The 121,520-nt window shown below is 31.7% G+C and overlaps 2 protein-coding genes and 1 long non-coding RNA gene across 4 annotated transcripts; 2 read left to right on the top strand and 1 right to left on the bottom strand.

The window, feature by feature from the left end:
- The first annotated feature begins 2,701 nt into the window (after positions 1 to 2,701).
- Positions 2,702 to 9,182, top strand: LOC127705042 (uncharacterized). The gene is made up of 3 exons (XR_007983616.1): positions 2,702 to 3,370; positions 5,800 to 5,884; positions 7,032 to 9,182. It is a non-coding gene; the product is annotated as an uncharacterized LOC127705042 (long non-coding RNA).
- A 10,767-nt stretch (positions 9,183 to 19,949) lies between these two features.
- LOC127706753 (aryl hydrocarbon receptor nuclear translocator-like protein 1) lies at positions 19,950 to 100,763 on the bottom strand. Of its 2 annotated transcripts, XM_052211414.1 has the most exons (18): positions 100,685 to 100,763; positions 84,945 to 85,018; positions 52,007 to 52,121; positions 51,156 to 51,221; positions 44,664 to 44,821; positions 37,753 to 37,832; positions 33,310 to 33,402; positions 31,262 to 31,379; positions 30,354 to 30,521; positions 29,414 to 29,666; positions 28,551 to 28,657; positions 27,001 to 27,151; positions 25,986 to 26,074; positions 24,320 to 24,437; positions 23,649 to 23,712; positions 23,321 to 23,351; positions 22,738 to 22,797; positions 19,950 to 21,767 (listed from the first exon to the last, which is right to left on the bottom strand). In XM_052211414.1, exons 3-18 carry the CDS (start codon positions 52,051 to 52,053, stop codon positions 21,565 to 21,567), a joined length of 1,806 nt encoding a protein of 601 aa, XP_052067374.1. In that variant the 5' UTR covers positions 52,054 to 52,121; positions 84,945 to 85,018; positions 100,685 to 100,763; the 3' UTR covers positions 19,950 to 21,564. The 2 variants fall into 2 exon arrangements, with proteins under 2 accessions (XP_052067374.1, XP_052067373.1); XM_052211413.1 differs by lacking the exons at positions 84,945 to 85,018; positions 100,685 to 100,763 and adding an exon at positions 75,673 to 75,684.
- Positions 100,764 to 114,264: 13,501 nt separating this feature from the next.
- Positions 114,265 to 115,113, top strand: LOC127706707 (uncharacterized). Its single transcript, XM_052211364.1, has one exon. The coding sequence runs from the start codon at positions 114,265 to 114,267 to the stop codon at positions 115,111 to 115,113; it is 849 nt and encodes a 282-aa protein (XP_052067324.1).
- Positions 115,114 to 121,520: the final 6,407 nt, after the last annotated feature.

The following is a 121,520-nucleotide window of genomic DNA, read 5'->3' as shown; positions in this document are numbered from 1 at the left end:
TTGTTTATTTGTTCATTCTGTTGTTCAATTCCTAGTAGTAACAGAAAACATAAATTTTTATATTTGGTTTAAAAATATTTAATTGAAAAGTATGTCTCCATGCAAAATTATCCATCCCTCTACAGGTTGTATCTTAATATAAAAAACATCTTATTCTTAAAGTATCAACACTAACCATTACTAACAATTGGTACTTAATTAAATAGGTTGGAAGGATGGAAGACAAGAGAGGGAGAGAAATGAGAGGGGAGAGGGGAGGGGATAGGGGAGAGAGAATAAAGACTGATGGAGTGAGTTTTCAGATAAGGGTTTAAGGTACTAGTCTTGTAGAGGGATAGGTTTTTAATATCTTCTTTTAGAAAGAGAACTTCTTGTTAACAATATGAATATGAGTAGGAATACAAATCCAGTCTGAAAGTCTTTGTTTTAAAATAATGGGTCTATTACATTTCAAAATTATTTCCAAGTCTGTAAAATTTTTGTGGCCGATCCAGGGGTTGGGGTTGGAACCCCCCCCCCCCCCCCCCCCCCCTTTTAATGATAATACATTTGAATGGGGACATATATTTAAAACCCGCACTTTCTCCTGGGTTGGATCCCCCTTTTTTTAAAGATTGCTGGTTCCGCCCCTGAACCCTTTCTCCCTTCCTATTTGGTAAAGACATATAAGAATGTGTCCATAGTACACGGATGCCCCATCCGCACTATCATTTTCTATGTTCAGTGGACTTTGAAATTGGAGGAAAAAATCTAATTTGGCATTAAAATTAGAAAGATGATATCATAGGGAACGTGTACAAAGTTTCAAGTTGATTGGACTTCATCAAAAACTACCTCATCCAAAAAATTTTACCTGAAGCAGGACGAACGAACGGAGGCACAGACCAGAAATCATAACGCCCATAAATGAGGCATAATAAATGTTTGCATTTGAAAACTCCCTTAATAATTTGTATAACAACAGCCAGTCTCGCCTGTCATAATTCAGTAACTACAAGCTATTTATCTATTCTGGAAAGATATGACTGTTTCAACGCCACTTGTAGTACTCCTGGCTATTACAAGGCTGCCAGTTTTTATTGGAGGAAGCCATATAAATGGCACCTGAAAAAACACCGACCTTCAGTGTCTTTTAATGTTGTCCAAAGTTTCTGTTGAAATGTTTGTACTGGTTTGAGGTATTGCTGATTAAAAGTGTAGATGTCTGAATAAACAAAAAACATCCTTTATCATGTTTTAGATTAAAAAGTAATTATATCCAAATTTCCAATTTAGTTTTGGCACAAACGTTAAAGATAATTGTTGCAGAAGCCCTTTTTATTTAAAGGAAACAATATAAGATTTTAAATTTTGAATCTTCCAAAATAAATCTTTTCAGTTTTGTAAAGTGGTACATTGTGAAATTTATAATTAAAAAAACAAATCTTTTCTAATAATAAGGGACATAACTCTCCAATGGTAAAAAAATACTAAACCCATCAAAATAATGTAAATGCTTAAAGCAGCTTTCAGATTTGTTAGTTTGTAAATACAAAATTAGCCTCCTCCTGGCCAAATGAAACTTAATTAACTTTGTAATAGAATTTTCCATGCCAAAAACACTTTTATTGGATAAAAAATATGAAGTAAACACAGTGACCTTTATAAAGCTTTTTTAGTACGAGAAAAAAAATTATCAAAGATACTTATTATTTGGCCACAACATTTAATAATTTTTTAGACACCTATTATCACAGAATATAATTTTTGCCATCTTAATTATATTGTTAAGTGTGTTGTTGGCATGCTGTCTCATTGAAATATACCTCAGATCCTCTTTTATCTTATTCAAGATTTTCAGAAAAGCAATTTAAAAATCTGTTAAAAGTTTATTCTCTAAATAAATAGAATAATTGGTCCAGTGATCAATGAAGAATGTAAATGAGATGTGGTAAAAATGCCAATGAGATGTGCTTAGAATGCCAATGAGATGTGTTAATACAACTAATGAGATGCGCTAAGAATGCAAATGAAATGTGGTAAAAATGCCAATGAGATGTGGTTATAAAGCTTAAGATATGTTGTAATAATGCTAATGAGATGTGGTAATAAAGCTAATGAGATGTGGTAATAAAGCCGATGAGATGCGCTAAGAATGCAAATGAGATGTGGCTATAAAGCTGATGAGATGTGCTAAGAATGCAAATGAGATGTGGTAATAGAGCTAATGAGATGTGCTTAGAATGCAAATGAGATGTGGTAATAGAGCTAATGATATGTGCTAAGAAAGCTAATGAGATGTGGTAGTAAAACTAATGAGATGTGGTAATAATGCTAATGAGATGTGGTTATAAAGCTAAAGATATGTTGTAATAATGCTAATGAGATGTGGTAATAAAGCTAATGAGATGTGGTTATAAAGCTGATGAGATGCGCTAAGAATGCAAATGAGATGTGGTTATAAAGCTGATGAGATTTAGTAAGAATGCAAATGAGATGTGGTAATGGAGCTAATGAGATGCTCTAAGAATGCAAATTAGATGTGGTAATAGAGCTAATGATATGTGCTAAGAAAGCTAATGAGATGTGGTAATAAAGCTAATGAGATGTAGTAATAATGCTAATGAGATGCGCTAAGAATACTAATGAGATGTGGTAATAATGCCAATGAGATGTGTTTAGAATTCCAATGAGATGTGGTTAGAATGCCAATGATATTTAGTAAGAATGCCAATGAGAACTATCCACCAGAGATTGAGCCACAAGGCTGCAAGAACTATCTTTCTTTCATGTGAATTTTGTGTATACTTTGTATACTTTGTAAGCTCCCCTACAGCTGATAGTTAACATTTTCATCAAATTATGATTTAAATTATCCTTTCTTTAAATAAAATTATTTGGTAATTAAACTTTTTTAAATAAACATTGAAAAAGCTTCTAAATTTTCTGAAAAAATTACATTTAATAGGCACTTTTGAATTTTTTGCCTATTTAAAAAAAAATATACCAGTAATGGCACAAGGATAGAAGATTTGTGGAATCAAATAGGTAACAACTATAGTGATAATGAAATATTCTAATAATAACCAGTTTTTTAATGTCTTGACTTAATGGACTTATTGTATGATGATATATGTGACCAGTTAGAAAAGTGGACAATGAAATATTCAAACATGGAACTTACTGAAGTTAATAAGACTTAAAATTCAAAATTGAAACCAGCAAGTGAATTATTTACAACGGCCTTGGAACCAGCAAGTGAATTATTGACATTTATTTTGATGTGACCAGTATTCATGTGGATGGACAGTACTAGTGGACTACAAACTGATAAATCTCACAGAAAGGCACATCACAACTGAGTCTGAAGCTGTTACATACAAAAGACAAGGTAATTATACTAAAAAAAAAACATGGCAACATTACTCTGTTTACATGTTGCAATTAACCTTATAGCTCTTATTTTATTTTTGGTGTGTTAATTCACTGTGTTTTCAGAAAAGCTATCAAGATAAATGCATAAAGCCAAAGGTCTTCATTAATATATTCTGATAAAGTGTACAACCAAATTTTTTTGCACCGGTAGTTTTTGCATTGGAGCAATAAAAAAAAATTCATCCAGAAAATAGATTTAGTAATACAAACCCCACCACAATGAAGGATATATACACTTACTTGCTCTGAATAGAAAATAAAGGATAAGCAGCTTTGACTCCACTGGTAGCGACTGTTGTGAAAAACTAACATTAAAATCATGCATAACCTTAAAAGAAATAAAAATCTGAAACAGTACTTTAAGTTTGCACAGCCCAGTAAAGTACTTAGTGGAAAATTGTCCTACTTTGACTTGTAATTAAAATTCCATATAAGCATTTTTAATATGACTGTACATGATTTATAGAATAACTAATCGAAGAATTCAAATAGAGAAAAATATTCAACGAGTGACCGAACAACTCATTAATTCACGAATGCGCATAGCGCATGAGTTAATTATCAGTGTTGTTCGGTCACGAGTTGAATATTTTTATATATTTGAATTCTTTGATTAGTTATTCTTTTTATTACATTGGCAAATGGTCTTTTTTTCTGAAATAAACAAGAATATGCAAGGAACTATATATTTTTCTAAGCATTCACAATTTGTTTTGATCCGACGTCATGACAACGCCTATTGTTGTATGACGTCAGAGGAGTGAAATAACCACGTTTATTTCACATGTGAAATTATCGGTTTTTTGTCGAGCCTGCGACTTTTGTCGCAGAAAGCTCGACATAGGGATAGTGATCCGGCGGCGGCGGCAGCGTTAGCTAACTTCTTAAAAGCTTTATATTTTAGAAGGTGGAAGGTCTGGATGCTTCATACTTTGTATATGGATGCCTCATGTTACGAAGTTTCTGTCAGTCACATGTCCAATGTCCTTGACCTCATTTTCATGGTTCAGTGACTACTTGAAAAAAAAGTTCAGATTTTTTGTAATGTTAGATTCTCTCTTATTATAAGTAATAGGATAACTCTATTTGGTATGTGCGTACCTTGCAAGGTCCTCATGCCCGTCAGACAGTTTTCACTTGACCTCGACCTCATTTCATGGATCAGTGAACAAGGTTAAGTTTTGGTGGTCAAGTCCATATCTCAGATACTATAAGCAATAGGTCTAGTATATTCGGTGTATGGAAGGACTGTAAGGTGTACATGTCCAACTGGCAGGTGTCATCTGACCTTGACCTCATTTTCATGGTTCAGTGGTTATAGTTAAGTTTTTGTGTTTTGGTCTGTTTTTCCTATACTGTATGCCATAGGTCTACTATATTTGGTGTATGGAATGATTGTAAGGTGTACATGTCTAGCGGGCAGGTGTCATCTAACCTTGACCTCATTTTCATGGTTCAGTGGTCAAAGTTAAGTTTTTGAGTTTTGGTCTTTTTTTCTAATACTATATGCAATAGTTCAACTATATTTGGTATGTGCGTACCTTGCAAGGTCCTCATGCCCGTCAGACAGTTTTCACTTGACCTCGACCTCATTTCATGGATCAGTGAACAAGGTTAAGTTTTGGTGGTCAAGTCCATATCTCAGATACTATAAGCAATAGGTCTAGTATATTCGGTGTATGGAAGGACTGTAAGGTGTACATGTCCAACTGGCAGGTGTCATCTGACCTTGACCTCATTTTCATGGTTCAGTGGTTATAGTTAAGTTTTTGTGTTTTGGTCTGTTTTTCTTATACTGTATGCAATAGGCCTACTATAGTTGGTGTATGGAATGATTGTAAGGTGTACATGTCTAGCGGGCAGGTGTCATCTGACCTTGACCTCATTTTCATGGTTCAGTGGTCAAAGTTAATTTTTTGAGTTTTGGTCTTTTTTTCTAATACTATATGCAATAGTTCAACTATATTTGGTGTATGGAAATATTTTATGATCTATTTGTCAGTCACACAGTTTTTTTTTTACCTTGACCTCATTTTCAAGGTTCATTGCTCAGTGTTAAGTTTTTGTGTTTTGGTCTGTTTTTCTTAAACTAAAAGCAATAGGTCAACTATATTTGTTGTATGGAAGAATTGTTAGCTGTACATGCCTGCCTAGCATGGTTCATCTGACCTTGACCTCATTTTCATGGTTCATTGGTCAATGTTTAGTTAACTTGGTTAATAATAAGTTTATGTGACAGTTGTAATAAAGCTTTATATTTAGGACTATCAACATAATATCAATGATAAGTAAAGAAGGCGAGACATTTCAGTGTGTGCACTCTTGTATTTCACTGGGAAATCAATGTAATTCATTGCAACCAATGTAATAATTTTTCTTCTTCAGATATCCAGGAAATAAGAATTGTATGTGATCTATTTAAAGATCTTAGGACAGTAGGACCTGGAAGTACTATATTACCAACTTCAAGGTAAGTTTACAGTAAAAACAAAATGAAATATTGCTCCTGCAATTATACAATGGAAACTTGATTATCATCATACCTTTTTTATCCATAATACTTTTAATATAAAAAAAGAGAGAAGATGTGGTATGATTGCCAATGAGACAACTCTCCACAAGAGACCAAAATGACACAGAAATTAACAACTATAGGTCACCGTACAGCCTTCAATAATGAGAAAGCCCTGAGCCACACAGTCTTGACCAAAATATTTTGAAAGTTTGAAATTTTGATAAGAAACATTGATACTAGCAAGTTTAAATACTCTCGTTTCTCAGTTATATGTTATGTTTAATGCTTATAAATGTGATGCAAACATTATAATGGCATGGTAACTTTCCTTTAAGGTGGTATGGGAGAGTCTAAATTAAAAATGATAGAATTTGTTCATACTTTGCCAAAGCGTAGTAAATATCAAAATATGTTCAAAAATATTATAAAAACGTATGGTCACAGCACATTTGTTCAAGCTACAGGTTGTTACAAAATGACATATTGTGTATGGATTATACAGGAAAAAACATCATTATGTGATTAGAATCTAAACTGAATGATAGAATTGTAAAATAGAATACGAAAAGTTAGCTTTTAGAAAATGCTTTGAGAATATCAAAAGAAAAGATAGGGTCACAGTGCGTTTTATCTGGCTAAAATTCAAAATAGCAAAATTCCAAGTAGATTCCTTTAGAAAATGCACTATTTCAGAGTTACTTCACTTAAAATGCCAATTTGAAATTATTAAAATTCAAGCAGAAATAATCTTGTAAAAATATTAATATTTATGAGTTATAATCTTATAAATTTGTTCTTTGAAATGCAAATTCACATAAGTTATCTACATTTCTGCATCTAATTTTGCTAACTTGATTGAAAATCTGGACCTTAGATTCTCTGTTTTTTACAATCCAAGATGGCGAAAGACAACCATACCACCTTAAGCATGTTCAAAATATGCATGATATATTGATCACTGGACATTAAGCATGCAACAATCAATCAATCAATCCTATATGTATATATGGTATGAATCACTTCTGACATATCAAGAATTAAAAATGTTATTTTATCAATTTAATTGCCATGTTTTAATTGACATTTTGTTGTTTCTTTGTAGATTAACTGAGCTTGAGAAATTACAAATCAACTGATACATAAGAAGAGACTTTGCCATGTGGATGAACTTGGAAACAATTATTGACAAACAATATAGTGTATTAGTATTCTTGTAAAAATCAATAGAGAGAGAGAGAGAGGAAGGATAGGAGAGAGTCAGTTGTAAAGATTTATCTCTTTTTAACCAGACATGTCGATTACATTAGAATTTCAGAGGCCTACAGTTCTCCCTTAAATGGTCATAGTTAATACATGAAGTAGTTAAAGTAGAGGACTTTAGTGTGACCAGTGAAAACAATCAGGCAGCTGCCATTGGTTTAAATCTCTTTTTTCGAAGATGTTTTGGTTACATTAGAATAAATCTGTGAGGAATGACAAAAAAAATGTAAAAAAAAATAATTTGTGGTTTTTTGTACAGTTTCATTATGCAATCTTGAATACATTTATGATTACTATTTATAAAGAAGTATTATCATTAGAATGAGGATGGAAAATGTTTAAACATTTATTTGAGACAGAGTTTTGCATTATTTCATTAAAATTATTAAATTCTTTTTGTGTGAATGAAGGACAAACAGGGAAAACAGAAGCTATTCTATGAATTTCAAATTGTATTTATTTACATTTGATTGATTAGTTGAAGATTAACTACAAGTATTCAGCATAGTATAAAATTAAGGATGCACTGCAAGTGTATATTATCTTTATAGTTATCATCACACTATGTCCAATCTAGATGTACAACACTCTTTTTTTATAGTGTTCAGTAAATTATCAGGAACACCAGTTGTGATGAATGGGAAGACTGGCAGGCTGAGAAATGGGTATAAGGGGAGGGAATACCCCTGCTTATCTTTTCATACTGGTTAGTTCCTTTGGTAAAGGTTTTGTACAAATGTTGTTCATATCAGATGTATACGATTTGAAGAGAGTTGTTATTTGGAGCTCTGTAAAAAAAAAAAAAAAAAGAATTGTATAATCAGAGTTCTAGATAATAACTGGGTGGTATGAAATGTGGGTTAAATATTTTCGGTATATTTACAATGATTTTTTTTTTTTTATGCATCTGATATTTTTTGTGTATAAAATGTTTTGTTATTTTTTACAGAATTGCTTTAGTTGCCTTCCTGACTAACATTTATTGGTGAATGGAGAGACTAGCAGGCTGAGATTGAGGCGTAAGGGGAGGGATTACCCCTGCTTTTCTCTTCATACTTGTAAATTCTGTCACTGCACGGAAGGTCAACAATTAAGAATATATAAGTTATCTTTTTTTATGTATCAATGTAAGTTAGAGAAGTTATATCAGATGTATATAAAGTAAGATGAAAGTATTCTTTAGAGCTCTGTAAAAAAAAAAAGCTTGTAAACAGAGGTCTAGATAATGCATTAAGGGGTTTGGTTTGGCATGGGAATTTCAAATTTTATTTACAAGTCATCATCTACAAAAATGCATCTGATATTATTTGCCCAAGCCCAATTTCGTGTCCCAAATATAATGACTACAGAATAATGGTGACAGCTTGGTCAACACCCTTATTTTAAGTTTGATTCACCCCTCCTTTCGTCGCCCACCCCACCCCACCCCAACCCCACCCTTTTAATAAGTAGTTATAGGTTAAGGTTTCTTATTGGGATTAATGATTGATTGATTGATTTTAATTAAGTGTCACAGAATTATTAAGATACTAATTTCTGTGTAACAAGATTAATCTCCAATATTTGAAGGTGTTTTTGATCAAGTTTTATTAAACTCAAAATGTTTAGTATTTCATCAGCTCTGTCGAATACAAAATAGAAATTTACCTCTATAGATATATCTGCATTTTATATGCTACGAAATTTTGCCTGTTTTACAAAGATTTATCTAACAAAATGAAAAACCCTGTCCATGAAATTGATTTAATTGAACTTTCACACTGTTGATAATAACCCTGTTTGTTCATGACAATTTTACATGTGGTAGTCTCGATGTAATATATAGTTCTTCCACTAACAACCCTGTTTGTTCATGACAATTGTACTCTTGAAATATCTGTTACAATTACACACCCATGCTTTTTCCCTATAGGGTTTTTTAATGCAGGGTGCATGTTTTTCTATGTTACCATATGTTTGTCTCTCTTTTTAATAAAGAACAATTACATAGAAATGTTTCTGTTTGTTGAAAAATTGAAAGGTCCTTATTTAGTTCCTCTTCAAAGGTATGAGTTTGTTACAAATATCTTGACCCTAGCATAATTCATCAATTTTGATGACCGACTATGTCCTTGAGGCTAGGTCAGACATCAAAACTGGTATTTGCAGCTTCAATGCCAAGGACACAATCCATTTAGAAGAAGTACTTGTCTGTCATATTTGTTTTTCATATTTTTTACTTGGTTATAAATTAGTCTGTTAATTCTTGTTTGAATCATCTCCCCTTGTTTTGTCCTAGGGATTATATAGAAAACTTCCTGGTATACAGTATTGATTTTGCTCATTGCTGAAGGCTGTACAGCAACATTTAGCTGCTTATAATTAACCTCATTTGAACTTTGGAGCACCTATAGACTAGTTGTCTCATCAGCAATCATACCGCATCTTATTTTATAGACTGGTTGGCTGGAGTCTGAATATTAATTAAGGGTATGTTGATCTAGTTTGAGGTTAAAATGTCGAAAGCCACAGATCAAAAATGGAAGTGAAAGGTTTTTTGGGGAACTTCAAGGAATTATGCTGCAATTTAATCTGTATTTGGATTCATTGGCTAGTGGTAGTAAGTTAGAGAACCACAACCTTCGACAGGAAAACTGACAATTATAGTCCATTAAGATGAGTCAAGTGCACTTGCCACATGCAGGGTTCGAACTTACAACCTCTGCGTTGAAAGGCTAGTGATACAGTAGTTTTAACTACTCCGACAACAACGCCACCAAGGCCTCACCTAAATTTGGATATATGTTATTTAATGAGAAAGATCAAGGTCACATATACGAAAACAAACTAAAAGCAGTGCAGAAGCAGTGTTTTCGCACATAGTCTCGTCATAAGACACAGCTTCTGTATTTCAAGATGACCATATTTCATCTTACATTGACCGATCTAATTTCGACATGAAAACCAATAAACTTTGAACGCCATATCTAGATCACATTTTGTTTTATTTTAGATGTCTTTTCATGATATGGGATTTGTTCTTTAGCTTCGATGTTTAAAACTATGCTATGTATGATACATTCTCCTTCTTCGTGCGTTAAGCAAATGTTCAGTGTCTCATCCCGGGACATCAGATTTATTGCCGCTTTGTGCTTCATTCAGACCTATAAATACCTAGCGATATTCGATGGAGATAAAAAATAGAACCTTCAAGAAACACTCCAAATCAATAGGTGGTGCATGATGCAACAGTACAGGCCTGACAGTATTAGTAACCTACTAGGTATTCACAATTAATATCAGAGGTGGATGTGTGCAGCACATGAGTGGACACAATTTGTTCGCGGTTATTTGAGGATCATTGATATGTTAAACGGATAGAATACGCGAAGGTCACCTTCACAATTTGCGTTCATTAAAAATATGACAAGGTAAGGAAAGTGAAGTTAATGTCACAGACACTAAAGAGCTGCTACTGAGCATGATTTTCTTTAAGCAGAGGAAAAGAGGAAATATACAAAGGCTACGTTCATCAAATACCGTCTAGAGACAAACGCTATTTTTTTCGAACTTACTCGTTGTCGAATTGGAAGACATTTTTTACCAAGCCAACAAAACAAAGGTCAAATCTTTGACGATTAAATTGTGAAAAAGAGACAGCAAAACAATATTGTTATAAGATGTGAAGATACGATCTATTGACAAGATTTCGTTACAGCGTTGCAACTGTAAACGGGTTCATTAGCAACCAGTTTAGGAACTTCTAAGCAAGAAAGAAAAGAAGTTAGCAGTACCCTTTTACTTTACTTTCTGCTATATAGATGTTGTTCTCTTACTAAATCATTCAAAATTTGGTGACTATGTTGAACTCATCTATCCCTACGAACTTGAGACAAGGATACAACAAATACAGTTAAATCGGTATCATATCTTGACTTACATTTAGAAATTGACAATGAGGATCGGTTTAAAACAAAACTTTACGACAAAAGAGATGATTTCAGCTCCATAATTGTGAACTTTCCATTTCTATGTAGCAACATTCCAACAGCGCCTGCAATTGGAGTATATATCTTCCAGTTGATACGATATTTCGGGGCTTGTATTTCCTATCACAATTTCCTTTATGCAGTATTGCTGCCCACAAGGAAGCTATCAAACCAAGAGCTCCAAGTGGTGAAGTTAAAATCATCCATACGCATGCCATCACGAGTTGGTTTGACCGTTATGGAATATCCATTTCACATATGATAACGGATATGTTCCTAATCTCGTTACTACAATCCTGTCCCCTTTTCCCGAATGTGACCTACCGAATTAGACGTATTACCGGGTTTGTACTAACATGAGCAATACGACGGGTGCGACATGTGGAGCAGGATCTGCTAACCCTTCCGGAGCACCTGAGATTACCCAAGTTTTTTGTGGGGTTCGTGTTGCTCAGTCTTTAGTTTTCTATGTTGTGTTTTGTGTACTCATGTTTATAGAAATATGTAGTATAAGTTCTAATGAGACAACTCTCATTACAACATCCAAATGTGCTGATCCCGCCAATGAGCATGGCCGTGGCAGAATGTGGATGGTACCCTAACTCCTAAGTGAATTGATGGAAAATATATTCCCCAAACATTTATTGATGTTTTAGTTGAGGAAGAAAACAATCTAAATGAAAATGAAAATTGTATTAATGATGAAGAAAATGATTGGGAATGAAATGTGTTATACAACAAACTATCGGCATTTCCATGGGAACCAACTGTGCCCCTCTTCTTGCCGACTTGTTCCTTCCTTTATTCGTATGAGGCTGACTTCATACAGGAACTTCTGAGGACGAAAGAAAAGGAGTTAGCAGTATCTTTTAACTTTACTTTCCACTATATAGATGATGTTCTCTCACTAAATAATTCAAAATTTGGTGACTATGTGGAACGCATCTATCCCATCGAACTAGAGATAAAGGATACAACAGATACAGTTAATTCTGCTTCATATCTTGACTTACATCCAGAAATTGACAATGAGGGTCGGTTGAAAACAAAACTTTACGACAAAAAAGATGATTTCAGCTCCCTAATTGTGAACTTTCCATTTCTGTGTAGCAACATTCCAGCAGCACCTGCATACGGAGTATATATCTCCCAATTGATACGATATTCCCAGGCTTTTATTTCCTATCATGATTTCCTTGATAGAGGGTTGCTACTCACAAGGAAGCTATAAAACCAAGAGTTCCAAATGGTAAAGTTGAAATCATCCCTTTGTAAATTTAACGGACGCCATAACGAGTTGGTTGACTGTTATGGAATATCCGTTTCACAGATGATATTGGAGATGTTCCTAATGTCGTTACTTCAATCCTGTCCCCTTTTCCCGAATGTGACCTACTGCATAAGACGTATTACCGGGTTTGTACTAACATGAGCAACACGACATGTACCATATGTGGAGCAGGATCTGCTTACCCTTCAGGAGCACCTGAGATCACCCCCAGTTTTTGGTGTGGTTTGTGTTGCTAAGTCTTTAGTTTTCAATGTTGTGTCTTGTGCACTATTGTTTGTTTGTCGTTTTCTTTTTTAGCCATGGCGTTGTCAGTTTATTTTCTATCTATGAGTTTGAATGTCCCTCTGGTATCTTTCGCCCCTCTTTTATAGGAGTGACAGTGAAGACTAGATAATTCTAATACAAATTTTCCTCATCCCTGTTTCAATACAAGACTTGTTAACAGTTTAATGGTAGTATATAATAGTAAATACATATTCTAATCCTGACATGTGTTGTCCCTGTCGAAGGCCGGTCTATAACCTGTAATATATCTTTTACACATTGTGACTTGGAAGGAGAGTTGTCTCACTGGCAATCATATCTTCTTATTTCTATGTATATTTTTTATACAAAGCAATCAAATGTCCTTTTTTCAACATCTGCCATAAGGGGTAAGGGTAGTATTTTCCTTTTTTTCTTGAATCTCATTGCCCAGTAGGATTCAAATTTGGGGACATATGTGTATATTGTACTGCATTTGCTTTTCAATTTACCATTTTAAACAGCATATTCGCCTCAAACAATAAAAAACAAAAAATACGAAACGATGGAAAATCTAAAATCTTGAAATTTGCCACTTCCTTCATTTTTTACTTTGAAAATTCCCTCAACCATGCAGAATTTATCAATTTATCATGTATATTAAGTGTAAGTTCAAATACGGATATAGACCGTTAAAAGTTTTCTTTTTAAACTGACATATCTTCGCATATGTAAATCGTAGAGGGACAGAGAGGTTATGTACACAGGGAATTATTCCAGCCCACATAATATACAGAAAATCAGGCTATTCAACCATTGAAAAATACACAAATAAACTTCCATTTTTATTTTATTTTGATAACAAATACTGTATACATAAACAACAATTTGTCTGATATATAATGGTAATTAATGGACAGGGGATATGTAGAGGTAGTGATGTGGATTTCTCAACACGAAATCATTTTAATATAAAATAAGCTATAAATCATATATCTCCATCCACCATCACCAGAGTATTACAGTAATACAGTTTTACAAAAGTATGGAATCTCCTTAGAGCAATTGTATGGATCTACGCCCTGTTTGAAGAGAATGAAAGTTCATAGATTTTATTAAGTTTGATCAGTTTAATATTACAGTTGAATATTTTTGATACAATTGTAAGAAGGTAGTAAATGATATCTTTAATTAATCAAGATAAGTTTGAATTTATAAATTTGTAATCATTTTACCAAAAAGAAGATAAGTGTATATAGGGAAACTTAAAGTCATTAAGAAATAGGGTAGCATTAGAAAGCCAAAAATATTTTATCAATTGTATGACTGAACGAAAGTATGAGGAAATATCATATTTATGTATTCATGTTGTTATCTTATCAAATTCGAAAATATGAACAATTGAAATAAATGCAATAAAGTGTTTACCACAGAAAACAAAAAGTTCAACAATTATCCAAATGCAAAGTTGATAAAGATAACTTTATGTAAAATGAAGTGAATGTTTTCAATCAAGACAACTCTAAATATTTCTAGATTGGACAAAAATTAAGATAAAATTTAAACATGATAAACAAAGAGACAAAACTTTAGAAGAAATGAAGAAGACTTAATACAGACAAAACAATTAATACAGAAAAATAGTACAGAGTTATCTTCCCCTGTCCATGTACTGTGGTGAATAACATGATTTATATTTGAGCAAATGCAGTATGTATGCAAAATGTATGTGTCTTCTTGATCAATGTGATAAATATTTTACTAGTACAATATATGGTGGATAGCAGGTGCATGCTAATGTAACAGGTGCACATGCTTCCTAATTAACTTGTATATACAGATTTATATGGTCGTATTTGACTGACTAGTACTTGTAAGAGAAAAAAGAAATTTTACATTTAAAATGGTATTAAAACAAACAAAAAATTGAATTTGAGAAATTATAGAAAAACCAGGAAATCTTTGACACACAAAGGTTAAATCTTGTGGCAGATATAAATTGTCCAAGTCAGAAAAAAACAAAATAACACCTAGTATGTTGAAGAAATTCAAGTCTTGCACGCAAGTATTTCATTTTTTCTCTTACCTTTTGAACATTCAAAATGATTAAAATAGTAAGAAAAGATGTATATATCTTATCATTACAGAAGATGAGTAAAAACTCATTAAAGATACCAGGCTAATTATTTAATAAACCAGACACACTTTTCATGATAATAAGATTCTTAAGAAAGATAGGAAAAGCCCCATCACTATAGCAACCACAGGAAACTATGTGAAATGTATAAACAGATGACAATGACTGTTCACAACACACTGAATCAGCACCTTTTAAATGTAACTCATGTATTTTGAACATTAATTTCTCAAGGTCATGTATAGAACCTTGAAATATCGTCATTATATGTATCTTATGATAACCTATACCATCATCTGTTTCAAGGCACATTACATCACGTAATATTTAACATCAATTTCCGTTGTAAGGAAACACACTACACTTATAACAAGGCACATTTATCTATCATTTCTAATAATGAGCCACAACTCCTTTTACTAATAGTTCTTTTCAATTTTCCAGTACATACAAGAGACATAGATACTTTAAATGAAATATAATTTAAACAATTAGTCCATTTAGTAATAAAAACAGTTCTATGATATTTTTACAATTAAACAAAATATTGTTAAACTCACTTAAAAAATAAACCATGTTTTTCAAAAATTCTAAATCAAATAAACAGCTCTCCCAAATTTGCTGAATCATTTATAACTTGCACTTAAATTGTAAATGAAAATTTTAGGACTAATTGTTTTAATCAAACACTACAAAATCATTTGAAGGAAATTGAAGTTGTGACATATTCTACAACAGGGTGGCACAATGTTAAACAGTTCAGATATATAATGCCTTCTTTAAAAAAAACAAAAATTAAATCCATCTCTCTTCAACCCTCAAATGTTTTCACAACAAGTACATCAGATGCAAACGAAAGCATTCTATAAAATTTTATAAAAAACATCATTAAAATGGGATTGCCTTTTAATCAAATTACCATGAAAAGGCAAAGTTTAGCTGATTGTACATTGCAAGTTATCAACCAGACTTTATATAAAATTTAACAAATATAAAATAACGTCAGTTTCCTTGGGTTAGCTCTTTTTGTTGTTTGCCACTCAAACATAGATTAACCCAGAGGAAAGCACACAAGAGTTTTTACAGGTAATACATCTATAAAAACAACAGCATAGACTACAATCAATTTAGAATAGTTGTTTCCTTCTTTTTCAAAATTCCAAACTTTTGATCCCCATCATGCTCCTTCTGATCCCGAAAAATATTATATATGAGATTTTCTGTTTAAAAATAACAGTTTGATAAGTTAAATTCAGAATAAAAATTCACTTTTCAGATTACTATTATACTAAAAATAACAAAAATTTGATAGATAATTTTTTATCATCAAAATTATGTTGTACATATAAATTTACTTTTTATTAATTCATCTTAACATGTTGCATGATTTTTTTCACTGCAACTTAACCATACTAGGGGGAGGGGGAATTTAAAAGAGTGCACAGAAATTTAGTACAAATTTAAATCTAGCACTGCCTTTGGACTGGTTAGGGCTTAAGATGGCCTCCAAACTATTCCCCTTTACCTCAACTCATGGATATGTACCTGAGGGAAGCAACAAATATCTCCAAATATGATTGAACACCCATTGCTATATATAAAATTAATTTAACTTTATTTAACAAGACATGCAAGTAGATAAAGTTATGTTGATTATTGATTTTCATAAATTGAGTTGATTTTGAAATCAAAATTTGTGAATTAGATATTATTCATTATTCCTCTTAATTTGTGAATCTGGATAATTTCAATATTATTGCAGTTTAGTATAATAGTATACAAAGAAGTTTTAACATTAAAATGTTTACTTGTACTGATGCATGGATATTGCATATATCTTTTCAGAGAAAAAATATCAGAAATAACCATTAACCCATTTCTCTGACGTCATTCTATTGTTCTTGCAGTGGATTATTTTTCAAGTATCCACTGACCACTTCGTTAACTTAAGGTAACTTATTTTATAACTTTAAACTTTTAACTTACGATTTTTTATCCTCTCAAAAACGAATGGCATATGAAGGGTTCGAACTCGCGCGTATTTTCTTCATAATCAGTAGAGTCTTCAGTCTATGCATGATACCACTATACCACGAGTGCTCACATAAATCATTATTTAAATAACACTCTTAAAGCACACAACTGTCAATACATGTCAATCAACTGTATTTCTATCTCAGAGATAATTCGCTTTTGTTATCTAATAAAATATATATACTATGTCTGGATTTGTTCATGTTCTTTTCCAATTTATTTATATCACGTCAACATTGAACGGACTCTAATTTGAGTAAAGTGTGATATATAAGCTACGACCGTAAAACTACTTCTTTGACTGTAAAACCAGAAACAAAATCATCGCCTTTAAATGAAAATGAAGTATATAATACCTCTAAGATTAAAAAATATTTTTATCGAGAAAAAAATTACAATGAAAAAATTTCATTCTGGATACAAGGTTCGAACTTTGCACTGTTAATGTCACCGTTATGACATTCGTTACCAACGACTAGACGATCACAGCTATGAACAGCTTGATTGTAAGTTTATGAAATCAAGATAATTATTCATTGTACATCCGTAGCAAGAGCAATTCTGATGGGGATTCAGAATGCGTACCTCAGATAAAACTAGTTTATTTACCGGTGAACAATATATGCCAAATGTATTAACGTTAAAATAATCGTAACTTAATGAAACGGAAACAGTTTAAACAGATTTGAATATAATTGTTCAATTTAAATCGTAAGCACATAATTTTAATACTTTAGGAAAGCAACATGAATTTGAGCATTATGAAATTGCAGATTTATGGCATCTACCTTATCAATATTTTTTTGACTAAGAACGGCTTAACGGTGTTTAGTCTTCAATTAACCAAAACATGTTGCTAAACATTATATATATAAATTTTGAAGGTTCTAAATTTTGGTAATTAAAATTTTTTAACTTTTCAAAACATGATAAATACATTCTGTATATTAATATATGTCTTTTTGAATAAATTAAATATACCAAAATCTATTCAATATAAATAATTTGTAATGATTAAACATTAAATGAAATATGTATATACAAAACTAAATCTGGTGTTAAAAAGGGGAGCTAACATCCCATTTAAGTTATCTTAAACTTATGTTAACTTGTCAAATGTCTAATTATAGATGCGAACTGTGTGGATATAATCATTTCCAGCTATTATAGAATAAAAAAGACAAAATACTAAACTATTTTTATGAAATATCGTTGATTCATTGTCAAAACGTAAAACAGACAGTCGTTTTAATAGAAATGGGTTAAGCTAGAGAATTGATAAGAAGTAGTGGATTCGGAAACGATAATCAACTTGCGACTAAACATCATTTTTGGCCTTTTTTTTTTGAGTAACTTTGATCATAAACGAAGACAGAACTGAAGGATGGACGGGTCAAAAACTAAATACCCCTACTAGGGTGGTCAAAATAATTACAATGCATAAAACGAAGATTATATATTCTTTATGCTATTACCAGATGTAATTGATCTTTAATTTAAACCCAGATATCTCTTGAACCATCCTGGTATATGCCGTTTTTTATTTGAAGAAAACAAATATGTGTAAATCGTTGTACTCACACAAAAATAATGCCCTAAATATGCTACCATTATCCTATATGCTTCACCTAGTATTTTCATCTCCTTTTCATCTCCTGCTACTGTGATTCATTTTAAGTTAAATTTCGGAATTTCTAGTTCCAAATCTGTTTCCAAGGTTTAATATAAATATTTCCTGTCCTAACTCTAATCTTCATTAAAGAACAAATTCACACAAGGTAATATTTTTTGAGAATTTCTGAATTGGGAAATAATCAACAATAAATACCCTTGCAAAATTTTCCTACATTAATATATATACAATTTAAATTGCACTTTCACTTTTTGTGCTTAAAATGCATTGCAAAAATAAATTACGAATATTGTTAACCAAACAATATTGTTGAAAATAAAAATGTACCCTAATTTTCCTTATTAAAAAAAATTACAACCACAGGAGTACTAGAAATACAGTGAAACCCTCTAGATTGAATATAATACATCACCACTCCCCCCTCCCCAAAACAAAAAGACAGACAGTATAATAAACATAACTAATCTGTAACAGATCATAACTTATTATATACTAATATATCTAATATCAAAATTAACATTGTTTGATTGGGCTGTCTTCGGTTCTGATTGAAACCTGGTTTCAAACATATTGAAGCCATTGTATGACGACTATTGTTGTGATGGATACCAAGTGATGGTAATATCTTAATAGGACCAATCAATGGTCCAGGTAAGCTGTAAATATCACAGATATATAGGAATCTTGTAAGGAAAATTAAATCTGGCAAAACTGCCAACTGGCAATAAATATATACATAAATTATCTCTGTTATACACATCAATTGAACATATATAATAGACGAATAACATTTATCGATAGACAATCTTATAATTCTATGAAAAATATGAATTTATACAAATAATGGAATTTGAAAAATGAAATAGAATAACCACTGGTCTTCCATTCTACTTTTAAAACATTGACTCATACAAAGCTGAGTACATAAACAATGTAGAGTTCCTGAGTAATTAAAACAATATGGAACTGTGTACAATGTTATAATGAGTAGTTAAATGATTTCTGTCAATTTGATTCCTTCTTTTTAAACAACCATTTTTCAAGTAAAAAAAACAACAACATTTCTATCTTCATTCATTTGAAAGGCACCATTTCATCAAAATTATATTCCTGCACAAAATATCTACATCTATTTCTTTAAATAATTTTTATTGAGCTTATCAAAGAGGCTTTACCTTGCAGTATATCCATTATTTGAAAATTTCTTCGTTGTGAAGTATACTCCTGGATTGAACACTTTTTCAAGTTGCAGTATGAATTATTTCATTCAAATTATACAACTCTTGGACATTTTGTATCTTATTGCAAATGAAAAGTTGTGGTTAGAAAAAAACAGTTGCAGTGTAATAAATATATTCTGACCATTAGTTGCTAATGCTTGACTTTTGGTTTTAAATGAGATCAATAAATCAATTATTAAGCACACAAACAAGAAAAAAGTTAAACTTAAGAAAGTTCCAAGATGTTTGAGTTACATGACTAATTTTTTTTTTTATGTTTGATACATATATCAATGGGAGATAACTTTCGTCAGTTTTTCTTTACATAAATTGTGTCATTCATATTTGCATTACATCGATCATAAACTTTCTGCTACAAAGAGCTAAAATTCATATTTTAGTTGTTCTGTGTGAATGAATAAATCTGTAGCTTAAAAAGGTCTTTAGCCCATCAGTAGTCTGAAAGTTTAAGCTTCTGAAGCAGCACATTGATTAAGAAAATCATTTTTAATGTAATTGTTTGTCTTACCTGCATTTAATATTTACTGACATTGGACAAAAGCAGGTCTTCTTTTGGGTGTATTTTCTGGTTTTATTGGGTTGTTTTGTTGCTGTATCATTGAATTATGCCCCTGTGTAAATTAAACTCAGACAAATATTAATCAGTCTTTCTTTAGTACTTTGTTTGACACAATCGGCTAAATAAAATTCATTCCTTGTAAAAAGGTTGGTTTAAGACTTTTAATTGACAATAACTATCTTATCAATGATGACAATGGCCCTCCTAACATGATTTTTTCTCATTCAAGTATTTTCAAATTTATTTCTACTTTTCCTTTTAACATTGTGATTAATGATTGTTGATTTTAAACCAGATTTACCATACAAAATGTCTGCACTGAAGTGCAAAGACTTCTGTCCAATGTCTGTATTTATGTAAATGACACCATTTGTAATATTCAAGGTCAAAAGGTGATTCTCTAGTATGAATTATACTGAACCTCAAAGAAGTATCACTATCTGTCCAGCAGATGATTCACTTCATAGAAGTTTTGAGTAGATATTTTACATTTAAAATATCTGTAGCTGTTACTGTGGATTTGAAAGTATTTGTGAGATACTAATTTTCCTGGATAATGTGGGCAGAAATGAAATTCAAATGTTGAACAAAAGGCAAATTTCTTATAGACCTGGAGGATGCAGATTTTCTTAAAAGCATGAACACAATTACTCATGTAAATACAAGTGTTCCTTTATCAATGAAATTTGGCACCTAATGAATCCCTAATAATTGACATTATAGAAAGTTTTGAATGTAAGTCTAAATCTGGAAAGGAAAACACACCTTTAATTCAATTATAAAGGACAGTCAAATTAAAGATATTGACACTTGTAAAAAGCTTTAAATATTAAAAAAAAACAATTCTTAAATAAACAATTAAAAAAAAACTTTCCTCTTGAGGGATTGCAGATAAATTTTATTTTGCAAAGGTTTATATGAGATGAATTATGATGAAAACATTGATATTCTTGCTCTTTGCAGGATGATATGCTACACAACTTGATAAATACATTGTCTGAAAATCAAAAATTGCTGCAAGCGAAATACAATGAACCTGAAATTCTCTTTGGAACAAACTATGATGCACCACTTCATATATATAAATATTTCTCTATTTGTTTATGTTTATATATGCAGTCCAGCTGCATAGGCCTCCAGTGTTCAACTAATTTCAACAAAAAGTTCAGGCTGATAACAAAATCACAACTTTCTGTGACTGCGTTCATTCATTATGTATGTATTGTAAGGCACAACTGTCTCTGTCAGTAATAATAACACAAGCCAATATCACAATGGCCATGGTAGATCACTGAAGTCTATAGGTCCACCGAGACCTGCATCTGCTTCTAACAAACTCATGATTATAGACATGGCTGCTTCATCATTGCCATCATTCCCAGATATATTGAGATCCTCAAAGACTTGTTGTTCAGCAATCACATTCTCTAAAAGATTTGTTTCTTGTGCATTTGGTACCGCTGTAGATGATGCTGTAAATATGAAAATAATTAATTACTGTAAATTCAGAAATTTTTGCAAGCATTTATTTTTGCCATTTTTGAAAATGTGAGATTATATTAGTTAGTACAATTTTGGGAAATCTGCATAAAAACAATGGTGTCAACATTGACAACCACTAGATACATTGTACAAGTTTCTATTTTTACAAAACCAATCCGGTCATTTTCTAATAACAAAAAACATCCCAAATATTTCTAAATTCAATAGAAAAGTTTTAACATACATGGAAAACCCTATTTAGTCAAATCATTCTATTTCTAACCTTAAATAATTTTTTTCCTCCATTTGAAAAGTGAAGTGAGTATTTTCCCTCATCCAATACTTTTTTTTCTCATCTGTTTTATATTTTTTTTTCCCTTTTTTGATGGTAAATAATTGCTTTCATCATCTTAATATGTTTGACATTTAACTCAAAATGTGGCTATTTCCCTTAAAACAAGTCAGGTTATTTTTCTCTCTCAATTTCTTGACTTATCATTAACCTTCATGCCATATTGATGATAGAAGGAAGAGTTTTTTATGCAATTTGTTTTACAGAGAATGGTCCTTGGTGAGTAACCAGAACACCAAACAGCTGTCAGTGAAAAAAAAACTTTTTGCTACAGTAGTCTACTGAAGACCATTCAATTAAAGAGGTCCAATCTCTAATTTCAATAATTTTTTAATAATTAAACTTTGTTCTCAAACCAGAAGTTGCTATTTCATAACCTTCATCTGACCAGAACACTTAAAAACAGATTGTTTTGATTGGAACATTTCTGCACTTTTCATAGTAGATTGGCTTCTGATAATCAGCAGAAAAGTTCAGACCAATCAGTCATCATTTTCTGAATTTTTCCTCATATGACAGTAAATTATTTTTCCCCTACCAAATTTGTAGTTTCTTAGCAACTTCCACAGTAACTAGGGTGCTTATAAAGTGTAATGTATAGTACTTACCTGTGTCAGGGTGATGTGTGAGACCATTCCTAGGAACTCGTGGACTAGTTCTTCCATTACCTGAGAAAAGTAAAATTTTCAATCTTATCTTCACTTATACTTATAGGGCTATAAGCAATATTTTTTGTGGTCAATAATGCCTTTAATTTAAGTTTAAATTTGTCAATGGGCTCATCAAATGGTGTAAAATAATTTGTCCTCACATTTTCAGTTATTCAGTTTACAGGAGTAAAAATACTGCTATTAACTTCTGTTGTCATAATCATCCCTATAAGTGTTTAAATTATTGAATGGTAATGTATTTGCTTTTGAGGTCCATCTATGTTGGTTCCCTCCATAAAATATTCAGTATGTCAAACTTGGCAAATAACAGTCAGGTACCAGTCTAAGGTCCATCTGTCTCGAAAAAAAAAGAAATTTGCAATCGTTAAGTATGGACTCGTATACAATATATTTAGTCCCACATCATGACCTAATTCATTCAAGACTGAGGAAGGAAAATGACCTGACATTCTGTTCTTTTTCAAAATATTTGGATATTTGTCCTTTTAGGTGAAATAAGAAGAGACTTTTTAATACTCACTTGGTGAAGCTAAGGAACTCCTGGCTTTGGGCTGAAAAAAAAATCATTTACAGAAGAGACATGATAGAGTATAAAAAGCTTTGATATGACATTTTTTACATAGCATTAGAATTGGGAAGTTGTGTGCCTTTATCATTAAAATTAGATTCATCTGTTTGGTAATTTCACATAATATATATATATATATTTTAGAACTTTAGAACTTTGTTTAAAATGTTCATAATAGGAAAAGTCATTAATTACTGTTAAAGTATGTACATTGTCCTCAAATACATTTTTACAGATTTTAGAAATACATAAGTTTCATTAGTTACATATGAACACATACCATTTCTGGGACTGATGATTGAGTGGCATTATTGGTACTATCTGCTAGAGGCGAATTTGGAATTCTGAAAATAAAAGAAAATATCATTTAATTGAATACAGAGAATAAAAATAAAAATTGTGTAGACATGAGACATCTTTGCTAGTCAGTATTCATTTTAAAAATCTGGAAACTTCCAAATGACAGCAATTATGTTTTTTTGTTAGAGCAATCAAGGGCCATAACTCTCAAAAGTGAAAATTGTCAAAACCAATCTTGACCTCCAATTTTTTTTAAGAAACCAATGTATCAAAATTTGCTTCTGAATGGCAAAATTGAAAATCCTTGTCCACATTTCACCTTTAGTAACCTCAAGTCAATGGTTTGAAAACATTGGTTGAATAATTCTTAAGTCATTGTATTAAAACAAAATAAAGTGCTATATCCCAATAAATCAAGGACTATAGCTCCAGAAAGGCAAAATAAAATTGTCAAAATCGACCTCGACCTGAATCTTGCCATTAGAAATATCATATTGAAATTTGAAAAGCATTGGTCAAATGGCTCTCAAAAGAGAGGCCAAAGATACCAAAGGAACAGTCAAACTCATAAGTTGAAAATAAACTGACAACGCCATGGTGATTGAACAAGATATTAATTCCAGAGCTTTATAATTAAACAATGCTATATACCTTTGCATATCAATGATTTCTTCCGCAATCTGTCGACCTATTCTTGCAGGAGCTAACCTAACACTAGCAGGTAAAGAACTTTTCTTCTTTTCTTTCCTCTCGAGGCTTTCAAGACAAGCTGAAAAATAATAATAATTGTTGCTCAATCAAGTTCCAAATGATAAAATAACAACTTGTTTGTTTGGGTTTCACTGATGCACAATTCATTTACCACTCCTTCAACATACAACTGTAAAATTTCTATAGATGGCGACAGTAAATCTGGCTTTTCTTCCTCCTTCCTCTGTTATCCTTATTATTCCTGATGTCTTCCACAGTAAATCTGGCTTTTCTTCCTCCTTCCTCTGTTATCCTTATTGTTCCTGATGTCTTCCACAGTAAATCTGGCTTTTCTTCCTCCTTCCTCTGTTATCCTTATTGTTCCTGATGTCTTCCACAGTAAATCTGGCTTTTCTTCCTCCTTCATCTGTTATCCTTATTGTTCCTGATGTCTTCCACAGTAAATCTGGCTTTTCTTCCTCCTTCCTCTGTTATCCTTATTGTTCCTGATGTCTTCCACAGTAAATCTGGCTTTTCTTCCTCCTTCCTCTGTTATCCTTATTGTTCCTGATGTCTTCCACAGTAAATCTGGTTTTTCTTCCTCCTACCTCTGTTATCCTTATTGTTCCTGATGTCTTCCACAGTAAATCTGGCTTTTCTTCCTTCTCCCTCTGTTATCCTTATTGTTCCTGATGTCTTCCACAGTAAATCTGGCTTTTCTTCCTCCTTCCTCCGTTATCCTTATTGTTCCTGATGTCTTCCACAGTAAATCTGGCTTTTCTTCCTCCTTCCTCCGTTATCCTTATTATTCCAGATGTCTTCCACAGTAAATCTGGCTTTTCTTCCTCCTTCCTCTGTTATCCTTATTGTTCCTGATGTCTTCCACAGTAAATCTGGCTTTTCTTCCTCCTTCCTCTGTTATCCTTATTGTTCCTGATGTCTTCCACAGTAAATCTGGCTTTTCTTCCTCCTTCCTCTGTTATCCTTATTGTTCCTGATGTCTTCCACAGTAAATCTGGCTTTTCTTCCTCCTTCCTCTGTTATCCTTATTGTTCCTGATGTCTTCCACAGTAAATCTGGCTTTTCTTCCTTCTTCATCTGTTATCCTTATTGTTCCTGATGTCTTCCACAGTAAATCTGGCTTTTCTTCCTCCTTCATCTGTTATCCTTATTATTCCTGATGTCTTCCACAGTAAATCTGGCTTTTCTTTCTCTTTCCTCTGTTATCCTCATTATTCCTGATGTCTTTCACAGTAAATCTGGCTTTTCTTCCTCCTTCCTCTGTTATCCTTATTGTTCCTGATGTCTTCCACAGTAAATCTGGCTTTTCTTCCTTCTTCCTCTGTTATCCTTATTATTCCTGATGTCTTCCAATTCTTTTCTGAATGTTATAAAGTGATTTTCCCACAAAAAAGGAGGAGCCAATAGGAAAAACTCCCATTCCCTACCAAATTTTTAGCTTTATCTAAAATAAGCACTGTAATACATACTTTTTATATATTTATTGGACAAACCACAATGAAAGCCATATCATATTATAAACAGAGCTTCTGTTTGTATGTTTTATGCTATGCCTTATGTTTCTAAATTGAAACTGTATTGCCTCCCCTTAATACACTATACTTACAGTCACTTTCCTCCCATGCATCATTGAACGTTTCCAAGGTAACACCACCTGCATCTGCTGCCTGTCCTGAACTGCTAACTTCTTGCTGACTGTAAAACAAAAAGTCCCATTGTTTAATAACTACTAAATACCTGCCAACTCTACAGCAGTCAGCAAACATTTGGGTTTGGAACCTCCTGCCACTAGGATCGCCCCTGTGCAGTTTCTTAGAATCTCCTGCACTGGAACAAAAGAAAGTTTTAGGTTTTTTCCCACTTAGAATGTAAACCAAATTCAATACTTGATGAGTTGAGTTAACGAACTCTGATTGTCATTTGATGTCAATGATGGGAACATAAAAATCTAACTCATGCTTTGGAAAGAGCACTTTTCAATGGTTCCCATTAAAACCCAATTTATTAGCAGATTATCTAAGACAGATGAGACATGAAGGATCTATTAATTTGCTTCTATATCTCCTCTCTAACTATAAAGTTAAATCTTCAAATATAAACAACTTTCGAATTTGTGCACTTACACATACATTTCCTATGTCACAAAGCTTATATTATTACGTCACAGTAAGAATCGATTGTTTAATGACATCATTTACAACGATTGACCTCAAGTTAACCGGTGTAAATCATTCATTAAAGACCACTTGAGATTGGTGTATTGAAAATGCTTGGAAAGTATTTCTACATTCTAAAATTGAATAAGCTGCACTACGGAAATGTCATATCTCATTTGATGCAGAGGTTGAATCCATTAGACTTTTAGTCCATAACTTTTTTATCTCATCTATTTGTATTTAATGTCATCTTTGATCTATTAAATATGGATTGTTAATTAATCATCCAGTGGCAAATGTTTTAATGCATATCCACACACCAATATAATATCTTTATTAATCATAATAATAATAATTACTTCAGTATCTATATATAATATTTACACATCAAACTGTAAAAATCTCAATATTTATTCCAATTATATCCTACTGATTACAAAGTAATAAATGAAATATTAAACTTACGGAATAATCGTGTTTGTACTAACAATGTATTCTACATCTTTAGTCCAAGGATTTACAAAACTAAACATTTCAGATCGTAGATGTAGAAAAGAACCATTCTTAGCTTTAAATCTATATACATTCGTTGTAGTTTTCTCTTTGGTTTTCAAAACTAAAATAAAGAAAATACTTCCATACTAACAATCTCAAACTTTTTAAAAGAAATTATTTTCATTTATAACCCTTACAAATTTTGTTTAAAAAAAAACTCTTCTCAGTTGATCTAACCTAAGTGTCATACACTATATTTTGACTTATCAAAATGATCCAATTTATTTAATAACATGTTCCTAACAAAAGAACAGATATAAATATTTATATATTTTAACATATACATACATACATTTACATAACTCATGTTAATGTTGTACATATATTGTTTTTATGCTGCCTGTAGTGTGTTATTTATGAACTCTGGTGGATAGTTATCTCATTGGCAATCATACCACATCCCATTATTTTTATATTTAAGGAGCATAGTTCTGTCTTTTTTAGTATGAGATCAAAATAAATACCGATATTTCTACAATTTTTCCATATTATTTTAACCAGTAAAATTCTAAATTCAGCAGGTACACACACATTAAAGTTGAAATCATATTACTACCAATAATGATAATAACACATATAAATCTGACCAATCTTTCTATTAATATTTACATGCTTAGCTGAGATCTGACCAATCTTCAGTCTCTCTCTAAACATTCATGTGGTTAGCTGAGAAGCAGCAAATACCAATTTTACATGTAAAAAGTTTGTTTAAATATGGGTAGTAACAAACCCACTTCCTTCAAATAGTGAGGGATACCATTCTAGCGAAAAATCAATCAATTGGAATGGAAGATCTCTTATCAATTTTAACTTTATAATAACTTAACTTCAATTGTTTACAATTATAAGTTTGTTCAGTTCTTACCTTGTCTGTGAACCTGCCATGTCTGCCATGTCGTCTTGGTGATAATATTCATACAAAGATGTATGTAGTAACTCTTACCTTGTCTGTGATTGATTTGATTTGATTGTTGGTGTTTTAATGCCACTTTTAAGCACCATTTTTAGGCTATTTCGTGGCGGCCTGTTTTTATTGGTGGTAGAAGCCGTAGTGCCTGTAGAAAACCACCATCCTTTGATAGGAAAACTGACAATCCTAGTCAATTAAGATTGGAGTCGAGTGCACCCGCACGGGCGGGGTTCGAACTCACAACGTCAGTGTTGACTGGCTAGTGATTACAGTAGTAGAACTACTTAGACCACTTAGCTACCGAGGCCCCTACCTTGTCTGTAAACCTCTGCCATGTCCGCCATGTCCTCATGGTGATAATATTCATACATAGATGTATCTAGTAATTCTTACCTTGCCTGTGAACCTCTGCCATGTCTGCCATATCGTCTTGGTGATATTTATACACAGATGTACCTAGTAATTCTTACCTTGCCTGTGAACCTCTGCCATGTCCGCTATGTCCTCTTGGTGATAATATTCATACACAGATGTACCTAGTTATTCTTACCTTGTCTGTGAACCTCTGCCATGTCAGCCATGTCATCTTGGTGATAATATTCATACACAGATGTACCTAGCACTTCCTGTTGTAAATAACCAATTAATTCTGTTGCTCTATAAAACAATAGGATAAAGAATAAAGCTTACATTACATAGAAACCATTTTTTGTACATATGATCAAACATTCAAAAAAATCTTTAAAATCTATCTGAAAGCACCATAATCCTTTTTCATTTTCTAGCAGCCCTAGAATCTAAAGGCATAGTTTTAATGCCTTCTCTTGGTAGTTAAATTTATTTATAGCTTTTGCAAGCATTATTATTTTTCATTGATATAGTGGTAGTGATTGTTTAAAGTTTGAGCAATACTTGACAGATCATAAAACAAAAGGACAACCTGATTACTATACACAAAATGACAATATACAGATAACTAGATGTGGGTGATCATTTTCATTTGATTGTCATTTTTATTTCATGTATTTGCATTGGTCAAGCATAGTACATTTACAGTGATTAATTCAAAAGGATGCACTGAACAAAAAAACAAAAATTATCTTGCAATTATCTTGAGTTGGTATATATGTGTGTTGCAGAGCAAATTCCCCCTTATGCCCTACTCTAAAAAAAAAAGTTCTTCCTGACCTATCAACCAATCTTTCACAATGCTGCAAAATAAAACCTACATCCTAATTTTGGCTGGCCTTGAAAAATACAACAACCACCCTTTCTTACGACATTTATAAGTATGTGAGGCCATTATATATGTTACGATATAGAAGAAAACTATTTAAATAATACTGCTATTCACCATTAAAACTTCAACAACTTTGAAATTCTTAATTACTTAATACAATATAAGATACTTACCCCTGATCTATATAAGTAAATTTGCCGTCTAAGCCATGCCGCGATACATATTTAACTGGTCGGACATCTATACTTTCATTGTCTTTCACAATTTGTTGTTGTCTAGAACCCGTTTTAACCCTGCCCACTGCAACAAGACAACTTAAACTACAGTCGTCTGTTTCATCCTGTTCATTAAGGTCCATTTTTGATGTGGGCCAAGATTTTAAATATCCTGTACAATGTATCACAGTGAATGATTTCCTATCTGAAACTAGAAATAAAAATTTCAAATGTTAAAAAAAGCTTGAATAAATATATACTCATAGATGTTTAGATCATGCTGCTAAAATCAATGACGTGCCTGTATGAGGTATGTTTGTCTTTAGGATTTTTGTGTCATTAGGTAGCTTGATTCATACCTGAAATCACATTTAAATCATTTGCAAACAGTGATTGAGATGATGAGTATAGAAGAGCTTGGTAGCTTTAGGGGAAAAGACAATCATTGTTGTTTTTTTATAGCTAGGTATTGGTATTTTGGTTCCAAAATGTTATACCTAATAATATATTAAAAACATAAAGTATTTTGTATTTCCAAGTTCCAACTACCCAGTTAGTAATGGACTACTGAAAAAGGTCTATTTAAAAAGCTCTGAGCACCATGCAACTATTATTTGAGCTTCATCATAAAAATAAATCTATGATCCCTTAAACTGCTGTGAAGAGCTTACTTAAAAGGCTCTGAGCATCCTACCAGTATGTTTTGATCTTCCTTTTAAGAATAAATACTAAAACTAATACAAGTATGACCATGTTGGCCATGAACACCTGTTTCTTAGAAGATGTGGAGATTTATGGTTGTCTACAAAGAAGAGTTGTTACTTCATAATACAATTAATATGAACTACTTACATAACAATTTCATGTGAAACACACCCAAACGTAACTAGATACAAACCTGATTTTTTCTTTCTCGTCACCATATCAGGTTCATCCTTCTCTAATTTTAACTGTGAACACATATCAAGTTTATTACCAGTTTTCATGCGACAGAAAAATGATCGTCTAGCACCAGAACATAAATGAGTAGGTCGTTGTAATAATTCTGTTTTCACAGGCATCATTGCTGAAAAAGGGAAATATAATCTTATAAAGTGATTACTACATCTAGTTTACAATCACTGGTAGTTGACTATAAATTTCAAATGGTGTGCAGTTAATGTTTCAACACTTACATTACCTGAAATGCTTTAGCACTAATATGCTCAGTACACATGTAAATGAAATGATAAAACTTTGTTCCTCATGTGCATGAAAGGTGAACTTCGATAGCTTAGATTATTTCATTTTTAAGCATTTACATTGTTTTGCCTTTGGAGTAACTGAAGAAATGTATTACACAATAATGAATTGTGCACACAATAACTAGCATATCTAACTTTTACAGCAAAAACTATGCATGTTTCTACAGATTTCTTGCAACTGTACAATTCACCTTTCTCTTTAAAAATACTAATAAAAATTGTGAGGTAATAAACTCAGTATGCAGGTCCTGTGAAACAAAATAAGATAAATGAAATATTCATTGTGATAGCTCAATGTTGTTATTCCGACCGCCAACTGTGGGATTGACGGCAGGCCGCAGCAGTCATCCAATCAAATGTGACTTAACATATCATACTTTATTGAATTTTTTGCAAATTGGAGAAATTTATGAAATTCTTGATTTGACATTCAAATTGTACCTTCTCCCTTTGAAGATAAGAAATACTTGTAATAAATCAATGTGACTTCAGTTACAAATATCTCATTTAAATATTATACTATTCATTCTTTGATGATAAAATAATTAATTGTATGACTTACTCCGTGAATCAATAAACCGTTCCCGCGGTGACATATCAGATGAAGACAACTGTTCCTTTACTTTATTCATATCTCTTGGATGTAAATAATCAAACAAACTCTGTCCAATTAAATCATTCTGAAATAAATTAAATTCACTAAATAAATAATGTTTCTTCACTACCAAATGTATTGGACAATGTTGGATGTTTTTTGCATTTGTAGCTAATGTCAGTATTTTATGTCTTTTGCAAAGAAAACAAAATTAATGAATCATGCTGGTTTTTGTTGTTTTGTTGTTGTTCAATTTATATTAACCTAAACTGCAATATTATTCTGTTTATGTGTTTTGAATGGCAATAAACTAAAACATTAAAATCAAAATCAATTAAATCTTCAACTATAATTTTCCTGGAAATGTCAACCATGATCGTGCAATGATGTCATTGACTGACAGCCAATCTTGGAATATTGACAGCTGATCATGTCATCCTATTAAAATTAACTAGGCATGTGTCTACACAATATGTGGGGCTCTAAATTGTCCCAAGACTAAATATGTCACTTGGAATTAACTCAACCAAGTGTATCAAAGATATGCCATCTTTTCAAAATTACCTAAAAAATTAAACAAGATATAAAGCCATCAGCTGACAACAGTCCTAACTAATTAAGTAGAGGGACAAGAATATGTGGCAGGGTTAAACTAGTTTTTTGAGATCTCAGACCTCACCTTTTCATCTTTCAATATGTGGCAAGGTTTAACCATATATTTAAGATTTCGGATCTCTCTTTTCCATGTAAACTGTCATAGACCTAATTTGGACACATTTTAAGTTCATATTATAATGATCATGTGCATAGCAAACTCTCTTAAGGAAGTTTGCTTCTCTGTTATAAAATAACAAGCTTTTTGAAAGACTGATGTAAACTGATAGTAGCTATATAAAAAAAACTTAAAAAGCAGAAAAAAATACAAGGTCTGTGTCCTTGTTTTTGAGATATAGGCCATTAAAAATTTGGCGGGGAATGATTCTCTCTTGAGATTTTTTATACATTTGAACCTTTTGTCTTTCAAAAACTATGAAAAAATAATAAGGATTTTATGAGATTTTCGAAAAAAGGGCTTTTAAACTATAAATAATAAAATTATAAAAAGAAAAATAGCAGTTAGCAGGCAATTTTTTTTTTTTTTTGAACCCCATGGATAAAACCAGAAGATTCTCATTTGTCTTTGGTGGATAGCTTTCTTACAACATCTTCTTATTTCATATCAACATTTTTAAAAAATATTACTATATCTGAACAGAATTTGTATAATTCTTTGCTATTTACATCCCCAACTGAGACTCATCAATGTTTATTTGGCATTACATTTTTTCCCCATTCTTATGATGTTCAAATTTAATGTAAAAGAAAAATTTAATGAATTTCTCAAATGATTTCAGAAACTACTATTATTGCAGCTATTCTCTGATTTACTTAATCCTAAGTGACATATTATATAACTAGATTTCAGTAGTAAAATATTAACTGTTGAATGTAGAAAAATGGAATTAAATGCAAGAAGATTTAAAGAACAAAAACATTATTTGGTAGTGTATTCTGTAAATTCCTCAGTACAAACCATAATATCGTTGCTTTTTTAACATAAAAATTGTCAGTCAAACATTTATTCTAGAAAGCAAGTTTACACCAGAGAAAAGTGGAATAAACCTCAATTTAATCCACATCACGAGTTGAGCATCTTTTTACAATCAAAGTAACATTCCTTTGCATTTTGTATTTTAACAAATATGTCAAAATGCAGATAATGCAAAAAATCCTTATCAACAAACTGATTATTAAAACCTGAACTTATTACTGAAGTAACTTTATCTGCATCTACTAGACTGGCCATCTAAACCTGAACTTTTAAGTGACATCAAAATCTATCTTTTAACCTTTATGTTAATAGTTCCAGAGTGACAATAAATTTTCACATCTGTAATTATTTATTCAAACTGTATTCAACCTGTGGTAAAGCTTGTAACCATGTGAGTGGTTTATGCTATAATATTTGTCCTTACCCTTGAGTAATTTAAAAATTCACCGACTGACTCTGACACATATAAAATCCTTGCTCTATCACAGCTGACAACAAATAAAAAACCCTCAGCTACCTAAAAATACAGAGAAAAATTATACAGGTGTAATATGATAAACAAAACAGATAATCAGTACAAATAAAGCATTATTACCTGTGCAAGAAAAAAATAATTGTGGAATTAGTTTCTAAAGCAAAGAACCTCATCAGTAGCTGCCTTATATATAAAAATATGGAGATGTGATATGCCAATGAGAAAACTATCCATCCAAGTTCAAATCAAGTGGATATAAGCAATATTATGTTATATTTTGGTCCTTTATGGAATTTTGTGTTGATGAACACCTTTTGTGGTATCTGTTTAATTTATTAATATATTTTGGACTCCGGGTCATTTAGAGCTGTTTAGACACTTGTCAATTGTTAAAATTTGTGGCTTTTTTTCTAAATTTTATTTCTAGTTTATTTTTGTCATTGGGCTGCTGTCTCATTGACATGTATCTTACACCTACTTTTGTTCATATTTAGAGAATGCTTAGCAGCAGAGTTGTTACTGTATGTTTCTCAGATGAAATAAAATCTTATGTACAATCCTATTATAATTCTTGAATTAGAATGGTTTCTGATGAACATTGTGATGGACAGTTATGGTTATATTTCTAAAAAGGAAAAATTAAATACATAAATCAATTGAAAAACATGCATTCACTTTAAACAACAAGGTCTATGACAATAAATATAAAATAATACAATGTGGACCAAGACATATGACAATGAATATAAAATAAAATAATTTTGACAAAGAATATATGAAATCAATATCAACCTTTATCAGAAGTTTTTAATCTACAGTTTATAAATTATTTGTCATTTATTCTGTAGTAACTGAATCTATAAGACTCCCCAGACACCAATCTCTATAAATCTTTTCTTTTCACTAATATTTTCATTTTTATAACTTTTTATACAATACCTGACCTATTTACTGCCATGTTATGTGGGTTTCAGATTCAAATTCCATCCTAGAAATTATTATGGTTAGATTTCCATTGTAAGAGAGAGCAGTTTATGAAATGATCACAAAACACCATAAAATGGGACCAGACAAAATATATAAATTGATTGATACTTGGTTAGGTGAAAGCGTAAAAAATTTCATAACATTCAGAATGGTAATAATATATCACTTTATAGGATCTGAAAACATAATGGATTGGGGAAAAAGAAAAAGGTCTAAATAGACCCCTATTTTGACTTGCCCCTTGTTTCTTTAATGTCCCAAAAGCATGACATTCTATTGATACTTCTTTCTTTAGACTGCCAGTGTTCCAAATTAAAGGAGAAAATAGAAAAGACATGACAAAATACAGCAGCATGAAATATGAGAGACAAGCAGAGGGAAGATTAAGCCCAAAAATGATAAAACTAAATAAAGGTCAAAACATAACATGACAATAAGAAACATTATCAGACTGTATCAATTTTATTCAGATCATCACAATTACATGTAATATGTTTTGTTACAAAAAACTGTATACAACAATGAATAAATTAGACCCTGATTAATATTGTACACTTTCAAACAGTTTGAAAAAAAAATTAACCAGTAGCAACAGGGATCTGATTGCACTTTAACTCCCTTTTTTCATTTTCCTTCCTCTTCCCCATAAATAGTTCCCTGTTGACATTGTTTAGTTACAACACACAGCTATCATTGAACTAATAAACAGACAGATATAAATATGATTATCAAGTTAATAGTGCAGTGGTTCACAATGTTCATAAAACATATCATGACATTTGTCATTCCCTTGCTAAGCAGTTTCCTTCCAGAAAAACAAAATAAATATATGACAATTGCCATTAAACACACCACAAAGCAATTATTGACTAGACAACTAACAATAATGTACAATCCTCTAAATCAGAAAAAAAAAAAACACCTTGCATTTTAAATATCTTTAATAGTGAGAAAACTGGGGAAAAAAATGAAGTTTTCCTAGCTGGCATTTAATTCTAATAAGTTATGTCATGAAGTCTGAACTTGACTCTAAACTTGATGGAGGTCTATGTCCTTCACAGGGAATAGTACCGATTTATTGTAATGTGGTAAGAGGAAAGTTCAAATGGAGCAAAGACTCAAAGAGTGGGTTGCGCAGCATGTTTCTTATACAATAGAGAAAAGTCTATAATGAACATTTAACTCATCAGAATTTGATGTGAACTGGTAACCGTCAGTAACATCCAATCATTATCATACATGCAAATGACAATCGATCATTGCTAAATGTTAAAAGATATTTGAGAGAATAGAAGTATCACAGGAATATCTGGGTTAATCAACAGCTTATCCTCATAGTTTTATGAAGACACAGAATTTATATAATACAAGAAAATGTATATATATATATTGTATATTAAGTGGTTCATCAACATTCCAGATCTAAATAATTGAGGAGATTATTAGAAGCTGTCATTAACACTTTTGAGAATATCAGACAAGATTATCTATATCTAATAATACATAAAAAGGATTACTACTAGAGGATCTAAAGAGCCTGTGTCGCTCACCTGCATCTTCAACAATGGCCAATTTCTAGTAAAAATCATCATAAAAGGGGAATAACTCTATTAAGAGTTAACTGACAATTTCAGTCATGTTTGACATGTTTGTAGATCTTATCCTGCTGATATTTTTTTCTTTTTAAAGTATCTATTTATCTGTAATATTTTTCAAGATTATAGGCAAAATATGCATAAAAATGTTAAAAATGATCCTTTAATAGCAATAATTCAAATAACGAGTCAACTGAAGATTTCAGCCATTATTGCACATTTGTAGATCTTGTCTTGCTGATCATTTCTGCAATTTAAATTTCTATCTATCTATTACAGTTTTCAAGATAATAAGCAAAAATGTAAAGAAATGGGGAAAATAGTCATTAAAGGACAATAACTTTAATAAAGAGTTGACTAAGAATTTCAGAAATGTTGACTTATTTGTAGTAGGTTTTGTCTTGCTGATCATTTTTTGCTTTTTAAAGTTTCTATCTATCTATTATAGTTTTTTAAGATATTAGGCAGTAACACAAAAAATTGGTAAAATCATTATTAAAGGGCAATAACTCTAATAAGGAGTTGTCTGATGATTTTAGATCTTGCTGATCATTTTTGCTTTTCAAAGTTTCTATCTCTCGATTATAATTTTCGAGATAAAAGGCAAAATTTTTTTTGTCTGACAGTTTAGACTAAAATGAACAGTAGGTAGAGCTCAACATTCTAAACATTTTAGCCCCTGTCATATTTTCTCTATTTATAGCGGTTTTCGAAATATCAGGCAAAACTTGCATTTTACCCCATGTTCTATTTTTAGCCATGTCGGCCATCTTGGTTGACAGCTGGGGTCATCAGACTCATTTTTTAAACTAGATACCCTAATAATGATTGTGGCCAAGTTTGGATAAATTTGGCCCAATAGTTTCAGAGAAGAAAATTTTTGTAAAAGTTAACAGACGACGACGACGGAAGCCAAGTGATGAAAAAAGCTCACTTGGCCTTTTGACCAGGTAAGCTAAAAATCACATCAATCATCAATACAGACACGGCCAGAGTTTACAAACAAAGACAAACATTAAATGGTCAGAATTTTCAAACTCTAATGGTACAAGCACAAACTGTAGTGGGACTAAAAAAAAATTCTCAAGTGTGCATCACAACCCCCTCCAGCTTCTGCCTACACTCAAAAACAAAAGGCTCCTTAGAGCTTAAATTGCTCACTTGTCAAAAATGGAGATAATAGGCAAAAATACAAAGTTAGTAAAAATGTCTTTTAAGGTCAAATACTACTAAAAGGGGTCATCCACTGATTTTTGTCAAATTGGTATTGGTGTTAATTTTGTATTGCTGGTCATTTTTTCTGTTTACAGTTTCTACCTAGATTTTTCGAGATAATGGGCAAAAAGTAGAAAATTAATAAAAAATGTCATTTAAGGGCAATCACTCCTATAAGGAGTCTTCTAATGATTACGGTAGATCTTGTTTAGCTGATCAGGATTGCAAAGCGTCTTTCCTATTTCATAGTGGAGTTTATATTCACATTCAAAGTGTTTATATTGATTTTATCCTCCCATTAATATACATGCAATAATATTAGATGTTTTCATTGTAAAATATCACTGTTTGCTCATGACAGAAGCATTATACAAGGAGGATATACTTGCATTGTATACAAAAACCACAACATTTTAGTTGTATAGAAAAATGGCTGAAAATTGCATGATCAAACACTTTTGAGAACATCATTTGAGAAATCTAATATATTTACTTAGATCTAGTATGGGACATTTAGGATATCAAAGAGAAGTTCTTATTACTAACTTCTGGTAAAGATTTTTGAGGACTTCACAGAGAATTTGTTGTTACTTACATCTAATATAAGACTTTTAAGGACATCTTCTGATAAAAATGATGGTCTCTGACTAGCTTCAGTTATAGTTGTTGTAGCACCTGTAAATATAATTAATTCCCTATGTAAAAGCAGACTTCCATTAGTCAATAGGAAACCTTTCTGACCAGTTGCATAATCCCTACACTACAAAAGTCTAAAAGTCTGAAAAGACCAGTTTTTGTCTTAATTTGCATGAACTTTTACTCGACATTCTCCAAAAGTATGACTTGTGTCTTAATTTTTCTTGACAAATTCTCATTTATATTAAATTTGTATGAAATTTACTCGACATTTTCTCGACATTCTGAATATGGTCTTAAAATTTCTTGACAAATTCTTGACATTTGAATACTGTCTTGAAATTTCTCGACATATTCTCGACATTCTTATTTTTTCTCAGTATGGCTTGACATATTCTGAACATTTTGAATGGTGTCTTAAATTTACTTGACAGTTCTGAGTTTTACAAATCATGACCAATATTCATGATATACTGTTGTTTCAAGTTACACTTCTTTACAACAAAAATAAAAGTTGGGCATGTAAAATAATTGAAAATTTGGGTATATAAATATTTTTACAAATGCAAATATGGCTATGAAATCTAAAGTATAAAATAATTCAAATGTGGGTGTGTTGATATAAAACAATTTCAATATAGGTTTTTAAATAATTACAAATTTTGATTCCTAAATCTTATAAATTAAATGATTCAAACCAATCATACTGTAGACATATTTCATTCTACATTCATAATATTCAATGTTGATATGGTAAATAATTATTATACCAAAATGTGGTTTATATAAATAGCAAATTATGATGATATACAAATCATTCATTTAACAGAAGAAAAATTTGTGTAATGTCATCTGTTGGAATATATTAAGTATTACACATGGACAGGATGTTCCCCATAAAATTAAGGTATTCCCCACCCCAGAGTACACGCAACTGTCAAATAGAAGTTATTGCTTTACCTGTAATCAGCCATACAACTTATCAGTTGACTGACCATGCCACTACAATTTAAAAAGTTTGTTGATAGATGAAAATGAAAATCATCATTTTGATGAAAAAAAATTGAATTGAAATGGATTTTCTTCATCAAAATTATGAAGTTAATTATTTTAACATAAAAACAAATTGAATAATTCCCAAAGATTAAAAGAAAATTATTATCTACTCCAGAAATAATAAAAAAAATGTATTTATAATGGGTCCCATCAATGATTTCTATAGGAATCATCGGTCTTATGAAATGGTTCTCAAACAGACATGCATAATATAGATCTAAACATTTTTTTCTTTTCAGGAAGAAGTTATCACAAATATTTATTTTTGATAAAAAATTATAAAATTCAACACTCAAATTTGAATAAAAAATGTTTTTTGGTTGTTCTAAAAAATGAATAAGGTTTTTGAATCAAGATGGGAACAAATTCTTTGACCTAAACGAAAGCCCCCCCCTTCTTTTTTTAGCCACACAAACCCAAAAGATGAATTGTGGGGTCCAAAAGAGATACAAGACACCTATTTTGGAAAAGCAAATTTGACTGGCAGTTTTGCGAATGGCAAAAATCTAAATGCTGTTTGTCAATACCTTCGACTTATATTCCAAGTGAAAACAATTACTTAAATGTTTAATAAAAATAAATCAAAATTAAACTACATGGAGGATTATTCAGGGTATTCCAACTTAGTTGCACCAAAAGGGTATCTTACTATACCAAATTAATCCTTGATTCTTCAAAGTTTAGTTTAGCCATAATAAAAAGGAGTATATAACAGCAATAGAATGTCATAAACAGTGCAGAATAAGTCTGTTCACATTTCAGGCGAAATTTATACTGTTCGGATAGTGTCAAGACATATTTAAGACTGTCAAGAATGTGTCGAGACATATTCAGACATTATTTAGAATGTCAAGAATATGTCGAGACATATTCAGACATTATTAAGAATGTCAAGAATATGTCAAGACAGATCGAGACAAATTTAAGACAGTCAAGAATTGGTCGAGACTAATCCAGACTCTTATCAGATGATACAGGAAGTGTCGAGAAATTTTAAGACAATGTTCATACTGTCAAGACACTTGTCAAGAAAAATCAAGAACCTTATTAGACAAATTCATACTATGTCAAGAATTTTTAAAAATTATTCAGACAAATTAAGAATGTCGAGTAAAAATTCATGCAAATTCAGACAAAAACTGGTCTTTTCAGACTTTTTGACTTTTGTAGTGCTATGTAAAAGCAGACTTCCATTATTCAATAGGAAACCTTTCTGACCCGTTGCATAATCCCTATGTAAAAGCAGACTTCCATTATTCAATAGGAAACCTTTCTGACCTATTGCATTGAACACTTACAAAAAATAAATCTTTTATCTGTCTATAAAGTATACCTGTGTAATTTGAATATACTGAGTTAAGTGATAGATTTGGGTTAAAGGTCAATGAAATAACAACTGCCGGTAAGCAAATAAATTGCACCAAAATATATATAATAACACAATAGCCTTCCAATGAACAAGTACCTGAATTTTACAGAAAGCTTTACACAACTATTACTAAGTGTAAACAAGCTATGTAAACAATACCTTCGACAATAATCTAATAACTCCTAATCTTGAACAAAATCATAACTCCTAAATCTATTCACCCCAAGAGAGACATGCCTTTGTCATCAATGTATCCAGCTCATCTTTATTTAATTAATAATTTTTAATTTGTCTTTTAACTTTATATTTCATTTTGTGTCATTGGTCTGCTGTCTCACTGACATCTCCTTATGTCACATAATATATAGTCATCTCACTGACATCTCCTTATGTCACATAATATACTGACCGACTTTAGAAACGCAACACTAGATTATTCTTTTTAATTCCCATTTTCAAATATGCATTTTGGTTAAAAAAAACTTATGAACAGAAATTTCTTTCATTACTTCATTGTTTAAAAAAAATTGGCAGTTTGAAAGTTGAATTGATTACATCATTTTTAATGTTCAATTTATGTGGTATACACTGAAACCCTGGTTTTCCCCTTACCAATGAATGTGTCACCGTCAAAAGCAATGACTGCCTGTAAAAATGTCAAAACGATTGTCAGAAAGGTCAACCAATTCTGTTCGGCATATTTTTGGTTCTGTTTTGCACGTTCTCATTTTGCCTTTGTTCCACCCATTACAATGGATTTTGGCAGTTATGCGGTTGAAATTTAAGGGCTTTAAATGTTTTTCTGCAGTCGATTCTTTGGCAGTTCAGTTTATGGGAAACATTTTTAGGCATGAATCTGTGCACAATGCATTCAGCAATTTGATTAGCAGTTGACGTTACGGCCGTAAACATGTCTCGCAAATGACGTTGAGAAATTAAATTCTATTGATGTTGCATTGTCACTACATGTTGATCTGGTCATTGATGGTCATCATCAAATCCTGTATACCTGTATCGTTGTAGGAAGGACAGTAAGACGAGTTTCTGACGTCAAATTGTCTGGTTGCAGCACATCCACGTTTTCCTGTTTGCAGTATTCTTATGGGCTCATTCAGTTTTTTATTTCTCAATCTTGGCAATATGGAGATGCAACATTTTTTAACTGATTTAAGTGTGGCCAAGGATTGGAAGAACTGTTTCACGAAGAAAAAAACCTGAAAAAATCTTTAATGGGTTCCAAAATTCGCTTCAAGAAATTCATGCGACTTCAATAATCAGGTATGTTCAATAAGCACAATTAAGTCAAATGTTGATTTTTTTTTAAAGAGAAAGAAGTATGGTAAGCATGAATAGTAGTTGTATGAGGATCAAACATGATTTGGTTAAAAAAAATCAACAAAATGAGTATTGCGTTTTTAAAGTCACTCAGTATATATAGTCATCTCACTGACATCTCCTTATGTCATATAATATATAGTCAAATTGCAAAGTCTTTGTCAAAAGTAACAATTTATTGTTTTTGAGCACTGACACTTGCCTTCTGTAGAATTCTTTATGCTGACCTCTCTGAATGACTATTTTCTATGTTGGGTTACTGTTTAAGTAACATATACCAACATCTCTTTTGATTTATATATGAAATTCTCAGTTTTTCTCTAAGACATTTTTGGTTTATAAACGACATCTGTCTTACTTGCCTATAAAAATCATGTTTTATTTCCCCTTTTGTGTAGATCACGTCTGGTATTTGTTGGTTATGTGATTTTTTTTCATTTCATCCTTTGCCATCCTTGAATTCTATTTATTGTATGTAAGAGATGTTTTTCCATTGAGCCAGTTTGTAATTTGAACGCATGTTCATTTCAAAATGAAAATGAAAATAGAACAAAACAAGGAACATGAGTGTTCTAGTAATCAAAAGTTTAATTACAAAAATCTTTGTAAATGTAAAAATGGAAAACTAAATTCTTTAATATATTGTTGTTAGCTTATAGAATTACAACTGATTACTAACTAAAACATTTCTTGTTTAAGTAAGGGTTTGTACTCAATTGATGATTGTGCTTGTGTGTATCTGTGTAGTTTATGTCAGTCAAACTGATTCTCCCTGATTATTATTATTATTAGTGTTTCAATGATTGCATGCTTAATTCTGGTTTAATGTTGGGCTTTTATGTTATCATTTACAAACAAGATGTCTTTTTCAAAATAATGTGAAAGAATCTCAGTTACTTACAAATATAAAAATAAGGAGATGTGGTATGATTGCCAATGAGACAACTATCCACCGAGTTCAAATGAAGTGGATGTAAGCAATTATAGGCAACCATACGGCCTTCAACAATGAGAAAAACCCATACCAAGTTTATAATGCTACTTTAGATATGTCAGTGAAATTCATTAGCTGTTAAATATACTGTTAAAGTTCCATGAGTGTTATTTCACTGATTCTGACTTGATAATTTCTTAACAAGGCTAAAAATAAATTCTCTTGCCTATACATTTCATCAAACAAGGTTGAAGGTAAGCACTCTGGCCTAAAGTGTCTAGGTGCAAAAATTTCAAACTATGTCAAACAAGATATGAACCAAAAAACTTATAAAAACAAATCATTATAATTTAAAACTGAACATATTGTAAAGACACCCGAAGACTGAATATTGCCCTTCAGATGTCTTTTGGCTATTTTTGTCTTTGGGTTGCTCTCTAAAGGATGTATATCCCATATCTTATTTTATTCATACACTTAATATTTTCCATTATCATTGACATTCAAAGTTTTATTGGGATTAAAGATTGATAATAGTTAAAGAGCATGAAGGCATCATTTTATTTTAATGCTCAATTATAAAATTAACTATTAAAGAAACCTCTATTAAAGATCTCTTTCGTTGAGTGTAATCTCAAATGCAATAGTAGATGACTAACACCCTCTTTTCATCACCATTAGTGTTAAATGAGTGTTAAAATGTATTCTTGTTCACCAAATTGTATTTCTTGAGCTTCTGTTTAGGTCAAACAAAATAAAATATTTATTGTTAGCATTATTTTAACAAAACATTTACTGTCATTCTTCATGTGGGATACTGATTTGTTTCGTTTTAACTAGTGTAGTATTAACGTTTATACCATAGATATAACTCTAATTTTTTCACAGTACATTTGAGCATATCTATATAGACATGGCAAGTATTGGAAACTATATCTAGTTTACTTAGATTTGTCAAAGCAGGTGGCTACACCCTGATTTGTGAGGTGATGCCATAGGAAAGAATTGGTACAAGTTCCAATCTTTACAAAAATCAATGGAAGTCTTCTTCAGCCAACAGAGCAGTATCAAACCAAGTTTAATTCAGATATTTTAACGGGATAGCACATCCTAATTTTTACAAAGATGTTGTTTACCGAGCCTGGAAATTTAGATACAATCCGGGTAAACTTATTGATCTTTTAAATGAACTTATTCTAAAAGGTTACCAATTCAACATTATAATAACATCTTTGAATATTGTTTTTATTGGTATTAATATTGATTTTGTTATCAGTAAATTAAAATCAAACTAAATATTATTTTTATATACATATGCACATCCATGACTCTACAATCTGTCGATACCTGTATTTTGGCATTGCACAAGGTCATGTTTTTCTCTGACTGTTAATGACGTCTTTACACTAAATCAATTGGATATTGGATGTGTACTGATTGATACTTTAGTCTTAGATGCATGATTTTTTTTATTAGTTGTTATTGGCTTTGAACTAGCTGTCAGTAACTGTGAGTACTCTCAGATCCGTACTTAGTGTCTTTTTGTTGTGGGGATGTAGAAGTACCCTGCCACGTCCACTCTGTGTTTTTGTTAGATGTATTTCTGCTTTGTATTGATCTGATGGAAGTAAGCCCTGTTCAACTGATTTTTATAGTTTGTACTGTTACACCACTGTCCCAGGTTAGGAGCAGGTTGTTGCGCCTTCAAACTAGATTAACCCCACGTCATTCTGTATGTGCCTGTCCCAAGTCTGGAGTCTGTAATTCAGTGGTTGTCGTTTGTTGCTGTATATCATATTTGTTTTTCGTTCATTATTTTGTACATAAATCAGCCCATTAGTTTTCTCGTATGAATTGTTTTACATTTGTCATTTTGGGGCCTTTTATAGCTGACTAGGCAGGATTGGTTTTACTCATTGTTGAAGGCCGTACGGTGACCTATAGTTGTTAATTTCTGTGTCATTTGGTCTCTTGTGGAGAGTTGTCTCATTGGCAATCATACCACATCTTCTTATTTTTATATTGTTCATGGCTCCAAAGATATTGTCCAGAAACTAAAATGTTGATATCCAAATGACAATTTATCATATAAGGGGAGATCTATTATGTTCTAACTCTGCTAAAATAATTTACCCAATAACATAAAGTAATTCTTTTAAATATGTGACAATTTTACCTCTGAGTGATTTCAGATGTTGGACGGCCATTCTAAGTACAGTTAATTTGTCTAATTTACGATTCATAGCATTACACATAGGAAGCAAGGAAGATAACTCTGTAATGTAGGCATTCATTTTATCTCGTCTCCTCTTTTCAATTTCACTGTGATTTTGTCTGAAAATATAAATAAATTAAATTTGTATAAATATTTATTATTTAAGTTTGTTGTTTCTTTCTTTTATTTTAAATCTAAAAAAAAATTGGTTACATACAACATGTAATGACTGGTCTAGTACCGGTACACAGAAAAGCATGGTTAATAGATATAAGAAGATGTGGTATGAGTGCCAATGAGACAACTTTCCATCCAAGTCAAAATTTATAAAAGTAAACCATTATAGGTCACAGTACGGTCTTCAACACGGAGCCTTGGCTCACACCGAACAGTAAGCTATAAAGCTTAAAATTACTAGTGTAAAACCATTCAAACGGGAAAACCAACGGTCTAATCTATATAAAAAACGAGAAACAAGGAAACACTTATGAACCACTGCTTTAACAAGAATGTGTCCATAGTACACAGATGCCCCTAGGTGGGGCATAAAAATCACTGAATCACATTATGGTGAATGGAAATAAGAATAGACAAGAATGGGGTATGGGTTTTGCTCATTTTTGAAGGATGTACAGTGACCTATAGTTGTTGACTTCTACGTCATTTGGTCCCTGGTGGAGAGTTGTCTCATTGGCAATCATACCACATTTTCTTATTTTTATAAGGAGAACATGCACATGAAATGACAAATGATATTAAGTTGCAGGATTTCTATTATAAAGTAAGCTTTTATTCTGTTATTATTGTTCCATCATCCGACACTATTGCAATGAAGCTTGTTTCTATGTACAAGTTACTTAATAAACTGCTTCGCTGAGCACAGCTGGATACGCCCGCAGAGGTCCAACCCTGAACAGTTGGGGCAAAAATGGACACAATATTCAAGCTTAATACAGGTCTGAATTTGGATTGTAATTAAATATTTGTCATATCATAGGTTTCTGAATAAATGAAGTCAAAGAACTTGAAATTGGTTATATGAATTGAATTTATATTCAATAAAAGATTTCTTGCTGTTGTGCAATACACTGTGCTGTTGCGCAATACTTAGTAAATCTGTTGTCAGACTATAAACAAATAAAGTTCAATTGCTTCTCAATGTCATATTTGAAATTTATGAAAATCAATAGGGAGATTACATCAATAGTTAAAAATAATTCACCAAAGTTTCATGAGAACTCAGAAATGTAAAATGTAAAATTTATAAAATTCTAAAGGGAGCTTACATCGATCAATACATACAAACAATTCACCAAAGTTTCATAAGAATTGCTGACAGCATTTTTGAGTTTTTGTCCGAAAACTGGAAAATCCCCCCTTTTTTTATGAATAAAACCCTGTAACTCGGAAACGTAAAATCTAAAATTTATAAAAATCGAAAGGGAGCTCATGTCAATAAATATAAACAATTCACCACAATTTCTTGCAAGTTGGTGAAAGCATTCTTGACTTATTGTCTGAAAACTGGAAAATCCCTCTTTTTTTAATGAATAAAACCCCATAACTTGGAAATGTAAAATCTAAATTTTATAAAAAATGTAAGGGAGCTCACGTCAATAGATATAAACAATTCACCAAAGTTTTATGCAAATTGGTTAAAGCATCTTTTAGTTAATGTCCGACATGTTGACAACGGACAGACAGACAGACAATGGTATACCATAATACGTCCCGTAAACGGGCGTATAAAAACTGGAAAATCCCCCCCTTTTTCAATGAATAAAACCCCATAACTCAGAAATGTAAAATCTGAAATTAATAAAATTCTAAAGGGAGCTTACATCAACAGATATAAACAATTCACCAAAGTTTCATGAGAACTGCTGAAAGTATTTTTTAGTTATTGTCTGAAAACTGGAAAATCCCCCTTTTTTTATGAATAAAACCCTGTAACTCGGAAACGTTAAATCTAAAATTTATAAAATTCCAAAAGGGAGCTCATGTCAATAGATATAAACAATTCACCAAAATTTCTTGCAAGTTGGTGAAAGCATTCTGGAGTTAATGTCCAACATACGATGGACGGACGGACAGACGGTCAACAATATACCATAATACGTCCCGTAAACGGGCGTATAAAAACAAAAAAACATGAAACTTAAATCAATGTATGAGGTAGTAAGGATTGCTTTATTATAAGAAAATATTGTTCTGATACTATTAAGTATTAAATAATGAGCAAAAAAACAGATCTTAAAATAAAGTAAACCATGCCAGAAAAAGCACATTCTCTCTGGATAAATGATCATTTAGTAATAGTTTTCTGTCTGCTGTTCTGATAATGCAAAGTATTGAAGCTTGTTCAATTAATCCTATAAACAGAAAGGTATCCATTTTAAAAGGAAACAATTTTTCATTCATATTATCGTCTTTGTTTTAACTCTTACTTATTGTTTTAAAAGATGAATTTTCATGAGGAGATGTGACTGTTAACAAAAAGTTTATCTATTAATTAAGAGGGAAAACTAATTAACTTTTATATCAATATAAACATGTATGGACACCTTGTCTATTGTTGAAGACTGTCTGTTGACATATAGAAGTCTTTTGTCCTTTTTTGTTGATGGGTTACTCTGATTGATTTTATACCACACATTTCCTTTTGGTTAACCATAATTATGTACCTGTTATTTTTCATTGAAAATTGTAAAAAAAAGAATGAGTTCTTTCTGCTGTGATAAATGGATAGGAAGTCTAATATCATGTCATTTTGAATTGCTACCAATTAGACACCTGTAGAAGTCTTATGAATTTTGTTATTTTATACTTTTAGTACCAGGAGTCTCTACCAAAAGTAACCACAACAGCCTTGGTTAACTAGATGGAGTTATATTTTTTGAATTATTTAAATAAAACCTTGTTTCATAAAAATTCCTTAGCTTGGCAGAATACGATGTGGTTGATAACAGAAACATTGTCTTAAACCTTTTGTTTAATCCTCACATTACTTAAAGAAAATAGACAAAAAAGTTTAAATGATTATATATAGAAATATCTGAAGGTGTGTTTCTTTTGTTGTTCATCATATGCAATACATTGTTTAATATTCTTAGCTGTGTAACCTATGATTCATATATTTTTGCTAAATTCACAGGTTTTCTTGGACCATACATGGAATAGACATGAAATAGGATATGTTTTAGACTAGGTGGAACTGTTTGGACTAATACTAATGTCTTCCCTTCATCTCTGGAAATAACTCCAGTAAAACAGGCCCATCAACACATTATAAAGAGGAAAAGGTATTGTCATGTCAAATAAGAATATATATATGGTGAATGGGTGGGAATCTGAACTGTCTTTCATATGGTTATGATGTGAGAGGGGGCAAGTACCCCCCCTCCCCATGTCCCAACCCCAACAACAGACAAAATCTATAGTGCACATAAAAGGTCTTGTCATGGCAGTCTAGAATATATATGGTTTAGGGTGGGGATCTGAACAGTTTTTGATATATTTAACAAGAGGAGGGTCCATGACTTCCAGTGATAAAATCTATGGTAAAGTGAAAGGTCTTGTTCTCACAAATGGAAATGTTAATGGTTTAGGGGTGGGGTTAAGAACAGTTTTTAAACAGCTAATCAAGGCAATTAAGATGATATGTGGGTTCAGGATGCCTGGAATCTGAACCCTATTTGATATATTTAACAATTCATTATATGAAGGGGAGCATGCCCCTCCCCAAAGGGACAAACCATTAGTTGCAATGAAAAGGTGTTACCATGGTATTAACAAGATTATATATGATTTTCGGATGGACCTATAAAAATTTGGATACGAAATTGTAATGTTGAGGTCACATGAAGCAGTGACACACAGTCTTTATGCCAAATTTCATAAGATAATAATTCCTATCTAGTCACTGTTTTTACTATGATACATTGTGATTGTTTAAAATTTTAACAAAAAAAAGGGGGTCTTATAGAACCCAAACCTTTTTGCACCTACTAAAAATCCACCTGTTTGAAGGATATTTCCTATTTAAATGATACTCATTGTCACATGTCTCATAGAGTTAAATGATCTTACTAATGACCAAAACCAGGTATATACAGTTCTAACATTTTCAAAAGTAATTTACATTCTGTCTCATAGCATTGCTGAAATTGATTAAAACTTCAGGCTAGCAACAATTACATATATATTTAATGCTAAATTAGTAAAAAACAAAATTTCTTTCTTAAATGTCATTGTACCAGTTAGCTCTCTTTCACATGACAAAAAGCTATTCATCATTTTGAAAGGATGAAAATGAAGAGAAATTTAAGGACAAGATCAATACAAAATACCTTATGTGTGATTTATGAAGATGAAATACGTCATGATTTACAGCACTTCTACCTATACAAATGATCTAGAATTTCTCCATGGATTTTCATTTAGTAGAAAGTCTTATTCAATAAGAGGCATCAGAGACCCATTATAGGAGTAATGAGGTAATACTGTTACATCACTACTGGGTAAACTCGTCAGAGTAATATTGAATTATTGTGTACGGTTGATTCATTAGGGAATCATAGCAATATTTATATTCAATCAAAAGTAAAGTGTTCCATTCAGAGGTGAGAAGTGTTTAAATCATTGTCTACATTACCTAATGCCCTAGTTCATTGGGATTTTGGGGTATTGTATTGATGTCATGGACATTAAAAAGCAGGTTTAACCAGGTCAAATGTCAGCTGCAAAGGCCACATATTCATTGTCTATGCCCATTTTATTTACCGAATATTTTCATAATAAAACATATTTGAGAATTCTTGTATGAAACTTATCAACACATATATGTTCTTAGTCTATAAGTTTGACTGGTTAAAATACAAATGTATATCTTTAGTCTGTAAGCCATAATCCTCTAGCCATAAAATACATCTTTATGCTGACCTTAGGTAACATACATAGAGAATTATACATCTGCTGAGTATGTGTCTTTCCATTACAATGTAACATACCTAGAGAATTGTATATCTGCTGAGTATGTGTCTTACCATTACAATGTAATATACATAGAGAATTGTACATCTGCTGAGTATGTGTCTTTCCATTACAATGTAACATACCTAGAGAATTGTATGTCTGCTGAGTATGTGTCTTACCATTACAATGTAATATACCTAGAGAATCGTATGTCTGCTAAGTATGTGTCTTACCATTACAATGTAATATACCTAGAGAATTGTATGTGTGCTGAGTATGTATCTTACCATTACGTCTTACCATTACAATGTAACATACCTAGAGAATTGTATGTCTACTAAGTATGTGTCTTACCATTACAATGTAATATACCTAGAGAATTGTATGTCTGCTGAGTATGTGTCTTACCATTGCAATGTAACATACCTAGAGAATTTTACATCTGCTGAGTATGTATCTTACCATTACAATGTAACATACCTGGAGAATTGTACATCTGCTGAGTATGTGTCTTACCATTACAATGTAACATACCTAGAGAATTGTATGTCTGCTGAGTATGTGTCTTACCATTACAATGTAACATACCTAGAGAATTGTATGTCTGCTGAGTATGTGTCTTACCATTACAATGTAACATACCTAGAGAATTGTATGTCTGCTAAGTATGTGTCTTACCATTACAATGTAACATACCTAGAGAATTTTACATCTGCTGAGTATGTGTCTTACCATTACAATGTAACATACCTAGAGAATTGTATGTCTGCTAAGTATGTGTCTTACCATTACAATGTAATATACCTAGAGAATTGTATGTCTGCTAATTATGTGTCTTACCATCACAATGTAACATACCTAGAGAATTGTACATCTGCTGAGTATGTGTCTTACCATTACAATGTAACATACCTAGAGAATTGTATGTCTGCTAAGTATGTGTCTTACCATTACAATGTAATATACCTAGAGAATTGTATGTCTGCTAATTATGTGTCTTACCATTACAATGTAACATACCTAGAGAATTGTACATCTGCTGAGTATGTGTCTTACCATTACAATGTAATATACCTAGAGAATTGTATGTCTGCTAAGTATGTGTCTTACCATTACAATGTAACATACCTAGAGAATTGTATGTCTGCTAATTATGTGTCTTACCATCACAATGTAACATACCTAGAGAATTGTACATCTGCTGAGTATGTGTCTTACCATTACAATGTAACATACCTAGAGAATTGTATGTCTGCTCTGCTAAGTATGTGTCTTACCATTACAATGTAATATACCTAGAGAATTGTATGTCTGCTAATTATGTGTCTTACCATCACAATGTAACATACCTAGAGAATTGTACATCTGCTGAGTATGTGTCTTACCATTATAATGAAACATACCTATAGGAATGTATGTTTTACCATAAAATATTACATCTTAGAAAATTGCATCTCTCACTATACCTGATTTACATACCTTGAAAAACGTACATCACCAGAGTCAACAGATTCATCTTCCTCTTCAAAGTCGTTAAACATCGACCTATAAAAATTTAAAAAAGTAATTTTAATGAATAGCTGTAAGTATATATGTAACACAGGTATTATTTATTTGAATAGTTACGTAAAACTGTATGATGAAGTGGAAAAGAATATGTATGACTGATGATTTCAAAAATTTATGTGTTTAGTTTTTTATATATAGTTGGTGCAAAAGAAAAAGTATGCCATGCTTCTTGTCTGGCTCAATTGTACGTATGTGGAAAACTTTATCGTTAATTCTATTTTTTTCTTTTATGTAAGGAACACATGATATACATGATTATACTTAAATTAACGCTAAAAAATTCCAGTCATATAGGAAGACTTTAAACTAATTTGTTACATTTGTGTAATCCCTAAGTTCTAAAATTGTACAATGAAAGCACTTGGAAATACTTTTTTTATGATACTGTCCTTATTCATTGCATCTTATTTTCTTTTTCATGCTGTAAAACTGGCAGACAGTAGAACAGAGATAGCAACACTTTTTATACATTTCAGCATATCAATTCTAAATTGGTTCCATTTTTCAAATTCAATGTTCTTTCTTTTTTACTAAAAAATAAAGTTTGAAAAAATGTTAATAGTTATTGGAGTTCTTTGAAGTCAAGAAATTTGTATTTAACATCAACTCATCAAATTAAGAAAAAAAGTATGTTATTTTGCTTAAATCTGTCTCGATGTACAAGTTTATCAATAGACCTCTGTAAGATTACATTACTTTATATTTGCCTTTCCTTGGACCCAATTTGCTTTTTTTCTGGTTTGTTAAAACCTGTAACTTACTCAGAACCCTTTCTTTTCTTGCTGGGTGTGTGAGTTGCCAACTCCATATCTGGAGGGTAAAGTTCACAGGTCAGGGGTGACGGTAACACTATGTTATTGTCAAACAGGTTGTAGTCTGAAAAGAAAAAAACATATTAATTTGAAATTTAATTATATTGTTCGATAAAATGTCAGCTAACTCCTGCTAAACTGTCCTAAAATAATCAATAGTTTAGTCTCATTTCATCAGCTGAAACTAGTCTTTCTGGATAACAATGTGTATTATCTGCAAAAAATGAATTCATCTAATCCAATCAAAACATTCTATTCAAGTTGGTGTTGCTTTTGACAGGTTTCATTTTTTTTCTTATCACCATTCAGTAAAGTGATAAATACCTGTAAGGTTGTCACTTCAAATACACAAAACTTTAATAAATGAACTGGACCATATTTTCTTCTTCAGAAACGCTGGAAAACATATATGCATGTAAATAACATTTTAAAGATGGTTTAAGTGAATTTGAGTTTGATATCTTATAATTTGATGTAAAATGTCATGTTATATATACAAGCTGCACTTGTTATATCAAAATAAGTTTAGTTGTAACCACTCATGTTAATTTTCAGTTTTACAAAAATTGCAAAATTGTTCTAAACTACTGATTCTTCAAAATTATTTTGGGGAAAATCTGGTCCCCAATGCTTACTGCTTTTAAAAGAACAAGTCAATGATAACAGTCATTTTCCAGACAATTCCCCTTTTTATCACATTAGTAAAATATTTCAGATTCCCAGGTCATAGTTATGGAATACAATTATATATATGAAGAGTTGCCAAGTCCATTTGGGAATTAAATGGAAGCAAATGTAGTTGTACTTTTGATGTGTTGCAGAGTTGAATAGCAACTTTCCATTTTTTATACCATCATTTATCACACATATATATATGTATATAAGTATTGTGACATCAATGTTTAATTTCTGTTTTTTTATTGAGGCTTGAATAACAGTACCATTTTTACTGCACCAGAAGCACATTTTGACAATGAATGTCTTTTCAGGGATGTTTGAGGTCAAAATATTAAAATAAATCTAAAACCTAATACAGATGTTTAAGAGATGATAAAACAAAAAAGATGTACATTAATAAACAAACATATCTGTATTATTAATGTTTTGGCAGTTTGATATTTCTTATAAATGGCCTCTAACCAATCTATTGGTAGAATATTTTTTAAATCAATCTACCTTACATACTGTATATATATAAACCTATCTATAACTAGCTGTTTTATGGCTATATATATGAAATTGAGTAGATGTGGTATGATTGACAATGAAACAACTATCCACCAGGGTTAAAATGAGGTGGTAGTAAGCAATTAAGGGCCACCATATGTTTAACCCCGCCACATTTTTGCGCCTGTACCAAGTCAGGAGCCTCTGGCCTTTGTTAGTCTTGTATCATTTTTAATTTTAGTTTCTTGTGTATAATTTGGGGTTTAGTATGATGTCCATTATCACTGAACTAGTATACTTATTTGTTTAGGGGCCAGCTGAAGGACGCCTCCGGGTGCGGAGTTTCTCGCTGCATTGAAGACCCATTGGTGGCCTTCGGCTGTTGTCTGCTCTATGGTCGGGTTGTTGTCTCTTTGACACATTCCCCATTTCCATTCTCAATTTTATTCAACAATGAGAAAAAACCCATACCAAAAAAAAGATGAAGCAATTAAACAGCCTTACTTATAATAAAACTATTTATGAAAAAACAAATATGTCCAGACATCTAATTATATTTTTATTTATCTTACCAATATAAATTCTTTCAATGGGAATTGAACAAAAATATACAATTAATTGTCAAAACTTTTATGGAAATCAGAATCATTATTTTACCTCTACTAATATAAAAATAAGAAGATGCGGTATTGCCAATGAGACAACTCTCCACCAGAATGGAAATGAAGTTAGCAATTATAAGTCACCAATTAGTACAGCCATCAACAATGAGCAAAACCCATACTGAATAGCAACCTATAAAAGGCCCCAAAACAACTTTGCAAAACAATTAAAGCAAGAAACGAAGAAAAAAAAATATGATATACAGCAACAAAAGACAACCACTGAATAACTGTGAGGCTCTTGACTTCCACTTGACCACATAATCTATACCATAAGTGGCAAATAAAGGTTATATTTGAATCCTACCAAACAGTGATAAACTACCACTAACCAGTGTTAGCAGGTGCTTTATCAATGGACATTAAAACAGTACTATGGAATTCAATTGGTTTATAAAAATAGGCATGTTTTATAAGCCAACTAATTGTTTTAATACAATAGAAAATGAAATAGCAATTCTGAAGTTATATACATTGTACACATAATGACAGGTGGAAACATCTCCCCATGTATATATGTAATCTTAATAAACTTCCAAATTTTATAAACATTTAGGATAATAGAGATAAGACAGTGTGTAATGAACTCCTTTATATTTTGGTGCATTCACACTGGGGCTTCGACATTTTTAATTATATAAAGATTTAAAGCTGTTAATTGACTTCTAAATGTAGAATTGAATGTATGATAAACAATATTGATCACTTTTCATTACAAAGATGTAGACCATAAAACATGTATACACAAAAATGTTTTAAATGGGCATTGTGAATTCAGCTTTTAGTTTTACATTTTATGCATGGTAGTCCTAGCATAGAATATTCTTAATTTTTTTATGGTTTGAGACATAAAGTACTGTTTTGAGGAACACCAGATATTATTTTTGTCAGGTGAACAAAAAGTGAGAAAAAATTTTTCTTATTTTACATGGTTCTGTGTTAAATATTTCTTATTTTACATGGCTCTGTGTTTCAGGTTTTTTATTTTACATGGCTCTGTGTTTCAGGTTTTATATTTTACATGGCTATGTGTTAAATATTTCTTATTTCACATGGCTCTGTGTTTCAGGATTTTTATTTTACATGGCTCTGTGTTTCAGGTTTTTTTTATTTTACATGGCTCTGTGTTTCATGTTATTTATTTTTTACATTGGCCTGTGTTTCCGGTTTTTTATTTTACATGGCTCTGTTTTAAATATTTCTTATTTTACATGGCTCTGTGTTTTGGGTTTTGTATTTTACATGGCTCTGTGTATCAGGTTTTTTTTATAAGGCTCTGTGTTTCAGCTTTTTCATTTTGTGTTTCAGGTTTTTTATTTTACATGGCTCTGTGTTTCATGTTTTTTATTTTGCATGGCTCTGTGTTTCATGTTTATTTTACATGGCTCTGTGTTTCATGTTTTTTATTTTACATGGCTCTGTATTTCATGTTTTTTATTTTACATGGCTCTGTGTTTCATGATATTTATTTTGCATGGCTCTGTGTTGTAGGTTTTTTCTTTACATGGCTCAGTGTGTCAGTTTTTTTTTTTTTTACTTGGCCCTGCATTTCAGGGTTTTCCTTTTACATGGCTCTGTGTTTCAGGTTTTTTTATTTTACATGGCTCTGTGTTTCATGTTATTTATTTTTTAAACATTGGCCTGTGTTTCAGGTTTTTTATTTTACATGGCTCTGTGTTAAATATTTCTTATTTTACATGGCTCTGTGTTAAATATTTGTTATTTTACATGGCTCTGTGTTTCGGGTTTTGTATTTTACATGGCTCTGTGTATCAGGTTTTTTTTTACATGGCTCTGTGATTCAGCTTTTTCATTTTGTGTTTCAGATATTTTATTTTACATGGCTCTGTGTTTCAGGTTTTTTATTTTGCATGGCTCTGTGCTTCATGTTTTCTATTTTACATGGCTCTGTGATTCATGTTTTTTTATTTTACATGGCTCTGTATTTCATGTTTTTTATTTTACATGGCTCTGTGTTTCATGATATTTATTTTGCATGGCTCTGTGGTGTAGGTTTTTTTTTTTACATGGCTCAGTGTATCAGTTTTTTTTTTATTTTACTTGGCTCTGCATTTCAGGGTTTTCCTTTTACATGACTCTGCGTTTCAGGTTTTTCATTATCCACTTTTATCATATTGCAATAGGTAATTTGGCTCCATGCAAAAGGAAAAAAAGGGAGATTTATCACAGTCTTCTGTACAAATAAATTCCCATTGTACAACTCTGTATAAAAACTACTTACACTTCTCATTGCAATGTAAATTAAAATGTGTTTTTATGTCATTTAAACTTGATCCCCTTTTCAATCAGATTTTTTGTTTATAATAATTTCAAGGACAATTTAGTTTCCCATCAAATCTCTTATACCAAAATGAATAAAATAAACAGTAATAAAATGCTTCGCTGAGCACAGCCTGATACGACCGCAGAGGTTGAACCCTGAACAGTTGGGGCAAATTTGGACACAATATTCAAGCTTGATACTGTCTGAATTTGGATTGTGATCAAATTTTTGACATAATATAGGTTTCTGACACAAAATAAATGCGGTCGAAGATCTTATAAACCCATTGCGCAATACTGTGCAATTGAAGATTTCTTCTTGAAAATTTTCAAAAATTCGAAATTTTAAAAAGTTTAAAAAAAAAAATATGAATCCCTTAAAAAAATTGGGGAAAAAATTCCCACCCCCAAACTTTTTGAAACCCCCCTTGGAGCAATAACCCCAAAACTCAATCCCAGCCTTTCCTTTGTAGTATGGAACCTTGTAGTACAATTTCAGAGATATCCATACACTTACACACAAGTTATTGTCTGGAAACTAGAAAAATGCTTGTTTTTGGCCCTTTTTGGCCCCTAATTCCTACATGTTTGGGACAATTAACCCAAAACTCAATCCCAGCCTTCCCTTTGTTATATGGAACCTTGTGGTACAATGTCAGAGAGATCCATACACTTACACACAAGTTATTGTCTGGGAACTAGAAAAATGCTTGTTTTTGGCCCCTTTTTGACCCTTAATTCCTAAACTGTTGGCCCCCATAACCCCTGAAATGAATCCCAACCTTCTACTTGTGGTATTAAACATTGTGGTACAATTTCAGAGCAATCGAAATACTTATACACAAGTTATTATCCTGAAACTAGAAATATGCTTGTTTTGGGCCCCTTTTTGGGCCCATAATTCCTTAACAGTTGGGACCATCATCCCCAAAATCAATCCCAACCTTCCTTTTGTGGTATTGAACCTTTTTAAAAATTTCATAGAGATCCATTCACTTAAACTAAAGTTATTGTCTGGAAACCAATGTGTCTTCGGACGACGACGCAGACGACGACATCATCCCATTATACGATCCAAAAAATTTTTTTGTGGTCGTATAAAAACCATTAAATACTGAAAATTCCAAAAATTAATAAATTTGAGATGAAATTAATATAACAATTACAAACTTTATTACAGAATCTTCAATACTGTAATAAAAAATCCATCACCAACTGAAGTTAAATTAAGTTTTATCATTTTACTTTGAGTTTCATGGCAGCTTTTGAAATAATATGAATTTCCTTTAATATTTCATATTCAAAATGAAGGTTGTTTGTATAAAAGAGAGTATAAGGCCTAATTTGTCACATAAATGTATTTCTATTTTAAGGCTTTTATCATTTACTTCTGTATTAATAATGTTAGACGAAAAATGGGTACACAAAGTTGTCAAAATCTCACAAAAATTGCTATGACAACACAGCATTTTCAATTGAAAGTCACTTTTCAAAGGACTTTTTAAGGGATAAACAGGTAGTGCATGTGAAAACTGATAAGATAATCATTCTCAGTTACATGTTACTGTCAAAACAAAGCTTAAGATTGGTTCTTGTTCTTCTTGTATCCCCAATTTAATTTTAGACAACATAAGGGTTTTGACAATTTCATTTATAAGTATGGATACCCAATATGATTGAAATGGGGCAACCATTTTTAAATGAGAAACATTAGGAAATTAATACTGTAAATTCAGAAATGTTTGAGATGTTTTTATTATTCTAAAAAAAAATGCTACAGGATAGGTTAAAAAAAAAAAAAAAAAAACTCACATTTTAAATATTTATAGCTTGTCTGCACAATTTCCTAAAATAGCAATAATTTATCTCACATTTTTGTTCTACAATCACAATAGTAAATCAAAGCAAAAATTTCTGAATTTACTGCCATCTATGACGTTAAACTGACTTAGTTACGAGATAGCTTATACAAAATTTACTGAGATATCAGATGAACAAGGGATTGAGGGGGAATAACTAAGTGAAAAGTTGCCTAGGTGCAATACTTAAAATTACAAGCTAAGTTGGGTGTTAAATTAATGTTTTACTGAGGAGAAAACATTTACAAATTACCAAGAGGAGGTTACAGAGAAACAGTATACTTAAGACCAAGTTGGGGAAAGATAATTGTTACAGTCTCCTCGGAGACGGTCTTAAGAGTTGAAGGATGCACAGTCTGTGGCTGAATGCTTCTTACTATCTGATTAGAAGATAATTACTGACTCTATGTCCAAATATCCAATATAGTAATACATGGTAAAAACCTCAAACAATTCAAGACTTTAAATTAATCCTCATTGAAATTGGTTAAAAGATTTGTATTTCTTTTCAATTGAAGATTTCTTGCTGTTGTGCAATACTTTGCTGTTGCGCAATACTTAGTAAATCTGTTTACAAACTAAATATAATAATTAACACACCCAGTGTTTAGTGTGTATCTCCTGCCATAACAGTATTTGTTGTTTCTTTATATAGATCAGAAATAATTTATGTTAGAACCAGCTTACCCAGTACTAGAAAAGTCTTGTTTTTGGCCCCTATTTGGCCTCTAGTTTCTTCACGATTAAAGCCACAACCCACAAAATCTACCCCAACCTTCTGTGTGTGGTATGGAACCTTGTGGTACAATTTCATAGAGATCCATAGACCAATACTTAAGTAATTGTCCATTAACCAGAAAAACCTTTTTTCCCACCCTTTTTTTGCCCCTAAAAATGGCCCTAATTCCTGAACGGTTTGGGCCATAACCCCCAAAGTCAATCCCAACCTTCCCTTTGTGGTATGGAACCTTGTGGTACAATTTCATAGAGATCCATACACTTATACACAAGTTATTGTCCAGAAACTAGAAAAATGCCTTTTTTGGCCCCTTTTTAACCCCTAATTCCTAAACAGTTGGGACCATAACCCCCAAAATCAATCCCAACCTTCCTTTTGTGCTATTGAACCTTGTGGTTAAATTTCATAGAGATCCATTCACTTATACAAGAGTTATCGTCCGGAAACCAAATGTCTTCGGACAATGATGACGACGACGATGACATGATAGCAATATATGAACACAAATTTTTTGCGGTCGTATAAAAATGAGCATTTATATATTTTTAAAGATTTCCTTTTTTCATTAAATTTACTACTGCACTAATTCTAGTTCATGAGTCTTAATGGTAACAACAGATTATTTTTTCCTGATATTATTCAGGAAACTAAAATATTTGTCCATCTGTACTTACTACCTATAGGTTGCACTTTGTGTGACAATATGATGGGCTTCAAAATATATATATATATATATTTATATATTTATATATATATATTTATATTCTTAATATGTTTAATAAAATTCATTGAATAAAATAACACAGGGAAATATCTATCAAGAAAATTATACAAATAAGATTTAGACTGATGGTTTTAATTCAAGGTTAAAATTATATGTACACATGTAGGCCATATGCTGACATGTTATAATAACAATTAGTTAATGAACTGGACATATGCAAGATTCACAACTATAAATTGTCCAGATTGGTAAAAACATGTCAATTAAAGTCAGCTTGATAGATATTCATCTGTGTATCTTTAGGATAAAAACTATTATTGTCAAAGTAATAGAAATTTTGATAAACTGTTATATTCAAATGAAATTGTATATAAACTATTGCTTGTACTGTTAAAAGGGGAGACCGTCCGTTATGGACACTGGTCCAGACCGGCTTAAATAAACTATTGTTCCAAATAACCTTGTGTTGTGTTACACAGTGGTTATTTTTGGTTAACCGTGACCAAAGGATGCTAAGGTAAAGTGGCTATTTTTGATACTCTTTATTTTTAATTTCTTCTCGAAATGGCGGGACAAGAATTTAATGTAGGGTTAGTTTTTCAAAATTTAGTAACAAAAGTTCAAAGTCTTACTCAAAGGGTATTTAAAAAGGGCATTAATTCGATTGAAATCTTTGATGGTTCAAAATCGGAAAAGAATAGGAATAAAAGTTTACAAGATGTAAGCACACTTTTTCGTGCTCAAAAAGTTAACTTGGATTAACTCATCAAAAGGGCAAAGTTTTGTTGAAATAATGTTGATTTTAGAAGCGAAAATGTAGATATTTATTTTTTTATGATTCAATGGTGAAGGGTTTTCTTTATTGATATTTTTTATGTAATCATTTATAAGGGTGAAGGACTTTAACAGGTATTTGATTTTATAAGTCAATATAAAAGACACATTTTAATTATAATGACAAAACGTTTTTATATGCTGTCTATTAAAAGACAGAAAAGATATTATTTAAAACACTTGAATATTATTACTTTAGAATTAATTCACAATAAGTAAAAAAAAATCTTAAGATGCTTGTTATATTTAGAGTATTTAACTGCGTGAATAATGATAAGATATCTCGATTTGGAATATATATGAGTTGTTTTCTGAAGATACAATCCGAAATTATAGAATATACGCGCCTGTATACACTAATATAAGAAAGTTTCATTTAAGAACCTTTTGGCGACGAAGTAAAGGGTATTTCTGCGATGTTATAACCATATGGTTGTTTAAATATGGTTGACGCAGTTGGGTAAGTGCGTAAGCACATTTGTTTAGAGAAACAAAACATTCTATGTTATTTAGAATCCAAACCTTTTTTTCGCACAATTAGTAAGGCATACGTTGCTAAGCCATGAAAATGGTGCATGTGGTTAGGTAGAGTAATCACGGTTGCTATAGTAACAAATTTTCTATGAAAGAGAAAACCAACCCTTATTGTGGTATTTTTCAAGAATGGCGGACCTATCTTCAGAAAATAGCGCATAAATGATAAAAATTGATACAATTATATTGTTCACTCTTTATTACACTTAGGGTTTTAAGTTTTAAAGTATTTCACGGTAAATGAAATATAGGATAATATATTTTTGAAGGAAGATTTGAAAATCATGTATAATCAATAATGCGTAAATGAAATGCATGACTAGTATAAAAAATAGATAAAAAATATAAGTTTTTTTTTAATGAAAATGTTTTTATAATAAAGCATTGGTAAGGTTTGTAAACACGGATTACAATCTTAATAAGACAAATAATTTAGGACTTAAATATATGGAAATAAGTATCATATGATTAATCGTTATAAACAATAACGCGATACATCTTCTAACGAATATAGTATAACTTTTATTGCTGATTAAAAAAAAACGAGAACAGAGGGTCATAAGGTCATCTATAATAACTTCCGGTTTAAGTGAGATGACAAATGATAACAGTTCTGATAGATATAGTTAAGAAAGTAGCCAGAATATGGGTGTTGATGAAATTAGAATACCAAAGAAAAATAAACGAAAAAATGTTAAGTTTGAAAGAAAGACCAATTAATGTTAAACTTTCTCTCAAACATTTCTTGTTATTTTAATAAAATGCGCGACTAACAAGACGTAGTAGTAGGCTTCGCATAATAATTAGCTTGGTTATTTATGAAATATGTGTATATGGAATATTAATTTTGTGTAAATAATATACTTTTATTAGAATTAATCATATTCAATGAGATTTTAATTGTCGCTTCAGATAGACCGCTTAAAAATTATTGATTGTTTAGAATTCGTATTAATATCAGTAATCTCTTAATCACAGCTTTGTTTATGAAAAAGGAAGGAAAGTGTTGGTTGAATGTCAAAACTTATTTAAAACCTTTTCAGTGTTGTCAAACCTTATTTAAAACCTTTTCAGTGTCTGCGAGAGCGAAGAATATATTAAAAGGTTGTTTTTGGGGGTTAATTGCTACACAGTAAAAACAAATAATTATATAACTTAGTAAAAAAAAAACTTAAATTTAATATAGAAACCATTTTGTATTTTTTCGAGTTTTTATATTCTAGTTAAGTAAATAACATATTGATATTTTCATTTACCAAATTAAGGCAATAAGAACATATTGAGGACGACTTTGAACTATCAAATTTAGTAAATGCATTTTATTTTGTTGCTATATTTATAGGTATTTTGTTATTAATATTCAAAAGTTTAAGTGTAGGTGTTTAGCCATTTGCGAATTGAATAATAGAGAGGTTCAAATAGTCGCAAGATATCTTGGTGGCGATCAAGTGGTGTCAACTAATGTTGAGGGCGATGGTATTGCCTCCAGAGATTGTAACTTAGCTTCTGTATCACAATTAGAACCAGCTACTAAGAACCATTATTCAGTACTCAAATGACGATTGGACAAGAACACTGGATATTGGCTTTGGTTATTGGACACAACGCTGACGTTTAGATGTAAATAAAACTATACGATCACATAACTTTATATTGGTAGAGGGAATCATTCTACAACATCACAGGTAGATTTGCCTGAATTGTTTCAGCCGGTGATAACTGAGCAACCTAGTCAGGGACTCTGAATCAACAGGGTAGGTAAGCTAGGTCAGTTAGGAGTAATATCAACGACTAATGGTGGATCACATGGAGGTCGGAGAATATCAACGACTGATGGTGGATCATATGGAGGTCGGAGTTCTCAACGACTGATGGTGGATCACATGGAGGTTGGAGTATATCAACGACTGATGGTGGATCTCATGGAGGTCGGAGTATATCAACGACTGCTAGTGGATCACATGGAGGTTGGAGTTATCAACGGCAGTCAGAGTAGTTGCAGTACTTCTGAATGACGGGAATTGGCGTTGCAGATAAACAAACGGATTGTTGGAGTTGACAACAACGATCGGAGGAGCAGTTCACCGGAGTCGGGGTTATGAAGACGGTCCGCTGTTGATGGTTGCGCCTTTTTCTAGAATTACGAAGAGTGTAATGATAGAACTGTTACAACTTAGTTATTCACACAAGAATTATATGAACTATACATTGCTGGACATTTAGATGTTGTTGAACTTTTGAAATGATTTTGTTTATGAATATTGTTGGGGTTTTTTTTTTTGGAATTTGCAAGCGTTCATATTGTCACCGATTTTAACTAAAATATAAAATTATATTTCTTAAGAAAGGGAGGAATGTGACAATATGATGGGCTTCAAAATATATATATATATATATTTATATATTTATATATATATATTTATATTCTTAATATGTTTAATAAAATTCATTGAATAAAATAACACAGGGAAATATCTATCAAGAAAATTATACAAATAAGATTTAGACTGATGGTTTTAATTCAAGGTTAAAATTATATGTACACATGTAGGCCATATGCTGACATGTTATAATAACAATTAGTTAATGAACTGGACATATGCAAGATTCACAACTATAAATTGTCCAGATTGGTAAAAACATGTCAATTAAAGTCAGCTTGATAGATATTCATCTGTGTATCTTTAGGATAAAAACTATTATTGTCAAAGTAATAGAAATTTTGATAAACTGTTATATTCAAATGAAATTGTATATAAACTATTGCTTGTACTGTTAAAAGGGGAGACCGTCCGTTATGGACACTGGTCCAGACCGGCTTAAATAAACTATTGTTCCAAATAACCTTGTGTTGTGTTACATTTGTAAATACAGCTGTTTCACAAGCCACACCTCTTTTGTGGAGATTAGTATAATAATAATATAATATTCATAGATATTTTGATTTGTTTATGTACTGGTTCCCAGATACGATCTCTATGTTTCATCTCATAGAGAAATAACTTGGGAATGTTACCAGTATAAAAACATATTGAAGCGGTGATAATTGAATTTTCAGAAAGACCCAAAATGAAGGTAGGAGTAGTACAGAATTTTAGTTCAAGTTTAAACTCTTATAAGTTCGGGGCATATAAATGTTGAAAATATGCTGCACAGCCCTATGTTTTGAATAAAAAAGTAGCATGAGTAGTGCATATCAACTTTCCATTCTAGGATATAATTTTTTACGAAACTTCATAGTGAAAGTGGCACAGCTTTAGCCGCAAAGGGAGTTCCTATGGGAAATTGCATTGTCTATTATAATTTACAGAAGTGAAACCTTTATATAGAACATGGAATATTTCAATTTCAGCAATAGAAGATACCAAAAATGATTAATTTCTAGGAATATGAAATATTTTCTAATTGATTTTAGAGTTATTATGTAATTGAGACACACAATATCAAGTATATTCCCCTTTAGCATGTTTAGACAAGGCTAATGACATTTCCTTACTATTTCTTATTAATCTCTCCTCTTCTACAAGCAGAACAGTACTAATGTCATTAGAATCAGTATTGATACAGGAACTCACTATAAGTCATTATACTGTCATGAACTAATATCTTCTTATATTCTGAATACGACTTTACACAGCAATAATGACATTAATATGATCATGCAATATGTAAGAAGTTTATGTAAATTGAAGCTTGAATGTTCTTTACTGATTTTACTTTCAATTTATCATCAGTTTTAACCTTAAAAATTGTGACTTGCATCTTACAAAATTTAAGGGTTAATGCTCTTATATTGAGTAATATTGTCCTAAACAGTATATCATGTTACAGGAGCTTACAGTGCCTGATCATTTTATCTACTTCAATTTTTATAATTATTGCAATTTTCTGATTTTATATTGAGGGCCTGATTATTTACTTTAGGGGACTGATCAACATATAAGAGTTTATACTAAATTAACCCTAGAACTAAACCTAAAGCTAACCCTTATCCATAAGTAACCCTGAGTCTTTAAACTAACCCTAAAAAAAAAATAAACCCAAACCTAACCCCTACCATAAACTGTACCCCAACCCTAAAGTACAGGGTCCCCTAAAGTAAATGAAGGCCCATTACTTATTCAATTTTGTTTGCTGTTTCCATTCTAAAACTCTTCTGATATAACTATTCAACTTTTGCTGAGGATAATTAGTGTTAGTTGTATCTTTTTGATAACATAAAAATTACTTCTCCGTAAAAGATTTCTTTTAAATACTTCAGCTCTTACAAATCAGAATTGTCTCCCCTTTGAAAATAATATCCTGTTACAGTCAAATAGTGTTGGTTGATAGATATTTATGAGGTAACAGTCCAGTAATCTTATGTTGGAGTAAACTTACAATTGTTGTTTATCCTGACAGAAAGGAAATCAAACATCGAAACAGCCAAAAAGAAAACTTGTAATATCAATAAAATGTTTCGAGTGTTAGAATAATGATTGTGGGGATTCTGTTAATGATTATTTTAAGAAAAATTTCTGAAATCAGTAATGCTTACACAGACGTACAGATACATAGGCTAATTTTGCATCAAAATAAAAGAAAAACACATTCCTTTATAAGGCTAATGGGAGTTAGACAAAAACCTGCACAGGGCAGCTACCAAGAGGATGACCACTAGCTGAACAAGGAAATAAAAAAGACACATAATTTATAAAGTACAGTCAATATGTGCTCACTACAACAGGAAGCTAGATAAGAAAGCATAGCCACAGCTACAAGTTGGATACTCCAGCTCAAGAAAACAAAAAAATTTGAAACAACACTCCTAACAGTAATTGGTTTCATGAAGCCTCATCATAAAAATTCACTTCTTGAAATAAGCTTGCTGTTGAAAGATGTAAGAAACTAAGTCTAACACAGTACACCTCATAGAAAAAATCTGATTCATTGCAGCTATAAAACTAGTTAATTAATGGAACCTGGCCTTAGAAGTACGAAGAATTCATTAGTTTAATTAATCACAGAACATCAAATGAATGTAGGGTGTTCATGTGTACACATAGTTGGACCTTAATCCTATATATCATGCAAACATATCTGACTTCTCAATGTCAAAATTCACCAGAAACTTGCAGGCTCTGCATTGTGAACATTGAATTAATCCTTATTAAAGAAATTTGTTGATAACATGAAGAAAATAATTGTAGGAAACTATACATGTATCCTGGATTACGAAGAACAAACATGATCCCACAAAATTCTTTATACATTTGTACTTAAACTTATACATTTACCATCCATCCATACAGATAGGAATGTATTGGCATCAAATGATCTATGTGGTATTACATGCAATCAAAGATAATATTATTAAAAATTCAAAAGTAAAATGCATTCATTTGCCATTGTTTATATATATATATAAAATCTGCATATTAAAAAAAACATTAATCTATTTTCTTTAATTGATGTTGATAAAATAAATTGTGGGGTACATATTTCATTGTGACAGCAACCAAACAACAAAGACAACCAAAAAACTTTCAGAGGGTAATGTATAGTTTTCAACAAAAGATAGTTGTAAAACAGTATGTCAAGCTCTAAATAGGTCCAAAACTAATAAAAGTGTCAATAAACTGAACAGAAGCCATCAAAGATATTCCATCAAACTCTTCAAATAGCAAAAACATTATGATATGACAATGGCAACCACTAACAAGATTTCTGACTAGGTATAAGCACACATATGGCAACCAGTAACAAGATTTCTGACTAGGTATAAGCACACATATGGCAACCACTAACAAGATTTCAGACTAGGTATAAGCACACATATGGCAACCACTAACAAGATTTCTGACTAGGTATAAGCACACATATGGCAACCACTAACAAGATTTCTGACTAGGTATAAGCACACATATGGCAACCACTAACAAGATTTCAGACTAGGTATAAAGCACACATATGGTAACCACTAACAAGATTTCAGACTAGGTATAAGCACACATATGGCAACCACTAACAAGATTTCAGACTAGGTATAAGCACACATATGGCAACCACTAACAAGATTTCTGACTAGGTATAAGCACACATATGGCAACCACTAACAAGATTTCTGACTAGGTATAAGCACACATATGGCAACCACTAACAAGATTTCTGACTAGGTATAAGCACACATATGGCAACCACTAACAAGATTTCAGACTAGGTATAAGCACACATATGGCAACCACTAACTAGATTTCTGACTTTGAATAATCACATATAATTTCTTTTAAAATGTTTTTATCAATTTATTAGTACTTGTATCTGAGTCAATAGCTGCTCCAAACAATTATCAAAATTAAAAAGTTGGAATTTCACTAAGCAATTCTTATTTAACATATGACATATTTTTTTGATGTTTCAACACTCCTCTAAAATCTGATTTCATTAAAATTTGGTATAAATCAAAAATATAAAATCTTACATAATAAAACCATGAATAATGGATTGACATTATCTTGATAAAGAAGTCTGGAGTTTTTATATAACGAATGTCTCTTTTATCATACGTATTAACTTAAATATTTCATCAACTTAAAAAAAGAACATAATATTTCAAAACATCTCAAACACATAAAGTTTAAAAAAAAAAAAAAAACCTACAAATATCTTTCAATTTATATTCAATCTACACATCTAATCATAAATATAATCATTGATACAAACCTTACTCAAATAAAAATAAATAAATGCAGAAAGCATAAACCTATTACATAAACCCTAGTGGGTTCAGGAGGAAATTTGTTTCAATGGTAAAAATTTACAAGTTTCAACAAAATAAGGCATATCTGGTTTTCAAAAGTCACTTTGGTTGACTAAAGTACTATATGTATATTTTGGGATTCAGTAGGATAAGAGCTTTCATCTGGTACAATTTTCAACCAAAAAAAGCTCTCTTTAAATTCTTATTAACAAATGTACTTAGTAACATAATGTTTTTGAGATCTATAAGGTAGTTGCTCTTACAAAAGCCCATTCAAAACATGGAAAAAACATTCTATTTGTTCTCTGAACAAATACCCTTTTAATGTTGTAAAAGAATTTTAATAGGTTTTAGAATTTAGAATTAATTAAGTCTAATCAATAACAACATTCATATAACTGGGTCCATTTTACATTTTCTATACTTTACTTATCATTTTTCATTTTACCTACTTTACTTGGTATAGCAAAATTTTCTTAAACTTTGTATAAATCTTCAAATTTATGATGAGTGTGTTTTCAATAAATCAAAAAGTCTCTTTGTTTCCACTCCTCAATCTGATGCTTCTTGGAAACTCATTATCCAAAAAATATCAAATTGCTCCCTTTGTTGACCTCTAAAATTTTTCTTATGTGGGGGTTGGTGTCTCATCTGTTTATGCCCAAACAGTCTTTGGTTTTTCTTTTTCCTTAAGGCACATTTGAATAGTATAAGGATGAAGACTTTTTCCATGACAAAATTTTACATAAATTCTATTTATAGAATACAACTCAAGAAATGTACATCTCTCAGGAAAACTATCAACCAAATCTGCCAATGTTGTTGTATAGACTATAAGATTTAACTAGAGGCTCTAAAGAGCCTGTATTGCTCACCTCGGTCTGTGTACATATTCAACAAAGGACTCTCTCCAACATTGTAAACAAGAATGGAATTCATGATAAAAATCTCTGTTTTGTTGATCTTGTATTGTTGACAATTCAGTCTGTTTAGTTTCTCTCTATCTTCTTTAGTTTTTGCTCAAAACACAAAAGAGGGTAAGAGTGACAGTCTACTAACTATATCGGCAAAATTTGACTTATTAGTAAATCTTGCCTTGCTGAACATTTTTGTGATTTAAAGTGTTTATCTATTATAATTTTTATCATATAAGGCAAAACTAAAAAAAAATGGTAAAAATTGTCATTAAAGGGCAATAACTCCAATAAGAAGTCGACGAACAATTTCCTCATATTGTCTCAATGGTAGATCTTGTCTTGCTGATCATTTTTGCTTATTTAAGTTTCTATCTTAATCTATCCTAATTTTTAAGATATAAGGCAAAAAATGCAAAGGGCAGGTGAGCTAAAAAGGTCATATAGAACATCAACTTTTGTTTTAATAAAATTTTTGCATTTCTCTTTTAGCTGTGTGTTTGAAATTAAGAGCAAGATTGGTCAATATTTTTAGGTTTGTCTAAAGAATTTTTTGGAAAGTGATATTCCTGCAAAATAATGGCTACAATTAATTGAGGAAACATATTTTCATTGCACATTTTTACAGTTTTTTTCTAAAATATGCACAGTACCACATACCTATCATGTTTATATTTCAAAGGATGCAATGAAAGACAAATAATATAAAAATATGAAAAAAATGACAATACAAAAATTTTATAAAAACTCATCTAAGATACCAGGCCTACAATTTTTTTACACCAGATAGGAATATCAACTCATCAAATGCCAAGAAATCTAAACAGTTGGAAGGTCATATCAATAACTGAGATGAAGAAAAGGGGATATTTCAATAAGTGTTGCCAAATCTGGCACACACCGCCTTGCCTGAGTTATAAAAATCTTAAGTTATTTTTACATTTTTTTAATAGAAAAATTACAGAAAATGACCATATTGATATTGAATGTCTGCACAGAAGTGCTGAATACTGCTCTATACAGGTCGGCATTATATTTTACACATTATGACTGTCAACAAAAAATTCAATCCCTTTTGAAATGAAACAATGCTGCTAACATGTAACTCTTTTTTCCTTAATTTAAATATAATGAGATGTGATATGATTGCCAATAAGACAACTATCCACCAGAGTCCCAATGATGTGGATGTAAGCAATTATAGAAGGCCCTGACATGTCAAAATGTGACACAATGCACATTTATCAAAGCCTTTAAAAAAATCCAGTTTTGCTAGTCAATTGCCCATTTAAGGGTAGTTTAGAAAATAATAAAACGTTCTAAATTTTACAGAAATTACAAATATTCCTAATTTTGAGCATCAATTTTGTCAACCTCAAGCAGGCTAACTTACTTAAATTAAATCTAATATCCATTTTGTCAACCTCAAGCAGGCTAACTTACTTAAATTAAATCTAATATCCATTTTGTCAACCTCAAGCAGGCTAACTTACTTAAATTAAATCTAATATCCATTTTGTCAACCTCAAGCAGGCTAACTTACTTAAATTAAATCTAATATCCATTTTGTCAACCTCAAGCAGGCTAACTTACTTAAATTAAATCTAATATCCATTTTGTCAACCTCAAGCAGGCTAACTTACTTAAATTAAATCTAATATCCATTTTGTCAACCTAAAGCAGGCTAACTTACTTAAATTAAATCTAATATCCATTTTGTCAACCTCAAGCAGGCTAACTTACTTAAATTAAATCTAATATCCATTTTGTCAACCTCAAGCAGGCTAACTTACTTAAATTAAATCTAATATCCATTTTGTCAACCTCAAGCAGGCTAACTTACTTAAATTAAATCTAATATCCATTTTGTCAACCTCAAGCAGGCTAACTTACTTAAATTAAATCTAATATCCATTTTGTCAACCTCAAGCTGGCTAACTTACTTAAATTAAATCTTATATTAACAGCAATAACTGTCCTTTCCAAGATTTGGATTGTATTTCAGTTTCCACATGAAATTCAAAACAAAAATTGATGACAAGAGATAATTTTTTGTTTCCCTATTGTGTAATTTTCCTATTATGGACGATGATGTTCCTTTGACCCTTCTTATGGTGTGTATATTTTGTTCACTATGTCCTTGTCTATAGTAAACGTTTTAGATTTCAATGAACGTAGTTTATGTATAACTGGTACATTATCAAGTCAGGGATCTTGTTACTAAGATTACTTAAAACTTTTACTTAATTTTGATAGATTTGAAATTTGTCTGTACCTGTAGAATTCTTATTATTTAAAAGGGGATATCACATCCTAATTTTTATAAAGCCCATAAATTTAGATATGATCCATGTAAAATCATTGATCCATTAAAAAACTTATTCTTACACTGTGATATCAATTCAACAACGTAGTAAGATCTTCGAATATTGTTTTTTACTTAAACATTTGGAGTTTGTTGGACAGTTGTCTCATTGACAATCATACCACATCTTTGTATCTTAACTTAACCTTTGTTTTATTTGAGGATTTTACAAAGACCTCTTTTCAATCTACAACGTTTACACAAAAATTACAGAATAATCAGAAACTGTATAGACTCCCTTAAAGTACCTTTTTCAAAGATTGAAAGTTTATTTTGTGCCCCTCCTTCATTTTTTTTACCGGTAATCGTTAACTATATAGGGGGTATTAGAAAATTGTATTCAACTTAGTCGTGTCAATGAAGTACTGGGATAATTAAAAGCCTTGGTTGAGGCAAACTAAAGTTAGAGAACAGAACCCAATTTTTGGACATACGGATGGTCAAAGGTAAACCTTAATGCCCCCTCTGCTACGACGGGGGCATAAAAATACTTGTAAATCATGATTATTTCAGTTTAACTAACTATTTTGTCATTATCAAGATTTCTGTGAAAGACTCATACTGGTTCTCTGCTCTTTCACCTTTATCTCAATATAATAAGAGTTGCTTTAATTCATAAAATGTTATATGATATTCATATGGTATAAACTATTCATTTTCTTTTTTTAACAAAGCAAAAAAAATATGTAACAAATTAATTACAATGTATATTCCTGTGTGCCAATTAGTATCATTGTATATCAAAATTAAACAATAAATGTAATTGATAAAGATTTCTTACCCAGAAAACTTGATCTATACGGATCCATGATATATTAATACAGCAATCACGACTCACTATGATATGAGACAATCACTTTTACATTTATATGATTTAAGTAATTAACACTAATTCCACCATTTTATCCTGTTTTAAGACAGGTGTCACGGATCCAATGTCCACACCTTATCATCCTTTCCACAATCAATAAACTAAACTTTTGTTATATAAAATTAATTACTTTTGTAATATAAAATTAATTTTTCCCTATAGAGACATAGAGGAAATAATTTCTGCTTCTTCTGTAATTTAGCTTATAAAGTGACTTGAAACACTAAAACAATATTTCAAATGAGTCTGTATTATAGGAAGTCACTATAAATAACATATTTTCTAGTTTTTCTTCTTCCTAATTTGTCTTCTTTCATTTATTACTATATTGATTTTGTTTTTGTCCAAAACAAATTTATGGTTTAAAAAGAAAATTTATAAACAACAGGTAATTTGTAGGAAAAAAATTACATTTGTTCTTAAATTTCCTTTAATTATATAGTAAGGTCAAATTAATGTGGCTTGTTCATTTCACAGTTTTCAAAAAAACTTGTTTCTTGACATTTTCACAGAAAAGAAATTTTAAATGACAGCTTATTTTTTATCTTTACAATTAATGTTTTCATAAATTTTCTTTTCATATAAAGTAAGGTTAAACTCATTTGTCTTTTTTTCACAGTTTTCATAAAACATTGTTAATTACGACACTTTCAAAAGTTTAACACATTTGCAGTTAGTTCACTTATAATCTTTAAAAGAAAATAAAGGGGGAAATATTTACTTAAAACAAAAGACAGTAAACAGTTGATCCTGAACTTCAACCTTTAACATGCTGAGGACGAGATATTTTACAGATTCATGATTCAAATATCAGTTCAACAAATGCTGTAAATATTAAGATATTTACTGTGAAAGTACTTTTATTCGTGGGTATCAATTTTCGTGGTTTGAGCAAAAGTTGCATGTTCGTGGGTTCTTAAATTCGTAGATTTAAGTTTTTTGAGAAAAAAAAATTGGGTGAAGAATGTGAAGCCATCTGAGACGAAAACTCGAGAAAATAATCATATGTTGTTTTATAATAATTTCTGGGACATTTCAAAATAAGGTGTTCATTTTTACCTACTTGTTCATCTTTCATTACTGACAACATTCATCAAACTTTTAATAAGATAATTGCTTTCTGAAATAAGCCGATTCATCTATTCTTACAAATGTTCTGGATTGAAGGAAATTGCAGAGTAAACATATTAATTGTTGCACACTTGTAATCAGAAGTGATGACACTAATTAACCAGAGATTGTTTGATCAACAGATTAACGGTCACCAAAGGTGTTAATTGGACCATAACTTGTCCCTTAAAGAAAACGGTAACATAAAAAAGCTACAAATGGAATTTGAATTTTCTTGAGAATTAAAAGGTTAAAAATCGTATAGTTTAGGTTTTTTAAAGATTAGATGGACAGAATTCTGTCTGAAGTTGCATCTTTAGTTCATAGTGCATTTGCTGATATTCGATGTAGTCAAACCTACGGTATTGGGGATCTTTCCATGTCCTGATTTGGACAAAAGTTCTTATATTTCGTTGGACACTTAAATTCGTGGATAAAGTCATCCAGGAAAACCATGAAAATTGGTACCCCACGAATAAAAGTACTTTCACAGTAAATAAGGAAGATATGACCTCAAAATTACATACCAGAAATATAAAAGAAAATCCATTTCACCATGGTCAGTCTAAAAAAACATAATGTTGTGGTTTGACTTTTATTGTATTTATGTTACAATCTAATGACCATAGTTTGACTTAAACTTTGACTTTTATTGTATTTATGTTACAATCTAATGACCATAGTTTGACTTAAACTTTGACTTTTATTGTATTTATGTTACCATCTAATCATCATAATGAAAATACATAGTGTAGGGCTCACTGAAGCATTATATAGAATTTTAAGTCAGGATACTCTTAGCATTATTTTTTAGTTGTCAGTTTGGGGTCTATCTAAGTCATCATTGTCACTTAGAGATGTAGAACAGCAATATATGCTATGTTTCTTTGCCTTCTGTGTGGTGTTTTTATGTTCCATAGTGATTTTTTATCATAAATATATCCTTTCTTTTCAATCCAGCCCTTGTATCCAATTATACTTGTACCCAAACTAGAATGACTGTTCCATTACCTAAGACCTTATAGCTACCCAAACTAGAATGACTGTTCTATTGCCTACGACCTAATAGCCATATACTTGTACCCAAACTTAAGATTGACTGTTCTATTACCTAAGACATAATAGCCATATACCCATACCCAAACTAAAATGACCATTCAATTACCTAAGACCTTATAGCCATAATTATCCTTACCCAAACTAGATTGACTGTTCCATTACCTAAGACCTTATAGCCCTATATCCTTACCCAAACTAGATTGACTGTTCAATTACCCAAGACCTTAAATAGCCATATACCATTACCAAAACTAGATTGACTGTTCCATTACCTAAGACCTTAAATAGCCATATAGCCTTACCTAAACAAAATTGACTGTTCAATTACCTAAGACCTTAAATAGCCATATAGCCTTACCTAAACTAGATTGACTGTTCCATTACTTAAGACATAATAGCCATAAACCAATACCCAAACTAGATTGATTGTTCCATTACTTAAGACATAATAGCCATATTTACCAAAACTATATCGACTGTTCCATTTCTTAAGACTTATTATCCATATTTACCCAAACAAGATTGATTGTTTCATTACCTAGGACCTATAGCCATATTTACCCAAACTAGATTGACTGTTTCATTACATTAAACCTAAAAGCCATATTTACCCAAACTAGATTGACTGTTCTATTACCTAAGACCTAATAGCCATATACTGGTACCCAAATTAGATTGACTGTTCCAATTTACCTTAAGGACCTATTAACCATATACCCTTTCCAAACTAGATTGACTGTTCTACTAGCAAACATCTCTGATTCATACCAAAAAAGACATATATAATTCTACTATTAATAAATTATATCTGTATAAACCCACAATTACTCTGGTCCAAAATTCATCAAAGCAATAAACATTGGCTATTTATTCTATATGTTAATAACTTGTACTTTGGCAGAAGGTCATGTAAGGCCAGCTTTGATCCCTGAATTAATCAATGCCAAATAAAGCAATCAATAAGTGTTATTTATTTTTATATGTTACAAGTTTGTTGGAAGGTGAAATAAGCCCAATTTTAGTCACAGAATTCATTGACCAAATTACAAACATTATCTGTCAGTATAAAATGTTAATAGACTAGCTAATTATTACAATGAATTGCTTGTTTAATATCTATTTGTACAAAGTGCATAAAGGGAAAACTTTAAACTATATGCACAATTTGAAATGCAAAAAATAAACAGTTTTTTCTTTAAATTTAGGAATCTGTAAACCCAAATGTAATTTTTGATTAGTTTGCCCAATTTAAACCTCAATAAATTCAGATAAAATAATTCATCAACCAGACAATATAATAATCTCAGAAATACACTTTGAATTTAATTAAGAATTAACATTAAATCATAAAATTGATGAAAAAACAGCACTGTAACATTACTCCCCTCTCCCTAAATTTAAAAAAAGAAATGGAACAGAGGTTTATTTTTTTAATTCTAGTAGTATATAAAATACTAATAAACTTTTCAATACCAAGGTATAATATAATTTAACATACAATTATGATTTTTATTATTATCATTTTTGTCATGAAAAAAATAAAAGTGGCTAATAAAACTCTTAATTTTTCACAAAATAGATTACATGGTACATACTGGAAATGTTAAATTAGTGATAAAAAATTCAATTAGCTCAAAAGTTACCTCAATAATAGAAAAAGAAAAAGGTCCATTATTTACTTATAGATTAAGCTCATAGAAATCAAAACAAAAAAGAAACAGAAATTTCGTTTGATTAATAAACTATAATATTTACCCATGCTGTTGGTAGCTGCCAAAGGGAGATAACTCTAAACTACATTATATAACTTTATATAATAGTTATATAAATAACATCCTGTTTCTAAGGTCAGATAAGGACATCATGATATAGTTAAGGGCATCGTGATATAACCCACAAAAAATTCAGCCTTATATAACCAAATTTTGAGAAAAAAAACTTAATGGAGTGAGTGTATAATTGATGGGTATTTAAAAAGACTTAAAAAGATCGATGTTTGAATATTATATGTTAGGGCATGTAGCATAGTCATAGATTCATTGTTGGTTGTTTGCTTAACATCCAGTAGCAATTATTTCATGCAGGGACTATATGTGACACTGCCTATTTGGCATTACATGTGTGGGCGTTGTTTTCTTATCCCTGAACCTACTTAGGCCTTATCATTGCATGGGAAGATGTATTTTTCTGCCCTTACAACCAACCCATACTATTTTTAATGTATTTTTCTGCCCTTACAACCAACCCATACTATTTTTAAAAACTTAACTGACATGATCAAGCATCAACATTGTCAAATAGAAGGTAAATTTGCATTTTGCAATATTTCCTCACTTCACAAATGATATAAGATTTTTATTTCATTTTAATGAAATAAAATTATCCAAATAACACTAACATAAATATCTACAAAATACATTTCCTTTGTATTTATAATGTTTATTTCATGTTTTGAATAGAACATCTCTTATAAACTTACTTTTTTAGTACTTTTAACAGGGTTTTCATTGACTTTTAAGATTATAATGGAAGCAATAATGTTTGGGAAATGAAATTTTACAAGGTAGCCCTTGATGACAATGATAAATCATGGACTGCCCATGTATAGAATGGTAAATCATTAATCCTATAGGTCTCCATTTATTTTATTTGTTAGTTTGTTGGTGCTTAACACCACTTTCAATGGTCTTGGCTTTATCATGGCAGCAAGTTATTATTGGTGGAGGAAGCTGGAGTTAACCATGAAAGAATCAATGACCTTCTGCAGGAAAACTCACACAAATCACACATATAACTGTATACTATGTCATGTGTACCTTCATCTAAGGTTTGGTGAGTTGGGATTTATAACAAAATAAATCTGCTATGATTAAAGGCATCTGTACCATAAAATAACTAACAAAATGATGCAAGAAAAAGATAACAAGAATTACCAAAATATTGGATAGTACAACAGACCACAACATACTTCAACAAACAACACCCCCTCATAATAAAAGACATACAAACATCAACAAATATCACATGATCCAGATAATCTAAAGGAAGTTTAATGTTAATAAGCAAGTTTACAACTTGGTTATCAAATCTTACAATTACAATATGATTTAAGGAGATTACAACTTTATGGAAAAGTACTTAAAAGGTCTGTCCATGATGACCTTAACACATCATTGGAGTTACAAAGTTTTTACTAATACAATAACAATGCCAAATGGTAATGGTAAAAATATTTCACAAATAATAAGCTTTACTAGAAATGACAGCAGCTCCCCTATTTAAAAAAGTTAACAAAAATAGCTACAAAATCAAAAACCTACTATGTTTATATGATAATGATGTCCTGTAACCAGGGATCAAATATGTCCTTGAAAAAATTAAAACAAATATTTAGATTTCTTACTACACAAAAATGTCATATCTAGTGGTCATTCACTGGTCACACATATACACTTTATCAACAAAATAAAATCAGTCAGTGACCTTTATCATACTTGTTGACCAGATAAGATGAAAAACTTTGTCACTAAGTATATGTTAATCAAGACAAATGGACTTAAACAGCCTCCATTCAAATATAATCAAAGTACTGAAGTACTGAACATCGGATGACCACAAGTTATGTTGGATGATGAATAAATGACAGGCGGTAATATGATACCTGCCAGACAGATATGTGCACCTTACAATTATTCAATACACATGATATAAATGGCATATTAATCCGCAAACACAATTTTTCGGTACGTGTGCATAGATATTAATGATTTTTTTACTTATATATATATATATATATATATATATATATTTCTCACGACAAAACATTTTCATATTATTAATTTATGTTCTTAAAAAATATTTTCAGGAGTATTCATTGAAGAAATGAATTTATAACAAGCGAAAAGGAATGTCATTTTGCACTCGATAATATCCGCGTATTTATACTAAATACGTTCGGTTATCAGTCAAAAGGGACATGTGCAGAAATTTCTGCTGCAACATAACACCAGTATGACCTCTCAAGGTCACATCCAATGTAAAAAGAGAAGCAAGTGGTACATCAAATCAACCTTTTAAGGTTGCAGTCTTGTAAATTACTGCCTCATAGGCTTACATGCAGTCATTCTGTACAGTAGTTCCTGAGAAAAGTGTGATGAAAATATTTGTTGGACCAACAGACATACAATATGAATACACTACATGTTCAAACCCCACCAAAAAGTTGCTTCTCATATTATTAAGGACTTAATGATAAAGTTCACCATTTTGACATTTTGGACTTCAATTCATTATGTTTAATGATTATTTCTTATTTTGGTTTCTATCTTATTTTCCAGGACTATTAATAAACATGTTTTGATGTGTTACCTTGAAATTCTCAGTTTGGACATGGAGTGAAAAGTTATAATCTGTTACCTTATTAGTGAGATTTACCTGTAAGTTCTTAATTATTATAATCAGATTACCAATTGTCATTCATTCTTCCAAGCACTAAAGTTATTATAATCTGCTACAGTCAACAATACCACTAGTTTAATATGATGTAAAATATTGTATATAAAATTTCTTTTAATAGTCTCTTATAATTCTTAATGGAATGGTACTTGTATATGTTTTAGTATTCAAGCTAAAGATATTTTACTGTTAGTTTTAATATACGCTATGTTTTATATGTGTATATGAATGTTTAATGGTTTACAAGTGGTGAGACTTTAATAAAATACTGAATCTGAATGTTAATAGTTATTTGTAATGTTTATTCTTATCATTTAAAATCTGTATTAACACTAGTCTTGTTTGTAATTTTGATATAGTATTCCATGCTGAAATTATTGAATTATTTATCCTGTCTACAAGATCTAGTCTCAAGTGTTCAGACCTAGTTACCACACAACTCATTCATTTACCAAGCATGTCTTATCATTCATTGTTTTCATCCTTAATGGGGTCAAGGTCATCACACAACTCAGGTACCTGCATTCACCCACTCAGGCTCTTGTTAAACTCCAAAAGTGTAGTTTCTGCACAGATCAATCAATTCCAATAAGAAAGTTATACTAATTTTAACCTCTGTTCAATATACATGTATTACAAATCATCAAGGATACATTTATTATACTGTCCTCACACAAATATAAAAAAAAAAAAAATTTCACAGCTTTTTTGTATAGAATGTTTACTCTATTTTATCACTTAAATATGCCTGAACAAAGAAATCAGTTCAGACTAGTACTATGAAAAGTATTTCGTCCAATAGCAATTTAATAGTCAAAGCATCTTGCATAAGTACTGCCGTACTAAAGTAAAAATGTATAGCCTACCTAAAGGAGGGAGTCAAGCCATATCTTCCCCTAAGAAAAGTTACTTAGGAGACATTTTTTCTACATTTTGTTTACAAGGATTACAGGCAAAACTCATGAAGAGTAATCCACTCTTTGTTTAATTAGATTTTTACAGGGATATTTTTCAGATTCATTTGTAATTATATAATGATTCATAATGTACCTTCCATAAGAGTTCTATCCAAACTCAGATTGAGTCAGGAAATCAGGTTGTGGAATTACACAGCTATTTCTCAAACTGACCTTAAGGTCATTTGGGGGAAACTGGAACCTGGAATCAGTTAGTAATGCTAGTTGTTTGAGAGAGTACCAGTTTTATTAGCATGTTAGCACAGTGTTGTTACATCGGTTAGTTCAATATGTTGACTTTACAACTCTATTCTGATGTCAGATGGAGTTGTGTGGAGTTCAAGTTGTATATATTCTGATGTCAGATGAAGACGTCAGATGGAGTTGTTTGGAGTTGTATGGGCTCGTTTATTGTAATAAGAAATCAGTACAGCTTGGCTAAAATCAAGAGTTATAAATTAATATACAGAATATCACATCTTATCCAGAACCAAAATAAATTATATTAATTATCACCATTATAAAAGCCAATATAATCAGAAAGGTAATAAGTAAGTGACTTTATGATGTATGTGTAAATGACAGTATTTACACCAATACAAATACCACATGCTTAGGTACTGATATACTGGAGTGTCTTTGGCAGTTTAAATTACCCAGGGTGTTAAGGCGTAACGATTGACCTTGAACTTCATGACACTGTTAACAAGACATAAAAATTTGAATTATTCTAAATATCAAGAGAAACATGTTAATAAAGAAAATAAAGAAAATAAAAAAAACTCATACATTGTGACCAATCATTTTCAACAGTTTAAGTTTCAAAAGTTCAAATTATTTTAAAAGGTCTGCTAAATGGAAAAAGTAAATATATTTACTTAGAGATGTGTTCCAGATATCAAAGAAATTAAAGTTCAACTGGACTTATAATAATATACTGTAATCAATATATGGTCTGCTTATCAAGAACTATGACTATGTCTATTGATTGACCATTGGTGTTGTAATGTTCTCATATTAGTTGTACATCATTTATCAATTTAAAGACAGGTATCTATCTGTTTGGTTTTTCTTTTAGCCATTGTGTGGTCTTTTTTCAATATCATAACTTTTGATTACTCCCTTAGCATCTTATCCCCCCCTTTTTTCTTTCTTTTTAAAACAGGACCAACGAATTCCTAGTTCAGTTAAAGGGTTTAATAGTAATACTACACAATTAATACACAGGTGTTATCATATCTAAATAAGTATAAGGTAATCAATGATTACCTTGACATAAACTTTGTTCTTTTACCTATTAATGGGCATCATAGTACTGCAACAATGCTATTTTTTTTAGTCAATTTCATCGTTAATCCCATTATATTATGTAATGTTAATTCAGAAATTATTGCAATCATTTAGTATTGCGATCTTTGAAGAATAGACAAAAATGTGAGATTTATTATTGTGATTTCAGGAAAATCTGCATACAAATGTGTATAGAATTCAGAATGCGCGTTCGTAAAATTGCAGTACTCACACAGTTGCAGTTTTCTTATGAATAAAAACTGCAATAATTTCTGAATTTACAGTAATATATTCTGTGTCTCTCTAATAATGTTTTCATATTCATATCTGCATGAAGACAGCAAAATCAAATATCCATACTGAATAACAGTACTGCTTCAATAGCTCAAACTCCTAATGGGCCTTTCTTAGGGTATATTTTGAGTTTTGCTTGACACAAGGTCACCTCAACTTTTCTCAAGGTACATATTTGATTGTGTATTATTGTGTGTAACCTGTCACTAAAGTGGAAAATTGGATTCATAAAAAAAAAAATATTCTAGATCCATAAAAGCTTGATATAAAAGGATTTGTTTGTGAGTCGTTGTCCTTCTTAAATAAAACAAATATTCTAGATCTCTTAAATCCCCATATAAAGGGACTTGTTTGGGGAGTCACAGCTTCATAAAGGAACAAATATTCTATAGATCTCTTAAATCCCCATATAAAGGGACTTATTTGGGAATCACAGCTTCATAAAGAAACAAATATTTTTGATACCTTAAATCACAATCTAAAGGTACTTGTTTTGGAGTCACGGTTCATAAAGAATCAATATAAAAATAAGGAGATGTGGTATGATTGCCAATAAGACAAATATCCACCAAAGTTCAAATGAAGTTGATGTAAGCAATTATAGGCAACTGTATGGCCTTCAACAATGAGAAAAACCCATACCGTATGGTCGGCTATAGAAGGCCCCGACATGAAAAACATGAAACAATTCAATTGAGAAAACTAACGGCTTAATTTATAACAAAACTATTTATGAAAAATAAATATGACAGACATGAATCAACAACAACCACTGAATTACAGGCTCCTGACTTGGGACAGGCACTTAAAGAATGTGGCGGGGTTAAACATGTTTGTTAGATCCCTTAAATCCTGATTTAAAGGGACTTGTTTGGGAGTCACTGCTTCATAAAGAAATAAATTTCTAGATCCCTAATATCCAATTAAAAAGTGACTTGTTTGGGAGTCACTGCTTCATAAAGAAATAAATTTCTAGATTTCTAATATCCAATTAAAAAGTGACTTGTTTGGGAGTCACTGCTTCATAAAGAAATAAATTTCAAGATCCCTAATATCCAATTAAAAAGTGACTTGTTTGGGAGTCACTGCTTCATAAAGAAATAAATTTCTAGATTTCTAAAATCCAATTAAAAAGTGACTTGTTTGGGAGTCACTGCTTCATAAAGAAATAAATTTCTAGATTTCTAAAATCTAATTGAAAAGTGACTTGTTTGGGAGTCACTGCTTCATAAAGAAATAAATTTCTAGATTTCTAAAATCTAATTCAAAAGTGACTTGCTTGGGAGTCACTGCTTCATAAAGAAATAAATTTCTAGATTTCTAAAATCCAATTAAAAAGTGACTTGCTTGGGAGTCACTGCTTCATAAAGAAATAAATTTCTAGATTTCTAAAATCCAATTAAAAAAGTGACTTGTTTGGGAGTCACTGCTTCATAAAGAAATAAATTTCTAGATTTCTAAAATCCAATTAAAAAGTGACTTGTTTGGGAGTCACTGCTTCATAAAGAAATAAATTTCTAGATCCCTAATATCCATTTAAAAAGTGACTTATTTGGGAGTCACTGCTTCATAAAGAAATAAATTTCTAGATCCCTAATATCCAATTAAAAAGGGACTTGTTTGGGAGTCACTGCTTCATAAAGAAATTAATTTCTAGATCCCTAAAATCCAATTAAAAAGGGACTTGTTTGGGAGTCACTGCTTCATAAAGAAAGAAATTTCTAGATCCCTAAAATCCAATTAAAAAGGGACTTGTTTGGGAGTCACTGCTTCATAAAGAAATAAATTTCTAGATCCCTAATATCCAATTAAAAAGGGACTTGTTTGGGAGTCACTGCTTCATAAAGAAATAAATTTCTAGATCCCTAATATCCAATTAAAAAGTGACTTATTTGGGAGTCACTGCTTCATAAAGAAATAAATTTCTAGATCCCTAATATCCACTTGAAAAGTGACTTGTTTGGGAGTCACTGCTTCATAAAGAAATAAATTTCTAGATCCCTAATATCCACTTAAAAAGGGGACTTGTTTGGGAGTCACTGCTTCATAAAGAAATAAATTTCTAGATCCCTAATATCCAATTAAAAAGTGACTTGTTTGGGAGTCACTGCTTCATAAAGAAATAAATTTCTAGATTTCTAAAATCCAATTAAAAAGTGACTTGTTTGGGAGTCACTGCTTCATAAAGAAATTAATTTCTAGATCCCTAAAATCCAATTAAAAAGTGACTTGTTTGGGAGTCACTGCTTCATAAAGAAATTAATTTCTAGATCCCTAATATCCAATTAAAAAGTGACTTGTTTGGGAGTCACTGCTTCATAAAGAAATATATTTCTAGATTTCTAAAATCCAATTAAAAAGTGACTTGTTTGGGAGTCACTGCTTCATAAAGAAATAAAATTCTAGATCCCTAAAATCCAATTAAAAAGGGACTTGTTTGGAAGTCACTGCTTCATAAAGAAATAAATTTCTAGATCCCTAATATCCAATTAAAAAGTGACTTGTTTGGGAGTCACTGCTTCATAAAGAAATTAATTTCTAGATCCCTAATATCCAATTAAAAAGTGACTTGTTTGGGAGTCACTGCTTCATAAAGAAATAAATTTCTAGATCCCTAATATCCAATTAAAAAGTGACTTGTTTGGGAGTCACTGCTTCATAAAGAAATAAATTTCTAGATCCCTAATATCCAATTAAAAAGTGACTTGTTTGGGAGTCACTAGTGCATTTTTACCTGTCAGTTATTGAAATCTCTGTAACCAATATTGTTCAGTAAATGGCATTAGATTGCGAAAATGTTGCTTGGGCATAAAAAAATGGACAAGTTTAACTCTACCAAATATTAAATGGATGGTATTAAAAATATCTTCAATGGTACAAGGAAAAAAGACTGAAAGAGATAGACAATCATCAACCATATGCATTTTTAAATGGCTTCTCATGAAGATATACTTTATATGGAGGAATGTAAAAAAAATAAAGTTGGGTATAATGTTCCAAAACTGAACTTTGTTCTTCAATTGGGTCTTGAAATAAACATAACCATGTCCTTGAGACCTGATCTGAATATTGACCGTCCTTTTAAAAGCTAATGCTAACAGATTACTATCATAAGCACAAATTTGATGTTGGAGAAGGAAAAAAATCTCGTGGTGTCCAAAAGTCAATTTGTCCCAACAGTAAAAATTCCCAAACTTGACTGTGGTTATTCCTTTGGACAATACTTTTTTCACTTATTTATATAAAAAAGTACAAAATAAAGGCTATGAAAGGGTCGGCAGATCCAAATATTTATCTTCTTTTTATCTCTCTTGATGTTAGTGAGTCAAATTTAGCCTTTGTTATTTCAAAACAGGGAAATTGCACTAATGTTTGTGATAAAAATTTAAGGTATTTGAATTATAGTTATAACTGTTTTAGCAATATTTTGCAGGACTTAAACAACTTAATTTTTCTAGTGCCCAGTGTTTGAAAAATATAAAGTGTCATATGAGACTTTGCCCAGATTTTCAAGTGTTCATCAAATTTACATTCCAGCAATAAACATAACCATGAAATTTCAGTTTTACTTCAAAAAATGTCGAACAGCTATCGCTGTTCCTAACAAGAACATTAGTAAAAACACTCAAATGATTTACACCTTCTGGTGTTTTCCATCGGCATTTTTAATATCACTATAAACTTGGTCAAATTGAAATATTCTGTATATATAAAATGCCACTGTGAATTTCTACAAAAATTCGGGAGGTCATGTACAGACACATCCCAATTCCAAAATTCCAATAAGCAAAATTTAAAAAGAGGGAAATGTTTGCATCCTTACCTTGAGAGTATGTCCAGGAATGTTCCACATGTATACCATGACATTTGTGTTTATGTCATTTTATAAGAATTATTATGGTTACCTCAAATACAGGACATTTTTTTCAGTTTAATTTGTTGTAAATAACATTCATTCTGATTGGTTATCTATTGGAAGTGATATATTCAACCTTCATGACAATAACGCAAACAAAAATTTTTGACACTTACTTCAGAAAACTTTAAACACTGTATACAACACCACAAAGGGTATCTTCATCATCACCTTCTATCTCACGCAATATCTGAAAATAAAGAGAAAACAACAAATTTTATCCAAGGTTCTTAATTCCATCTTCACAACAATTAAGGATGGTGTGAATATGTGAAGTAGAAATAAACATCATAAAGTATCTCTGAACACCACGACAGAAAAAATTGGGTAGTAAAAGTTAACTTACAGTCTTACTTATAAACCAAAGCACCTGAGATCACCCCTGGTTTTTGGTTGGGTTTGTGTTGCTCAGTCTAGTTTTCTATATTGTGTTTTGTATACTGATGTTTGTCTTTAGATTTTTCTTTCTGTATTTGCCATTACTTTGTCAGTTTATTTTCAACTAATGAGTTTAAATGTCCCTTTGGTATCTTTTGAGAGGATCTGACACAATGTAAAGGAGCTATCTTGATAAAAAATATTTATATGGAATATTTTTACCAATCCTCCTCCCATTTTAAATTTAACTAATTATCAAACTTATCCAAGGTTGGGATGAATGAAAAACTTTATATAAACTGGAGAGGTTTGTCGATGTATGAAGATGCTAATGTATGCTGTTTTAAAAAAGGAATTATTATGTGATACATCGACCAGTCTTGCTTCATAAAAAATGAATCCCCATTTCAGATTTTACAATTATTGAACTCATGTGTTGATTTGATGAATGGATTAACTGATTAATTGATCCAAATTAGGTGTTTAACCCCACTTTCGCCAAAATTGACTATTTTGTGGTGTGGTGTCAGAAGTGAACAACCACCCTTCAGCAGGAAAACTGATAATCGTAGTCAATTAAGATCAGAGTTGAACGCACATGCCACCTACGGGGTTCAAACTCACAACCTCAGTGTTGACAGGCTTATGTGATACAGTAGTTCTACTACTTAGACCAGTCGGCCATGGAGGCCCCTTTTTTATGAATGGAAACCTTCATTCAAATTGTAAAAAATCTGTTTAAAATATGAAGGCGACAACAAAGTGATGACGGATAAATGGATAGATAGACTGATGAACTGAATGAGGGATGGGATGAAAAACTTTATCCTCCAAATTGCAATGTGTATGGTAAAATAACAGATGAGTCCACATTGAAGATCAGGAAACCATAAACTGAAGAACTTCTTTTTTGATTGGGAACATACGAATTATTCCAGGATATTGGCTTATCAAAATTTTAAAATTTATATTGGAAAATATTTCAAAGTCAAACTCGAGCAGAAATCTGTCTCTTATGGTCTGTCTTCCACAGCATAAAACATATTCTCCTATTGTAACAAAACCTTTGTTAAACAAGACTAGTAAATGACAGCTAGACTCAGGAATACACATGTACTGAATTACATAACAAAAACAGAATAATAACTCATTACCATAAATGAAATTTCTTCTCATCCCAAAAAAGCTCAGATGTTCATTTTTCAACTTTATAATGAAGAAAAACAAAAAGCATTATACCATACCTTGCAAAACAAATATATACAAAACAATGTTAACTACTATACTTAATCAGCTTGTTAGCACCATAGTATTATTAATGATAAGAACCTGACGTCATATAAAATGAAAAAAAGGCAGGGTATTTTATTTGTGAATCAATTAGGTATATTAAAGTTTACATTATAATTGTTGCAAGAATGAAAAAAATATTCAAAAAGTATTGTTTTCTTCAGAAGGCCTCAGAACTGAGACTACTATAACACGTGTTATAGTAGTCTCAGCTCAGAATTATCAATATATTACACAATAACAAATTAAGAAAATTTTGTGACTCATAAATCTGTATAGAAAATTTATTGGTTTTAGCCACATTGGAATGGACAATACACATTTTCTACTAATTATAGCTAACACAGATGTAAATAATACAGCAGTCAACTGCCTCATTTCAATTGAAAAAAGAATGTGTATTCTTAGGACACCATGCACACTCCCTTAATCATGTTTCCATTTTTACAGTAAACTACAAAATAAAAGTCCATCTATCAGAAAAATACTGAAAAGGAAAAAAACATATTTTCAAAAGTTTGCTTCAGACATTATCTCTTAATTATGAAAAATTTCTGCCAAAGTTTCATAAAATTCTATGAATGTTTGACAAAGTAATTGATGTGTAACAAACCATATCTACTTGTACACTTTCAAAAAAAAACTAAGTTCATTTATCAGTAAAATACAGAAAAATGAAAATATATATTTTAAAATGTTTGCTCTGGATACTATATTTTGATCATAAACAAGCTTTTGTCCAAATTTCATAAAATTCCATGAATGTTTCACAAAGTAATTGATGACTTAATAAACTGCTTCGCTGAGCGCAGCTGGATACGCCCGCAGAGGTCCAACCCTGAACAGTTGGGGCAAAAATGGACACAATATTCAAGCTTGATACAGGTCTGAATTTGGATTGTAATGAAATATTTGACATATTATAGGTTTCTGAATAAATGTAGTCAAAGAACTTGAAATTGGTTATATGAATTGAATTTATATTCAATTAAAGATTTCTTTCTGTTGTGCAATACACTGTGCTGTTGAGCAATACTAGTAAATCTGTTGTCAGACTATAAACAAATAAAGTTCAATAACTTCTCAATGTTATATTAGAAATTTATAAAAAAAAAGGGAGGTTATCTTAATAGATATAAATCAGTCATCAAAGTTTAATGAAAACTGCTCTAAGCACTTTAAGGATATTGTCCAAAAACTTGAAAATCACCCCTTTTTTATGAATGAAATCTTGTAACTCGGAAACATAAAATCTAAAATTCATAAAAATCAAAAGGGAGCTTACAACAATAGATATAAACAATTCACCAAAGTTTCATAAAAAATGCTGAAAGCATTTTTGAGTTATTGTCTGAAAACTGGAAAATCCCCCTTTTTGTAACGAATAAAACCCCATAAATCAGAAACGTATAGTCTAAAATTTATAAAAATCAAAAGGGAGCTCATGTCGATAGCATTAAACAATTCACCAAAGTTTCTTGCAAATTGGTGAAATTATTTTTGAGTTATTGTCCGAAAACTGGAAAATCCCCCCTTTTTTAATGAATAAAACTCCAAAATTCGGAAACGGTAAATCCGAAATTTATAAAAAACGAAAGGGAGCTCACGTCAATAGATATAAACAATTCACCAAAGTTTCATGCATATTGTTAAAAGCGTTTTTGAGTTAATGTCCGACATGTTGACGACGGACGGACGGACAGACGGACGGTCAACGGTATACCATAATATGTCCCGTAAACGGGCGTATAAAAACTTTAACCCTCAGACTGAATTTGAATGTTAACTGTAAAATAAAAAACAAAAGTCAATTTATTAGTAAAATACCGAAAAATTAATTTTCAAAATTTTGCTCTGGATACTATACATGTATATTGATCATAAACAAGCTACTGTCCAAACTTCATAAAATTCTATGTAGGTTTGACAAAGTTATTGATATCTAAAAAAACTTTAACCACAAACTGAACCTAAATGTTGACACCGCCGTTGTCACCGCCGGAATCTAGGATCTGTTTCACAACACAAATGTCGCAGACTTGACAATAAAATAAGGAGATGTGGTATGATTGCCAATGAGATATTTATTCCCCGAAGTTCAAATGAAGTGGATGTAAGCAATCAGACAACAATGAGAAAAACCCATACCGTGTAGTCGGCTATACATACGTCCGTACATAAAAATATATGAAATAATTCAATTGAGAAAACTAACGACCTAATTAATAAAAAAAAACAATTAACGAAAAACAAATATGACGAATTTGAACCAAAAATATAACAACAACTTCATAGTAATATACCTTAAAAAAAATACTTTATTGTGACCTACCATATAAATAAGTGCTAAGAAAACTTATTACAATGGGTATTAAATTCTCTTCCTTCTCGGTGATAATGTCACATATATTAAAATGGGAATGCTGTCTGTAATTCAATGACAGTTTCTTTCAAGGTCATCATCTAACTGACATACTTCTTCTACTTAATGTTTTTTTTTTTTTTTTTGTGTCAAGCACTTTACCTTTGTAAGAAGTTGAGTGTGTACCTGTATTTGTTGACAAAATTTACAAGTGTCTATTTTGCTAAATCTTTCAGAGTTTGTTTCTATAAAAGTGTAAACAACAGTACAACAAATCTAATCCCCCTACACAACGAAATACACAAACAACAGTACAACAAATCTAATCCCCCTACACTACGAAATACACAAACAACAGTACAACAAATCTAATCCCCCTACACTACGAAATACACAAACAAGAGTACAACAAATCTAATCCCACTACACTATGAAATACACAAACAACAGTACAACAAATCTAATCCACCTACACAACTAAATACACAAACAACAGTACAACAAATCTAATCCCCCTACACTACGAAATACACAAACAACAGTACAACAAATCTAATCCCCCTACACTACGAAATACACAAACAACAGTACAACAAATCTAATCCCCCTACACTACGAAATACACAAACAACAGTACAACAAATCTAATCCCCCTACACTACGAAATACACAAACAACAGTACAACAAATCTAATCCCCCTACACTATGAAATACACAAACAACAGTACAACAAATCTAATCCCCCTACACAACGAAATACACAAACAACAGTACAACAAATCTAATCCCCCATCACTACGAAATACACAAACAACAGTACAACAAATCTAATCCCCCTACACAACGAAATACACAAACAACAGTACAACAAATCTAATCCCCCTACACTACAAAATACACAAACAACAGTACAACAAATCTAATCCCCCTACACTACAAAATACACAAACAACAGTACAACAAATCTAATCCCCCTACACTACAAAATACACAAACAACAGTACAACAAATCTAATCCCCCTACACTATGAAATACACAAACAACAGTACAACAAATCTAATCCCCCTACACAACGAAATACACAAACAACAGTACAACAAATCTAATCCCCCTACACTACGAAATACACAAACAACAGTACAACAAATCTAATCCCCCTACACAACGAAATACACAAACAACAGTACAACAAATCTAATCCCCCTACACTACAAAATACACAAACAACAGTACAACAAATCTAATCCCCCTACACTACAAAATACACAAACAACAGTACAACAAATCTAATCCCCCTACACTACAAAATACACAAACAACAGTAGAACAAATCTAATCCCCCTACACTACCAAATACACAAACAACAGTACAACAAATCTAATCCCCCTACACTACCAAATACACAAACAACAGTACAACAAATCTAATCCCCCTACACTACAAAATACACAAACAACAGTACAACAAATCTAATCCCACTACACAAAGAAATACACAAACAACAGTACAACAAATCTAATCCCCCTACACTACGAAATACACAAACAACAGTAGAACAAATCTAATCCCCCTACACAACGAAATACACAAACAACAGTACAAGAAATCTAATCCCCCTACACTACAATACGCACTGTACATTATAGACATGTTCAGTTCTCTTAGAAATACAAAACATATATACAACATGCCTGATTTACCAATTAACATATTTAATGCATGAAAAGCATACAGCTTTGAGTGTCATATTCAGTTCTCTTAAAACTAATAGTCATATGATATAGGACATTATTTACAAATCACAAGAAAGGTGGGGTGGGCCTTGTATGATTTGTAATATAAATAGTTGAAGCAAGGACTTATTTGAATCTGGAATAATTTTGAATTCTGGAAAATTGATAAGAAATGTATGATGAAAACTAACCCAATTAAGGAGGGTTGGTTATGCATGCATGGCTAAGGGGGGTTAGTTAGTTCATACTGAAATATCAGTGAAAGTAACCTGAACCTTAGTCATGCGCCCATGGCTAACCCACTTTAATTGGGTTAGTTTTCATTATACATTTTTAATCAATTTTCCATAATTCAAAATTATTCCAGATTCAAATAATTCCTTGTTTTTGATGACATTTGTCAAATATTAAAGACTGACAAAAAAACACAACTGTGCTTTCGTAAATTAAATATGCAAATTTGAATTTGCAACATTTCTTTTCTGAACTAAAGAATATGGTTTGAATTCATATATCTTTCTTTGTTCTCTTCTACTATGCTTTTCATCATACAACATTCTTTGAAAATCAACAGTCACTCTGCAATTGTGAATTTGTGTCCCTTAACTATAATTTATACCTTATAAAACACTATTATATATTTATTGACAATTCTGTATTAATGAATGCAGACCATATATATAAACAACTTGTCAAGACAATGATTAACAATAAGTTTAAGGTTCAGACTAAAAGGTGAAGGACATGAATGGAAAACCCTGAAATTCAATTTCAATCTTTGTTATAATACCATCACACATTTTAAGGTTCCAAATAAATGATATTTGGACCAATCTGTAGTGTGGGGTTTATTTTATCAGTACATTAAAGTGTTGTCTATCGTATCTGTAAATTAAAGTGTGGGGTGTGTGGGTTCTATCTTATCAGTAAAATAAAGTGTTGGTCTATCATCAGTACAATAAAGTGTGTTGTCTAATATTATCAGTACAATATAATAAAGTGTGGGTCTATCTTAGCAGTACAAAAAGTGTGGGGTCTATCTCATCAGTACAATGAAGTGTGGGGTCTACCTTATCAGTACAATGAAGTGTGGGGTCTATCTTATCAGTACAATGAAGTGTGGGGTCTATCTTATCAGTTCAATGAAGTATGGGGTCTATCTTATCAGTACAATAAAGTGTGGGGTCTACCTCATCAGTACAATGAAGTGTGGGGTCTATCTTATCAGTACAATAAAGTGTGGAGTTTACCTTACCAGTACAATGAAGCAAGGGGTCTATCTTATCAGTACAATGAAACAAGGGGGCTATCTTATCAGTACAATGAAGCGTGGGGTCTAGAATAATATTTATAAACTGTTAAATATCAATAACCTTGAGTGGACATAAAAATGCCATATCAGTACTAATAAAGCAGCAATATAAACAAATTAGATGTATGGAAAAATATCCCTGACAGAATTGAAGGGTCAAACAGCAAATCATTTGGAATATTCATGAACTAAATCATGACTTGGGTATTAAATAATAGTTCATTCAAATTTTCGTAAACAGGCATTGGTAAGGACACAAAGTTCAAGATATTATCATTGCAATAAATCAACAGAAACTGATAGTTACATATTCAAAATTGACCTGCTAAAAAATTAACCAGACACTCAAACTAAACCAGAATTATCAGAACTTTTTTTACCTACGTATACAGAAAATTTCACTTGAATAATAAAACTCCAGGAAAAATAAATGGGGAATGTGTCCATGGGACACTGAAGATGCCCCTGCTTGCATATAAGTTATAAAGGGACATAACTAAAGAACAGTAAAAGTGACGCTACCAAATTCAAACTTGGTCTGAATTTTGTGGTAATAAGCATTGTGTATAAGTTTCATAACATTTGGTTGAGGTAAACTTAAGTTAAAGAATGGAAATGAAAAATTCAGCAATTTTTCCATTTGTAAAGATGCATATCTCTAGAACGGTAAAAGTGATGCCACCAAAAATCATACTTGATCTGTGTTTTGTGGTAATAATCATTGTGTATAAGTTTTAAAACATTTGATTGAGTCAAACTTAAGTTAGAGAACAGAAACGAAAAATTCAGCAATTTTTCCATTTGTAAAGGACATAACTCTTCAATGGTACAAGTGATCCCACAAAAATTCAAACTTGATCTGCGTTTTGTGGTAATAAGCATTGTGAGTAAGTTTCATAACATTTGGTTAAGAAAAACTAAAGTTAGAGAACAGAAACCAATTTCGAGACGTACGAACTTAAAATGCAATGAGAATATTTCAAATAAATTCCAGGAAAAATGTAATATCATCCTTCAAGGGTGGTAACTCCTGACTGATTTGGAGTTCATGTCAAGCTATATAAAGTTTCTTCCAAGACAATAACACCTATAAGGAGTCAACAGACAATTTTGGCAACGTTGACCAATTTGTATTTCTAGTTCTGCTAATTATTTTTGCTTATTACAGTTTCTCTTCATCTACTATAGTTTGCGCAAAAATAACAGAAAACTGTTAAAAATTGCAATTCAAGGGCAATAACTTATATAATGAGTCAACTCAGTTGAACTGACAATTTCAGCCATGTTCCCTTAATAGTAGATCTAGTCCTGCTGGTCTTTTTTCTATACATACAGTTTCTCACTTTCTACTGTAATAGTTTTCTGCAAAATAACACCAATATGGGTGGAAAGGATCTTTCAAGGGCAATAACTCCTAAAAGGAGTCATCTGATAGTTTCATCTATGTTACCTTGTTAGAAGATCATGTTCTGCTGATCATTTTTGGCATTTACAGTTTCAATCTATAAGAAGTTGTCTGACAGTTGTTGAAAAAATGTATGGTAGGTAGATCTTGATATTCTGAACATTTCTATACGTCTGATTATTTTCTATCTATAACTGTTTACAAGATAATAGACAATACTTGCATTTTACACCTTTGTTCTATTTCTAGCCTTGGCAGTCATATTGGTTGGCAGACAAGACCATCATACACAATTTTTAAACTAAATACCCTACAGATGATTGTGGCCAAATTTAGCTCCATTTGGCTCAGAAGTTTTAGAGTTGAAGATTTTTGTAAAAGTCAATGTACAATGCAGCAGCTAAAATGTTAATATCAGATCCTGTTGGCCAATTTTACCTACAATTTTAATTACAAAATGGAACTTTCGAGTGACCAAAAATATGACCATACTGATGAAGATTACTCATACAAAATGAGACATTACAAATATAAGCAACTTCATTACATGACTGTGACAATAAAATAATAACAGACTTGCTACATATTTAAAATGGAAACTTCATTTAGACCAGGGATCTAGAACAATAGGATCAAAATGGGTATTCTAGACAAAATAAAGTGTCAAGGGATGTCAGTGTTACACTGAAACAATGTTTTTAACAAGAAATGGAATCTGATATTATTAAATATTAAATCATGGCTCACTTGAGCCTGTAAATTACCCTAGTTAACCTATCTAACTAGTTATTGATAAGGAATTTATAAATGTTTAAGTACCTAAACATTTATACCATAGCAACTATGAATGAAAAGAGATGTAAGGTATTACATGTATTATGCTTATGAAAGAGCAACATAACAACACATACTAATGTATAACCATAAGAAATCTACAGTCTAACATAAATTTAGAGGTCACTCAATTAACCTAGTCTTGCACAATTTACAGGTATTAATAGAATATAAAAAAAAAAACATAAATGAATTAATTTATAATTTTAACAGAAATAGAGAAAAAAACAACAACAAATTCTCAAAACAAAACAAAACCATTAGGGTATGACACATAACAACCATGGATGAAGGTTCTTAACTCATGTAACTTATATGAATTTGTGGCATGGTAAATTTTTTTTTTTTAAATCAACCCTCCCCTTTTAAATTAAATTCAAGGGATTTATAAATGGCATAAAACACGATAAAAGAACTTTCAATTAATATCAGTGTAGGAAAAGCACTTTACTCTAAATAAATCTTAAATGTTTTAAATATAGATCTACAAATACTTGAATGTGGTTGGTTTGTTAGAATATGTTTGCTTGGCTTACATTTTGATAGACCATGTTCATGATGTTGCCAAAACTAATTTTATCATTATATACTCATACACATGAAGGTAATCCTGGAGTTCCAAGAAATTTGAAATTGGAAGAAAAACAAATATGAGTTGAGATTTATAAAAATTAAACACATTTGATTGATAACGAAAAAAGCAAGTACAAACAAAAAATATAAATAAATTCTTTCCTACCAAAGAATTCTTGCAGGTACTGGAAGCAAGCTTTAACATACCTGTTGATATGAAATTATGCCATCCTACACTATGACTATTATGTTTGTCGGTAGAGTAGGACAAATAATGAATATTCATTGAGTCATCAAGTTACCTTTCCAGCTATAAAAAAATATATGTTATTCCAAAGCTGCATAATTTCACAATTTTGAATTACAAAAATGTAGCAATAAAGAGTTATGAACTGCATCTAAGTTAATGTTGCATGAAACCATATACCGGTACTTTATTTATGTATTTAAGTTTATTTCAGTTGTAGGGGTAAAAGTTCCTAAAGATGACAAAGTTAGATCTACTTGTTTGTGCCCCTTAGCATCTAGGTTTGACTGCATCCCAGTACTTGGGATTGCTGCAAGATCAGACCATGATTGCTGATGCATTCAATACTTGTCTATCTAGGCAAGGAGGTTGGTTGAGTCTACTTTATTAAAAAGATTTTGAATTGCAAATAATCACAAAAACTGTAGCCCATAATATGAATATTCAGTAGTCACTAACAACAATTAGAATATTACCTTACATCATTCAATATTACAATGTGCATAAATTTATAAAAAAAATAATTTCCCAGTCTACATATATATAGAGAAGTTGTCTGCTGAAGTAAGATGGGTATGAGACAGTGCTAAATTATGTAACAAATAAAGGAAGGGTTTTTTTTATATTTAGGACCTTAAACTGTTAAATTTAAGTCAAATTAAATACTTATATTTAGAACATCAATTTTACATGTAGTATTTTTAAATGTATCTTGTAAGGCTTTAGGTTTCTGATTAAGACCTTGGATTATCTTTTAATTAGAATTGACAATAAGTGTAATACTAAGTTATCTGTTGGACTTGAAGTTAATCCTCTTTTTAGTGATTATCTATACCTGTAACACTAACAGCACTATTAGCATTGTATGTTTATGTTTATAATAATATCTAATAAGAAACAATAACCAAACAATATCTGTATAAAATTGTGTACTGAAGTTACTCACTGCTAAGCTATTTAAGAGTTACATAGGAGTCTGTATCAAGCAATGACTCAATGACCAAAGAGGAAAAGGGGGGGACACAGGGGGAGATCATTTCCCAAATCCAGCTATTTTTGTAATTCCACTTTTATCATCCCTTACATCCCACATCCCCATTATTTTTTACGCCATATCTCACATCCCAAAGGATGTCATCTTCCTCACTCAAAAGCTCTTGTTTTTTACCCCATATCCCACATCCTAAAGGATATCATCTTCCTCGCTCAAAAGCTCTTGTTTTTTACCCCATATCCCACATCCTAAAGGATGTCATCTTCCTCACTCAAAAGCTCTTGTTTTTTACTCCATATCCCACATCCTAAAGGATGTCATCTTCCTCACCCAAAAGCTCTTGTTTTTTACCCCATATCTCACATCCTAAAGGGTGTCACCTTCCTCACCCAAAAGCTCTTGTTTTTTTACCCCATAGGGTGTCATCTTCCTCACTCAAAAGCTCTTGTTTTTACCCCATATCTCACATTCTAAAGGGTGTCATCTTCCTCACCCAAAAGCTCTTGTTTTTTACCCCATTTCTCACATCCCAAAGGATGTCATCTTCCTCACTCAAAAGCTCTTGTTTTTTACCCCATATCTCACATCCCAAAGGGTGTCATCTTCCTCACTCAAAAGCTCTTGTTTTTTTACCCCATATCTCACATACCAAAGGGTGTCATCTTCCTCACTCAAAAGCTCTTGTTTTTTACCCCATATCTCACATACCAAAGGGTGTCATCTTCCTCACTCAAAAGCTCTTGTTCAATTGTACTCCTTTGCTGCATCATTAAAGATTATATCACTGAATGTATTGAGTTTGCATCCTGGCACCAGGTGAATTTAAAGGGGAACTTAGACAATTCACTTCACAATGCTTTAGGTTGAAGTCAATATTCATGATATTAGGTCTATTGGTATAGGCCAGCCGTTGCAACAGTTTGGAGTTTCAGTACTAGTGTTCTCAGAAGCAGAAATTATATATTGACAGATAAAGGCACAAAATCCCATTGTCACAAAGCCTGCCAAAACTACATAAAATCAATCATGTAAATTCATGATGGTTTATTTAGGTCAGGAGGATTGATTATAACATATTCTGATAATAATCATATATTTATATAAGAAATATATCAATTTTTATACCAAACAATGCTGAATGAAACATAAAATTATGAAAGCTCCTCATCAAAACATCAATAATAAACACTTATCATAGATGTGTTATACCATTTAACTATTGTAAATACTTTTAGTATGATCAATGTCACTTTATCATTGATCATGTTGATGATATACATGATATAAGGACTATCGTTTTTGTAAAAGCTTGGTTATTTTTGTAAACATCTAAATTCAGGGTTTTCACTATGGATTTCCATAGGGACTCATCATATTTGGCCTTGGCAACTCAAACAGTGAGAAGAGGAAATTTGGTTGCTATACATAATTTTATTATTTCAATCTCCATGACATAATACATGTAGATCAAGGAAATAACATAAAATTTAGAATATTTTAAATTTGTTTCTATAAAATGATGATGATATATATGTCAATGAGCTCAGTTGATACAACATTTTATAATCTTGATGCATCTTTGGACTCACCAGTTTTGAAAATGATGAGTCCAGACAGATTTCATGAGTCCAGGACTCATGAACTTGCCTAAGTGATAACCACCTAAATTCTACATGTTCTATATTTTCTTGAAAGATGCATATAAAATTCCAAAAAGGTAAAGACGAATACTACATAGTTTTACAACAACATTTGTTATTCCAAGTATTAGAGTCAGTTATTCCCTCTTCCTTCTGCCTTTTATTCAGTTCCTTATCACCTTGCATCAACCATCTTTTAGCCTTTCTTCCACTTCATTCACAGCTAGCTCCACCTTCCTTCCCCCTTGTTATCTCCTTTTCACAGATATCAATTTCACTAATGTTCCAATCTCTTTCTGCCAAGATGATTAAGCCTCTAAATCTCATGTCCAGACTTTCAGTATAACCTTACTAAATCTATCATGTATCAAAAATAGAAAGGATCAAAATCTTACTTCTGAAAGTCAAACAAGAGCTTAATTGCCCACTCCTCAAAGTATATATCTTGATTGTTGATTACTTTGCTGTCAACAGTTTCTAACTATCTGGTATACTGTTTGAGATAATATACAAAAACTTGAATTTTAGTAAAAAATCAGTCATTTAAGTAAATAATTTAATTTTGGATGTAACACTTCTTCTGATTGGCTGAAAGTTTTTTGTCTATCAGCTCATTATGACATAGGCATATTTTTGTCATGTGACCATGACATCATCAACGTTTTTTCATGATTTACTCTTTAAAAATGGAATTTAGAATTAAATTATAAGGCATGACTGTAATATTTTTTCTGTCTTTTCGAAATAACCTCAAAAATGTGGTGCACACTTTTAAATAACCCAATACGCAGGTTATTCAGTGTGCACCACATTTTTTATGTTATTTCTTCATAGACAGCAAAAATATTACAGTCATTCCTTAAATAACTCCTTTAACAAGTGGTTTCATTCATTTAAGAATTAATGTAGTACTTGTATTGCTGATAATTTTTGCTGTTTACAGATTCTGCTTATCTATCATAGTTTAGAGATAATAAAACAAAACCTCAAAAATTAATCAAAATCATCATTTAAGGGCAAAAACCATGATAACTCCTGTAAAGTCAGCCATAAGAATTATTGCACATCTTGTATTGCTGATCATTTTTGCACCTTACAGTTCATACTTATCTATTATATTATTTTGAGATAATAGGCAAAACTTCAAATAAACTGTCGACACAGAGATATGCCTCGCATTTTTAAAAAATTTTGATGGTAAAATGCAAATGTTAAAATCAAAAAGGCAATATTTAAACCTGTAACTATGCAAATCATTCAAAGTTAATGAACCATGCCTGAAGGTGCAGGGCCAAATAACCTCAATGGAAATGTAAAATGCTAATGCTTATGAAACTGCATACAAAAATACCATTAACTTATCATAAGTGGTTCCCTTTAAACTAACCTAAACACAAACTTTGACTTGTAAATTATGTAAAAGTTTGGAAGTCAATGAAGCATGATGAGGGGTGGGTCATATAATCTCCATGAAAATGAGACTTGGAAATGCCAATACAACTGCATACCAAATATCACTGACATAACATTAGTCCTTCGTCTAAAACTGATCTAATCACAAACTTTAATATGTAAATAATGCAAAACATTTAGAGTCAATGAACCATGACTGAAGGGGGAGCCAAATAATCTCCATGGAAATGAGATGTGCCAATGCTAATACATCTGCACACCAAATATCAGACCTACCACTAATAGTTCCCCTTAAACTGATCTAATCAAAAACTAATACGTCAACTAAGCAAAAGTTTCAAAGTCAATAGACCATGACTGAGGGGGCAGGGCCAATTAATCTCTATGGAAATGAGATGTGCTAATGCTTATACAACTGCATACCAAAAATCATTGACCTACCACTAGTGGTTCCCCATATACTTGACCTCATCACAAACTAAATCATTATTGACGCTGCCACCGGAAACAGCATGCTTAAGTCTCGCTTTTTCAACTTCTTCGACGCAAGACAAAATGTTATTTCAAATGTACCTTTAGGTTTGAAGTCCTCTGTATTTTCCATTGATTATTAACTATATCAAGGTCATGAATGGTTTCTGTTCCAAAGTTTATCATTTTTTATTTCAAGAAAATTTCCATTGTTTGGAAGAGGTCATATTCTGTTACGGAAGCTTAATCTAAAGAGGAGGAGGTACTTTTATACCTATCAAAATTCTTCAGAATCAAAGGTTTATAGTGAATAAAAAATTGGTCATGGAAAATTGTTTGTTTTGCACCTTTGCAATTTGTATATATATATTTATATTTACTTCAATCCTTGTTTAAAAGTGATAATATTACATTTTTAGACATTAAAAAAACCAAAATTACTTGAAAATTATTGTTCACAATGCCATTTCACCCTTCCAGCCAGGTAAAAATAAATCATACCATAAATGAGGAGACTATCAGCACTGGTGCACTCTTTGCAAACATTGCTGCAAAACATTACTTTCCTTTCGCAATTGAAATATAAATATAGCCGATATGATAAGTGTCATGAATATATGCTTCAAGCTTTGATATTCTATATAAACAAACAGGCAATTGTGAAATATATTAACAGTTTATAGCTCTTACATGTAGTTAGGTGTACATGTACTTAGATTTTCAGAGGAAAAAAGCACTGCACAAGCGTAAGCACATTTTGGGATGTCATATCATGTCATGATTTCTCATTACCATAGGTTGGCAACTATGTTATAATCAACAGAAGGGTACCTCTTAAACTATCTAATGCATGTTGTTCATTATCTAGTGTTGTAAACACACACACGTGTATAACCTAGATTAAAAAAATGGAAACATGACTGAAAATGAAGGTAATATTTTAGCATTGTCGGAGAGAAAAATGACCTCTTGGTCAGTAAATCTAGCGCATCAACAGCAATAATTGATCTCAGATTATAATGATAGAGACCATGACCAAAATAACAAGGGTCCGCTGGGTCATCTACCAATTCAACTTACAAGGATTTATATAGAAAATGTAAATTCTTGATTACAAGTTTTTTCTGATTGCATAGTGATTTTGAATGAAATAAATGAATAAAAAAAATATCTGACATTTTCCTTTGCAGATTTTACTTACCAGCTTTTGTTTACATCTTCGCATGAGAAGTTGTGTAGATATTTATGAAAATGTTACATAAAATTTGTGTCTAGCAATGGCCTTCACCTTCAATATGATCTCCCCTTCTTGTCCTAATTTTAGACTAGCTGTGTTTACATACCTGTTCGTCACTGGGTCACTACTAATCAGGTTCACGGTTAGGTTATCATCCTGGCTTAAAAATTACACTGCTAGTAGGGCTATTCAGATTTAAATACTGGGGAAGGGGAAGTGACTAAATATCCATAGAAAGGGCTAATATGCCATGAAATTAATCAATCTATAGGGACTAATATTATCCTTGTTGTTTACAAGAGGGTCTGGATGGGGTTCTTCATTCCTGTATTCTTTAACTGGGGCGTGTTTTTTTGTTCTTCGGTAGTGAGCCAGAAGAGGTCCATTTCGGTTTTTTTGCATAGGGAATTTCTTCTGGCTCTCTTCCACCTCTTCTTTTTTGATAGGTAGTTTAGACGGCAGAGGCACATAACAAACATGGCGTCGTTTAGTCTAAATGACATTAATAAATTTATGAATGCAGATATATTAGAATGTGAGCTGTGTTATAAACGTTTTTTATGGTATGACAGTCTTAGTAGGGCATCCCTGTAGGACGATTAGCTGGATAAATATAAGAACTACACGGACAATAACAGTTAAGGGACGACTATTTGATATTCTAGGGAAGGGATTTGATTGATTGGTGTTTATCGCTACTCAGTTTCAACACTAAGTTGGACTATTCAGTGGTGGTCAGTTTAAATGTATAGATGAAGAATGGGGAAGGGAAGAGGGCATTATTAACTTTTTTAATCTGTCACTAATTAATTTATGCCTATTTTTCAGCTCTTACCAGGCAACTATATTCATATATGAAATCCTCCTGCCCCCCACCCCAATAAATGAATAAATATCAAATGGTTTTTCTTCTTATTTATCACAAGTTAAAATTGATTGATTGTTTGTTGCTAATTTTTAACGCCCAGTGACAAATATGTCATGCATGTTCAGGACTCGGTTCAGGAAAACACGAATTTAAAAGTCAGGTATATAATACAAAAACGAAGAGATGTATGATTGCTAATGAGGCAACTATCCACCGGAGTTTAAATATGAAGTGGATGTAAGCAATTATAGCCAACCGTAATTAAGGCCTTCAACAATGACAAAACCCGATACTGTATTAAAAGTCGTCTATAAAAGGCCCGACGTGAAAAGTGTGAGAAACAATTCAAACGAAAAAACTAACGGCCTAATTATACATAACAAAATAATTTACAAAATATCAAATATGAGTCGAGACATGAACCAACGACAACCACTAAACTACAGGCTCCTGACTTGGGACAGGCACACAAAGAATATGGCAGGGTTGATATAAAAACGAAGATTGCCAATGAGACAACCCTCCACAAGAGACCAAATGACACAGCAATTAACAGCTATCGGTCACCGTACGGCCTTCAACAATAAGCAAAGCCCATACCGCATAGTCAGCTATAAAAGGCCCCGAAATCACAAATGTAAAACAATTCAAACGAGAAAACTAACGGTCTAATTAATGTACAACAAAATGAACGTTAAACAAATATGTAACACAGCAACAAACGACAACCACTGAATTACAGGCTCCTGACTTGGGACAGGCACATACATTGTATGCGTGCATATAGATCCATATACAATGAAAATTTTTGAAAAGTGGTGGTCCGAAGGTTTTGACCATCGAAATTTTGCAATAGAAATAATAGTTAGGACCAGAAGATTTTCTTGAAGGACCACTAGAGAAAAATGATTTTGAGAACTTTCCGATATCTTTGCTTTATACAAAAATAATCCAGTTTGGTTACTTTAAAAAAAAATGGATAGACAAGATGTCCTTTTTGATTATATTCGAGACAAACATTGACGAATTTTTGTGCAGTTTAAGATTATTCTTAAAAATCAAATAGTGGGGGGTTAAGCCTAATTTGTCTAGCAAAATTGAGTTAGAGGAAAGAACAAAGAAAAATGTCACGAACAGAGCATGTAAAGCAAAATTCTATCCGGATGAAATATCATCTGGGGGAAAAAATGTTACAGAAGTTGTTGTTATTTTTTTACAGTCATGTCTACCGGACGTATCTTAATTTGCTATAAAATCATCGTAAACTTCATTTATGTCATCCAACATAACAAAAATCTGCTATATTCGACGGTAAATTGAATTTTTGTTTTATTGGTCTTCCGTAGAATATCTCCAGAAGAGGTCCAGATTCATTTTTTTGGACTCTTCACCAGAAGACATTCTGGAGATGTGCAGAAGAAACCAATAAAACACGCCCCTGTTTTAAAAGTTATTTTTCTCTATTCTTTATTTTTGGTTTAGTATCCTCTACTCTTTTACATCCCATCATACTCTATCTTTATTTTTCGGCCAATTTTGTTCTCTATTCTTAAATTTGGTGGTATATGTTAACCCCATCCATACCCTCTTACAATGAAAAAAATATAGTTTAAATGTGCCCGTCCATCACTGACTACGAAGAGGAGTGGACTTTAACTCATACAAGGTTATTTCATAATGGTTGTGAAGCTGCTTCTGATTCTTGGTCAACAAACACTAAACCATTTGGTTTATATGGTTATAATATTGGTCAAAAAACACTTAACCATTTGGTTTATATGGTTATAATATTGGTCAACAAACACTAAACCATTTGGTTTATATGGTTATAATGTAACACAATGTGTGAGATAACAATAATTATCAAGGTGAATTCAAATATAACATAACTGAAACAAATACATTTACCCTTTAGACACTAAATAACAATCTGTACGAATATTATAGACCTATACCCTGCAGCCAATAAATGACCATGTCTACTGTGAAATAACATGTATCCGTCAGGGGTTAATTGCATAGTTTGACAATTAACCACAGACTAGTATTACTCCACATCCAGACTACTACGCAACCTGCCAACAGCTACGGGCCATTGTGTAACGATGGATGACCCCACTGAACTATATAAGATCCAGCTTTGGACTCGAAGGATAGATTCGTACAGATAGATTCCGACAGGAGATTCCGCCAAGGTCTCCCCCCTTGTGGGTAGGCTGGAATTAATTCACTAACCATCCGAATTACTCAGTCAGGACCAAACAGTTATACCACTATACGATCACGTGTCCGTGTGACGATATGAACATTCGAACAATTCAACTTTAGAGACAGTTTGTGAACAATCGAACATTTGAACTTTAGAAGCAGTCTTAACTTTGTAATTACATAATAAAATTATTTATCCACTTACTGACTTCGTTACAAGTCGTAAAATTGATGCCGTTTAGACCAGGATCGACTTGGATTGGCTAAAACAACGCAAAGGAATATAAAACGTAAGAACTAAGTTACTTTCACTTTTATCTTTATGGACAATCAAGATATTTCTATGTCAGTGCAAAAAGTAGAAATGGCTTTTCAAGGGATGGCACACATGTTAAGTACAGTTTTTAATTTTAAAGGGAGTGAGGCCGTATATTTAAAAGGCTTAAAATCAGAAGTTTGTTCACGAGCTGTGGTTCGCACGAAATTTTTATTAGTATTTTTAGAAATTGTTCGTCAATTTAAGAATTATGAATACACATATTCTTAAAACAATTGAAGATATTGTTTAGTTATTTTTATATGCAGTTATTTAATAGATAGGATACGTTATATATAATAAGTATGATTCTTAAAAATAAAACTTTTTTTTGAGTTTGAAGAAGCTAGTTTTTCGTTTAGAGTAAATATGTAAAAAACTAAAATGTCTGATACTATAGCATTTATAGTATGGGTTGTTTTCTTGAAGATACATTCAATTATTCTAGAAAATATATATCTTACGTAAAATTAGTAGAGCACCGGTATATATGAAGGTTGATTTAGAACCTTTGGTAGATGAAGTTAAGGGTACATTGTGGGTTCATATGTTTGCGATGTTATAGCCATTGACGATTATGGTTTACGCAGTTGGGTAGTGTGTATGCACGTTTGTTTAGAGAAAAACAAATAGTCTATAATTTTAGATTCCAACCCCTTCTTCGGATGATTAACATAAGTGATGTTAAGTAATTAAATGGTGCAAGTTGTTTTATGGTGTTAGATTACGCCTTATTTACATAAAATAAATGTTAATAGATAAAGAGAAGTATCTTCAGAAAATAGCACATTAAAGATAAATGTTGATATGTTTTGCCCTAAGGGATTTACAGTATTTTTGTGGTAGATCGATATTTGTAAAAAATGAGAGACATATGAACTTCATGACTAATGACAAAATTTAAGTGAAATAGATAATTGATATTAAAGGAAAACTAGCATTAAAATAAAATAGATTTTTTTTAAAAACAATGATGAGGATAATTATCAGAAATTAAAATAAGAATAAGAAAATAATCAATTTAGTAGTAAAACAAAAAATGAGTCTAAACAATGGGTTTTGTTCATAAATAAGCATAGAACAAACTTTAAATTGTTTGGGTTTTTAAGAAGTAAGTAAAGTTTCAAAAAAAAAAAAATAGAATGAATAAAATCTCAACATATATACATTCAGTCATAATGAAATGTATGAAAAAGATAGGCAGTAAGTTGCTGATGTTTTAAAGCAAATTAAAATGATATATATAAAAAAGAAAGGAAAGATTATGATGAAGAAACTATAAACTTGTTTTGGAAAAATGTAATAGATTAAGGAGAAAGGCATTTTTTTTTCGCAACAAGGTGTTGTTGTCAAATAGGAAATATAGAGTCAGTAACAAATTACGCAAGACGTAGTTAAATTTTATCAATGTAATCTTAAATAATTTTAAGAGTGATGAGAATAAATTTGTGGACTATATTTAGCATTAAGATTAATTAATGAGAAACTAAAGTTAAAAACGTAAAAGTATTACAATTGGTAACAAAGTAACACCTATAATTTTTAGTAAATTTTTTATAGGTATCATGTAGGTGTAGGGGTTATATAAAATGATTGAATTGAACTTATTTGATTGTAAATTTATAAATATATTTCTTATGTCTTGTGTAAATAAACATATCTTTGTTTTTATTATGTTGGATTCTCAAATTTGTAGAAGTTGTATACGACAGTTTTTTTTCCCCCTTTTGTTTTTTGTTTTAAACAGATAATTCGATATAAAAAAAAAGAACGTATTGATTTATACATAGAAATTGTTTTACTAAATGTTGCTAGGCTTGAATAACCCAGCGAACTAAAGGCGAGCGAACAAACTATCAATAATCTGATTAATAAATAAAAAAGAAATAAGGGGAAGTTAACAAGTTTAAGTTTTTCCAAATTGAGATAAGTTTATCAGTGGGGTTTAGGTGCGATCTTCATTGGAATAGCCATATTTTTGTACTGTTAATTTGTTCAGAATATATCTTGTTTGGCCAAAAAGAAAGGTGTGAGTTTTGGTTCTAATGCCACGAACAATGGGTACAAAATGGTGTCTACGTGATTGGTTGGGACAGATGTTACTGATTCCAGAGAGATGTCTTCCTCTGCGCCATTGACCAAGGACGAAACTTAACCGGAGACCGATGTTAACAGTCTCGTGAGAAGGATGTACCCAGAGCTAGATGCGTCAACTACTTCGTAATGGGACTAGATTGTAAACCTTACAACGTTGATGACCGGATTTACTGGCAGACGATGACCAACACTTGTACAAAGAATTGCGCACTTTCCAGTAGTAGAGGAACAATATGCTATGATGGTGACGGGAAAAAGTATGCACAATATATACCCAAAAATTGAACTTTATGAACCATATGAACTCTATGTATCCAGATGTTGGACTTGCCGAATTTTATGAACTATAGATGTGTGGTGATGGTTACCGAAAACTTAACAAGGAACTTTTGAATTTAAAACAGCATAAATGAAGGAAGATTCTCGTATTTTACCGAACTTTCGTTCTTATTGCGATGAAAGGCATTTGTAACACAATGTGTGAGATAACAATAATTATCAAGGTGAATTCAAATATAACATAACTGAAACAAATACATTTACCCTTTAGACACTAAATAACAATCTGTACGAATATTATAGACCTATACCCTGCAGCCAATAAATGACCATGTCTACTGTGAAATAACATGTATCCGTCAGGGGTTAATTGCATAGTTTGACAATTAACCACAGACTAGTATTACTCCACATCCAGACTACTACGCAACCTGCCAACAGCTACGGGCCATTGTGTAACGATGGATGACCCCACTGAACTATATAAGATCCAGCTTTGGACTCGAAGGATAGATTCGTACAGATAGATTCCGACAGGAGATTCCGCCAAGGTCTCCCCCCTTGTGGGTAGGCTGGAATTAATTCACTAACCATCCGAATTACTCAGTCAGGACCAAACAGTTATACCACTATACGATCACGTGTCCGTGTGACGATATGAACATTCGAACAATTCAACTTTAGAGACAGTTTGTGAACAATCGAACATTTGAACTTTAGAAGCAGTCTTAACTTTGTAATTACATAATAAAATTATTTATCCACTTACTGACTTCGTTACAATAATATTGGTCAACAAACACTAAACCATTTGGTTTATATGGTTATAATATTGGTCAACAAACACTTAACCATTTGGTTTATATGGTTATAATATTGGTCAACAAACACTAAACCATTTGGTTTATATGGTTATAATATTGGTCAACAAACACTAAACCATTTGGTTTATATGGTTATAATATTGGTCAACAAACACTTAACCATTTGGTTTATATGGTTATAATATTGGTCAACAAACACTAAACCATTTGGTTTATATGGTTATAATATTGGTCAACAAACACTAAACCATTTGGTTTATATGGTTATAATATTAACTCATTTTATATTCCATATTTATAGTTTCTTTTGTATTATCTATATATATTGTAAATGTTTATTATATGCTATAAATCGTTGTTATAATTTTGACCACAAATTAATGGGTCCTCTATTGGAAATAGATTTCCCTCTTCCAAATCCTGCATTTATGATGTTATTCATGTAATTTTGCTTTTCTGGATCGGCGTTTGAAGTCTTTTTTTGGAGTTTATATTTTTTATAGATTCCAGTTTGTTGTTTGTAAAGTATTGCTTTCCTTTCGAACATTTTACATGTATGGTTTTACATGTATATTAATAATAGGTCTCCTTTTTTTCTTATGATTCATTAACTTAGTAAATGAATATATAGAATAGAGGTCGGTAGTATTTCCTTATTTGTCTCTGTTCTAACTTATATTACCGTTGTGTTACATTAAATTCCAGATCTCACGTATGCCATTAGGAATCGTGAATTTTCAATATATTACATTCTTCACAAGATAAAATGAAATAAAATTTGCCAATTTTCATTACTCATTGAATTAAACAAGGATTAATATCAGAAATTCAATAAAACATTTTGACTCGGTATATATAGAGTTATTAAGTTGTGTACACATTATTACATACTGAAATTTATCTTGACCTCTATCATTGCTTAGGCCCCCATTCTATTTTCCAAAGCTGTTTTAATATACCGACCACGTTCAATGGCTAGCATACGGTTACTTATTTTTATTTTATCATAGTTTTAACTAATATTCTTATCTTAATTCAATAAAATATACTTTTTGACAAATTGGTGGGCTTCGGCTGTTTTCTGCTCTTTGGTCGGGTTGTTGTCTCTTTGACACATTCCCCATTTCCATTCTCAATTTTATTTTCAAGTTTGTACTCAACTTTAAAGTTTTTGTGAGTTCTTAACTTATTTACGTTTATTGAATTCTCATCATTCAAAAGACAACTTTTCCAAAATATATGCAATTTTCAATTCTCTTTGTTAAAACAGAAAGCAATAGTTTTTTTTTTACGAAAAGTACTTTGACTTACCCAAGCATTTTTAAGTAATATTTTAAGTTTTGAAGCGAATCCTTTACCTTTAACTGCTGGTTAACTTTACAAGAATCATATAAGAAAGACTCATTTGAGTTTAAAATAGGCAGCCCCCATGGCTATATATATATGCATAGACGACTTTAGAGCCTGTATACAAAAGGGTACTTTCCCAATTCAACTATAATAGAGATATGTCAACCGCCTTTGATTTTACTCCAAGTATATTGTTGCAAATTTGATTTGGGTCATGGACATTGTTTTATGTATTTGTCTATGACAATATCTGTTCTACAAATCGTAACGATGTTTAATGGGAGGAGTCATCCTGTACTATAACTTCCACTTGTAGTTTTACTGATTCCATTGACAAAAATTGTGAATCAAGTGTTGTTCTTCACACTATTAAATCACCATACCATACTACAATAAAGCATGATTGGACTAATACAAGAACTAAAAAGCTTCATATACATGGAGGAAAAACATCTGCCTTATCGGAATTCATCATTTTATTCATACCAAACGATACCTTTAAAGGTTTTTCTGCGAAGGATTTATACAGCTTTACACGATCAAAGATTTCAATCAAAACGGCTTTGACAAACCTACAGAAACAAGTACTATCTAAAACTGCGACAAGACGGACTTCGATCGAATATAACTCGCACTGTTTGATGGACTTGAACATGGAAATGAAAATAGAAATTATCAATCTGACGAATTTTGGAAAGCGAAGTAATAAAAAGCATTCACATATCGATGAATATGAAAAAGAACACGGTAAACCCGAAAGTTCGAACAGAGTGACAAGAACTGGATAACGAGACCTTTGTTGACCTAATAAATACTATGTTGGTAGAGCAAATTTCCTCAAAATTTATTTCATATGAAGGTCATTTTAATGATTTTTTTTCTATCTTAAGTAAGATTCACAGCGTCACAACTCCGGCCTCGTGCGTATTCTATGGGTTTGGTGCAGTATTTCGCCAAATTTATCAAAGTAATACACGTCTAAAGATGGATCTGCTTCAAATTGATACGTTTGATCGTCTTGAACATAAACCATCCCAATGCCACTGAGTATTGTGAAGGCATGCGTACGCAACTGAGTAAACCATTGTTTTGGTATTAAAATATACGACTGATTCTGCACCTTCTACAGGTCAAACTTTGTATCTGTTACAGTGTTGTTAAAATTGTTTCAAGGCGTTACAATTGTTAAACTAAAATAGTATTGTCCTTATGGCCTGATAACTCACTCGTTAATACCCCTCATTTTAATCATGCTGTACTAACTGGTTTCAATATTTTTAAACGGTACACAAATAAAAACAAAACAAAAATTTAACAAAACTTAAACATGTTTGAAATGTACCCAAACGTTTAAGGAAAATCATCGATAGCCGAATAGTTTTTTTCACTTTTAGCTTGCTGTTTTTCTTCTTGTGTCTTTTTTTTTCATTTCTCCGATATCAGGAAAGTTTGGAATGCATTTCGCATAATTTGCATTTATTATCGGATCTTGCACTTTACGTCGTTCCTTTGATAGTTTCACTGCTTCGTGAGTCTCTGAATCTCCATACTCGGAAAATAAGAGTGGAGTGGCGCGACATATAAACTGCTAACAATGTAAGATTGTGTTCGTATAGCAAGAATACAATAGATATAGGAAAATAAGCTGAAGGAAAAAGATTTTTTTTATTTAAAATAACTATACTAGGAAAAAGGTAATAGATGACCCATGTTCCTAACGTTTGTGGTTGAGATTTAAGAATAGAAAAATGCTTTCAAAATCTTAACCTGTTCTCCCAAGTCACAAAAAAACTCCATCTATGTAGCATTCACAACCTTTTAGATAAGCTCAAACTTTATTCATCCGACTTTTGAAATTGACAGGCACTTTGTTCATGCTAAAAGTAAATCACTTTATATTGATGTAAAGTAGGATTAAAAACACTGGATTTCTTTAGCTCTATTCCTTGGGGGTATACTTACCAACTTACTTTTCAATCAGTCGAATTTGCACTGCTAGTTTTGTCAACACTGTCATCAATCTTAAAGGTTTATGGGAATGGAAAGGGGGGTGTCCAATTTTTCGGTACTTCAGATAAGGGGGGGGGGGGGGGGAATCGAAAACATATAACTTTTTGACACGATCGATAGACATCAATTGTTGAGATTCAACATTTTTTTCAAGGAATGTATTTTTATCAGAAGATAATTTACCAACGTCTTTAATAAAGGCCCTTGATGATGTATATGAACAATGTGCTGAGATTGAATGAAGGTGATGTAAATGTCAGTGATAATATATTTCATAACTTGCTAGCTATTCCCGTGTCTGTAGTTGGTTTTAGATTTCAGTGAACATAATTCATGTATAACTGGTGAATTAAAAGGAAGGGATTTCGTTCCCACAAAATTATTAAAACATGTACCAAATCTGTGGTATCCTTTATTTTAAGTTCGATAGGAAAGATGCCTTCAACATAGTCACCAAACTTTGAATTATGTAGCTATACTCAACGGACATCATTCATATAGCGGAAGTATGAGGATAATGCTAGCTTCTTTTCATTCTTCTCGAGAAGGTCCAGCATGAAGTCTGCTTTATATGGACAAAGGAACAAGTCAGCAGGAAGAGGAACGCACTTGGTTCCCATAAGATTGCCGATCGTCTGTCGAAAAACACGTCCTCAAAACGTAACATTTGTTGTCAATCAAAATATGTGTAAGAAGAATTGAATAAGCTACGCTCCATTAAAGATCAGATTGTCAGGCATTATCATTTCTATACACTGTATATTAAAATACCACATATAGTCTATATCAACCAACGGAACGAATGGAAAACAACTGTCATGTTCCTGATTTAAAGAATATGGTGGGTTAAACCTGGTTGTATATAGATAGCTGAAGCCTCCAACTTGTATGACAGTTGTTTATAGTTCCGTTAGATTGCCAAAATTGGGTGAGCAACCATTCAGCATGCTGGATTAAGCAGCATAAACATGCATCACATACATGCATGCAACACAACTGACAAAAAATTCAAACAATCATAAAATTAGGCTATTCTGGCAGTTGGTGCTGTTTTGCGCTTAATTCAAGAAGTTTGAAGCACATGCATATATATAGCACAATTCAAAAATATAAATATGATTGACAGTTTTATCCACATCTGAAGGATATTTTTTTGAAATCTTGACTTTCGAATTCACTGGACCGAAAAAGGGGTGGTTCTGGTGTTATTAGAATTGTCTCCCTTTGTCCAGTCACATTTTAATTTGATAGCGTGTATATATATACCTTTGACATTTATATATATAATTGTGCAAATGTTTTCATAGTTTTCATATATGAATACTGGCTTAATTACATGTAAACTAACTCCGTTATCGGTACATATAACCGTTGAAAAAATCTGGTTACGTCCAATTTCCAAATGTGAAAACAAATAATAATAAAAAATAGTGTTGTACCTATTTCACAATGTCTTTGTCCGATTCGAGAGATGTCAGCAGGTGCGTGTGACATATACTCTTCACGTTCTCCGGGAAAATATTATCAATTGTTATGTTCAATTTCCTACTCTTGTTAATAAACTAGTTTCCTGTTTGCTCGATTCTTAGAACTTGCAGGCGCCGATACAATCTAATTAAAATATAGATCTCTGATTTCCTTATGCTCATTCGACGAGTAAGCGAGTTACGATATATCTGAATTTCAATCAGACTGGCGCCGACAATGCCTCAACCACCATCACCATGATTAAGCGTGTAAACAAGGTAGAATCTGTTTGTATGTGTGTGTCCTATTTTCGAATAGGATTCTACCACCATAGTTGGTATTAAACAAAACATGCAACACACACGTCATATTCATCGTTAAGTTTCTTTTGATCAGGGTTTGTTGGGGAAAAATTTTAGCAGCATCTTTTGATTGGAGTGTATTTCAGCTTACACAAAGAGAATGATTATAATAAATATATGCAATTGACCTATATACTTTGTGGGAGATGTTGCACGACAAAGGCGGTTTTTGATAAGTTTTTAGTCTATCTATATTGATATATGTTGATCCCAAGGGTGACGGGGATATAAAATTAATATGGTAACTTTTGATCTCCTTCCGACCGGCAGTAAAATTCTTGCCAAAATGGGTCCGTTTGGCTGTGCGGGATGTATTAATTTGCAGCAACGTTCTCTGTACGCTAAATAACTTTCACAACAACTCTTTGAAAGGTCTGTATGTGACCCGTTATTATCAATCTAATTAATACCACTGTTTTTCAGTGGCAGTCCAAATTTCCCATCCTTCTTCCCGATCGGCCCATATTATAAGACCTACCTATTGTATTTAATGTTAATGTGTTCTCGTCCTAAACATGCATCAAATATTTGCCACTTGACGTAAAGCAAATAGCAATCAATAAATCAGTCTATATGCTATACGATTCTTCCGTTGTACAGTCCATAAGTCATACGTGGTAGTTCACGGTGGGTTAACGGGTGTCGTTTGGTATATCGAAAAATATATGATCGTAAAAGAATAAGTTACGGTGGTCAAGTATTGCGATCTGATCATGAAAGATCTGGTATCGTATCGTGAATTAGATTTTAAATATTAATTATATTCAATCCAATTATTGAACTATTACAACAAATATTGGGAACAATAAAAATGGTTGTCATTGTGTTCCACGGAACAGTTTCTTTTGTATTGCCTGTATGTTCTAAGTTTTTATTTCCATGATCTTTTCCGCGATCGTTATGGAGTTCTCTCTGCCATTCTGTGTTATTTAGGAGGTTTTACTTGTTCAACAACCTTTTTCATGGCTACTTTTGTACTTATTGTCACATCACTAACAATGTCCCTAATTTCCAACAAGTTGTCTTGTTCACCTCCGTATTCCAGCCTTTCCGTCGACGCGATATCCAACTCCAGATATTAAACACATTTCTATCCTCATCCATTCGTGTAAGTTTACACAGAAGCCGTACGCAAGAAAACGCGCTGCGTATTCAAACATGATGTCCATCCTAGGTCGCCCACTGTAAAGATATAAGATGTATTTCTCCCAACAGATAAAAAGTACTTACAAGCTTTATTTTGAACAGAATTAATTACGCTAAACGATTTAGTTCCCAAAATTCCACTCCCGTACATTAAAATATGCTCCACCATTGAGTTGTACAATTTTGTATAAACCTTATATGACAAAACAGCTCCCAAAGCTCGGCTTGCTGATTTTGCTAGTTACTTGTTAATTTTGCTTGCTATTTTAAATACTTATTGTTTGTATTGGATATAAATAAAATGAGATGTGTGGTATTAATGAGACAGCAATCAAACCAAAGGACGTACAGTAGTAAACATTAAAAGTGAAATTATTTAATTTTTTTAGTTGAATTCATTAATTAGAACTGGGACTTTCTATACTATATTACTTAGTATAGAAAGTCCCTGATTAGAACCTTGTTAATTGATTCTCTAATCCATTACATACCGGAGAATACAAAGGTTAAACACATAATACTTATTTTTGGTATTTAACTGGAATACAAAAATAAGAAGATGTGGTATGATTCCTAAATGGATTACGAGACAAAAGTCCAAAGACCATAGGACAAAGATGTATAAAGTTATTAGAGGTCTCTGTACGGCTAGGACAAAGATGTATACAGTTATTACAGGTCTCTGTACGGCTAGGACAAAGATGTATAAAGTTATTACAGGTCTCTGTACGGCTAGGAAAAAGATGTATAAAGTTATGACAGGTCTCTGTACGGCTAGGACAAAGGTGTATAAAGTTATGACAGGTCTCTGTACGGCTAGGAAAAAGATGTATAAAGTTATTACAGGTCTCTGTACGGCTAGGATAAAGGTGTATAACGTTATGACAGGTCTCTGTACGGCTAGGAAAAAGATGTATAAAGTTATGACAGGTCTCTGTACGGCTAGGAAAAAGATGTATAAAGTTATGACAGGTCTCTGTACGGCTAGGAAAAAGATGTATAAAGTTATGACAGGTCTCTGTACGGCTGGGAAAAAGATGTATAAAGTTATGACAGGTCTCTGTACGGCTAGGAAAAAGACGTATAAAGTTATGACAGGTCTCTGTACGGCTAGGAAAAAGATGTATAAAGTTATGACAGGTCTCTGTACGGCTAGGAAAAAGATGTATAAAGTTATGACAGGTCTCTGTACGGCTGGGAAAAAGATGTATAAAGTTATGACAGGTCTCTGTACGGCTAGGAAAAAGACGTATAAAGTTATGACAGGTCTCTGTACGGCTAGGAAAAAGATGTATAAAGTTATGACAGGTCTCTGTACGGCTAGGACAAAGATGTATAAAGTTATGACAGGTCTCTGTACGGCTAGGAAAAAGACGTATAAAGTTATGACAGGTCTCTGTACGGCTAGGAAAAAGATGTATAAAGTTATGACAGGTCTCTGTTCGGCCTATGCCACAGCCTTTTAACGCGACGACGGTACGCTAACTTCTACGTTTTGTAGTATTGTGTTACCAAGAACACCACTTTTGCTGATGTTGACCCCCAATTAGTCACCAAGACAACCACGTTTGCTGATGTTGATCTCCAATTAGTCACCAAGATCACCACGTTTGCTGATGTTGACCTCCAATTAGTCACCAAGATCACCATGTTTGCTGATGTTGACCTCCAATTAGTCACCAGGAACACCACTGTTGCTGTTGTTGACCCCAAAGTAGTCACAAAAACGCCTCTTTTGCTGATGCTGACCCCAATAAGTCACCATCTCACTCCCATTCCCCTACAACTCAGTCGATGACCATATGATTATTTAACATCATTAAAACAAAATACAAATGTATATATCTAGCAACCACATATAAGTTTTTAAGAGAAATCCCTGTAGTGGGTGTTGAGAAAGGAGCGTTCAAAGATAAGAGAGTTTCTTTAATAGTTTCCCCTTTCGTCAATCTAATTAAAATATAGTTCTCTGATTTCGTTATATTCTCGTATGTACGAGCACGCGAGTTAATATAGGTCTAAATTTTAATCAGATTGCCTTTTCGTGCATTTAACAAACGTTATCCTTTTTTAAGGTCGTATTTCCATTCAATGATTTTGTTCGATTTTCAGTTAAAAGTCCAGGAGAGCCGAAAGATATCAAAGGGATATTCAAACTTATAAGTCGAAAACAAACTGACAATGCAGTGGCAAAAAACGGATAACGACGAAAAAGCAAACAACAGTACACAAAACACAACACAGAAAACTAAAGACTGAGCAACACGAACCCCATCATAATCCGGGGGTGATATGTCTTAGTTATATATGCAAAATCTTACGACTGCAATCCTTGACATAGCCCGTTAAATTTAAATATAACTCTAGAACGGTAAGTTACCTACTGCCCAAATTTGAAACGTCTGTCTGCTAGTTTTGGTTCTTAGCAATGTGAGCTTCATAAAATTTGGATAAGGAAAAATTAAGTTAGAGTGCAGAAGCTAAGATGGAACGGACTGACGGAAAGACGGATGGACGGAAAGATTGACGGAAGGACGGTTAAGGGTAACACTTAATGCCCCGTTGCCTACGGCGGGGTCATAAACATTCAGCATTTGAACAAAATTGTGTGTCTCAACAACTACATAATATATACGAGCACGCGAGTTAAGATAGATCTGAATTTTAATCAGATTAACAAGATGTACATTTATAGAATTTCCAAAATAAAACGAATGTTTGTAAGGTTTTCTATAATTGTTCCTCATATATACTACTAATTAAACGAAGAGCATGACCATCAAATGAAATTCCTGATCTGATTGGTCAAACTAGATTTCTTCTCCTCTAAAACAATACTACTTCACGTACTGACGTAACTATTCCTTCTCATTTAATTTGTTTTCCTCATTTTTAGAATTTTTCTTGATATTGTTCAAAAGGTAGAGTCAAACATTGACATCAAGATATTGAAACTCGACAAAGTGGTGTAGGATTTTCTCGCTGCGTTGAAGACCCATTGGTGGCCTTCGGCTGTTGTCTGCTCTTTGGTTGGGTTGTTGTCTCTTTGACATATTCCCCATTTCCATTCTCAATTTTATTGGTATGATTGATGCTTCTGTTTTGTTGTTTTTGATACACGGTACAAATATAATGTTATAACATGGAAATCTTAACGAATTCTTGATTGGGTATTATAGGTATTATTCAACTGTTTGTTTTTTTATTTTTATTTTAGCGAATAAGATTTTAATTCGTACTTTTACTTACCATTATCAATAAAATAACGAGGGTCCTATGATATCACAATATTTCGCCCAGTTGCCAATCTCTTATATTATATATGCCTCTGTCTGAACTAAACAGGACAGGGACAAGGTTCACCTCAGAAAATTCCTTATATTAGTCCGATTTGAGGAAGCATGATTGTCCGGAGCAAAGCTTGACATTAATTAGTCGAGTTTCTGCATGAATTCTACCCTGCAACTTCAATCCCTGTTAAAAAATAATCTGTTCAAAATTCATGTGAATCCCTGTATGAAATTTCCCCTTCTAATCGCGGTTGGAATAGATACGACGATGTTACCAGCCACACAAGTTTCGGGAAAAAGACAAATTTTTACATCCTTTTAAACAATCTTCTATTAAATATTTAAATTGAGTAAAAGATGTTTCATTTCTAAATTGGTTTGGCCACTCATTCCATAGTTTGGCTGTAGAATATCTGGAGGATTTCAAGCCATACCTTGTAGTTCTAACTGCAGGCATTTGAGCTATAAGTTTTGATATCTGAAAGAATATTTTGTTTCTGTAATGTTTATAAGATTATGTAGGTATATTGGATTTTCTTTAGGCATGCACGCTTTCTTTATTCACTGTTCTAAATACCTATTTTGCCATCGTACTTAAGCGTCTTACTTTGAGAGATGGCATTTTTTATTTTAAGAGTAAATCAACATATGTGCTGTTGTTATCCTGGCCCCGGAAAATAAAACAGACCTTTTCAATTTTAATTGTGTTTGCCTCGCTGCAGGAATGCCAGGACAATGAACAGAAATTAAAGTTAGACATAATATAAGATTGGTATATTGTTTTCCTAAAGTATTTCCCAGTTTGTTTAAGCCTTTTTAAAACATTAAGCTGTCTAGATGCTTTTTTGCAAATGTTGGAGAAATGTGTGTTGAAATTTAATGCAAAATCAATGGTGATGCCTAATAGTTTGACTTTACCTGCCATGTCAGAGGTGATGTATTTGTCCATTGGTTCTTTGCCAATTGCCAAAGCTTGAAATTTTGCAGGATTTGCCTTCATTCGATTGGAAGAGAACCAGTCTATCAGAGCTAAACTTTCAAGTGTAGTGTTTATATCCCTATTTGCATAAGAGAGAGTATTGTCGTCAGCATAATTGTAGAGTAAACTGTGTGAAGTTAAGCGAAAGATATCATTTAAGAAATTTAAGTATAGGACCAAGAATAATACCTATGGGTACACCTTTGTAAATATTTTTCAAATTGTTAAGACTGAAGACAACTCGAACACACTGTTTACTGTTTCCTATTTAATAAGTGAAAATGCGTATCGAAGTATCAACTAGCTGGTTGTAAATTGCCCTTTCGAAAAAAAATTGAAATATCAAAAGTATGCTTACGGGTCTATAGTTACCTACGTCAAGTACATCGGTTTTTTTTTTTTTTTTTTTTGCAATTGTACATTTTGTGTCTGTTTAAGATTGTCTGGAAAAGTAGTTAATTTTATCGTTTTAATCAATTCAGTCATTGATTCTGTGATTATTGTTTGTGCTAGTACAGTTACGGTTAGGAATTTAACTGAAATTCCATTTATTCCCTTTGCCTTTTTGATATTTAATGTTTGATGTTGTTTGTCTACAGTTGAGATGGTACAGAATTCTAGTTATGTGTGGCAGTTTTGTTTTCATATATTTATTTATCACTTGGATGGTTTTGGTTATCAGGTGAGTTGTTGTCTTTTGCCACATTTATAAAAAAAAATAAGTGAAGTCTTCTGCTGCTTTCTTTTTGTCGTACTTTGTTTTTGATTCGAGCGTCACTGATGAGTCAGGCTTTTTTAGACGTAGAATTATATTTTTGTGAAGTAGCTGCCTTTGTTTTTTAATGAAAGGTTTTTATAGTAGACCAGAAGTCAGTTGTTTTTGTCCACCTATGCAGCGTTCGTAAAAATATGTTTAAATCTTTTTTTTCGTGTTTTTTTTTTTTATTCACAGAATTTCTTTGTTGTCTATAATCAAAGTTCCCTGCTTTTATTTGATTTGTGTTTGTTATACCTGTTGTACAGCGGTCTTGTTTTTTGTACACTGCTCTTCTTAGTTCCTGGTTCATAAGGGCGCTACCATTTGATTTTTATGGGGGGGGGGGGGGGGGGGCTAGGATGAAATTTGAAAAAAATAGGCAGGACAAGAGTTGTGAGTAAAAAAAAAAGGCAGGATGAGAGTATTTGCAAAAAAAAAGGCAGGATGACAATTTAGTTAAATAAAAAAAGTCAGGATAAACTAAAAAAAAGGGCAGGACCGAATAGAGTGAAAAATAAAAAGGCAGGACCGAATAGAGGGAAAAATAAAAAGGCAGGACAAAATTTTTCATCCTAGCCCCCCCCCCCCCCCTCCCCCCCCCCCCCCCATAAAAATCAAATGGTGGCTCCCTAAATCATTGGATACAGGTTGTTTGGATTGTTTCCTTTCGGAGCGTGTTGGTCTAAAACGTTTACCACAGCCTTTTAAAAATCTGGATATGCCTGATTTATATTTTCATAATCTATTATTCAAGAGAATTCAATATTTTCTAAGTCTGCATTGACCCTTTATCTGTACAGAAAGAGATTAAATTACCTAATTTTGACCAACCAATCGGTTCTTTGTGTAAGTATGTTAAAAATAAACTATGTGAAAGTTATTTAACATTTTCGAATAAACTGAAGTATCAAACAATTAACTCAGAAAAAGGGAAGCTTGGTACTTATAAAAAGATTGTTTTAAAAAAGAAAAATATTTAGAACTACAGGATTTTAAAAAAAGACAGTCAATTTGTAAATTAAGAATAAGCGCTCACTCTTTAAAAATTTAGACGGACAGATATTAAAAAAAACGTATAGATAGATAGATACGAGCGTCTTTGTTTAAATTGCTCACTTGGTAAAGTTGAGGATGAGCTTCATTTTTAGCCATCACTTGGCGTCCGTCGTCGTCCGTCGTCGTCCGTCTGGTGTAAACTATTTCAAATGATCTTCTCCTCTGAAACCACTGAACCAATTCCAACCAAACTTAAGCTGAATGATCCTTAATTAGGATATCTAGAATAAAGTTTGTGTTTTATTTTCTGTTTCGTCGAAAAACATGGCCGCCATGGCTAAAAATAGAACATAGGTGTAAAATGCAGTTTTTGGCTTATATCTCAAAAACCGAAGCAGTTAGAGCAAATCTGACATGGAGTTAAAGTGTTCAAAAGGTAAAGTTCTATCAGCCCTGAAATTTTCAGACGAATCTGATAACCCATTGTTGGGTTGCTACCACTAAATTGGTAATTTTAAGGAAATTTTGCAGTTTTTGTTTATTATCTTGAATAGTATTAATGATAAAGATAAACTGTAAACAGCAAATATGTTCAGCAAAGTAAGATCTACAAATAAGTTAGAATGACCAAAATTGTCAATTGACCCCTTAAAGAGTTATTGCACTTTAAGGACAATTTTACACAATTTGTTTATCATGTTTTCTAACTTTAAAAAATCTTCTCCTCTGAAACCACTGAACCAATTCCAACCAAACTTAAGCTGAATGATCCTTAGGGTATCTAGAATAAAGTTCATGTTTTATTTTCTGTTTCGTCAAAAAACATGGCCACCATGGCTTAAAATAGAACATAGGGGTAAAATGCAGTTTTTGGCTTATATCCCAAAAACCAAAGGAGTTAGAACAAATCTGACAGGATAAAAGTGTTCATTAGGTTAAGTTCTATCAGCCCTGAAATTTTCAGATGAATCTAATAACCCAATGTTGGGTTGCTGCCACTAAATTGGTAATTTTAAGGAAATTTTGCAGTTTTTGGTTATTATCTTGAATAGTTTTAAGGATAAAGATAAACTGTAAACAACAAATATGTTCAGCAAAGTAAGATCTACAAATAAGTTTTATATGACCAAAATTGTCAATTGACCCCTTAAAGAGTTATTGCCCTTTAAGGACAATTTTACACAATTTGTTTATCATGTTTTCTAACTTTAAAAATTCTTCACCTCTGAAACCACTGAACCAATTCCAACAAAACATCAGCTGAATGATCCTTAGGGTATCTAGAATAAAGTGTGTGTTTTATTTTCTGTTTCGTCAAAAAACATGGCCGCCATGGCTAAAATTAGAACATAGGGGTAAAATGCAGTTTTTGGCTTATATATCTCAAACACTTAAGCAATTAGAGCAAATCTGATGAGAGGTTAAAATGTTCATTAGGCCAAGTTCTATCAGCCATGAAATTTTCAGACGATTCTAACAGTCCATTGTTGGGTTGCTGCCACTTAATTGGCAATTTTAAGGAATTTTGCAGTTTTTGGTTATTATCTTGAATATTATTAATGATAAAGATAAACTGTGAACAGCAAAAATGTTCAGCAAAGTAAGATCTACAAATAAGTTTAAATGACGAAAATTGTCAAATGTGTCCATAAGGAGTTATTGCCCTTTAAAGACAATTTTTCACAATTTGTTCATCTAGTTTGCTTAAGTTTAAAAATCTTCTCCTTTGAAACTGCGGAATCAATTTCAGCCAAACTTTGGCTGAATGAGTTTCAGAGTATATAGTATAAAGTTTGTATTTTATTTTCTTGTACGTCAAGAAACATAGCCACTATGGCTAAAATGGAACAT

This window comes from Mytilus californianus, unplaced genomic scaffold (genome assembly GCF_021869535.1).
Source record: "Mytilus californianus isolate M0D057914Y unplaced genomic scaffold, xbMytCali1.0.p SCAF_6, whole genome shotgun sequence".
Classification (NCBI taxonomy): Eukaryota; Metazoa; Mollusca; class Bivalvia; order Mytilida; family Mytilidae; genus Mytilus; species Mytilus californianus.
Note: the sequence above shows the minus strand (reverse complement) of the source record. Positions and strands in the feature narration are given on the sequence as shown.

Excerpts from the sequence above, each read along its gene's own strand:
- LOC127706753 (XM_052211413.1), bottom strand. Across the intron at positions 33,403-37,752 it reads TTAAAAGTCTTATATTAGAT|GTAGCTGAGGGTTTTTTATT; the intron begins GTAAGTAACAAC and ends CTGTATTTTTAG. Across the intron at positions 26,075-27,000 it reads AGTACAAACACGATTATTCC|TCAGCAAGAAGTTAGCAGTT; the intron begins GTAAGTTTAATA and ends TTTGTTTTACAG.
- LOC127706707 (XM_052211364.1), top strand. The coding sequence starts at position 114,265 with ATGTATAAAGTTATTAGAGGTCTCTGTACGGCTAGGACAAAGATGTAT.